Source organism: Amblyraja radiata, chromosome 4, assembly GCF_010909765.2.
Source record: "Amblyraja radiata isolate CabotCenter1 chromosome 4, sAmbRad1.1.pri, whole genome shotgun sequence".
Classification (NCBI taxonomy): domain Eukaryota; kingdom Metazoa; phylum Chordata; class Chondrichthyes; order Rajiformes; family Rajidae; genus Amblyraja; species Amblyraja radiata.
In genome coordinates this window covers 26088993-26233171 of record NC_045959.1, presented here as the reverse complement: position 1 = coordinate 26233171, position 144179 = coordinate 26088993, and the positions used below count along the sequence as shown (strand labels likewise).

Here is a 144179-nt window from a genome sequence, read left to right as displayed (position 1 = left end):
ACATTTGTTTTACTAATTTACGAGCATGTACCATACAGAGTCCATTGATCCATATCCAACAAAATGTTGTGATAATTGCATAAAAGGTATTATTGTCTAAGAAATTTGGTGTGGAATGATAATCCATCTCTGTATTCATTTAGGCAAGTCCCAAGCTATACATATTTTTCCCCCACCCCCAATCCCCTCGCCCGATCTTCATTGACCCTACCAATTGACCAATCTTTTACTCAGCTGCTGTAATGTTTCCTTCCTATCAAAATCTCTGTGTAGCATCTCTGTCTTCCAATTCCCACTTTGAAATAAAATACAACTTTCGACTTAAAAAAATTCGCAGCAGGATCGCTATATAAATGCAAATATATGGTATTTTATCCTAGCATCCCCCCCCCCCCCCCCCCACCACACAAGAAGCGTAACTTGAAGCGTTTGCATTTGGAGAAGTTCGATACGGACCAGGAATGAAAATTAATAGCTATGAATCGATTAACAGCGAGCTACGAGGTTAGATTGAAACACCTGTCAGAGGGCTAAGAAACAATCCTGAGTTGACGGCGTATTGTTTTAAGTGAGCATTTTGCAGCGACCTCACCTTATATTCTGGTACAATATTCTTTCCACGGAAATCTCCTATTTCACTTTGAAATTATATTCATTTATAACCGTTTGTAACATCAGTAACCACCTTAATGTTCGTACATTTAGTACCGGGTATGCTTGAAACAATTTATTGTAATGTGCTGTATCTTTATTAAAAAAAAACTACATCAACCAGGTGTGAAATTTACACTGAATCGAACGATGATTGAAAATGCGTGGGAATCGACTAATCGCGATCCTGCTGCGAAATTTTTAAGATGGGGACAGAGATGCTGCACAGAGATTTTAAACTCTTGGGTGAACTCGCATAGTGGGACAGGGCTTGAGGCAGCATCTATGGAGCGAAGGAAATAGCCGGGTCTGAAGAAGGGTTTCGACCCGAAATGTTGCATATTTCCTTCGCTCCATAGATGCTGCCTCACGCACTAGGTTTCTCCAGCATTTTTGTCTACCGCAAAACGGCAATGATTCCGGGAATGCCGAGAGAGCCAGAGACAGACGAGCTGGGGAATGGGAGAGAGAGTGCGTGCGAGAGAGAGAGGGAGGGAGAGAGCGAAAGACAGAGAGACACATCGTGGGTCGTTAGATAAATTGAATATGGTACCTGCTGCAGACCAAGAATCTCACCAAGAAGAAGTCCTCAATCATGATGGTGAGTTCTCAATGTGTCATCAATGCATCGATCTACATTCCTCAGTAAATGTAATTATATTTTGAAGAAGTGTTAATGACGCCGCGTGAATTGTATTCAAAGGAACGCAGCGTCATTAATACTTCTTCAAAAACACAATTACATTTACTGAGGAATGTGGATCAATGCATTGATGACACATTGTATAACTACTTGTTAACTACTGGTTGTTAACAAGTGCTACAGTAGTAGTTAACACATTATTTGTTTCTGATGGCCGTGCAGCGCCTGTTATCCATGTAGGTTTTGTAAAAAATCCGTATGGTGAATGTTTAAAAAAAAAATCTTTATTTAACAAAGCAAATTTGTATTTCCATATGAAATACGGAAAATTAGCGCGGGGCCCCCCTTGGGCGCAGGGCCCAATTTGGAAAAATCGGTCCAATCGGCTTAAGGCTGGCCCTGGTTCCAGGAATACAATGAGCAGAAGGCTTAGAACTGTACAGTTGTACAGGGCCTTGGTGAGACCACACCTGGAGTATTGCGTACAGTTTTGGTCTCCTAATCTGAGGAAGGACATTCTTGCCATAGAGGGAGTACAGAGAAGGTTCACCAGACTGATTCCTGGGATGTCAGGACTTTCATATGACGAAAGACTGGATAGACTCGGCTTGTACTCACTAGAATTTAGAAGATTGAGGGGAGATCTTACAGAAACTTACAAAATTCTTAAGGGGTTGGACAGGCTAGATGCGGGAAGATTGTTCCCGATGTTGGGTAAGTCCAGAACAAGGGGTCACAGTTTAAGGATAAAGGGGAAATCTTTTACGACTGAGATGAGAAAAACATTTTTCACACAGAGAGTGGTGAATCTCTGGAATTCTCTGCCACAGAATGTAGTTGAGGCCAGTTCATTGGCTATATTTAAGAGGGAGTTAGATGTGGCCCTTGTGGCTAAGAGGATCAGGGGGTATGGAGAGAAGGCAGGTACAGGATACTGAGTTGGATGATCAGCCATAATCATATTGATTGGCAGTGCAGGCTCGAAGGGCCGAATGGCCTACTCCTGCACCTATTTTCTATGTTTCTATGGTTCAAGTTGAAGTTCTGCTGGGAAGCATGAATAATCAAGTTTGAAGGTTAAAGGTGAGGATAGGCTGCAAGAATGATTGAGGCAGGGGCGAGGACAGGAAACATGGTAAATGCAGGTTGGAGATCTTAGATGTTGAGGATTGGATATAGAAACATAGAAAATAGATGCAGGAGTATTCAATATGATCATGGCTGATCATCCTAAATCAGTATTTAAGAAGGAACTGCAGATGCTGGAAAATCGAAGGTACATAAAAATGCTGGAGAAACTGAAGAAGGGTTTCGGCCCGTAACGTCGCCTATTTCCTTCGCTCCATAGATGCTGCTGCACCCGCTGAGTTTCTCCAGTATTTTTGTGTACATCCTAAATCAGCACCCCGTTCCAGCTTGTGTAGGAAAGAACTGCAAATGCTGGTTTAAATCGAAAGTAAACACAAGATGCTGGAGTAACTCAGCGGGGCAGCATCTCTGGAGAGAAGGAATGGGTGACGTTTCGGGTCGAGATCCTCCTTCAGACTGAGATGCTGTCTGTCCCGCTGAGTTACTCCAGCATTTTGTGTCTACCCCCGTTCCCGTGTCTACCCCTTAGCTCTAAGAGTTAAATCTAACTCTCCAGTGAATTGGCCTTCACTGCCTTCTGTGGCAGAGAATTCAGGAGCTTTATATTCAAGGTCAGGTAAGACATGTCGGTTGTGATCAATCTGATTCAATCCGCGACTGGCGGTGGGAAGGCGGATAGAATCAGTGACGACCGAACGATGGGGGGGTTGTAACTGAATTGCAGACATTGGCCTCAATCTTTAATCTCGATTTTTAATTAACGACTGGATTTGGGGCGCGAGGGAGATTTTTCCTTTTCTACCTTTCCAAACAATTAATCAGTGTAATTGATAGATTCGGATCCCATTACAATCTGTGTCACCACATGAAAGGAGATGATGCAGCGCGCTGGGTTACACGCAGAGTGTAGCCGTACAGTGCGTGGAGCGGCGTTGTGTGCGGCGGATTCACCGCTGTGGCGGGGGCGGGGGCTGGGCTGGGGCTGGGGCTGGGCTGTAGGAGCGACGCTGGGCCGGGCCTGCGATTGATAAGTCTGCAGCACAAACGCTGCCACTGTGGGAACCAGAGTAAGTGTACGGCAGCAGGCGACACTCCTTTCGTGCAGTAGATACAATAAACGGGGCTCTGAAATATTTGTTGCAAAAATGTAACCTTGGTCGAAGCAGATACGTTAGTTGCATTTAAAAGACTTTTGGACAAGGCATATGATAACGGAGGAATGGGGGTGGATAGACACTGTGCAGGTAGATAAGTGATGGTCTTGACATCATATTCGGCACAGACAGTGGGCTGAAAGGCCTGTTCTTGTGCTGTACTGTTGTTCTATGTTCTATAATTCCATGGATAACCACAGATACAGGGTATGTGCAAATTTGATACAATATAATACGCTGTGCACATTGTATCCTTCTGATCCATTGCCTATGATTAATGAGGTACAAGTATTTAGTTGGGCGAAGTGATCGCCAAGCCTGCGCTTGGTCTCACCGATGTAGAGCAGTTGACACCTAGAACAGCGGATGCAATAGATGAGGTTTGTCTACCTATGATTAATGATGTTTGTCTTAATGTATGTTGTGCTGAATGCAAGCTAATTGGGGGATAAGTCGATCTGTTATTTGCAAAGTAACCCTGACCCGTGTCAATTATGGATGTTGCCTCAGATGGAGAAAGGGACCAAAATGCGTGATGATGGATAGTGGCCCATTTAAGGACCTGCTGGTGCTTTTTGTTTGCAGAGAATCCACTGCTGGAGGCTTTAAAAAAAATGAGTGCCTTCTACTTGAGTTTTTTTCTTTTGTGCACCTAAAGAGTGCTTCTTTCACGAAGAAAGGTGGAGGAGAGAGGACTGCTCAAAAGGAAGTAAATTATTTCATTGTCTTTATTCTACTGTGGCAATAGAAAAGAAAATCTCAAAACAAGCTCTTAACTCTCAAAACAGATGAGATTGCTGGACAATGTTCTATACAAATCCAGACCAGAGTGTTTTGGTTATGGAAATCTGTCTAATTCAACGACGGGACCAGTTCCAACTTTTTTTTTCTCCATACTTTTTGTCTTTTATGGAAAGAAGGTAATTTCTGTAAACCAAAATTTGAAATTGCCCTGGATGTAGGATGGTTTGGGGAGGGGATAGAGCGAGTGCTTCATAGCAAATTGTAATTGGATAACCAGTTTTATCACCCATGTCCTAAACACTTACCCTTTGGCTTCAATTAAATAGAATATTAAGGTAGGTGGGTAGTGAAATAAAATTGGCCGCTAATCTGTTTTCACCTCATTTGTACCATTGGGCAAGAAAAACAAAACCCTTCCAAATTTTGCAAGATACAAGAACTTGTGCCATGATATATGCTGTACAATTTAATTTTATTCCCTGCTTTAAAACAACTGATCGTAAGAAAATAAATGGATCATTTGGCTCCTTTAACCTGTTTTGCCAATAATTTAGATCATTCCAGACCTTTATCCAACTCTGTTTCCTCATGCTGGTTTTCTAAGCTTTAATACACTTGCCTAACAAACTTAGTTTTGAGGTTGTAAGCCACAGAAGCTTCTTGGAAGAATTCCAGAGTTCCTTTGTCCTTTGCATGAGAAATACTTCCTGACAACGGCCCAGCTTTCACATTAATTCTATGCCCCTTCATGCAAATTTTTTTTTTTTACCAGAAATAGTGTATCTTGATCTACCCTGATGAATCCTTTAATCAATCATCCTGTGCATCTTAACTTGGGTAACCCATAATCTCCAATATTCAAAGGAGTGCCTGCCTATTTTGTGTAACAAATCCTTGTAGTGTAATACCATTAATCAAGTGTTTAATTGTCATATGAACTGACAACAGACAATCTAAAATGTACTTGCAGCAGTAGAACAGGTCTGTAAACACAGTACTCATAGATAACATAATAAACAAACAATTAAATAAATTAAAAGCCCCAATACTAGTGCAAACGGCCCAAAGGCCATACTACAATCAAGACAGTTCATTACTCATAGTATATTTAGTGTTATGTCGTTTTCAACAGCTTGATGGTTGTTGGTTGCGAGTATTGTGTTTACATATCTGTTGTGCTGCTGCAATTAAGAATTTCATTATTCTGTTTCGGAACATATGACAATAAAAACACTCTAGACTCTTGAAAGATGCTGTGCTTGAACCAGAAAGTTCAAGTCACAATATGAATCTCAGCCGGTGAATTACATTTCAACACCTTGCTTACCCAATGCCAGTACAACTTTCCTAACGTGCAGTTGTCACGAATGAACATGTTGAATGTGATGGGGCAAACATTCAGCTCTATACAACTGTAACACAATTTCAAACCTCCCTTTCTGATACAATATAACTGATCATTTGGACTATTTAATTTTTGGGGGGTTTCCAGCTCCAAGTCCAGTGTCTCAATCTCTCTGCTGTTATTTTTTTCACTATTTGGATATTCAGATTTTGATATGATCCAAAGTAGATTGCTTAATACTTTTCTTCATTGAAGTCCATCTGCCATCATTTTGCCCCCTCTCTTAATTTGATAATGTATTTCTGCAATCTTCTGCATTTATAAACATAAGTTTTTATATCACCTAAGCTGTTTAATCAGCAAAATTTTTAATACTTTGCATCTCAATCCCTTATCATAGCCTTTTATACATACAGTGAAAATCTATGTCCCGAGTATAAATATGAGGGACACCATTATCCTTTATGCTTCCTAATCAGTTCCTTATTCAAGCCAATAGGTTGCCTCCAATTCCACATAGTGTCAAAGATTTGGAACTAATTGACGGCCTTCTCTTATTCTCTATAAGAAGTATCTATCTTCTACATCTACCATGTTAATTACCCTACCTTTGGAGAAGGTGGTGGCTGATGTTCACTTTACTCTCCTAACTCTTGGGGAAAAAAACTGATCAATGTATTCAAAGTAAGGTTATAACCCAGATTTACAGCTGTGGAGATGTTCTCTTTCTGCTGCGTGGAGTCAAGTCAAGTTTATTTGTCACATACACATACAAGATGTGCAGAGAAATGAAAGTGGCAATGCTTGCGGATTGTGCAAAAAACTATAGAACCGAATCAGCATTTACATATTAGAAAAACCCCAGCAATTTTAAAAAGACACAACACAACAGTAAATTGGTACAGTAAATTAGTCCCTGGTGAGATGAGAGTTTACAGTCCTAATCTCTGTCTCATACCATATATATTAATGATTTGGAAGAGTGAATTAGAGCAACACTAGCAAGTTTGCGGATGACACAAAGCTGGGTGGCAGTTTTAACTGTGAAGAGGATGTTAGGAGGTTGCAGGGTGATCTGGACAGGTTGAGTGAGTGGGCAGATGCGTGACAGATGCAGTATAATATAGATAAATAATATATTATAGATAATATAGATAGATATAATATAGATAAATGTGAGGTTAGAATGGCAGGCAGTGGCGAGTGGAGTGCCGCAAGGCTCGGTGTTGGGGCCGCCACTGTTTACCATATATATTAATGATTTGGAAGAGAGAATTAGGAGCAACACTAGCAAGTTTGCGGATGACACAAAGCTGGGTGGCGGTGTGAACTGTGACGAGGATGTTAGGAGGTTGCAGGGTGACCTGGGCAGGTTGAGTGAGTGGGCAGATGCATGGCAGATGCAGTATAATATAGATAAATGTGAGATTATCCACTTTGGCGGCAAAAACAAGGGGGCAGATTATTATCTCAATGGGGTTAGGTTAGGTAAGGGTGAGGTGCAGCAAGACCTGGGCGTCCTTGTACACCGGTCACTGAAAGTTGGCTTACAGGTACAGCAGGCAGTGAAGGAAGCTAATGGAATGTTGACCTTCGTAACAAGAGGATTTCAGTATAGGAGTAAAGAGGTTCTTCTGCCGATGTATAGGGCTCTGGTGACACCACATCTGGAGTATTGTGTACAGTTTTGGTCTCCTCATTTGAGGAAGGACATCCTTGTGATTGAGGCAGTGCAGCGTAGGTTCACGAGATTGATCCCTGGGATGGCGGAACTGTCATATGAGGAAAGATTGAAAAGACTAGGTTGTATGCACTGGGGTTTAGAAGGATGAGGGGCGATCTTATAGAACCATATAAAATTATAAAAGGACTGGACAAGCTAGATGCAGGAAATATTTTCCCAATGTTGGGTGAGTCCAGAACCAGGGGCCACAGTCTTAGAATAAAGGGGAAGCCATTTAAGATTGAGGTGAGAAAAACTTTTTCACCCAGAGAGTTGTGAATTCATGGAATTCCCTGCCACAGAGGGCAGTGGAGGCTAAGTCACAGGATGGATTTAAGAGAGAGTTAGATAGAGCTCTAGGGGCTAGTGGAATCAAGGGGTATGGGGAAGAAGGCAGGCATGGGTTATTGATTGGGGACGATCAGCCATGATCACAATGAATGGCGGTGCTGGCTTGAAGGGCCGAATGGCCTCCTCCTGCATCTATGTTTCTATCCTCTCTGTTTTCACAGCATGACAGCGCAGGCATTTGCCTGACCATAACAGCTAGAACAGTCCGTTGCTGGGGTGGTTGGGGTCCCCCATAATGTTGCTGGCTCTGGATCTGCACCTTCTGATGTATAGTTCCTGCAGGGGGGCGAGTGTAGTTCCCATAGTGCATTCGGCCAAACGCACTACTCTCTGGAGAGCCTTCTTGTCGTGGGCAGAGCAGTTCCCAAACCAGATTGTGATGTTGCCAGACAAGATGGTTTCTACAGCCCCTGAGTAGAAGCACTGAAGGATCCTCAGAGAGACTCTGAATTTCCTCAGCTGCCTGAGGTGGTAAAGGCGCTGTCTTGCCTTACTCACCAGCGTGTGATGTCCATGTCAGATCCTCTGTGATGTGGACTCTCAGGTATTTATAGCAGCTCACCCTGTCCATAGTAGCCTCATTTATCTCCAGTGGCGTATACATCCTCGCATGTTGTGCCCTTCTAAAGTCCACAATCAGCTCCTTAGTTTTTTATGACATTCAAGAGGAGGCTGTTGTCCTGACTCCAGAGTGCCAGATCACCCACCTCCTCCCGGTAGGCCTCATTGTTATCGGAGATCAGGCCCACCACCACAGTGTCATCAGTAAACTTGATTATAGAGTTGGAGCTGAACCTGGCCACACAGTGATGTGTGTACATGGAGTACAATAGGGGGCTGAGGATGCAACCCTGGGGGGATCCTGTGTTCAGGGTGAGGGTGCTCGATGTATTTCTTCCCATCTTGACCACCTGGGGCCTGGCGGTGAGAAAGTCCAAGACCCAGGCACACAGGGGAGTGTTAAGCCCCAGTTCCAGCAGCTTCTCGGCCAGTCTGGTGGGGACTATGGTGTTGAAGGCTGAACTGAAGTCAATGAACAGCATCCTCACGTAGCCCCCCTTCTGGCTGTCAAGGTGAGAGAGAGCGGTGTGCAGAACATGGGAGACCGTATCGTTCGTGGATCTGTTCGGACGGTATGCGAACTGTAGTGGGTCCATGTTGCGAGGGAGGAAGGCGCAGATGTGGTTCTTGACCAGCCTCTCGAAGCATTTCATGACTACCGAGGTGAGGGCCACCGGTCGGTATTCATTCAAACATGCTGGAGAGGCATTTTTTGGTACTGGTACAATGATGGATCTCTTGAAGCAGGCAGGGACCACGGACTTGGCCACGGAGAGGTTGAATATTGTGGTGAGCACTGGAGCTAGCTGCGTAGCCATCGGGGCCTGCAGCTTTCCTCGTCTTCACACGTGTTGGAGCCCTCCTGGTGTCGTGCTCGGACAACGAGATGGTTAAAGTCCGTAGCCCCTGCCAAAGGTGTCTGGTGTCCTGCTGCTCCATCTGTGACTCCATCCTGTCACTGTACCTCCTTTTTGTGTCCTTCACCGCCCTTCGCAGTCGGTAGGACTCTACCTTGTAGTCATCCATATTTCAGGATGCCAGGCCGGAATTGTAAGCAGCAGTGCGAGCATTCAAGGGAACGCAAATGCACCTGTCCACCCTGGTTTTTTTCATTAGGAAAGATACTAACCCTTACCGTGGGAACGATGTTATCGGCTATTGTTGCAATGAAGTCCGTGACCGCTTCCACGAACTCACTGATGTCACTGGAACTTGCTTGGAACATATGGAACAAGTCGACATCTGTCAGTGCATCTTGCAGCATGGCCTCTGACTGGTCGGACCATCGCTTTACGTCCCTCGTCTCTACCGCTTCCCGTACTATCCGTTGTTTATACTCCGGCAGCAGGAAAATGGCAGCATGGTCAGATTTTCCTTGGGGAGGGAGTGAAATGGCCTTGTAGCCTTTCCTGAACGGTGTGTAGCAGTGGTCCAAAGTTCTCTCCCCCCTGGTGGTACACGTGATGTGTTGGTAGAAGTTAGGCATGACCTTCTTGAGATTTGATTTATTAAAATCGCCAGCCACCACCATAGCCGCATCAGGGTTCTTGTTTTGGTGTCAACATAGCACATCGTGTAGGGCCGATAGTGCCACGTCGGAGTCCGCATGCGGTGGAATGTAGACGGCTGTGACTATCACTGAGCTGAACTCACGGGGAAGGTAGAATGGACGGCATGAGATCGTCAGGTGCTCCAGATCCGGTGAGCAGGAACGAGAAAGCGTCTTAATATTTTCAGAGTAGCACCAGTTATTATTGGTCATGAAGCAGACTCCTCCACCCTTGGATTTCCCAGATTCTTCTGTTCTGTCGGCACGGTAAACAGTGAAGGACTCGGTTGGGCAGATTACCTAATCCGGCACCAGCGAGGTCAGCCATGTCTCGGTCAGAGAGAGGATGTTGCAGTCTCTTATGTCTGGTCCTGAGGTCATCCAGCTTGTTCTCCAGGGACTGGACGTTTGAAAGAAGAATGCTGGGCAGAGGTGGACGGAAGGCTTGGGCTCTCAGCCTATTCCGAATCTCCCCCCCCGCCCCCCGGCTTACCCCGATGCTTTCTCCGGCTTTATCTCGGAGCCGCGTTCCCACTGTTGTTGCCGCGGCGCGCTCTGTTGTTCTCTGCCGGCCACGCTGGATCGGTGAGTACAGTGTTTAAAAAGTCTCCGGTTACGTTAAAGTTTAGTTTTACGAGCGTTTCCCAGTCGTACGTTGTTAGTGCTAGAGTGTTAGTACTTAGAAATAAATTTAAAATCAACATACATTAAAAATACGCACAGTCTCCGCGGAGCTACCACGACGGCGACTGGACCCGGCCGCGCCATCTTGAGATGTTGAGTATGCATGTTCCCCTTGTCATTGCATTGGCGTTCCCCCAGTGCTCTGGTTTCCACCTATATCCCAAAGATGTGTGGGTCAGTTGATTATTTGGCCATTGTAAATTGTTCTGAGCGATTGATTTAGAGCGATTGATGGGAATGAGGGGAGAATTAAATTGAATTCATGCAGGAGTAGTATAAATGGATGCCTCATGGTCGCCATGGATTCTTTGGTCTTATGATCAGGCTTTGCGACTCTGTTTATGAATGAAATTGCATATTAAACGGCGAAAGAAAGACAGTTAATGCAGTGAGATGCAAGCCACAGAGGCATTGAATCTATTCTACAAAGGGCAATGTATCTTAATGGAATCTGGTCATATCAGGGTTGAGCTGTTGGAAGTGTTTTCTTGCTCAGTTGTGTGATGTGTATATTGTGAACACACAATGGCTCTGTAATGGAATGCCTAACCTTCACCTGTGCAGTGCTTTGGTTGAAACAATGACGTTTGATTTCTGCAATAAATTGATCTGCAAATGTTTATCTGTTCTGTTAAGACTTGCATCTGATATTTTCTCTCCACTTTCTTTAAACCTTCAGGTTTGGGATTGGCTGAATCAATGGTGCTGCAAGGTGACTGAAAGCCCTGCCATTCTTTAACTCTGTCCCAGATCTGTCTGATCTTGGCAAGCAAATACTGGTAAGGTTACAATGGACTGTTAACACCAGCAATAGATATAGGCGTGCACAAACACACACATTCGAACGACCAATATGTAGTTAAATACGGACAACATGTTAAACATTGAGACCAGAGATTTTTAAGATAATCTGATAGTTTAATGGTCATCATTACAAATATTAGCATTTTATTTCATTAGTCGTACAACACAGAACAGACCCTTCTGCACAACTCACCCATGTCTACCAAAAAAGTTCCATCTAAGTTAGTCCCATTGGCCCACATTTGGCCCACGTCTCTCTAAACCTTTTCTCTCCATGTCCAAATATATTTTAACTGTTGTCATTTAACCTATCTCAACTATTTTCCTGTTCATATATCCAGCACTTTTTGTGTGGAAAAAGTTGCCTCAGTTTCCTATTAAATCTTTCCTTCTCACCTTAAACCTATGGCCTCTAGTTCTTGATCCCCCTACACTGGGAACAAGTTTTACACTTGCCCTATATATTTCCCTCATGTTCTTGTACACCTCTGTTAAGATCACCCTTCAACTTTGTGCACTAAGAACTAAAGTTGAAGCTTGCTCAACCTCTTCCTATGGTCCAGACCTTCAAATCCTGGCAATATCCTCATAAATCTTCCCTGCCTCTTTCTAGCCTAATGGCTTCTTTACCATATGAGGTGACCAAGACTGAACATAATACTCCATATGCGACCTCACCAGTATCATTTACCGATGTAATATAATGTGCCAACCTTTGTACTCTGTTCCCTGACTAATGAAGGCCAGTGTGCTGGAAGCCACCTTCACCACTCTGTCTACCTGCGATATGACATTAGGGAACTTTGTACTTGTAAGGCTATGGGATTTAGGAGTGCAACACTCCCCTGGGCCCTACCGTTCAGTGTGAAGGTTCTGGCTTGGTTTGACTTCCCAAACTGCAACACTTCGCAAATCTGAATTAAACTCCATTTGTCATTCCTTAGCCCACTTGCCAGCTGATCATGCTTAAATTCACTGTCTAAGGTATCACCTATTTTAGTATCAGCTGCAAATTCACATATCATGCCTTGTACATTCTCATCCAAATCATTAGTGTAGATGACTAACAGCAGTGGGCCCAGCACTGATCACTGAGGCACATCATTAGTCACAGGGCTCCAGTCTGAAAATCACCTTTCACCACTCAATGCTTCTTACCTTGAAGCCATTAAGTGTTTAAGAAGGAACTGCAGATGCTGAAAAATCGAAGGTACACAAAAATGCTGGAGAAACTCAGCGGGTGCAGCAGCATCTATGGAGCGAAGGAAATAAGTAACATTTAGGGCCGAAACCCTTCTTCAGACTGATGGGGGGGGGGGGGAGAAGAAAGGAGGAGGAGGAGCCCGAGGGCTGAGGGATGGGAGGAGACAGCCCGAGGGCTGAGTAAGGGGAGGAGACAGCAAGGGCTAACAAAATTACCTTGAAGCCAGTTCTGTATCTCTCCTTGGATCCCACGCGATCTAACTTTCTAGCGTAGCCTACCATGCAAAACCTTTTTTTTTTTTTTAAATAAGGCCTTGCTAAACTCCACATAGACTATGACTACGACTCTGCCCTCATCTGACGCCTTGGTTACTTCTCCAAAAACTCAATCAAGTTCTTGGGACATGACCTCCCTTGCACAAATCCATGCAGACCACCCCTGATCAACCCCTGAATGTCCAAATGTGTGTGCATCTTACCCTCAAAATCCACTCCAGTAGCTTTCCTACCAGAGATATTAGACTTACCAGTCTATAGTTCCCAGGTTTTACTTTGCAGCCCATCTTAAAAGGCATCAAGAATAATTTGAATTCTCCAAATGAGATGAGATCCAAGGCCAGATTACCACTTTAGCTTTGCTGTAACTAGTGTCCACAAATTCCTCTGTTTATCGTATTGTCAGATAGAGATAATTTCACAAACATTATTTGAAGAAAGCTACATGTGACAAATATTTAATATCAGGTTAACAATATCAGTTTGCAGCACCTTTGAGACCTGCCATTTTCTATGGAAAACCAGAATAATGGGTTCCTTTAGATTCAGAAATTATTTTTAGTATGAGACATAACTGCACACCATCCTTGTTGTCAGAACAATAATAACCAAGCTCTGACTATCTTCCCATTGGTTTTAGTGCCACCTACCTTAGACACATACATTTGTTTGTGGGGAGAACAGTGTTAATCTCCCCTTGTTCCTACCTTCATTCTATTTAAACAGACACTTAAAGGAGGTGCCACGTGGGAAGGTGTAATGAGTGTGTGGAGGCCAGTGTGTTGTCGAGCGGAAAGGGAGGATATCGGAGCACGAAAGATACCGAAGAGAAGGGAGGGGTAGAAGATGCCTTTGGAAAGGAATGAGTTTGAGTGGTGGAAAGGACCTGACACCCAGGATATGCCAATGTTATCACAGAGTTGAAAATGAGTGCAACTGGTTGTGAGGATTCCAGGTCTGCAATATGAGGAGAGATTAAGTAGGCAAAGCTTCTAATCTCTACTGTTTAGAAGAATGAAAGCAGATTTTATTGTAACATACAAGTATCTTATGGGTTTGCTCATCAGTTTCAAGAACTGACACTATCCATGTTCGCCAGGGATGCTGCCTGACCTCTAGTGACTCTAGCATTCTTCCTGATGGATTGAATGGCCAACTCCTGCTCCTAGTTCTTGTGTTCTAAGTGTTGTTAACTGCCAGGCAGAGTGTTCAGCTGTGAAATCCAGTTCTGATGCCTGTATACAGAATCTTCAAGATGAGAATGACCTCATAAGTGATAGGAGCAGAATTAGGCTATTCAGCCCATCAAGTCTACTCTGTCATTCAATCATGGCTGATCTATCTCTCCCTCCTAATCCCATTCTCCTGCCTTCTCCCCATAACCTCTGACACCCGTACTAATCAAGAATCTATCTCTGCCTTGAATATTGTCACTGCTCAATTATGTTATCCACTCCTGAAAAGGGTGTCAATAGTGAACTAATAGTGAACATGTCAATGTGCAATCGTTCCTCAATGCCAAAATAAAATGGTGCAATGAAAAGGGCAGCCTGGCGATCTAGTGTCAAATTTCTTATAATATACATTGTAAAGGTCTTTTCAGAGTTTACAAGAGCAGTTGGGATGTACTGGTGCTCTAGTATTTTTATATTGTAGAAATAAGCACAAACTTAGTGGTATTTGCCCCTTGTAGAGGCACCAAACGTGGTGAACAAATGGGCTATTTTATTCAGGCATAATAGGTTTGTTATACATGCACGTTGGTCCTCTAACATAAAGTTGTTGTTACTGCTGTGAGGCTGTTGCCTCGTGGGCTCGAGCTGAGCCCCTGCTGAGGTGCACAAAATTGCTGGAGAAACTCAGCGGGTGCAGCAGCATCTATGGAGCGAAGGAAATAGGCGACGTTTCGGGCCGAAACCCTTCTTCAGACTGATGGGGGGTGGGGGGGTGAAGGAAGGAAAAGGGGAGGAGGAGGAGGAGCCCGAGGGCGGGCGGATGGGAAGGTGGGTGGGGGGAGACAGCTAGAGGGTTAAGGAAGGGGGGGAGACAGCAATTTTGCTAGCCCTTGCTGTCTCCCCCCCTCCCCCCCTTCCTTAACCCTCTAGCTGTCTCCTCCCACCTTCCCATCCGCCCGCCCTCGGGCTCCTCCTCCTCCTCCCCTTTTCCTTCCTTCTCCCCCCCCCCCACCCCCCATCAGTCTGAAGAAGGGTTTCGACCCGAAACGTTACCTATTTCCTTCGCTCCATAGATGCTGCTGCACCCGCTGAGTTTCTCCAACAATTTTGTGTACCTTCGATCTTCCAGCATCTGCAGTTCCTTCTTGAACCCCCTGCTGAGGTGGAAGGACTCGCCCCTAGAGAGAAGAGAACTGGTCAGCTCGAAGTAAGAGAGAGAGGAGAGAGTTGTCCCAAGGTCCGTTATATATCCCAGGACACACCCCTGTACCCCGTTACAACACCGCCCTGCCATTGCCCAGTCACGTGACCGACTGCTGAGTGTTCGTGTAGCTAGTGGCCCAACCACTGGGTGCCGCCACAGGACCCCCCCCACTCCCCCCCCCCCCCCCCCCCCCCCCCCCCCCGAACCAGAGGCAGGAAAACGGGCAGGCTGACAAAACGCGGCAGCCTGACTCGTAAACTAACAGGCAGACCGTGAGGGCAGACGTCGAAAAGGGATAGAATGTGCGCGAGCATGGTCGCGGCCGGCTCTTGCACGAAGGTCGGGGGCAGTCCAAAAATACTAGATTTCCATGCATACAGCATAATTAAAAAAATAGTGGTTGGATTAAATAAATGGAGATAATTGATTGAAATATGAAGCATGGAAAGCAAGTCCTAGTGCCCACTGTGTCCACACCTACCATTGATCACCCGTTTACACTAGTTCAATGTTATTCCACTTCCTCAACCACTCTCTGCACATTAGGAGGCCAGTTAACTTACAAACCTGCACACGTTTGGGATGTGGGAGGAAACCCATATAGTCATAGGGAGAATGTGCAAACTCCACACAGACAACACCCGAGGTCAGGATTGAACCCAGGTCTCTGATGCTGTGAGGCAGCAGATCTACCAGCTGCACCACTGTGCCGCCCACTGATCTGTTAGTTTGTATAAATTGGTGGGATACAATTATATAGGAAAGAGCTAATTACATAATTATGATGTAATTTTCCGATAAGACTGTATCTGAGCATCATGTATAATTTTGGTACTGTATCACAAAGAATATATTATCCTTTGGAGAAGCTTTGCACAACATTTGTGAGGATATTAGAGGACAAAAAAAAAAAAAAATAGAGAGAGTACAGAGGAGATTTACTAGAATGTTGCCTGGGTTTCAGCAACTAAGTTACAGAGAAAGGTTGAACAAGTTAGGGCTTTATTCTTTGGAGCGCAGAAGGTTAAGGGGGGACTTGATAGAGGTTTTTAAAATGATGAGAGGGATAGACCGAGTTGACGTGGATAAGCTTTTCCCATTGAGAGTAGGGAAGATTCAAACAAGAGGACATGACTTGAGAATTAAGGGACAGAAGTTTAGGGGTAACATGAGGGGGAACTTCTTTACTCAGAGAGTGGTAGCTGTCGAATGAGCTTCCAGTGAAGGTGGTGGAGGCAGGTTCGATTTTATCATTTAAAAATAAATTGGATAGTTATATGGACGGGAAAGGAATGGAGGGTTATGGTCTGAGCGCAGGTATATGGGACTAGGGGAGAATACGTGTTCGGTACGGACTAGAAGGGTCGAGATGGCCTGTTTCCGTGCTGTAATTGTTATATGGTTATATTATATGGAATTGGTGTGTATATACACAGGTGTATATTCCCTTCAATATAGAAGTTTAAGGGTTAATCTGATACACCCTTAAATATTCTTTTAAGATCTTAAATGGAATTGACAGGCTAGAGTGAGAGAGACCTACTCTGCTAGGGGGTAAATCCTGCATGTTGTGGTTTTTATGTTGCTTTAAAACCAAAACTAGGTCATTCAGAACAAACATTACAAAACACGTTTTCTTCCAGTGTAGTGCTCCCTTCCACAAAAAAAAAAGCTGTAGATATTGACTTTAAGATCTGGGATTGATAGAATTTTGCAAACCAAGACTAAAGCAAAATATATGATACAGTTCCGCCTGGTACATGTATCAGAAAAGTGAGCATCCATGGGAAAGTTGGCAAGTTGAACTCCAAATGCGTAACAGCAAAGATAAATGACGGGCAGAGGTTTTAGGAATTGAGAGCTGTGTGGTAAGGTTAGAGAGGACTTGATGCCAGATTGTTCCATTTTTGTGGGTTATATAACCATATAGCATATAACAATTACAGCACGGAAACAGGCCATCTCGACCCTTCTAGTCCGTGCCGAACACGTATTCTCCCCTAGTCCCATATACCTGCGCTCAGTCCCATATATGTATCAATGATACAGACAAACAAATGAGCTACGATGAAGTTTTCACCAAAGCCATACTTGGCACTGTTGTGGATAGTGAGGAATATAATTATGGGCTGTCAGGAGCTCTCAGCCAGTTCATTGAGCACCAAAATGGCGGGTTTTATCTAGGGAAGGATAAAATAAAAGTTTTCCAATGGAGAGCCGTTGAATAAGAAGAATCTGCAGGGGGAGTGTGCAGGAAATATGTGGGAAATGATAAGATAAGAAGTGGAGAGGATTAGTTGAATTCACGAATGGAATCCCTGAAGGTAGCATTTATTAGCCAAGGCATAGAATATAAAATCAGAGAGATCGTGTTGAAATTGTGTAAATGCTTCTACAACAGAAGTACTGCTTTGCAGATCTGATCATCACAAAATACAACGGACATGTTAACTCATTAAATTAAAAAAGCTGCAGAAGAGATTCACAGGATGCAAGAATTTTATTTTTCAACGGAGACTATGTTTTAGTTTAGTTTAGAGATACAGTGCTGAAACAGACCCTTCCACCGAGTCCACACTGACCAGCAATCCCCTCATATTAACAATATCCTACATACACTAGGGATAATTTACACATACACCACGTGTACATAGAAAGAATAGGTGCAGGAGTAGGCCATTCGGCCCTTCAAGCCAGCACTGCCATTCAATATGATCATGGCTAATCATCTAAAATCAGTACCCAGTTCCTGCTTTTTCCTCATATCCCTTGATTTCTTTAGGCCCAAGAGCTAAATCTAACTCTCTCTTGAAAATATCCAGTTAATTGGCCTCCACTGCCTTCTGTGGCAAGGAATTCCACAGATTCACAAATCTCTGGATGAAAAAGTTTTTCCTCATCTCAGTCCTAAATGGCCTACCCCTTATTGTTAAACTGTGACCCCAGGTTCTGGACTCCTCCAACATCGGGAACATTTTTCCCACATCTAGCCTGTCCAATCCTTTAAGAATTTTATGTTTCTATATGATTCCCTCTCATCCTTCTAAATTCCAGTGAATAAAGCCCAGTCGACCCATTCTCTCATCATATGTCAGTTCCGCCATCCCGGGATTTAACCCAGTGAACCTACGCTGCACTCCCTCAATAGCAATAATGGCCTTGCTCAAGTTAGGAGATCATAATTGCACACAATACTCCGGGTGCAGTCTCACCAGGGCCCTGTACAACTGCAGTAGGGCCTCCTTGTTCCTATACTCAAATCCTTTCGTAATGAAGGCCAACATGCATTAGCTTTCCACACTGCCTGCTGTACCTGCATGCTTAAGTACAGTGTGGACTGTAATGGGTCAGGTGACTTTATTTCTAGTTTAGTTCTAGTTTCACAGTGCGTGCATTGCAGCACCATCTCCAGAATAAAATGTACCCAGAAATCTTTGCAAAGCTGCAGCATTGCAAATTTAGGTCGGGCAATACAAAGAAGTTATTGATTGACTGGCAATAATCCTGGAAAAGAGGTTGGGCACGAAGCTATGGGAAAATAGTTTAATGTCTGGCTCAGTAATATCAAATATCCCTCATCTTCATCACAAAATATGTGCAAACCTAGAATATCAGTACCTAATAAACTTCCAACATTCTTCAATACCTCTACTCGTGGATCAGTGCTGTTACATTTGTGCTGAAGTGAAAATGGAGAGCCGTTGAATAAGAAGAATCTGCAAGGGGGGGGGGGGGGTGAAACGGGAAGAAGCCTCTGTTCACACAAGGCTAAGAAAGCTGAACATTCAACCTATTTTGATGTGAGGAGTGGCATGGAAAAATCCAAGAGAGTTGAGGTGCTGGAGTAAAGGGCCGGTCCCACGAGCATGCGACTCCATGCGGCAAGCGCAACCTAACGTGGTCGCTTGAGCCATACAGCCTCGCGGGGCCGGTCCCACTTTGATCGCTGGAGCCGTATGGAGTTGTGCGGAGCTGGTCCCGACATCGCTCGGGGCTCCGAAAAACTGACCGTGTTCAAAAATTCCGCGCGGCAACGGCCTGCCGGCCCGCAGCCACCTCAACGCCATACGTCACGCGTGAACTTCCGCGGACTTCGCTCACACTTCATGTCACTCACTCGACCTCCGCGTGGCCCCCGCTTCTGGTTAGGTCACACTTGCCGCATGGAGTCGCTTGGGTCGCGCTTGCGGCATGGAGTCGCAAGCTCGTGGGACAGGCCCTTTACTTAGCCGGTCACTCAGCATCTCTGGAGAAAATAGATAGGTGACGTTTCAGGTCGGGACCCTGCTTCAGATGGTTACCATTCGGTGAAGCTATGACTGAGGTATAAAATATGGAGCTGTCATGAGAAGCATCACAGGAAACCTGTGAATTTATGAGAAAGATAGGCAGCGAATGGGTGTGCAGCCATATGTCGTTCTATTCTGAGCTCACTAATGCAATCATCATTGACACAAATAGCATTCATGACTAAAACTTTTGTTGTACTTGAGAAAGAAACATTTTGCACTGTTTTATTCATTCTGGACACAATGATGGTTCTCAGCTCTTTTCAGTGCTAACATTTGCTGCTTGGCTGTGAAAAAGTTGACCTTGTTTTTATTTCTATCCTTGTTCTTGTCTCACAGGGAGTTGGAAGAGTACCCATGTGATCAACTTTGGGAGGCCAAAATTATGGGAAATCATTTTAAAAACAATCGGCAGCTTGAGTAGAATAAGAGCGATGCATATTTAAAAAGAAAACATCCAGCACTTCCAGTTTTAATACTAATCTAATGTAGGTGAAGGTGGAGAGACCCAAATATTGAAGTTTGGTTAAAATTAAAACATCTTTAAAATAAGGATAAATCTAACTGTTCTGAAAAGGGTTGTATAATACAGCAGAAAATGTGAGATTAGAGCTGGTAGGGGCATGAATACTGAAATGTACTGAAGCATATTTTGTAGTTGGGAGAAGGTAGGTTTGTCCACTGCCTCTTGTCTGCAAATGAATAATGCTTTTCATATGAATAGTTTACTGCAAAATGTAATATTCAACTTAATTACATGATTCTATCATCTGTTGCTGTTGCTGTTTTGACCTTAAATATAGCAGAACGAAATGTGTCAATCCCTTTATGTGTTTGTATTTGTAGATGATAGCTCTTTATTCATACTTGTGCAACAATATTTTGTTAAACCATGTACCATTTATTTCTAGTTAATCAGAATGACAATCCCTTCTACCTACAATCCAATCTGAATTCCCACGCCTATGGCCTACACATCTATGGGATACTTTGCTGTTGAGAGAAAAACTTCCTGTAAGAATGCATCTTCATTTATATGGTGGGAGTCCATAGAAGGGAGGGGGGGGGGGGGAGGAATAAGATTTGCGTCTATGAAAAATCATGTTACAGACAATTTCAAGGAAAGCAACTGCTCCGTAGTGCAGAGGTACACTGTTCTGAACTCTGGCAAAGACGCCCAAGGGTCTTGCTCGTAGTGGTGGATCTGACACCTTATCACTATGGTATTGGTCCTGGAGGCTTCCTAGAGAGGAGAGAAAAGGAATGATTTTTCTTGGTCAAGGAGACCATTCTGCTTCCCAGGCACTCTCCCATTTTGCATCTGATTTACACATCTTATTCCACTCTTGATTTGCATCAAATTCCATTGCTCATCACCCTTGGCTCATTGACCTCTATTGGCTGATCTAGCATATATTATAATTCTATTTTATGTTATAATTACAAAATTCTCATGCTGGTTCCAACACATTCTTTGCCACATCCCTCTGTCAAGCCCTGTCTTCGAGTTGTGGAGAGATTCAGCATGGAAACATGCCTTCAATTCAAATCCCTTGATCTTCACTTCCAATCACTGGCCTGTTTCCTTTATCATCGTAACTTTTTTTGCATATCTTTCATTCATTGTTCTTTATCTCTCCACATCACCCTCTATATCTCTCGTTTCCCTTATCCCTAACCAGTCTGAAGATGGGTCTCGACCAGAAACGTCACCCATTCCTTCTCTCCAGAGATGCTGCCTGTCCCGCTGAGTTACCTCAGATTTTTGCGTCTATCTTCAGTTTACACCAGTATCTGCAGCTCATTCCTACACCTTCACTCACTACTCCATTGGCAACCATCCTTTGGCTTGCTAACCCAGGATTTTTTTTCCTGACAGCTCTCTGCCCTTCCAATTAGATTTAATTACCAATAACACATCCTTATAGCTTAAAAAAAAGACTTTGTGGTTTGGTTTCAAGTTTTCTTTTGCTACTTGTGCTGCGAAGTGCTGCTAGGAATGTTTTACTAAATGGAAGGCAGTATATTAATACAAATTTTCAATGCTCCCTCTTTGTCTCCTTTTGAATGCCCCCCTGTTAAGGGATGCAATTCAATGTTGTAATAAAATTGTTGCCTAACAAAACTATCTTTTTAAGGGTCTACACTTCTGCCTTGAGAGGGGCCACGTTGCCATCGCCTTGCTGTGGTACTCAGCACCCAGCGAGCGCTCCATTTATAAATCAAGCTGCAGAATGAGCATCGCAATCATTTTCAACGCTCTGCTTGTGTCCATCCTGGCTGCAGTACTGTGGAAGTATGTCAAGTTGTGGGAGCATGCCACTTCACTAGAGGAAGAATTGTTGCTCTCCCAGCAAACCCAAGAGTTGTCCCAAGTGAAGATTGACTACCATGCTGCCCTGCAAGCTCTTACGGAAAATGGCACTAGAATGGTTTGCACAGGGAAAATGCATACTGAGCGGATCTGTCGGTTTGAGTCACTCTGCTATACCACTGAGGCGGAAGAGTTTGTCTTCTTCCATGGCAATGCCTCTGTAATGCTGCCAAACCTGGGCTCGCGACGGTTCCAGCCCGCTCTGTTAGACCTGACTTCAGTCGAAGATCACACTGCACAATACTTCAATTTTGTGGAATTGCCTGTTGCTGCACTTAAGTTCATGCATAAGCCAGTCTTTGTGCCGGATGTTGCACTGATCATGAATCGTTTCAATCCAGACAACCTTATGCACATCTTTCACGATGATCTGCTCCCAATCTACTACACAATGCAGCAGTTCCCAGACTTGAATGAAGATTCTCGATTGGTCTTCATGGAAGGGTGGAATGAAGGGTTGCACTTTGAGCTGTACAAATTATTTAGCAACAAACAACCTCTTCTGAAGGAACAATTGAAAAGTCTTGGAAGTTTGCTTTGCTTTACAAAGTCTTACGTTGGGTTGTCAAAAATGACAACTTGGTATCAATATGGTTTCATCCAACCTCAGGGACCAAAAGCAAATATTTTAGTATCTGGAAATGAAATTAGGCAATTCACACAATCACTTGTGGAAAAGTTAAACATTACTGCAGGCTCCAGTGGCGAAGAGTATATTGTGCTATTCAGTCGCTCAATCAACAGGTTGATTTTGAATGAAGCAGAATTAATCCTAGGTCTAGCGCAGGAGTTTCAGATGAGGACTGTTGCAGTGTCTTTAGATGATTATTCCTTTGGAGATCTTGTTAGGCTGATCAGCAGGGCCTCAATGTTGGTCAGCATGCATGGATCGCAACTGGTGATGGCACTGTTTCTGCCCCGGGGTGGTGTGGTTGTTGAACTCTTCCCTTATGGAGTGAACCCAGAACATTACACACCCTATAAAACGTTGGCATCTCTCCCGAGCATGGACCTTCAGTATGTTGCCTGGCAGAATACTAAGGAAGAGAATACTGTTACCTATCCCGACAGGCCCTGGGAACAAGGTGGAATTGCTCACCTTGAAAAGGCTGAGCAAGAACGCATAATGAAGAGCAAAGAGGTTCCTCGTCACTTGTGCTGCCGAAATGCCGAATGGCTCTTCCGTATTTATCAGGACACCCTGGTAGATATTCCATCTATGATGACCGCAATTCATCAGTCGGTGATTTCCAAACCACCTCTCGGGAAGCTTAAAGCAAGAAGTATAATACATCCTGGGAAAGTGAGAGAATCCATGTGTCAAGCGTCTGTCCAGAGCGCCAGTGAGGCAAAGTTGTCGATTTCATGGCAAGTACCTTGGAATCTGAAGTACCTCAAAGTAAAGGATGTGAAGTATGAGGTTTGGATCCAGGAACAAGGTGAGAACACATACATGCCCTACATCTTGCCTCACCAGAACTACACATTTGTAGAAAACATTAAACCATTTACAACTTATTTGGTTTGGATAAGGTGCATCTTTAATAAAAACCTCCTCGGTCCATTTGCAGAGACGCTGACTTGTAACACATAAGGCAAGATTGCTGGGTGGGCAAAGAAGAAACATCCTGTACTTCACTATGTTGTGTGGCTCAAAAGTGTGTAATTCAATATTCTGTTAGCCCTGTAGTTGAAAAAGTGTGTAATGAATACAGAACTGATCTTAAATAACGAGTTATTTTGGGGCTTTAAGCACAGTTGTGATCTGATGCATGAAACGCAGTTCAAATGGCAACTGATCTGATTGAAATGAAATCCGCTCTGGTTGTGATGGCTCGCACTAAAGCTTAGTATTAAGCATTTTGACTGGCTTTTAGTAAATGTTGGAAATGACTCTAAGGCATCCCAAATTAGAAGTTTGGTGTTGATGGTTCAACTGTGAACATTAATGGTGCCACTGCATCTTGTATTATGTGATCCTGTGGAATTGTGAGTGTTTAAAACCTCATAAAGAAGCCACTGCTGGAGTTTGGAAATATATCAGTTACCCTGTTCTTGTGAATGACATCTATGTATTACGCACCAATTGAGCAAAGTGGGAAAATAACAGCTAAAGGTTGATCAAGAATCACGAGGCAGAGCTGTTGAGAGTATCGAGCATGGTTCATGTGATCCAAGACACGGGCAATAAAGCATATGTGTCAGTGTGGAGATTATGTAAAGTGAACCTGGTGGTTGTAATATTTTGTGCTTTTGTGAAACTTGTTTTGATCCAACAGCAATTCTCATTGTAACAACTTGTTCTCTCCAATTGCAAACAACTTCATTCCTGACTGGTGGAAACAATCAGTGGCCTGTGAAACTGTGACCACCTAATCCGAACCCACCTTCAGATGCTAGGAAAGTACCCTCTTCACCCTTTCTGGTCCTAATCTTCATAGATTCATTGTTCCACAAAATACAAGTGTTCCGTGGAACACAAGATAGACACATGACTGTTGCCATCAGTTTTCCATTGAACATTTAAAAAAAAAAAACCTCTTGGTTCTGAAATTCTGTTAGTGTCTTTAAAAAAAAAAATAAAAAAAAAAAAAAAAATCCGTTTTCAAACTACAATCTTTTAATCTTCTTTCAAATTACTGCAGCTTTTCGGAAAAATGCATGCAACTGAACACGGGACATTGACGTGTATGAAGATAAACATTTTGTCCAGGAGCAGAGACCACAGAGGTAGAATGAGAAAGATTCATGGAAGTCACTTTGTAGAAAGCAGGAAGCCGCCTTCAAATTGTTCCTGAAGCAGGGTTTCAATCCGAAACATGGATTTGCACCCTCTGTCCCCAAAGGGTTCCTCGAGCATTCTGTTTAAATTCAAGATGTAATCTTCATTGGCTGTATCTCCAAACCAACAGAATTTACCAACACCACAACTAAATATAATTGTAAAATCTTCACTTCTATGGTATATCCTTGCTCCACATGAACAATTATGTGTTTAATCTGAGTGGATTAGGTGCAAATCTGGATCTGACATGTATATCCCCTTAGTCTGGTATCTGCATTGGAAACCACAGAGCAGATGGTAAGGGTTTTTTATTAAATCCCCAAGATGGGTAAAAATACCACGTCTATTGCTGGAACATCTATTAATGAAAGCCTATGATCCTATGTGGTTTAAAATGTTTCATTGGCAAGCCATTCAGCACATCAACAGTCATCACAACGTGACCTCCAACAGAATAGTCTTCAATAGGCTAATTGATCTTGTGGGGAAAAAAATGTTTGGATACCAACAGAAATTTTCTGGTTTCCAGAGACTTGGCAGGTGACAAAGTGAGTTGCATGGATTTCATTTATTATGACAAATTTAGAATCGGCATATTTTCTTTCTTATGAGGAAACTTGAAGATAAATTATTTACCTTAAACAGGAGAATGGGAATTCTGCAGCTGGCGACTCCCTTTCTGGCTTCCCAAAAATTTTCCAACATCTGCAAAGCACAGGTTCGGATTGTATTGAAATATTCTCCATTTATCTAGATGTCCATCGGCACACACGAACCATTCAGGACAAGGCTACCTATTTGACAAGCTTGAACATTCACACCCTCATCTACAAACTGAGACATTGACAGCACTTCTTAAATCTGTGACCTCCACTGCTTTGAAAGACAAATGTAGCAGGTGCATGGGAGCACCATAGCTTGCAGACCCCCCTCTAAGTTGCATACCATTCCAACTTGGAAATATACCACCATTCTATTATCACTGGATCTAATCCCTAGTTGAGTTAATGACATATGTTTAAAATATGATAACTGCAATCAATATTGGATCCATGAGTTAACCTGATGCAAGATGAAATTCACATCTTATCTACATTCATTGCTGCCCAGTCTTAATGCTGATCATTCCTGGTGTCAATGCAATAGGGACTTCATGGATCACAGGAAATCATCACCTTTGCGATGATGTTATTGATCTTACCAGAAATTGAATTTAAATATTGAATGTGTATTGTTGTAATTGTCCTGCAGTCCAATACTCAAGGAAAGGAATTTTAACCCTCAATTGCTTGCTTGAAATTACTGTACTATTTCAGTGTGTGTTGATATGATGTTCAATAGATAATAGGTGCAGGAGTAGGCCATTCGGCCCTCCGAGCCAGCACCGCCATTCAATGTGATCATGGCCGATCATCCACAATCAGTACCCCGTTCCTGCCTTTTCCCCTGGCTCCGCTATCTTTAAGAGCCCTATTGAGCTCTCTTGAAAGTATCAGTTCAAAAGTGTTTTTGACCAAATGGTCACGAATCAGTTCAAAAGTGTTTTGAACTGAAAGTATTCAGTTCAAAACACTACAGATAATCATTTGCTACTCAATTTGGATTGTTGGGGTAAAAGCTGATATTTTTCCCAGTATTCTTCTGACATCACAGTCATCAAATTCCATAAAACCGATTTGTAACTTACTTTGAGATCACCTGAAGTTTGGTAAGACATATTTTAAAAATATCAAAGGTATACATTAGCAACCAGAGAAATTAATTTATGAGATTACTTTTGTTGGAGGAGCGAACTCTGTGTGGGTTGGGTGGGAAGGGATGAGTGAATCAAGGACTTGTGGAGAGAGTCGTCAGAATCAAAAGCAGAAAGGGATGGGGATGAGAAGTTGTCACTAATGGTGAGATTATATTGAAAGCCGCCCCCTCCCCTGGTATCCCCTGCAACCATACCAATTCCTACACTTCTCTCTCTCTCCTATCCATGGATCCCAGCAGCTCTTCCAGGTGAAACAGAAGTTCACGCATTCGTGATTTGGCCTTTACATCAGTGAGACCAAGCAGAAATTCATGACCATTTCGTCAAACACTTGCACTCTGTCTGCCAAGACCTGCTGGATCTCCCAGTTGCTAACCATTTTAAATCCCATTTCCATTCCCTTACTGATCTTTCTATCCTTTGCCTCCTTCATTGGCAGAGTGGAGCCACTGGAGGAACAGCACCTCATATTATACTTGGGTAGCTTACAACCTAACATTGTGAACATTTAATTATTTAATTTCATGTAAGAACCCATCCACCCTACTCTATCTTTCCCAAGTCCCCCCCCTCCCGAGTATGGACAGATTCCCACCATCTCCCACCTGCCAGTCACCATGATCTTTTATATAATTGAGCTGGTGAAAGTATGATCCTTTGCTTATCATGGTTAAAGTGAGGTCTCTTATCTCTCAAGTGGACATAAAATACCCCATTGCACTACTTGTTATCCTTAAAACAGTATCAGCAGCTGATTATTACATTCCTGCTTGCCGGAGCAGTATTGGCTGCCATATTTCAGCACATTGCAGACTTCAATAGTACATCACTTGCTGTACTACATGTACTCTGCTGCTACCATAAATATGTATTTTTAAGTCAGCATGCTGAGTGATGTAGGTGTGAGTTTGGAAGTGAAAATGGTTCCACAATCTTTCTCCTTTCATCCTTACCCCTGTCCCACTTAGGAAACCTGAACGGAAACCTCTGGAGACTTTGTGCCCCACCCAAGGTTTCCGTGCGGTTCCCGGAGGTTCCAGGAGGTTTTTGTCAGTCTCCCTACCTGCTTCCACTACCCGCAACCTCCGGCAACCACCTGCAACCTACGGGAACCACACGGAAACCTTGGGTGGGGCGCAAAGTCTATAGAGGTTTCCGTTCAGGTTTCCTAAGTGGGACAGGGGCATAAGTGTGACAATTTGTGTTATTGAAAAGTAGTGTCAGAATACATTTGGTGAGTCTCTGCACTTCCATCCTTGAATGGTTCATACTCATTGTACTCCTGATTTAAGAGTCACATGTTGAGTTAGATGCTCGTCTGACAGAATGTCTCTCTGTAGATAGTGATGAACTACTTGGGTCATTGTGTTTGTAAAACATTTGGGTAACTATCCAATCTAGCACATGGAAGTTAATGGAGGGCACCAAGCAGCCATCCAATCTCACTCATGAAAGGATATCAAGGATCCTGGGAGTGTGCCAGTTTACAAAGTTTTCAATGAAAGGCCTGATCTAGAAGCAACCATCATTGCCACTGGCCAGTGATGCACCCCAAAATATCAACAGCATAGGACGTAACATTGAAGATAAGGTTGTCAAACTATTGCAAAGGATTTTATTGTTGGTCAGCAGCAGGTAGTGTACATGTAATGGCAAGTTACTGTGTGGATGGAGACTGTATTTCCTATTTTAGGTGCTGCTCATGCGTGATTGCTGAATAGCAGTCTATTGTTAACATCGAACATAGAACAGTACAGGAACAGGCCACAGGCTCCAAGCTTCAGGCCACAACGCCTGTGCCGAACAATATCTCTTCTGCCTGCATGGGATCCATATCCTTCCATTCCCTGCAAATCTATGTGCCTGTCTAACAGTTTCTTAAACACTATCAGCTTCCACCACCACCACCACCCATGAGAGCGTGTTGCAGGTACCAAAAAAATACTTGCGCCTGCATATCTTTTACATTTTGTCCCACTCACCCTGAACATATGCCCTTTGGTCTTGGACATTTCCACCCTGGGAGACTGTCTTCCCTATCTATGACTCTCAAATTTTATATATTTCCATCAGGTCTGTCCCATCCTCCAGGGAAAACAAAAGTGTGTCCAACTGTTCCTTGTGGCTAATATTCTTTAATGCAATCAACATTCTGGTAAACCTCTTCTGCAGTGTTCTATACAGTTACACAATAGTCACTTATGTAGTGACTCTCTTGCCTCAAATGAATTGTGGTTACTGTTACATTGAAGGAACCTACTCTTGTCATATTGATTGTAGTAATATTGATTGAAGGATCAGTGTTGCCGAGTAGACTGGAACCTGCTCCTGAACTCCATTGCTCTTCTTTAACATAGTGAGAAGTTTTATATCAAACTAAACGAGGTCTTGAAGCCACAGTTTAATATTGCATTTGAAAGATGTGGTCAAGTTTCTGGAATGGAAATGCTGATTCAAAATGAGTCAAGGCTAGCTTCTTATGATTGGGCCTAAATTCTGTGATGTATCATTGATTGAATGTGAATGTTGGTAAATGACATCAATTACAGTAGATCAATAAAGAAAATCACTTCCATTTACCTAGCTCCTTTTCTTGGCCGCTCAATATTCCAAAGCATAGCAAGAGTAAATAACACTGGGATTAGAAGACTAATAACGTTCCACTTGCTCTGGTAGCACAATGGATTGGCAGACACCTACGTGAACATTTTTAAAAATCATCAATTTTGAGAGCCAAGCATAATCAATATTTTCAAATGAATGTGAAAGTGCATAGAAATAATGCAAAGCTACTGTACTGTGAACAATCTGAAATGTCTATAATATGTCTGTTTTGTAATGTATGTTTATGTTTTGCTCTGGGAAATGTCTATTTATTAATAAATTGTATTGTTATATTGGTCGGGTTGTCAAGAAATGCACAACATATTTGGTCATTTTGGTGTGGCAGGCTATTTAATATTGTGTCCAGATACATTTGCACATTTTGATTCTTTCAGTAAAATATGAGCTGAATGCAGTGTGATTTTTTTTATTCATTTGCACTGTTGATAGAAATCTCATGTGACACTTCTGTTCTGGATTATTAAATATTAGACAATTCAAATTTCATCTGGATTCTGATCTATATTTCTTACCTATCTTTTCAATATGCAAATTTACATTGAAAGTTTGAATTGTTTCAAAGGACTTTGGCAACATACTCAAACTGTATTTATTGAATACATTGCAAGATGCAGTTTTGCAAAAGACCCCCTGCAACCTCAACCTCAACCTCAACCTCAACCTCAACCTCAACCTCAACCTCTTCCCTAAAGGTGATTGCTGTAATTTTTAAATCCTCATCCTTGTTTTCAAAATCCCTCCAAGGCCTTATCTCTCCTTATCAGTGCAGTATTCCCCAGCAGTACAGCACTCAGATCTCTGGTATCCTACACTACCACATTGCTGAGCATCCTTGATTTGAATTACTGTGGGCCATGCCTGTACCTCCCACAGCATATGCCTGTACCTCCCACAGCACTAATCCCTCTCTGCTGTTCTACCTCTTTTTAAGCCCTGCCTTGATTATTAATATTATTATTGGTTCCATCAGCTCCTTTGTCAAGCTGTGCTTTAAAAAAAATATTGGTCTGATGTGTCCTGCAAGTCTTCAGCCATTTATGAAGCTGTGCAAAAGACAAAGCTGCACATTTGCAAGAACATTTGACCCAAAGTGCTGGTGGAGTTGTTTCTTTATCCAAAATCTCCTCACTTGGCTTTTAGGATATTCTCTTAACTGTTCACCCTTATATTAACAGAGGAAAAGGGTCCAAATCTGAGGAAAGACATTCTTGCCATAGAGGGAGTACAGAGAAGGTTCACCAGACTGATTCCTGGGATGGCAGGACTTTCATATGAAGAAAGACTGGATAGACTCGGCTTGTACTCGCTAGAATTTAGAAGATTGAGGGGGGACCTTATAGAAACTTACAAAATTCTTAAGGGGTTGGACAGGCTAGATGCACGAAGATTGTTCCCGATGTTGGGGAAGTCCAGAACAAGGGGTCACAATTTAAGGATAAGGGGGAAATCTTTTAGGACCGAGATGAGAAAAACATTTTTCACACAGAGAGTGGTGAATCTGTGGAATTCTCTGCCACAGAATGTAGTTGAGGCCAGTTCATTGGCTATATTTAAGAGGGAGTTAGATGTGGCCCTTGTGGTTAAAGGGATCAGGGGGTATGGAGAGAAGGCAGGTACAGTATACTGAGTTGGATGATCAGCCATGATCATATTGAATGGCGGTGCAGGCTCGAAGGGCTGAATGGCCTACTCCTACACCTATTTTCTATGTTTCTAAATCAAACACTTTTTTCCTAATTTGTTGCTTAAGGTGTAGCTGGATTAATGGATGCACTTCTGGCCAGTGCATTTCAGAAAGGAGTCAAGACCTTGTAGAGAGTGCAGAAGGTACTTAAGAGGATGGCTCTTGGACTATGCAGTGTGGGTGACAGGAGAAGTTAGTTGTTTTTCTTGGAACATGAAGATTAAGAAACATGAAAAGCGTTTCATACGGTAAATAAAGAGAGAACGCTTCCAATGGCAAGCATGTGGCTAGTGAACAAAGATCTAAACTGATTGTCCAAAAGAAGAGAAGATATCTTACTATATGCAATCTTTTAGCTAAAGCCTGCGAGGGTTTTATCTGAAGATGATTTGTCTGAAGAAGTGTCCTGACCCAAAACATCCATTCTTTATCTCCAGAGATGCTGTCGGACTTGCTGAGTTATGCCAGCACTTTGTCTATCTTTGGCATAAATCAGCATCTGCAATTCTTTGCTTCAACCTGAAATTCATTGACTGAAATGGTGGTGGAAACACGAATAACTTCGAAAATGAAAAAAATTGTTGATTAAATATTGACAACAATTAAAGAAGGATCAGAGTGATCATGTTGATTGGAGAGTTATTTCAGCACATCTGTGCCGAAGCTGCATCTGGTGCTCAGCTTTATCTGTTGCTCATCACACATTTGGAAAATTGCAAGCTGGCTTCTGGAATATTCTTGTTGATGTGGAGTCCAAATGTTTTCAGGTTTTATGCAGCTGGGATATGGAGATTGCTTCCTGTTTATTGATGGTTTTGGAAGAGAAGCAATGTGTGCGTGTTCTGGTCACCAGCTACAGTGCCCTCCTTAATGTTTGGGACAAAGTCCCATCATTTATTTATTTGCCTCGATACTGCACAATTTGAGATTTGTAATAGAAAAAATGACATGTGGTTAAAGTGCACATTGCCAAATTTTAATAAAGGCCATTTTTATACATTTTGGTTTCACCATGTAGAAATTACAGCAGTGTTTATACATAGTCCCCCCGTTTCAGGGCACCATAATGATTGGGACACAGCAATGCCATATAAATGAAAGTAGTCATGTTTAGTATTTTGTTGCATATCCTTTGCATGCAATGACTGCTTAAAATCTGCGATTCATGGACATCACCAGTTGCTGGGTGTCTTCTCTGGTGATGCTCTGCCAGGCCTGTATTGCAACCATCTTTATCTCATGCTTGTTTGGGGGGCTAGTAACCTTCATTTTTCTCTTCAGTTTTCTCTTCAGCATATAAAAGGCATGCTCAATTAGGTTTAGATCAGGTGATTGACTTGGCCACTCAAGAATTGTTTAACTTTGAAAAACTCCTTCGTTGCTTCAGCAGTATGTTTGGGGTCATTGTCTTGCTGTAGAATGAATCGCCGGGCAATGAGTTTTGAGGCATTTGTTCAGAATTCATTATGTTACTACCATTAGCAGTTGTATCATCAATTAAGATAAATGAGCCAGTACCTTCAGCAGCCATCCATACCATAGACATAACATCCCCACCACCGTGTTTCACAGATAGAAACATAGAAAATAGGTGCAGGAGTAGGCCATTCGGCCCTTCGAGCCTGCACCGCCATTCAATATGATCATGGCTGATCATCCAACTCAGTATCCTGTACCTGCCTTCTTCCCATACCCCTGATCCCTTTAGCCACAAGGGCCACATCTAACTCCCTCTTAAATATAGCCAATGAACTGGTCTCAATTACCTTCTGTGGCAGAGAATTCCAAAGATTCACCACTCTCTGTGTGAAAAATGTTTTTCTCATCTCGATGAGGTGGTATGCTTTGGATCTTGGGCAGTTCATTCTCTCCTCCATACTTTGCTCTTGCCATCGCTCTAGTATAAGTTAATCTTCGTCTCGTCTGTCCACAAGACTTTTTTACAGAACTGTGGTTGCTCTTTTAAGTACTTCTTGGCAAACTGTAATCTGGCCATCCTATTTTTGCGGCTAAACAATGGTTTACATCTTGCAGTGTAGCCTCTGTATTTCTGTTCATGGAGTCTTCTGCGGACAGTGGTCATTGATACAAGGATACAAAGGACATTTATTATCACGTACACCAATTGGTGTAGTGAAATTTGACTTGCTATTGCAGCACACGAATAAAGATAAGACACAACATTAAAGAATTTAACAATAAACATAAAAACATCCCCCACAATGGTTCCTACTGTGGGGGAAGGCAGCAAAGTCCAGTCCCGTCCCCTGTTCACCCATAGTCGGGCCCATTGTGGCCTCCGCAGTCGCCGCAACGGCAATCCGATGTTTTCAGGCCCTCTTGCCGGGAAGGTGGAACTCCGGCGTCGGGTGAACACTCCTCAGCGGCTTGCTGAGCCCCCTCCTCTACTCCCTCTTCACCTACGACTGCACACCTGTACATGGTACTAACACCATCATCAAGTATGCAGATGATACAACGGTGATTGGCCTCATCAGCAACAACGATGAGTCGGCCTATAGGGAGGAGGTGCAGCGACTAGCAGCATGGTGCTCTGACAACAACCTGGCCCTTAACTCCAAGAAGACCAAGGAGCTCATTGTAGTCTTCAGGAAGTCTAGGGGCGGCACGCACACCCCCATCCACATCAACGGGACGGAGGTGAAACGTGTTTCCAGCTTCAGGTTCCTGGGGGTCAACATCTCCGATGACCTCTCTTGGACCCACAATACCTCAACTCTGATCAAGAAGGCTCACCAGCGACTCTTCTTCCTGAGGAGACTGAAGAAGGTCCATCTGTCTCCTCAGATCCTGGTGAACTTCTACCGCTGCACCATCGAGAGCATCCTTACCAACTGTATCACAGTATGGTATGGCAACTGCTCTGTCTCCGACCGGAAAGCACTGCAGAGGGTGGTGAAAATTGGCCAACGCATCACCGGTTCCTCGCTCCCCTCCATTGAGTCTGTCCAAAGCAAGCGTTGTCTGCGGAGGGCGCTCAGCATCGCCAAGGACTGCTCTCACCCCAACCATGGACTGTTTACCCTCCTACCATCCGGGAGGCACTACAGGTCTCTCTGTTGCCGAACCAGCAGGTCCAGGAACAGCTTCTTCCCTGCGGCTGTCACTCTACTCAACAATGTACCTCGGTGACTGCCAATCACCCCCCCCCCCTCCCCCCCGGACACTCCTCCCACAGGAAAAACACTATGTCTGTATACATGTAAAAAGATTTATTTATTGAAATCATATTCTATGTCGCTCTTCCAGGGAGATGCTAACTGCATTTCGTTGTCTCTGTATTGTACACTGACAATGACAATTAAAGTTGAATCTGAATCTGAATCTGAAATGTCTGGAGCGGCCGCTTCCTCCCCGGAGACCGCGGCACCCGAAGTCCTCAGGTCGCGCTGGTTGGAGCTCCAACTCTGGCGATCTCGGATCCCAGGCTCCGCGGTGTTTTAAATCCAGCGCCGCCCGCGGCTGGACGCTCCGCAGCCACAGCTCCTCGATGTTGGAGTCGGCAGTCACAGCACTCCGGAGCTTACCGCACTGCGACCCGGTTTAGGCATCGCCCGCTCTGTGATGGTGCCCCTGCGTTGTGCCGCTGCCAAAGCTGTAGTCCCGGCCGGTCCCGACAGGAAAGGCCGCTCCAGTCCGATGGTAGGCCGCGAGGAAGGGGCGAAGAAGCAGCTCGGAGGGAAGCCACCTCTCCGACCAGGTAGGGACTAGGAAATAAAGTTTCCCCCTTCCCCTCCCCCCACCCACCACATAAAAGACTAGAAGACCTCCAAAACAAACGCTTTTAACTCAATTTAAAAAAAAGGGTGAAAGGACTAACAGCTGCTGGCAGGCAGCCATACTCGACGACGCCCCCTTCGAAACCCACACCTGACAAATCCACACCTGACTCCTGAAGAATGTTTCTGATCTGTCGGGCAGGTGTTTGGGGATTTTTTTTTATTATAGAGAGAATTCTTCTGTCATCAGCTGTGGAGATCTTCCTTGGCCTGCCAGTCCCTTTGCGATTAGTAAGCTCACTAGTGCTCTCTTTCTTCTTAATGATGTTCCAAACAGTTGATTTTGGTAAGCCTAAGGTTTGGCTGATGTCTCTAACCGTTTTATTCTTGTTTCTCAGTCTCATAATGGCTTATTTGACTTTCATTGGCACCTTTGGTCCTCATGTTGATAAACAGCAATAGAAGTTTCCAAAGGTGATGGAAAGACTGGAGGAAAGACGGTGCTCAGAGCTCTCCTGCATTAAGGAGGCAATTAAACACACCTGAACCATTACAAATGCCTGTGAAGCCATGTGTCCCAAACATTATGGTGCCTTGAAATGAGGGGACCATGTATAAACACAGCTATAATTTCTACATGGTGAAACCAAAATGTCTAAAAATGGCCTTTAATTAAAATCTGACAATGTGCACTTTAACCATATGTGATTTTTTTTCTATTACAAATCTCAAATTGTGGAGTACAGAGGCAAATAAATAAATGATGGGTCTTTGTCCCAAACATTATGGAGGGCACTGTACATGAGGAATGTCATTACATTAGAAAGGGTGCAGTGTTACAAAATGGTACCTGGGCTTGCAGGTTTGACTTGTAGGGAAGGGTTGGATAGGCTATGACCTTTGGAGTGGAGGCCGAGGGGTGACCTAATTGAGGTGTGCAATGAGGGACATGGATAAAGTGAATGGTCACAAGATAGATTTCAAATTAGCATAGCATAAAATAGTAAGATTAAACGAGAACTTACCAGTTTGAAGTTTGATCTGTATTTTATGAGGAGTTACGATGAGGGATTACGTGAAGAACCCGCTCAGTGCGCAGGCGCGGCATACTTCCAAGCAGCGGTGTGGAATCACAGATAGACACAGTTATTTGAAGTAAACATAGTAAAGATAAGGAGACATCAATTTATTAGTTTGATCCATATAATGAGGGTGGGAGCGGAGGGCACGTAATCCCTCATCGTAACTCCTCATAAAATACAGATCAAACTTCAAACTGGTAAGTTCTCGTTTAATCTTACTATTTTACTTCGGAGTCACGTGAGTGACTACGTGAAGACTTCAAAGCTCTGTGATTTCAAACCGTGTAACAGTTCATACTTCACTCGCTGCCGAAGTCATTCGAGGGAGGAAGTATGTTATCGTAATCAACTATGAATCTGTTTGTAAAAACAATAATGGTGTTATTAACAACAACAAGACCAATTGCTCCCCCGGGCTTAAATTATATATTTTTTGCAGATTCTTTTTCTGCAAACGATACAGGTTCTGTCAGTGGTTTGTTATAAAAGTTTGGAACGTATACTCCCTAGACCACCCTGCAGTAGCCAGGATGTGGTCCATAGGCTCGTCCATCCTCTTAGTTACTGACGTGGAAGCTGTCCTGGTGGAATAAGATTTTATACACGTTAGTATTTACTCCAGCAACTCCCAGTACCTGCTTGAGCCACTAGAGATAGTTTAGCTCGTCACCCGACCATGAGGTTTCCTGTGGCTGACCCATAAGGCTTTTTCCTCTCCCTCGGTATTCCTTATTGTGTCGATCTCTAAGTGGGTCATGACACATAAAACGTGGTTCAGGTGGGTATGCCCGGAATTTCATGACTGGACCTGATGTTCCTGGTCTGTTCTGTTTGGCCAACCCTTGAATGGGCATGTGACGCTATCTGGTGTTATAACCATGTTGTCCCATCGCAGTAGATGGGAGAGCTGGCTCTTTGTGTTGATGTAAGGCCACCAGCATGTCCATCTTCAGGGTAGGCTGTTCCAGGGTGAGTGACCTGGCTGGTGATCATCCCCTAAGGTATGTCAGGATTTCACTGACATCCCAATTTGGGTGTACCTATTTCTGGGGAATGGATTGATATACCTCTCCTGTATCTGATCACCAGTGAGCGGTACCCAAGTTGAGTAGGCTAACAGAACATGTCCTTCATTGTGGTGAAGACCTGCCAGGAGCTCCAGTACAGTTTTTTGTTATAGTTGAATGTGTAATTCCTGTTTTGGAAAACAGTGTACCATTTCTTGATGCTCCTCAGGTATGTTCCCTAGGATATGCGACGGAATGCTGTCATCAGGTTGATAGTGCTCCTGATCCAAGCACAGCAATGGTCTTCCCAATTCTGCAATTCTTTTAATGACCATGTCAAGGATCACTGGGAACCATGCTTGTGGACTTGGTCCACTGTAATTTGCGTAGTACCCGACTGATGAAGCCGTAGTACCTATTGAAGAGGTAGAAGGAAAGGAAAACATAGAGATTAGGTTCCCCCCACCCCTCAATACGCGGGAATGTCTCCATTGCCGCTGCCTTGAGATTGGTTTCATGTGACGTAAGTTAGTACGTGGTGATTTAATTGGATATAAGGAATCGATATCTGGTGTCCATGTTGCTTAGTGATTTCAGCAAATATTTTTGGTTTAAATGTATGTTTACAGTATTTAGCTCACCTGATAGGCGAGTTACTGATGGTCAAACATGTTTGACGACATACGGTTTCCAATTGTTAATAAATTGTCACCTAATATCGATGTTCTCCGCCCAAGTGGTTTGGTATATGCCACCACTGATGTTGTTATCTTATAAACGAACATGCAAATTTGGTGGATTACTGAGCAAATGCTTCACTAGAATTAAGTAAGTTAATATATAACATGTTTAAGTCAATTCATATTGGCATTAAGTATTACAAGCTCAGTAACACATCAGGACACATAAGATGTTACTCAAAACAGGTGGAAGTGTACAACCATAATCCTTCCTGCCGATAAATTCCATGATAACACTACAGATTAATCCATTTGCCCCATATTACAGGTATGGAGATAGTTTTGAACACTAGTATCTCAGCTCATAGGAAAGGTACAAAGTTCAGTAGCTGGTAATGCTGCTATATCCCAATTACTTTGCCACGTAGTTGATTGGTGGTTAATGCACCATGACTGATAGTCTTAATGAATACCAGATAACAACGTTGTGGATGGTCAACGTAAATATCTGGATATATATTTTGTGCACCGTTCCCAGAGGCACTGCAATACTGGGTCGATGCGTGGAGTGGACGGAGCAAGCCCCTATTCCATCTCCCTGTTCCAAAATTCAATTTAATATATGGTCCCTAGATAAGGGACGTATCAGATTATTAAACTGATAAGAACAGATACTACACTTGATCTTAGCCAAAAGGCCGAGAAGCGATGCAGCTAAAGCTGTATCCAAGGATAGTTTGTCGTTAATATATAGACATGCCATGACGGAATGTTTCTAAGTGTCAGGGCTAGTTGATTCTGGATAACTTTGACTTAAATGCCGCAACGCTCATCATGGTTACTCCATCCAGGTAATTGCGGTATATCCGAAACTTATATGAGAAGGTACTGAATAGTGTGCATCTTCAAGGTCGATGTCTACCATAAAGTATCCTTGGATCCATGGTAGTAGTTACAAATCCCATGAATGGGTATACCTGGTGAAATACTCAAGTGGTTTATCAACGATGGTGCGACATTCACCATCGTGGGAAGGTAGACCACTTAGGGTGCTTGCTGAATTGGTGGCAAGATATTAATTCTATTCCCCTTGTATTTATTTTTTGGTATATAACTACCAAGAGTGATAGCTTCCTAACCAGGCGTGATTCATCCACCCCTTGTTAGTACAACCCTTAACCTTTATGTGATGGTAGGAACCATACTTATCTGTCTTCATTGTTGTTTTCTTCGGTTTCTGGTTCCTTGTTCTTGTAGGGACGATGTTTGTTGGGGGGTGGCGCATTTTCCCCTGGGGCCTGCTCTGGGCCGTGGCCTAAAATGCTACGGGTTTGGCATGCAGGCCCCGAGCTTTCACCAGTACCATGAGGTAGACGCCCCTGGTGGACACGTAGAGGTACTGCTGTCTGGTTTAGTGTGGTTCTCATTCCAGACTCTGCCCTCTTGTGCTGAATAGTTTGAACACTTCGTCCAGTTTTTTAGGACTGGTTTGGTAAGTGCCAGGTAGCAGGATCTGTGCTTGTGAGGTCGGCGTTCTCATAGTCCTGTTAATTTCATAGATTGAGGGCAGGTTTGTGAGTTCATTTGAGAAGTTATGAGGTATACGGTTGAACAGTAGGGTCAGGTGTTTTGCCATACTACCCTGCCCTTCTGGAATGAGCAGGTGGACATGATAGCCGATGTCAGGGTACCAAATGCATTTTTAAAATATTTAGGTTAAATGCGCTGCTCAATGTATCCCCCAATAATGGCGGGCACTTTGAGTAAATGCAATTTAGGGGAGGCGTGATAAAACCAACGCCTCATGGCTACCTGTCTTGGAGAGGTTTTTTGGAAAAAGACAGGTAGTAAGCTGGCCATCAGTTGAGACTGAAAAGCCATCTCGCTAGTGGTGGAGCCACATAGCGGCCACACCCAGCAGCTCTTCCTGATCCTGTACCTCAAGCATACTCCCGATATTGTTCAGCCAGTGACCCCTCTTCATGACCAGCCCAGCCACTGGTCACCCCAAAGCTAACCACACTAAGGAGGAAGCGATGGGCAGTGCCTAGGCACTGTGGAGGGTATGCCTGAACCCTCCAGCGAGACTGCCCCTCACGTAGCGTGTCTCGCAGGAGCTCCTGCTCCAGGAGCCGCTCCAGCGGCTCAGGCGGCTGTCTCTCTCCCATGCGGGTGGAGAGACGTCCCCTCCGACAAGTCGGAAGCCACCGGCCGGATGCCTCTTCGGATGGCTGAACATCCAGCCCGCAGCTCAGGCACTAGCGGGACTGGCTTCGGCGCGGTGTGGGGATAGCGGAACGCCCGGTCAATGTTCCTACCGCCTTCTTCTGGAGCTTTTGTGCCTTGTAGTAGCGAGAGCGCCCCTCAAGCAGCGCGTCTCGCAGGCACCAGCACCGAGAGCCGCTCCAGCGGCTCAGGCGGCTCTCTCTCCCCCCGTGCGGGTGGAGAGACGTCCCGTCCCAAATCGGGAACACCTGCCGGATGCCTCTTCGGGTGGCTATACATCCAGCCCGCTATCGGGCTGGGCTCGGCACGGTGTCGGGGAATTGCGGAACACCGGGTAAATGCTCCTACCGCCTGTTGCTGCCCCCCTTCCCCCCGACGGGAATACGTTCCTCCTTGAACGGGGGACAGTTTTGTTCCAGAGCCTTTTTCTCTGCCTGTAAAACACAAGCAGAAAAAGGGGCTCCCCTGTAAAAGAAACCCGACCTCAGGATACTCACCTGACGGTCCGTTTCTCTGTTGCGGGAGTGCCTAACTCCCGCTGCCGCTGTTGCACTGCTGGCGTAATGCCGCGCCTGCGCACTGAGCGGGTTCTTCACGTAGTCACTCACGTGACTCCGAAGTAAAATTAGCGATTTAAGAGGGACTTCAGGGTAGCTTTTTCCACTCCGAGGGTAGTCTGTACCTGGAATGAGCTGCCAGCAAACGCTGTATAAGTGGACACAATGATGTATTTTAAAAGATATATGGACAGTAAGGGTTTAGAGGGCTATGGGCTAAATACAGTCAAATAGGACTAGACCAATATGCCAACTTGGTCGTGGAAAAGGTGGGCCAAATGGTCTGTTTCTGTGCTGTACAGCTCTGTTTCTAAAGCTTCCAGGTTGCTAGCAATATGGGTTTGACTGTTTTTGTCAATGTAAACCATGGGATTTGTGCTAATATTTCCATTAGCTTGTTTTTGTACTGAAACTTGTACATGATAAACCATATAACCATATAACAATTACAGCACGGAAACAGGCCATCTCGACCCTTCTAGTCCGTGCCGAACACGTATTCTCCCCTTAAACTTAAAGAGATTGGAGGGATTAGCTGCTCAACTTTAAAGTGGTTTAACATTAATTGACATTTGGACTCCATAACTGACAAGGTCTGTAATATAATGTATAATTTAGGTGCCAAAGCAATGTTCCTCGTCCTGAGTGCAAAATAAATCACAGTCGGCAATGTTGCAAATATTCTGGCATGGCTTTTCACTACATCTGAGCAGTTAGAAGACTAAGCACTTTTGTTTCAGATTTCCAGTGTCTGCAGATTTTTGATTTGTGTGTTAAAATCCGCCTTCTACTTGCCTAAGATTAAGCACCAATACCACAGTTAACTAATAAATGAACCATTTTGGGAGGTTTAGAGATACAGCGTAGAAAGAGGTCCTTAGGACACTGAGTCCACGCTGACCCGTACTCTTGTTCCATGTTATCCCACTTTCACATTCTACACGTTAAGGGAAAATTACAGAAGCTAATTAATCTACCAAACCTGCATGCCTTTGGAATGCGGGAGGAATCCGCAGCACCTGGAGTAAACTCACATGGTCGCAGGGATAATGTACAAACTCCGCACAGACAACACTCTTAAGGGCCTGTTCCACTTGGGTGTCATTTGCACGTCAGACAGGTGGCGCGCGAAGATTTTGTGAATCCCAAAATCCTGCGGCACCGCGGGCGGCCACACGTCACTGCCTACGCCACCACGTCTCACCATGCGCGCGTAATGCACGCCATGCGGGCGTCACGTCGTGCGTCGTGACGCATAAATGATGTCGCGTAAATAACACGCAAATAACGCCCAAGTGGGACAGGCCCTTTAGTCAGGGCCGGGTGCCTGGTGCTGCGAGACACCAGCTCTACTGCTGCACATGGTGTCGGCATATGACTACTCTTCCTATCTCTTCCATCATAAATCACCTGTACTTATGATGCTTAACTCTTCTACAACATATTAGAAACATAGAAAATAGGTGCAGGAGGAGGCCATTTGGCCCTTCGAGCCAGCACCGTCATTCATTGTGATCATGGCTGATCGTCCCCTATCAATAACCTATGCCTGCCTTCTCCCCATATCCCTTGACTCCACTGGCCCCTAGAGCTCTATCTAACTCTCTCTTAAATCCATCCAGTGACTTGGCCTCCACTGCCCTCTGTGGCAGGGAATTCCATAAATTCACAACTCTCTGGATGAAAAAGTTTTTTCTCGCCTCAGTCTTAAATGACCTCCCCTTTATTCTAAGACTGTGACCCCCGGTTCTGGACTCGCCCAACATTGGGAACATTTTTCCTGCATCTAGCTTGTCAGGTCCTTTTATAATTTTATATGTCTCTATAAGATTGCCCCTCATCCTTCTAAACTCCAGTGAATACAAGCCTAGTCTTTTCAATCTTTCCTCATATGACAGTCCCGCCACCCCAGGGATCAATCTCGTGACCCTACGCAGCACTGCCTCAATCACATGGACGTCCTTCCTCAAATTAGGAGACCAAAACTGTCCACAATACTCCAGATGTGGTCTCACCAGAGCCCTATTGAAAAAGAAATGGCCTATTTGTTTTTATTTGTCAAGCAGCCTAATGATTAAAAATTCCAAATAATTTTTAAGATCACAATTTGTTAATGGTATGCTAGTCTGGTCCCCACCCCCTCCCCCCCCCCCCCCCCCCCCCTCCCCAGATTTATGTTCACAGCGGGGTATTAGAACTTGATCTTTAATTTCTGCTGACTCTGGGTGAAACCTGGAGGAGTAACAAGTGTAATTGGGAGGTATGAAACAATTGATAGGGGCGCTCGATTTCTCTTGTTTCCTCCTGGCTTGGATTTGGATTACTGAATAATGATGAAGTCACTGGCACTCAATGGTATTGAAGAGCAACTTATGGAATCCTCACATGAGCAGTTTAACAAGTAAATCACCAAGTTGCAGGCTGAGAGACCCTCTTTCCTTATGAATTTCACTACCTTGAGAAGTTATGAATAGACTCGACATTCAAACCACATTTGGTCAAGTTACATAGCAGTTACCATTACCAAAAGTTTAAAGGCAGCTATAAACTGCAACTTTGACACTGGGGCCAAGCTCTGGGCCATTATTTCAACAATAAAATAATTGAATTGATTTTCGTTGTGTATGTTGCATGATTTCCAAAATATGTCTGGATCTCAAATGGCTCACCCTCCAAGGTTACACAAAGTATATGAGACTTCAAAACCCAGAGGCTGAAATATCACTTTGCAATATTGGCACATTGATCGAGTTCTTAGGTAAGTTCTTCCTTCTGTTACATCAATAAAGAATTGAAATTCAAACCAAAAGCCAAAATAACATAAGCATTATCCCAATGGCAATGAAGTGTATTTCCATGCTGAAGGTACTGTAAGCTTTGTGGATAATCCATTTGACTGTGACATCTTTTATATACGAGCTAGCTTCTGGGCAGATATAAGGATGATGGATAGCATTTGCAGAAATAACATTTTACATAGTTTTCATCTCATTAATTACTTCTGGATTTACAGTTACTAAGTGTAGATTAATATATTATTGACATTTGTAACTCCAGAAACATCTCCTTGCAATAAGCGAGTTCAGTATTGCGACTGCACATGCCCAGGTCATAGGTCACAAGCGAAAAACACTTTCGGCAGCTGTGCCGCGGCATGGACACAGACCTGTGCCTCTTCCGCAGCTAGGATCGATCCTGGGCCTCCGGCGCCGCAAGCGCTGCCGAACCGCCACTGGACCATCCTCGTCCCCTCCCGAGTGCCCCACGTCCGGGGGCAGCCAGAGACGTCGGGAATCAGACGGGTGCGGCCCCCATAGGCCCACAGCCAGCGCGGAGAAGCAGCGCTCAATCCAGCTCAACTCTGCCTGTCCCGCCAGATTAACCTGATTGTAAGTGTCTGCCAATGGATATATACTGTAATGAGAAATGGAATCAGAAAACGAATACGTTTCAAGCATATCCAGTTGCTATTTCAGTTTAGAGGTACAGCACAAGCAGGCCCTTCGGTCCACCGAGTCCGCGCTGATCCCCGCGCATTAACACGATCCTACACACGCCAGGGAAAATTTACACATACCCCAAGCCAATTAACCTACATACCCGCACGTCTTTGGAGTGTGGGAGAAAACCCACACGGTCATGGGGAGAATGTACATACGCCATACAGACAGCACCCGTAGTCTGGATCGAACCTGGGTTGTAAGAGCTGTAAGAAAGCAACTCTTGCCGCCCCAACTATTTCTTTCACATAATTTTTGATGCAGGATGTCAACTATCTTGTAAATATTGTAAATCTGTTTGTAAATATGAGTTAGGAAATCCCTGTATTCGCTGACAGTCTTACTATTTCTTGCTTCATCTCTTAAGTTGAGGCTATTCACAGCAAGTTTAAAATGGCAGATGCAATCTCATGCAACAGTTTCAAATGAGCTCGACACACTTATTAATTGGCATATCTCTTCCGTTTCTGACTGATTTTAAAATTACATTAATCATTTTCTTTTTTCAGCTCACATCTGTTTGGAAGAACTGTCAGCATGCATGTAAAGCAAGAGCTCCAGTAAGATAGTTCAGAATGAAGCAGCTATTTCATGGCAAACCCATGCGGAAATTCCTGTTAAAAAATACATCTCCCTTTTTTCTTTGTATAGTTGATAATTTATTATTCCCTGAGCAAGCCCTAACTTCATTTTTTTCCTATTTTTGATTTTCATAGACTGTGTTTTCAGGGAATTCTAGCAAGTTACATACAGCAGCCTTTTTAGCATCTTTTTAGCATCTTTAGTGCAGTAAACCAGCCCCAAGCACTTCACAAGAGCATTACCAGACAACATTTTCCATCATCTGCTGGGGAGGTATTAGGGCAGGGGATTAAGTTTTAAGCGGATGAGAGAGGATAAAATTGGATAAAAAGCAAAGTCCGAGTTTAGGGTCCACGGAACAGAGGATACAGCGAACAGTAATGGAAATTAGAATTAGAGGAGGTGAAGCACAGAGTTGAAGAGATAAGGAAGGGCGACACCAAAGATTGAAGGCAAGAGACTGCAGATGTTGGATATTATGGAATAAACAGCAGAATACTGGATGACCTCAGCAGGTCAAGCAGCATCTGTAGAGACAAAAAGTTGTAGGTTAATGTTTCAGATTGAGACACTGCATCAGCACTGAGAGGGTAGGGGAAAGAGATGTATTCAAGAGAGAGATTTAACTCTCTGGGCTAACGGAATCAAGGGAAAAAGGGAGAAAGCATGAACGGGGTACTGATTTTGGATAATCAGCCATGATCATATTGATCATGACTCAAAGGGCTACTCCTGAACCTATTTTGCATGTTTCTGGAATAACATTATATACTGGCACCTTTTCCTCGTCACCAACAGTCTTGTTGCGGGGTCTCAACAGAAAATGTCGACTTGCATTCTGCCTCCACTGTCTGACCCGTCGAATTCTTCCAGCGTTCTGTTTTTTGAGGTAAGAGAATGATTAGAGCACAAAGATTAAACCATTGTAGATCTAACTCACCCACAAACTTACACGAAGTTGCAGTGTCAAAGAAAGATGCTGGTATTTCCATAGCAGAATATTTGTCATATATGTTAATGATTAGGATGACGATGCAGTTACCTTTGTTCATAAATTTGAGGATGACACCAAACGTGGTGGTAGAGTGAACAGTGATGAAGACTATCTAAGTTTATTAAAGCATCTGGATCACTCTACGGAATGGCAGAAGGAATTTAATTTTGAAAAGTGTGAGGTGATGCATTTTGATAAGTCAAACCAGGGTAGGACTTAAGAGCCTGTCCGACTGACGTGACTTTTCAGCTACTGTCTTCGACCTTCAAGCTCGAGGGCACTCGCCTGAAAAACCTAGAGCTGGATCAACCATCAGCGATGAAACCGCGAGCCAGATCGACCGTCTGCACGCGTCAGCGCGCACACACACACACACACACACATGCGTGATACCGAGTGAGCCTGTGGGCCGCCAGCGAAGACGGCGAAAAGCAGCGGGGGACCAGTTGATCTTTGGCTTCAGCCAGCGTGACAGGGGGTGGGGTGGGAGTGGAAGAGAGCCGGGCGGCAGCAGCCGTTATGGTCACACGGGAGACACAATGAGAAGATGGCCAGCAGGAGGCGACAAAATTAGTGAGTGGGTGGGGGGGAGGATTTTATTAAAGATGTGTACAGAAAAATTACAGACTAAATTTAATGAGGAGTGGATCAGCGAGTGTAAAAGTAAAATCGTGCCGTTTTTGCGTCTGGCTTTGGTGGAGTAACCAATCAAATGCAAAAATAATGACATACACCCACTCACACTCACACGCACACCCACACACACACACACACAGAGTTTTAATAGTATATAGATTTAGACAGGTGCATTATCGGGTCAAGGAAAGAGCGTTCACGTCCTCCACCAATCTTTCCACCACCATGCACAAGAAGCACAAGACAGACATCATTGTATGCAGATGCTGAGAAGTGTGTTCAGCTCTGGGTGAACAACTCCTAATCTTTTGTGTGGACTCGATAAGAAGAAGAAGGTGCATGATTAGGAAAGGTTTAGAGGGATATGGGTCTAATGTAGGCAAATGGGACTAGTTCAAATAAGCATCTTGGTTGGCATGAGGGAGTTGGGTTTACGGGCCTGCTTCTATTATGACTCTGACTCTAACCCCATCCAGATCCTGCTTGAATTAATTGGAGATAAACAGTTAGCACTGAACTGGAAATAGTCTTAACAATCTAAAGTACAGAGTCCTGATATAAGAGGAGAAGAAAAATAATTGTGATTACCAACCTCTGAGTTTGAAGGCCAGTGTTGAAATCCTACTCCAACAATTCAAATATAATACCTATCCTGATGCTCACAATATAGTTCTGAGGGAGAATTGCTCTGATAGAGACTGCATCAGGTTGATGTGCTGTATCACTTGAAGAAGCTAGAGTTTTACCTCCAATACACGCCAATCGGTCGGTGTCCATTAACCAACATTGCTGGAAGGTTATCAAGGCATTATCAACTTAACAATCTTCATCGCTGGAGTTTAGAAGAATGAGTGGCAGTGGGAGTGGGGGGGAGGGGGGGGACCTCATTGAAACATACAGAATAGTGAAAGTTTGGATAACTCGAGTGGATGTGGAGACGATGTTTCCACTAGTGGGAGAGTCTAGGACTAGAGGTCGAGAGGACCATAGCCTCAGAATTAAAGGACCTTCTTTTAGGAAGGAGATGAGGAGGAATTTCTTTAGTCTGAGGGTGGTGAATATGGAATTCTTTGCCACAGAACACTGTGGAGGCAAAGTCAGTGGGTATATTTAAGGCAGAGATAGATAGATTCTAGACTAGAGGTTGTCAGGGGTTATGGGGAGAAAGCAGGAGAAAGGGGTAAGGAGAGATAGATCAGCCATGATTGAATGGCAGAGTAGATTGGCCTAATTCTACTCCTATCACTTATAATCATATGATCTTCCAGCTTGCTTTGGATGGACTGGCTGCTGTGTTTCCAACATCACACCAGTGATTACACCTAAAGATTATTTTGTTGTCTGTGAGAAGTATTGGGATGACCCCAGATGGCGAAAGCTGCTGTAGAAGTGCAAGTCTTTTGGTTACTAGCGGCACACGTGTCAGTTGTCACTCCATTCGCCACATGCAGATAGGATTGGTGTTATGGCTGGTGGTTCAGGCCCTGAGTCTCTCTTCAGTGCCTTGCCTTTCGTAACATCGCCACCTGCTGTTGAACGTGTCTCCTCTTCCAAACAGAATTCATTATGATTTGGATTTAAATAGCATCTGTGAAATTGGGAAATGTCCCAATTGGTTTGCAGGAAAATATTGTTGTACAGGTTTAGACACTGTACCAAAGCAGGCAATGTTAATAGAAGGAAGGCTTGACCATGGAGAGAAGTTTTAAGCAGTGTTTTAATGGAAGGGAGAGGGGGAGGGGATGCATGGGCTCAGGAAACAGACAGATAAAGCTACATCTACTAATGGTGGAGCATGGAGTTGAAGGATAGTGACAACTTCATTGTGGGGCAGGTGGAGGCCTTAGAGATTGAGATGCACCAGAGTTTGTTTGCTATAAAGTTTGTTGCTTGGTCCGTAAATGTTAGTAACAGCCACACTGTTCCCAAAATCATCTTTTCCTCTCCAAGTAAGTGCTGCAACACATGTCCGGAAAACCTCTTATTCTCAGATGGTTTGATAATAAAGAAATACAGGAGAAATGAAATAGCATAGATTTCATGGCACAAAGACAAGTTATTCAGGCCAACAGGTCCACATTTTGTCTGCTACAGCTTCCTCACACACATTTCTGCTTCCCAGTTTGTCTTTTCAATACCTTCACATCTTTGACCACGTCAGACATATTCTGGCCAACACCATCAAGTTCCTAGGAGTGTCAATATGACAGTGGTTGGATATTCTATGATAGAGATATGGAGCAAAAGATAAATGTTAGTCAGGAAATCTGAGTGAAGTTCACCACTCCTTGCAGTAGTTTAGTTTAGTTTAGAGATACAGCGTCGAAATAGGCACTTTGGCCCACCAACTCCGCACCAACCAGCGATTCCCGCGCATTAGCACTATCCCACATACACCAGGGACAATTAATAATAATAATAATAATGGATGGGATTTATATAGCGCCTTTCTAATACTCAAGGCGCTTTACATCGCATTATTCATTCACTCCTCAGTCACACTCGGTGGTGGTAAGCTACTTCTGTAGCCACAGCTGCCCTGGGGCAGACTGACGGAAGCGTGGCTGCCAATCTGCGCCTACGGCCCCTCCGACCACCACCAGTCACTCACACACATTCACACACATTCACACACAGGCAAAGGTGGGTGAAGTGTCTTGCCCAAGGACACAACAATACCTACATACCCATATGTCTTTGGAGTGTGGGAGGAAACCGAAGAGCTCGGAGAAAACCCACACGGTCACGGGTAGAACATACAAATGCTGTACAGACAGCACCCGTAGTCGCTATCGAACCCTGGGCTCTGGCAATGCAAGCGCTGTAAGGCAGCAACTCTACCACTGCGCCACCGTGTCCCCCCTAGTGACAATAGTTCCAAGATCCCATCTGCGCTTTTAATTAAACATAAAAATATCCCCTTTTATGTTCACGTAACCGAATAGACAGAATCTCGGATGAATGTCTCTTCTGAAGGATGGCACCTTCAACAATGCATACTCCTTAAGGCATACTCCTTCAGTAATGCCGGGGATGGTTGGCCCTGATTTTGTGGTTCATTTATCTAGCCTGCTATTTAAAGGCTCTCCACTTGCCACTGTGACATTCCTGTGACCTGACTGCTTTTAGTGAGTGGGTAGACACAAAATGCTGGAGTAACTCAGTAGACCAGGCGAATCTCTGGAGAAAAGGAATAGGTGACGTTTTGAGTCAGAACCTTTCTTCAGGCTAAAAGATAGAGAAGGCCAGAACAAAACAGGGCTGCCAACAAACAATCTCAGGAAGGGTGGCAGTCAACCAAGTCCAAATTCTTCTACCTGCACCAGAGAGGTGCATCTTTAGGGAGAATTAATACATTTTAATGGCTTTTGTGAAGCTGGAAGATTCATTAGGAACTCCCTGACTGTAACACATCAATCTCAACATTATTCAAAACATGATAAGGAGATCAAGAACAATATTTTGACAGACCTGTCCTTTCAGTCCCGAGGCTAGCAGCAGAGAAACATGCTAGCAGAATCATCTTTGCTTATTTTATCAGAGGTGTAGAGCCAATACGAGTGTGGAGAACTGTACAGGCAGCCTAGCCCATCATGCAAACCAGCCTCACCTTCCACCCCCCTGACCCATCAACTCCATCTATACCTCATGCTGTCTCAGGAAAGCAGCCAATGTAATCAAGAACCACTTACACCCAGGACATTTTTTCTTCCCCCCTCACCTGTTGGGCAGGAGATGCAAAGCTTTAATGCACATTTCACCAATATCCGCTGCTCTAGATGTCAGCTGATCTACATCGGTGAGACTAAGCGGAGGCTGGGCGATCGTTTCGCCGAACACCTCCGCTTGGTCCGCAAGAACCTACCTGACCTCCCGGTGGCTCAGCACTTCAACTCCCCCTCCCATTCCCCGTCCGACCTCTCTGTCCTGGGTCTCCTCCATGGCCAGAGTGAGCAACACCGAAAATTGGAGGAACAGCACCTCATATTCCGCTTGGGGAGTCTGCATCCTGCGGGCATGAACATTGAATTCTCCCAATTTTGATAGCCCTTGCTGTCTCCTCCTGTCCCTCAGCCCTCGGGCTCCTCCTCCTTTTTCCTTTCTTCTCCCCACCACCCCCCATCAGTCTGAAGAAGGGTTTCGGCCCGAAACGTTGCCTATTTCTTTCGCTCCATATATGCTGCTGCACCCGCTGAGTTTCTCCAGCATTTTTGTGTACCTTCACCAAATTCAAGGACAGTTTCTTCCCCGCTGTTATCAGACTCTTGAATGGAACTCCCATGTGCTGAAGATGAATTCCCGACCTTCCAATCTACCTCTTGCAACCCTTGCAATTTTTAAAAATCTGCACTTTCTCTGCAGCTGTAGCACTATATTCTGCACTCTTATTTTACATTACACTCATGTATGGTGTGATTTGCCTGGCCTGCACACAAAACAAAACTTTTCACTGTATCTCAGTACATGTAACAATAATAAACCAACATCTATATCAATAACGTTGCAAGTTAGCAGAGGCCTGAAATTTCAGTTTAGAAACATAGAAACGTAGAAAATAGGTGCAGGAGTAGGCCATTCGGCCCTTCGAGCCTGCACCGCCATTCAATATGATCATGGCTGATTATCCAACTCAGTAGCCTGTACCTGCCTTCTCTCCATACCCCCTGATCACTTTAGCCACAAGGGCCACATCTAACTCCCTCTTAAATACAGCCAATGAACTGGCCTCAACTACCTTCTGTGGCAGATAATTCCAGAGATTCACCATTCTCTGTGTGAAAAATGTTTTCCTCATCTCGGTCCTAAAAGATTTCCCCCTTATCCTTAAACTGTGACCCCTTGTTCTGGACTTCCCCAACATCGAGAACAGTCTTCCTGCATCTAGCCTGTCCAACCCCTTAAGAATTTTGTATGTAGGTAAATTTGTAGTGTTTAGTGTTAAACAACAAGAACCTGCAGGGTGGTGTGAGCGGCAGCCCTCAGAATGAGTCGTTTTTGTATCAGCCCCTAGGTAATGTAAAGATGTCTTTCACACATTTTGAATAAATATTGAAATAGAATTTACGGTTAGAGGTTATTATCTTTTATTATTTTCATTTAAATACATTTTTTTGCTGGTTGCCCGAGAATTCTGGTTGCATGAATAACAAAAGTTTCTGGATGTGTATTTTCAGTTGGCGTTTGTTAAGGTTACTTATGAAACAAGGACACGCTTTTATATTGTGCCTTTTATGTGGGAGAACATTCCAAGGTTTGACGGATTGTGTAAAGGCGATGAGTGAGGGGAATACGTTTCTAGATTATACAGCAGCAAATTTACAAAAAGTAGAACAATAGACAGGATTGGTAATGTATTCAGTAATGATGTATTGAGTAACAAAGTTACAATTGATGGTTTCAGCAGCACATGAACAGTGCCAGGTTATGGTCAGCCAAGATAACAGAGATGGATGTGACTGGGCTTTGTGATGGCATAAATGTGGTCAAAGCATATCTCAGGGCTGATTATAACAAGTGTCCTACAGCATATGTAACAACTTCTGCCTATTGTTAGCATCTGACAATATATTTACTGAAGGTACACAAAAATGCTGGAGAAACTCAGCGGGTGCAGCAGCATCTATGGAGCGAAGGAAATAGGTAACGTTTAGGTAATGTGTATTCAGACTTCAGTCTGAAGAAGGGTTTTGGCCCGAAACGTTACCTATTTCCTTCGCTCCATAGATGCTGCTGCACCCGCTGAGTTTCTCCAGCATTTTTGTGTACCTTCGATTTTCCAGCATCTGCAGTTCCTTCTTAAATATTTTTACTGATGTTCTTTTCAGGCCTAGAGTTTCTTGCTTTTGTATTGGCATTTTTTAATTGTGGCTGTGTCTAATTCCTGGAACCCTCAACTTAGCAGTGCTGTTGGAGTACCTTGCACAGAAGGATGGTAGCATCTCAAGAAGGGGATAACACTCCACCTCCTCAAGACTAGTTAGGTGCAAGTACTAAATGCTACTTTTGCTCGAAATTCTCACTTTCCGAGAAGTGAGCATGTAAAGCAGCCCCCAAAACTATAACGCTGAGGCCGATGTAAAGAAAGAAATGTACTGATATATTCATGTGCAGTGTGCTGTCATGGAGCAACAAAGAAATGTATTTAACTGTTCAACCACTGCACAACTTGAGCTCCACTTATTCAGTAATCCCATCCCATCCATTGGAACCCAGTGCTCCTCCTGCAGCCTTTTACCATGGTCCTGTATCCGAGTTAGGCATGAGAAAATCAAAGCCTTACAATTAACATGATTGAATCTGTGCAATCAGCATTATTTGTGTTGTGGCAGGACAACTAACACAAATTGATTTAATTTAGATTTCTCCTTGCAGAATTAGGTATATTTTTTTGTGTGTGGCTCGTTGGCTGAAACGTGAGCTGTTGATATTCTTCCAGGAGAATCTGGGACTTCATTTAAAGGCAAAGGGTGTGTCTCCTTAACCAATAGGCCGAGGGATTGTGAAAGTAATAGTGTGGGGAGGAAGTGTAAATTAGACGTGGTGAATTCAAGCTGAGACTGTGAGTCTGAAGACCCGAAACGTCACTCACTCATTCCTTCTCTCCAGAGATGCTGCCTAACCCGCTGAATTACTCCAGCATTTTGTGTCTACCTGTGTTTTGACAGAGATCCAAAACAAGGGAGGGAAACGTCCAGCCGCGAAAATGAAACACAAATGCTTTTTAAAATCTGTCGACTATTTTAATTTTAAAACTCTCCAACAATAATGAAAACCTGAAGGAAACGTCAGGCACTGTATCAAAAAGCTGAAACTGGGGCTTGCAGCAGAATTGCCTCTCTTGTCCCTGCATTCTGGTGCGGCTGAATTCTCTTGGCCTTCAAGTCTGGATGAGACTTCTTCCCCTGTGAATGAACGGCAACAAAAAGTGTTGGGCGCTCTTGCATCCGATCCTTGCCTCATTGTGTATCAGACGCCTGGCAGTGAGACGGGTAACAATTGAGACCACACCTACAATAAGGCTTTAAAAGATCTGGATTAAAAAAAAACGTGATCTAACCATTACCTAGAAAAATAATAGAGCTAAGAATTAAATGTAAAGGCTGCAGTAATCTTGACCAAGCACATTGAGATAATTTCCGTTGCAAGGAGCTGGATGGTCAAGAGCTGAGAGCTCTGCTCCTCCAGAAGTTCTAGTTCAGGTCCCATCATTGTAGGAAGAGGCTGACGTAGTTTTCGCAGAGAGGCCAAGCAAGAGAAAAAGGGACATAATTGTCAATAACTCTGCTAGAGGCAGGAGCAGGAGGTCTCTGAAATGATTGAAAAAATATCATACTTAATGCATTAGGATCTTTCTGCTTCTCAGACAGGTTTAAGGTGGTTTGCAGAAATGTCAAAATCAATAGCAAATTTTAATAATAATCTTTGACTAACAGCCTGTTTAGTTTTATTTTCGCTCCCCAAGACCCAAATTTCTTTCCCACCTGACAATGGAACCTTAGCTTTAATGCCCAAAATAATTTAATGTCCCTATCTAGGAGGGATGTGCCAGGTTGCACAAAAGCAGGAAAATTATTGTCCTCTGATCTGCTGAGCATTTCCGTTTTCGGTTCCCATTTCAGATTTCCAGCATCTGCAGTATTTTGCTTGTGGAGATATATGTGGTTTTCTGCCGCATGCCCTGGAGAAATCTTGATGAACAGTCAGTGTAATCAGGTCCATTGCAGCAAATGTACTGCAAATGACGAATTTGAGATCTGCTTGTTGCAGGACTCCCCATCATGAGTTGAACATAAGAATGATGCAATTAATTCCCAGGTTAAGTTTTCCTACTCTGGTTTCAAACAATTGGAGTTGCACATCACTGCAGATGTGCTACCTTCTCATTAGTCGTGAACTAATTTGATGTCTTTCTCCTGGATGTAGTTGAGCAGGATCTGAGCCCTTTTTTCTATGACCTGAACCAACTTCTTCAGCCCTTTGATCCCATTGTGGCTGTCCCAGAACTCCCTGTCCATATGCAATGATTTCAGCAATCTGCTCCGTAAGCAACCGGTCTGCATGAGTTTGACTGCGTGTGCAGGAAACCTACAGAGGAAAGATATATCAGAGTTAAAGAGGAAGAATTCATTTAAGTTATGGCGGGCGAATAAACAAGCCACGCGTGGTGAAAACAAAGAAAACTTAATTGCTCAGGTAAAGAGATCAACACACACGCGAATGGGGGAAGGCTGACCCCGGGCTCCATACTTATACTAGGGCTCCATACTTATACTAAACCTCGTGACAACTCTTTCCCGCCATTGCCCAGTCACGCGACCCTACCCCCGACTGCCAAGGGTTCGCATACAGGTGGCCTAACCACCAGGTGGCGCCACAAAGTCAAACTTCTCCATAATCTGCAGCTCATGAGATGCATAGATAGGGTAGACAGTCAAAACATTTTCCGCTGGATTGAAATGTCAAGGACATTGCTTTAAGATGAGAGGGGGAAAGTTTAAAGCAGATCTGCTGGGCAAGATTTTTACACAGAGAGTGATGAGTGCCTGAAAGCTCTGTTAGGGGTGGTATGGAGGCACCACTCCTGGCAGTGATATGTAAGAGGCTTTTGGATAGGCACATGGATATGTAGGGAATGGAGCAATATGGATTATGTGCAGGCAGAAGAGATTAGTTTAATTTGGCATCATGCAAGTACATTGTGGGTTGAATGACCTGTTCCGGTGCTGCACTACGATTTGTTCGATATTCAACCTAAACTCTTCTGTCCAAATTTACTCCAAATTCATATTCAACATACATCGGCTCCCAATCTTGCAACATATTAAAAAATTCTCATTCTTGTTAATTCCCAAGCTGACCTATCATTGTATTCACTCCCACTTCCATAACTCTTGAAGATCATTTTATTTCTCTAACTCTACCAGTCTTTTGTTCTGCTAGTATTCTGTGTTCTAAGCTCTAAAATTATCTCTCTAAACATCTATCGCTCTTTCCTCTAAAATCTTGCAATGAACCTACTCTATGAATAAGCTATTAAACAACCTCCAGATAAACTCTGAACTATATAGACTTGGGGGTATTTGTTTTGTCTTTTTGTACTATTATTGTCTATTTTTATGTGTATACTAGACCAAGTGGGACCTGTCCCCTCAACGCGCGTTTGCGGAGGGTGGGGGGGGGGGGGGGGGGGGGGGTGAGTGAGGGAGGGGGAGGAGGGGAAGGGGGGGAGAATGGGGTAAAGGGAGGGGGAGGGAGGTGGGGGGGAGGGGGAGCGAGGGGGGAAGGGGGAGAGAGGGGGGAATGGGGGAAAGAGAGGAGGGGGGAGAGAGTGGCTTCTGTGAGGGGAAGCCCACCCACCCGCTTGACAGACGACCTGGCGGGGGAGACAGAGAAGAGGTCGTCCCCTGTGACGGCCAGAGATCGTCAGGTGGGATCGGGATCACCAGCGAGGAAAAGGGTTCACGATTCCCCGAGTCCCTGCGATCGACGGAGGAACCACAGGTCGCCATAGACGGCCTGTCCCAGAGGGAGTAATGGCTGCCACGGCCACCTTCCCACCGCGCTGCCCCAAGCCCACGCGGCGATAATGACTGCTGCCGCCATGTTCTAGAACTTCAAGGAGCCCAGAGGAGAGCGCAGCACGACCTGAGCAGCAGTTTAAAAACGCTAAGTGACGATTTTAAAGAAGTGAAAGTTAAGAAGCCAAGAGGTACAGGAGATAGAACAGGGGTGACATCACACTCAGCGCGAGCAGAGGCAGTCAGGCAGATCCATTGTGACGTCATCAGTGAGACCATCTCGTTTATTTTCTAAGTTCGAAACATAGAAAATAGGTGCAGGAGTAGGCCATTTGGCCCTTTGAGGGGCTGATCATCCAACTCAGTATCCTGTACCTGCCTTCTCTCCATACCCCCTGATCCCTTGAGCCATAAGGGCCACATCTAACTCCCTCTTAAATTTAGCCAATGAACTGGCCTCAATTACCTTCTGTGGCAGAGAATTCCACAGATTCACCACTCTCTGTGTGAAAAATGTTTTTCTCATCTTGGTCCTAAAAGATTTCCTCCTTATCCTTAAACTGTGACCCCTTCTTCTGGACTTCCCCAACATCGGGAACAATCTTCCTGCATCTACCCCGTCCAACCCCTTAAGAATTTTGTAAGTTTCTATAAGGTTCCCCCTCAATCTTCTAAATTCTAGCGAGTACAAGCCGATCTTCATATGAAAGTCCTGCCACCCCAGGAATCAGTCTGGTGAACCTTCTTTGTACTCCCTCTACGGCAAGAATGTCTTTCCTCAGATTAGGAGACCAAAACTGTACGCAATACTCCAGGTGTGGCCTCACCAAGACCCTGTACAACTGCAGTAGAACCTCCCTGCTCCTGTACTCAAATCCTTTTGCTATGAATGCTAACATACCATTCGCTTTCTTCACTGCCTGCTGTACCTGCATCCCTACATTCAATGACTGGTGTACCATGACACCCAGGTCTCGTTGCATCTCCCCTTTTCCTAATAGTCTACTTTCCTGTTTTTGCCATCAAAGTGGATAACCTCACATTTATCCACATTATACTGCATCTGCCAAGCATTTGCCCACTCACCCAGCCTATCCAAGTCACCTTGCAGCCTCCTTGCATCCTTCTCACAGCTAACACTATCTCTTATTTGAGATTTGTGAACATTTTCATAAATAACTCCAGAAATAACGCATAACATTTTCAGATGAGGCGTTTTTTGACATCATGGCGTAAATCTCTATCTGAATATGTAAAAATTTCACCGTTAACACGTCGTGTTTTCGAGGAGATGTGCAACGCAGACTAACATCACACAATACACACACATCCAAGATCAGAGTTTTATAAGTACAGAGATATGTGTGTGTGTGCGCATGTGTGTGTGTTTGTGTGTGTGTATTTATAGGACATGTATACTGAACTTCTTGGGTTTATTATATTGTTTACAGAGTACTATGTTTACATATTCTGTTGTGTTGCTGCAAGTAAGAATTTCATTGTTCTGTCCGGGACTTGTGACAATAAAACACTCTTGACTCATCATTAGAGTCACCTGTCCCAAAATCTTGCAAGTACTTTTGATATCGTTCTGTAGTCTAAAAGTCATTGGATCACTATATTTAAAACCGTATGTAAATTGTTCAGAACAACCCCCCAAGAATACAATTTCAACAGCCTCTTCAACCTTTTATTTTTTAACTAACATGAAGTCAAGGACATGGAAGCAGGCCATTTGGCCCAACTGGTCCATGCTAGTGTTTACATTGTACACGAGCTTCCTTCTACACCAGTTCAGTTCATGGCCCTGTTATTGTGATCAAAAGCAAAGGGGTGAAACTCACTATTCATCATGCTGACAAATTGGACACAGATTTTGTGCTGCAGCTGTCAATAATTATAGTGTCATTTTTAGCACAGTGAAGTCTGCAAGCGATCTGGGAATTGTGTGCAGTTCAATCAATCATATTCACTGTGCGGAAAGATAAATAAAGGGAATGATAGAAATTAGCGATGGTAGAAAAATGAAAAAGCAAAATATAAAGATATGAAAAGTTTGAATTAAATCTTCAATAATTTTTGAATTTGAAGCTTTCTCATTTTTATCACATCAAGTTGGCTTGGTAAATGTTAAAAAATGTCCCTAGTGTGTGTAGGATGGTGTTAATGTGCGGGGATCGCTGGTCGGCGCGGACTCGGAGGGCCGGAGGGCCTGTTTCCGCGATGTATCTCTAAACTAAACTAAACTAAACATTCACCAGAATGATAGTAAGAATGAGAAGATAAAGGATCACCTTTAAGAATGAACTGAAGAGGATTTTTTTCCTCTCAGTTGTTTGAGAATCTTTGGAATTTCCTACTCCGGAGTGCTGATTATGTTATTAAATATATTCAAGGCTACAAGGGATAGAATTTTAGAATATGGTTGCAATTAAGGGTTATGGGAATTAGCAAGAAGATAGAATTGAATTTACTGAATGGTGAAGCTAACGCACATGTGGCTGAGTGACCAATTTATTTCCTTATTGTTGTTAATCCCCTTACAAGAGACTGTAGTTAATTTAGAAAACTTCCAAAAATCAGCTTCAAATTTCCCCTCTAGAAAAGAAAATGTCGAGGAGGACCCTTTGTGTGATTTTGTAAATAACTAATTGTTTTGAACCCATAAACAGTAAAAGAGAATGTTTTGCTGGAAGCCGAATCACTAACGAGGGATCTAAAAAAACAGATTATCAGCAGAAAATGAATGAGGTTAGAGATATTATTGTTTTGCAACTTATTGAAACAAGATCTTATGAAGAGACTACAATGACAGTTGAAAGCGAATTGGCTGAGTGCTTGATTAGGAACAGTATAACAATCAACCGAGGGAAAGCCAGGGCTTAGAACAAATAGTCCCAGGCAGCGATGACAAACAAAATGTGTCTTCTAATAATAATAATAATAATACATTTTATTTTCGGGCGCCTTTCAAATCTCAAGGACACCTTACAAAGATTAACAGAAGAGAAAAAAAACATATAGTCGGAGAAAAATAAATAATAAGGACATCATCAATATACAAATCGCTCCAAAGACACAAAATCAAACAAAATCAAAAAACACAATGTGAAGAGAGAGCAGCGGCAGCTAAAGCGCACCAGCGTACACTCTCACTTCCGTCTTCTAACACTTGTGTTTCATGATTCTATTGCAGCACAGTAGAAATCTGAGCAATGTAATCATGCAGGGCCGGTGCTAGGAATTGCGGGGCCCAATTAGAAAACTGATGGCGGGGCCCCTACTCTACAAAAGTAAAAATTTATGTATGTTTATATTTCGTGTAGTATGCTCGTCAGGGCCGGCCTTAGGGGGTGCGGGGCCCAATTGGGAACAATTTTGGTGAACTCCAGATTCCCAGCCAAGGTCTGTCAGCATAGTTATTTAGTATATATTATGAAATTGTACATTAAGTGCTATGGATTATACACTGTGTGAACCACTCCTGCTCCCTCCCGTTTGACTGTCAGTAGCTCCGCTGGCTTCCAACATTTACCGTAGCTGCTAATTATGTGATTGGACATAATGCCCTTGGAGACAGCGGCTGATTGGACGAGAGGAGACTACATTCAGCTCAACTACATTCTGTGGCAGAGAATTCCAGAGATTCACCACTCTCTGTGTAAAAAACGTGTTTCTCATCTCAGTCCTAAAAGATTTCCCCTTTATCCTTAAACTGTGACCCCTTGTTCTGGACTTCCCCAACATCGGGAACAATCTTCCTGCATCTAGCCTGTCCAACCCCTTAAGAATGTTGTAAGTTTCTACTAGATCCCCCCTCAATCTTCTAAATTCTAGTGAGTACAAGCCAAGTCCATCATTTCTTCATATGAAAGTCCTGACATCCCAGGAACCAGTCTGGTGAACCTTCTCTGTACTCCCTCTACGGCAAGAATGTCCTTCCTCAGATTAGGAGCCCAAAACTGTACGCAATATTCCAGGTGTGGTCTCACCAAGATCCTGTACAACTGCAGTAGAACCTCCATGCTCCTATCCTCAAATTATTTTGCTATGTGTCATGTGTCAGGGTTATGGGGAGAAAGCATGTAGATGGGTTTAAGAGAGGAAGATAGATCAGCCAACGATTCATAGCAAAAGGATTTGAGTTTTATAAGTTTCTATAAGATTCCCCCCCTCAATCTTCTAAATTCTAGAGTGTACAAGCCGAGTCTATCCAGTCTTTCTTCATATGAAATTCCTGATATCCCAGGAATCAGTCTGGAGAACCTTCTCTGTACTCCCTCTAAGGCAAGAATGTCCTTCCTCAGATTAGGAGACCAAAACTGTACGCAATACTCCAGGTGTGGTCTCACCAAGACCATGTACAACTGCAGTACAACCTCCCTGCTCCTATACTGAAATCCTTTTGTTATGAATGCTAACATACCATTTGCTTTCTTCACTGCCTGCTGCACCTGCGTGCCTACTTTCAATGACTAGTGAACCATGACACCCAGGTCTTGTTGCATCTCCCCTTTTCCTAATCGGCCACAATTCAGATAATAGTCTACTTTCCTGTTTTTGCCACCAAAGTGGATAACCTAACATTTATCCACATTATACTGCATCTGCCATGCATTTGCCCACTCACCCAGCCTATCCAAGTCACCTTGCAGCCCTCCTGGTTTAGAGGGGTTTAAACGATTTAGAGATGTTTAGAGGGCTTCAGATGGGTTCAGTTGTGTTTAGAAGTGTTTAGAGGGGGTATAGAGGTGTTCAGAGGGTCCCAGAGGGGTTTAGAGATATTATAAGCCCCCCGTGAGAAATTGTATTTCTCTGAAATTGAAGATAGACATAAAGCTGGAGTAACTCAGCAGGACAGGCAGCGCAGCGACTTTGGAGAGAAGACCCTTCTTCAGACTAAACTGAACTCTCGTCGGTGAGATTAGTTGTGATTGTCTGAAGAAAGGTCTCGACCAGAAACGCAACCCTCTCCCCAGAGCCCTTGCCCGTGCCGTTGAGCCGCCTTCAACTTCAGAGCCAAACAAAAAACACTGGAGTGCTGGAGGAACTCAGCGGGCCAGGCGACTGTCTCACCCGCTGGGTTTCTCCAAGCATTTTTGTCTACCGCAAAACGTCAATGATTCCGGGAATGCCGAGGCGACAGTGTGAGAGAGCTAGAGAGAGACGAGATGGGGAGCGGGAGAGAGAGGGAGGGAGGGAGGGAGGGAGATAGGGAGAGAGCAAAACACAGAGAGACACAACGTGGGTCGGTAGGTGAATGACTAACCTGCACACCAGGAAGAAGCCCCTTCTCGCGGTCCGGGGCCCTCACTCATGATGGTGAGTTTAAAGAAATTCTCAACGTGTCATCGATCTACATGTAATTGTGTTTTAAACAAGTATTAATGACGCCGCGTGAATTTTATTCAGAACACAACGTCATTAATACTTGTTCAAAACACAATAACATTTACTGAGGAATGCGGATGGATGCATTGATGACGTTGTATAACAACGTGTTAAGTACTTGCTGATAAGAAGTGCTAACAGTACTAGAGACCAAGCGTAGGTTGGGCGATCGTTTCGCCGAACACCTCCGCTCAGTCCGTAATAACCTACCTGAACTCCCGGTGGCTCAGCACTTCAACTCCCCCCCCCATTCCCAATCCAACCTCTCTGTCCTGGGTCTCCTCCATTGCCAGAGTGAGCAACAGCGGAAATTGGAGGAACAGCACCTCATATTCCGTCTGGGGACCTTGCGTCCTTATGGCATTAACATTGAATTCTCCCAATTTGGCTAGCCCTTGCTGTCTCCTCCCCTTCCTTAACCCTCTAGCTGTCTCCTCCCACCCTCCCATCCGCCCGCCCTCGGGCTCCTCCTCCTCCTCCCCTTTTCCTTCTTTCTCCCCCCCCCCACCCCCCATCAGTCTGAAGAAGGGTTTCGGCCCGAAACGTCGCCTATTTCCTTCGCTCCATAGATGCTGCTGCACCCGCTGAGTTTCCCCAGCAATTTTATGTACCTTCGATATTCCAGCATCTGCAGTTCCCTTTTGAACACTTTGTCTACTCCACTGCGATATCTCCTCAAGGTATGCCTACTTTGAAGAAGTTCTCCTCCTCTCTCCGGAGACAGTTTCACAACCTCCTCTCTAACTGCACACCTTCTGTGATCCCCCCTGCCCTCCAACTGTACGACCATACCCTTACCCAGACTCGATACCACAGCCACATTTGCTTCCTCGGGGCCTGCCTTCGCCATCATCTCATACCCCATGGCTTCCAGCTCCAGTTCCGTACCTCCCAGTTCGGACCCCAACCGGACCATCGGTACCGACTGGCTATCCACCGGCATACCCAGCAATTCTCCAACCGGGCACTGAGATCCACCCTGGTCGCGATGCGCCGGCACCAACAGGACCTCACATCGACACTCCCTGTACTTCAGGCCTCACTAACCCAGACCTGCAACGGACCCCAGCTGTATTTCATCCGCCGGAAGATCCACCTCTTTAATAAAAAATTCCTGGCCTACCTTAATTCCACCAAGGACCTTAAATTATCCCGACTCCAGGCCGCTCCCGACGCCTACACTCCGCGACTCGACCGCCCGCAGACTCCGGGCCCCAACTCTGGCCCGCATCGCCTGCCCGAGTCCCACGACGCCATCTTGGCCACTAGGAGCGACTTCCATACTCACCGGGACGCCGCCTTCACCGACCTCCACATCGATGCCGCCGACGACCCTCACCTGCCGACCGATGACGCCCAGCCTCGCAGCCTCTACGGTAACTTGGACTCCCTCCCCATCGCCGATTCCTCCGACATCGCCGCCCGACCCGAACTACCCGACATCGCCGCCGAACCGGGGCTCTCTCAACATGGCCGCCGCAACGCACCCGATTCATCTCGCCGCCGACCTTCCGCCCACCGGGACCACCCACGCATCGCCCGCGGACCCCGACTCAACCACCACTGGACTCCGACCATCGGGTCCGGTGACCCGCGCCACTCGACTCCGACCATCGGGTCCGTTGACCCGCGCCACTGGACTCCGACCATCGGGTCCGTTGACCCGCGCCACTCCACCCCCCTCCAGCAACCCACAGCCGTCGCCTTACCTGGAGCCTGGACTCTGCACTGGGCCTGCAGCCTCCACGCTGCTTACTCCCACTCTCCTGGACTTAACTCCACCGGGTCCTAGCGCCCGTCTGCCCAGCCTTGCCAACCTCAGTGGCTGCTCCACTGACCCTCCCCCATCCCCCCCCAACCATGTCACACCCGCTCTTCCCCACCCACATTACAGCCCTCTCTCCCCCCCACCCCCTGACCACCCACCACTCCTCCAACACCCACAACCCCCCCCCCGACACATCGCCCCGTCCCCAGTCTACCCACCTGCCTTCCTCTGGCCCCAACTCCCACCCCTGCCGGGTGTTCACCATCCCCCCCGACCTCCCCCTCTCCCCCACCCAACGGTCTGTCCTCAGCAGAGGTCTTACCTTTGTCCCCCTCCGTCCCCATCTCAATGAGTTCCGCGCCCACCATGACTTGGAGCGCTTCTACCGTCGTCTCCGCCTCACAGCGCACTTCCATGGGAAGGAGTCCTCGCCCCCCAATGATGACCCCTTTTCCCGTCTCCAACGCACCCCCTCCTCGTGGAACCCCCCTCATAAAGTCCCGGCTCTGGAACTCTTCATTCAGAACTGCCGCCGCGACGTCAACCGCCTCAACTTCTCCACTCCCCTGTCTCACTCTAATCTTTCCCCCTCTGAACGCACTGCCATCGAATCACTCCGCAAAAACCCAGATTGGGTCATCAAACCAGCCGACAAGGGAGGTGCCGTGGTAGTCTGGCGCGCCGATCTCTACAAAGCTGAGGCCACGCGCCAACTCTCGGACACCTCCTCCTACTTACCCTTGGACCATGACCCCACTGACGAGCACCAGGCCACCATTTCTAGCACCATCACCGACTTCATCAATTCCCACGCCCTACCTGACCAAGCCTTCCAACCTCATCGTTCCCCAGCCCCGCACGGCCCGTTTTTACCTTCTCCCCAAAATCCACAAACCCGGCTCTCCCGGCAGACCCATTGTCTCTGCGTGTTCGTGCCCCACCGAACTCATCTCCACATACCTTGACTCCATCCTATCCCCCTTGGTCAAATCCCTCCCCACCTATGTTCTAGACACCTCAGACACTCTCCGCCGCCTCCACGCATTCCACTCTCTGGGCCCTCACCCCCTCATCTTCACCATGGATGTCCGGTCACTCTACACCTCCATCCCCCACCAGGATGGCCTCGGAGCCCTCCGGTTCTTCCTCGACCAGAGGAGCAACCTATACCCAGCCACTGACACTCTCCTCCGCTTAGCGGAGTTGGTCCTCACCCTCAACAACTTTACATTTGACTCCTCCCATTTCCTCCAAACACAAGGCGTAGCTATGGGCACACGCATGGGCCCCAGCTACGCCTGCCTCTTTGTCGGGTACGTTGAACAATCCTTGTTCGAGACGTACCAGGGCCCCATCCCCGACCTCTACCTCCGTTACATTGACGACTGCTTTGGTGCCACCTCCTGCACCTACACACAACTGACTGACTTCATCCACTTCACCACCAACTTCCATCCGGCACTCCAATACACCTGGACGATTTCCGACACTTCCCTACCATTCCTTGACCTCACCATCTCCATCGCAGGGGACAGACTCCTGACCGACATACATTACAAACCCACTGACTCACATGGCTATCTGGACTACACGTCTTCCCACCCTGCCCCCTGTAAAGACTCCATCCCCTACTCCCAATTCCTCCGCCTACGCCGCATCTGTTCCCAGGATGAGACATTTCATACCAGGGCATCGGAAATGTCCTCGTTCTTCAGGGAACGGGGATTCCCCTCCGCCACCATAGATGAGGCTCACACCAGGGTCTCATCCATACCCCGTAACACTGCTCTCTCTCCCCATCCCCGCACACGCAACAAGGGCAGAGTCCCTCTGGTCCTCACCTTTCACCCCACCAGCCGGCAAATACAACACATAATCCTCCGCCATTTCCGCCACCTCCAACGTGACCCCACCACTCGCCACATCTTCCCATCTCCCCCCATGTCTGCCTTCCGCAAAGACCGCTCCCTCCGCAACTCCCTCGTCAATTCTTCCCTTCCCTCCCGCACCACCCCCTCCCCGGGCACTTTCCGTTGCAACCGCAAGAAATGCAACACCTGTCCCTTCACCTCCCCCCTCGACTCCATTCAAGGTCCCAAGCAGTCGTTCCAGGTGCGACAAAGGTTCACCTGTATCTCCTCCAACCTCATCTACTGCATCCGCTGCTCTAGATGTCAGCTGATTTACATCGGTGAGACCAAGCGTAGGTTGGGCGATCGTTTCGCCGAACACCTCCGCTCAGTCCGCAATAACCTACCTGACCTCCCGGTGGCTCAGCACTTCAACTCCCCCTCCCATTCCCAATCCGACCTCTCTGTCCTGGGTCTCCTCCATTGCCAGAGTGAGCAACAGCGGAAATTGGAGGAACAGCACCTCATATTCCGTCTGGGGACCTTGCGTCCTTATGGCATTAACATTGAATTCTCCCAATTTGGCTAGCCCTTGCTGTCTCCTCCCCTTCCTTAACCCTCTAGCTGTCTCCTCCCACCCTCCCATCCGCCCGCCCTCGGGCTCCTCCTCCTCCTCCCCATTTCCTTCTTTCTTCCCCCCCCCCAACACCCCATCAGTCTGAAGAAGGGTTTCGGCCCGAAACGTCGCCTATTTCCTTCGCTCCATAGATGCTGCTGCACCCGCTGAGTTTCCCCAGCAATTTTGTGTACCTTCAGTACTAGTTAACACATCGTTTGTGTCTGATGGCCGTGCAGCGGTTGTTATACACAAAGATCCTATAGTGGAGCTCTGCTAGAAGATCTTTGGTTATACATGTTCGTTTAAAAAAAAATCCGGATGGCGAATTAAAAAAAACTTTAGTTAACAAAGAGAATTCGTATTTCCGTACGAAATACGGAACATTAGTGCGGGGCCCCCCTTAGGCGCGGGGCCCAATTGGGAGCAATCGGTCAAATCGGCTTAAAGCCGGCCCTGTAATCATGATTAGAATCTCTGTAATCTCTGGTTTAACCTGCAGCAAAAAATCCTCTCTGTATTCCTGTCGTGCTTCTGTCATTTCTGTAATCACCAACTGCACCATATTACTTCCACATATCCCGCCAGTCTAGTCCTGGCTGTTTATCACCATCACTGACATCCGTGCCATGATCTCTATACAACTCGTTTCTCTTTTACATCACCAGGGATTGGAGGGGAAGTCATTGGGGAAGTTGGGGAAGTCCAGAACAAGGGGTCACAGTTTAAGGATAAGGGGGAAATCCTTTAGGACCGAGATGAGAAAAACATTTTTCACACAGAGAGTGGTGAATCTGTGGAATTCTCTGCCACAGAAGGTAGTTGAGGCCAGTTCATTGTCTATATTTAAGAGGGAGTTTAATGTGGCCCTTGTGGCTAAAGGGATCAGGGGGTATGGAGAGAAGGCAGGTACAGGATACTGAGTTGGATGATCAGCCATGATCATATTGAATGGCGGTGCAGGCTCGAAGGGCAGGAATGGCCTACTCCTGCACCTATTTTCTATGTTTCCTAATGCATATCTTCTTGGTCATGCTAATACCTTCTGCTCCTATGTCTAATGACAAATTTTGCTTTATAGCACTCTGTGCAGTGCCTTGAGATGCCATTGAGAAATAGGAGAGGCCAAGGATTAACACTGGAGGTAACAATGCAGATATCGGAAGTGAAACCCTTTTACATGTTAATGGATCAAACAGAGGCAAGCATGGTTCCACTCAGTCGGACAATGTTGGAGAGATGCTGGGGATTATTTTTAAGTAACATGAAGTCAAAAACACGGAAGCAGGCCATTTGACCCAACTGGTCCACTCCAGAGTTTACACTGTACATGAGCTTCCTTCTGCACCATGTGCCATAGAGTTATAGAGCTATACAGCACAGAGACGTATTTTCCCCTACATTTCCATGGGACAAGGACCCTTTTCCTCTCGGTAGTTTTTGAATTATCTACCCCACAGTCATTAAGTATATTCATGGTTGCGAAGGATAGGTTTTTTGGACCATAGGGGCAATCAAGGGTTTCGGGAATTAGGCAAAAGCTGGAATTGCACTTACTGAATGATGGAGCAGACACATGTGTGGCCCATTCCTTTCCTTATTTTTTGATGTCATCACTACAGTTAATTAGGAAAACTTCCTAGAATCAATTTTACTCCCTGGAATGGAGAACATTAATAACCATTTATACTGATCATATTCACCAACACTTGGTCCATAGGCTTCTGTGATCAGGCTAGTCAAAGAATATAGAAGGGTTAAGAAGCAGGAGGAAGCGAAGATTGCCTGTCCCAGTCACACAGAAGAAGACTTTAGTAAAGAGGTTTAGAGACTCCTGAGACCATAAAACGTGCTTTAGAAACAAGTTTGCTCAGTTGACATTGGATTTAAAGTTTAAGAAATAATGGTTTATTCTTAACCATTTATGACTCTAAAATATTTCTAAGGCTTTTTGTGTGTCCATTCCCAGAGATTCAATTGCATAATATTTTTTTTCCTCCCAGCGTTATATAATTGGAAGTTGTTTTTTATTTACCAGTTCTCATCTTGGCGTTGTTTCGAGTCGTTCTGACATGATCTGACCCAAACCCGACACTGTGGTCTGATCTCTTTGGATTTGGTAGTCAGGCTCTTTCCACACCTACCGCCCTCTGATGCCACATTCTAGTGTCTCCCTCCCCTCCCGCACCCTCCTCCGCCCCACCGGCCACCATGTGCCCGGCTGAAATGCCCAGTCATCGCTCCTCAATGATGAGACTTTGACATTCTATCTTTGCAACAGCTGTTGTGCTTGTGCATAGGTTGATTGTACTCAGGTATAACATGACTTAATTGGAAACAAAGCTTTTCACTGTATCACAGTTGATGCGACAATAATAAACTAATCTCATTAGCAACCCCCAGCCCTTACTGAGACTGGTCTTACAGTAGTGAGTGTCACATTCGCAAGCTCAGATATGTATAATGGCCAGTCAGTTGTGCCCCAAGTGGTTCCTTCTGTGTCCTGGCTTTGACCATCATTCGGGTTAATTGGAATTTTCTGGCCATGCCTTTTCTCTTTTTCTCAGCCTCTAGTATAGGAGTAAAGAGATTTGAGTATAGGAGTAAAGAGGTCCTTCTGCAGTTGTACTGGTGAGACCACATCTGTAGTATTGTGTGCAGTTTTGGTCTCCTAATTTGAGGAAGGACGTCCTTGCTATTGAGGGAGTGCAGTGTAGGTTCATGAGGTTAATCCCCGGGATGGCGGAACAGTCATATGAGGAAAGATTGGAAAGATTGGGATTGCATTCACTGGAATTTAGAAGGATGAGAGGGTATCTTATAGAGACATATACAGTTATAAAATGACTGGACAAGCTAGATGCAGGAAAAATGTTCCTAATGTTGGGGGAGTCCAGAAGCAGGAGCCATAGTCTAAGAATAAAGGGGAGGCATTTAAAACTGAGATGAGAAAAAACTTTTTAACCCAGAGAGTTGTGAATTTGTTGAATTCTCTGCCACAGAAGGCAGTGGAGGCCTATTCACTGGATGAATTTAAAAGCGAGTTAGATAGTGCTCTTTGGGTTAGCTGAATCAAGGGATATGGGGAGAAGGCAGGCATGGGGTACTGATTGTGGATGATCAGCCATGATCACAATGAATGGCGGTGATGGCCCGAATGGCCAAATGGCCTCCTCCTGCACCTATTTTCTATGTTTCTACAGAGATACCAAAACATTAAAAGCACCAGACAGGGAGCTTTAAACACTATTATGTTTGGGAAGCAGTGATGGATATTTGTTAAATGGATGCGTGAAGTCGGGGACATACTTACTCATCAATGCCCTCCAGCAGTCTGAAGTTGAGATTATCTTTAGCCTGCAGAAGCCTTGCTGCATTGTCTATGTAGACAAGCTGAGATGGATTGCCTTTTCGAATCTAATGCAAAAGTTTATGCCCATTAATGATCGCAAGAAGTTCAAGTTTAGAATCTAGAATCCTTTAATCAGCCAATACCCAAAAGGAGTGAACACTTTTTTCCATCAGCTCTGCCGGACCATGAACACAAAGGGCTGGTTTGGCATCAGTGCACTAACCAGGACCCCTCCCACCCCCCCCCCCCCCCCCATTTTCACCACCTCCAACGTGACCCCACCACTCGCCACATCTTCCCATCTCCCCCCCCTGTCTGCTTTCAGCAAAGACCGCTCCCTCCGTAACTCCCTGGTCAATTCTTCCCTTCCCTCCCGTACCACCCCCTCCCCGGGCACTTTCCTTTGCAACCGCAAGAGATGCTACACCTGTCGCTTTACCTCCCCCCTCCATTCAAGGACCCAAACCGTCGTTCCAGGAGCGACAGAGGTTCACCTGCATCTCCTCCAACCTCCAACCGCTGCTCTAGATGCCAGCTGATCTACATCGGTGAGACCAAGCGTAGGCTTGGCGATCGTTTCGCCGAACACCTCCGCTCGGTCCGCAATAACCAACCTGATCTCCCGGTGGCTCAGCACTTCAATTCCCCCTCCCATTCTGAATCTGACCTCTCTTTCCTGGACCTCCTCCATAGCCAGTGAGCACCACCGGAAATTGGAGGAACAGCACCTCATATTCCGCTTGGGCAGTCTGCACCCTAGTGGCATAAACATTGAATTCACCAATTTCCGGTAGCCCTTGCTGTCTCCTCCCCTTCTCAGCTCTCCCTCAGCCCTCGGGCTCCTCCTCTTCCTTTTTCCTTTCTTCTCCCCACCCCCCCCCCCTCCCCCACCCTACATCAGTCTGAAGAAGGGTTTCGGCCCGAAACTTTGCCTATTTCCTTCGCTCCTTAGATGCTGCTGCACCCGTTGAGTTTTTCCAGCACCTTTGTCTCCCCATGGTGTAATATGGGCATTGGACACTAGATGGTGCTTACCTTTTCGATCTAATTTTCTAATTAGTTTAATTAATTAATGTTGATCGTTTGCCACTGACGAGTTATGACTTCCTTCTCAATTATATTTTATCTAAATCTGTGCAAAATTTAATGTAGTTCCGAGACATGGATCACAAAAGTTGATTTCTAGACACATTTTTGATGCTCGGCCCACAGCCTATATGACTTTACCTATTTGTCCTCAAGTATTTGTCTGAGCCTTAATTAGAGGCAGAGATCACAATTCTAGCCACTGGTTCTCTATGGTAAGTCCGTAACAGATCAGAATCAGGCATCCAATGCTTGTAGGCAACGTATTTGAATCCTTCTCAACAACAATTAATGTAAGGAAAAAGCCCTACAAAACTTCACATGAGTGTTTTTAAAAAAATATATTTTATTTTATTAGAAGTACAATCATATGGCACCAAAGTGCCTAATATATATTTTCATAATACATGTTATGTACAGCTTCTTATTTTTTTTTGTTATAATAAAGAAGAATAAGAATAAGAAAAATAAATTAGATAGTAAAGGATAGAAAGACGTGGGATATATAGTGTGTGAAGAAGAAGAAAAAAGAAGAATGAATGAAGAAAGTTGAAGAAAAGAAAATAGGAAAAAGAGAATAAGGCATAAAGAAAAGAAGTAAGGAGATCATTGTTTATAATCTTGACCATCCCTCGTCTAGTCCTGAAACAGTTAGCTTTTACAATTGTGTTGCACTATATGATTCCAAAAAGACAACAAATGGAGTCCAACTCGTTATGAATTGGTCTGATTTATCTATTAGGAGGAATCGCATTTCCTCAAGATGTGCGGTGTCCAACATGCTTGTGATCCACATTTTAAGCGTTGGTATTGATGTATTTTCCAAAATTTAAGTATTAATTTTTTTGCTATTATTAAACCATAATTAAAAAATAAATTTTGAGATGAGTTCAATTTATTCCCATCTTCCATTACTCCAAATATAATCATTTCAGTATTAGGTTCCATTCTTATCTTAAATAATTTTGTAAATATTTCAAAAATATCACTCCAAAATCTATAAAGTTTTATGCAGGAAACAAAAGAGTGTGTTATAGTTGCGTTTTGGGATAAACATTTATCACAAATGGGGGATATATTTGGATAGAATTTGTTCAATCTTGTTTTTGAATAATATAATCTATGTAAAATTTTTAATTGAATTAGATTGTCTTTTTTTTTTTTTATATTTTATTTTATTAGAAGTAAGTACCTAAAGTGCCTAATATATATTTTCATAATACATTTTATGTACAACTTCTTTTTTTTTTTTTATTACACTGAAAAAAGATTAGAATAAGAAAAAGAAGTTAGATAGTAAAGGATAGAAAGATGTGAAATATATAGTGTGTGAAAAAAGAAAACGAGTAAATGAAGAAAGTTGAGAGAGAGAATAGAGAAAAGAAAAGAAAATAAAAAAAAAGAAAAGGAGATCATTATTTATAGTCTTGACCAACCCTCGTCCAGTCCTGAAACAGTTATTTTTTACAATTGTGTTGCACCATATGATTCCAAAAAAAACGACGAATGGAGTAAATATTTCAAAAATATCATTCCAAAATCTATAAAGTTTTATGCAGGAAACTAAGGAGTGTTGACTTGAAACTTGGCAGAGTGGATATATTTTAAAATGGTGAAATTATTTAGAAAGAATTCCAGTGGATAGGAATCACTGACCAAACATTCTCCATCAATGATGGATCAATGTAAAGAGGCAGAGGAATCGAAAGTTGGTGTGGATCCTGAACTCTTTCAGATCACAGTGATCAGGTGGGATGAGATCATACAGAAACCAACAGGGATTTAATATTTTGAGGTGGGAGATGGAGAGCACGAGGAGATCATTGGACACTAGGAAATTGGTGTGGGGATCACTATGTGCCCAATGTAGATGGGGAACAACTTTACACAAATTGTAGCATATGCTGGGTAGAGTTAATAGAAACATAGAAACATAGAAAATAGGTGCAGGAGTAGGCCATTCAGCCCTTCGAGCCTGCACCGCCATTCAATATGATCATGGCTGATCATCCAACTCAGTATCCTGTACCTGCTTTCTCTCCATGCCCCCTGATCCCCTTAGCCACAAGGGCCACATCTAACTCCCTCTTAAATATAGCCAATGAACTGGCCTCAACTACCTTCTGTGGCAGAGAATTCCAGAGATTCACCACTCTCTGTGTATAAAAAACTTCTAATAAGGATGTGGGGAGTATAGGATGAGTGTAGGATTAGTATAAATGGTTGGTTGATGGTTGAAGTGGCTCAGTAGGCTGAGAGGCCTGTTCCATGCTGTACCTCTCCATGGCTCCAGCAAGTAGGGCTGTGTAGAAGTGATAAAGGCATGCATGAGGGTGGAGTGACAGATGCAGTGCTCTATGACTGCATTGTGGAGGATGTGGTGTCTACAACCACGTCTAGGACAAAGCAGAACAGACGATGCTGCAATATTTTATGACAGGTTTCTGACTGATCAAAGGCTTGACACTGAGCAAACTGTGTGATAGCACGGAGGCAGCTGAGTTCACAGGTGGCAGTGAATAGAAGCCACACCTGTGAACTCTGACCCTATGGCTGTCGACATTATCATCAAGGGGCAGCCTAAAGATGAGGAAGAGGAATCCCCAAATCCCTCAAAGTGTGGTCTTTGGGATCCATACTTATTGCCCAAGAAGTTGCCTTGTTTCTGTGACAACCTACAGCCTCTGTGTCAATAAACTGGCCGCAGGGAAGGAAATGGAAAACTTTCCAGAGACCAAAACTGGAACAAAATGATTATGCAGCTTGCGTCTCCCAGCTTCCTGCAGTACCAGCCTCACTCTGCTCTTGGCTCAAAGCTGTGGAATCTGAACCTTCTAATCTAGTGAACTGACTTCATACATGTTATTTTGCAAAACTAAAAATATGTTATTTCAGCATATGGTCGTGGAACTGGAACAGGTTGTGTCAGGAACTATCCATGATGTTGGGCTGGAACGTATGGTACTTAGACTCCTGGGGGTTCTGCTTATTTGAGCCATTGGTCTGCCAGCACCTCTGTGATTGGCCCTGAAATGAACTCTCACTAAATCACCACAGCTAATTCATATTAGAGGGATCAATGGTCATTTGTTCTGCACAAATTGAGAATTTTGCTGTTTATTCCAGTTCAAAACAAAAATTAGTTCTCCTTTTTCTGCTTTGCCCAATCCACGAGCAGGGGAATTGGCAAGTAACTTGCTGTTGATTGTGAGAACTTTCCAACACCTGAGAACAGCACCTGTTCCATCATCTGCTTTTGTCTCTGTCTGTCAGTCTGCAATATTATTGAGATCTATGATCACTGTGTGAGAAGCCATGGGCATCAGTCTATATCAAAACACGTTACTAGGGAAAGTGTTGGCACAAAAATAAATTAATATTTCTCACAAACACTGCATTCTCCTTCCAAATATTCAATTTCTTTGTCTTGCTCTAATTATTCGCACTGGGCTATCTTCCCTCAACTTGTCTCCATTACTTGGTCATGATCAATGTGGAAAGTTCTGGCTTGTTTTTCCTGCTGCATATTAAGACATGTATGAAGAAGGGTCTAGACCCGAAACGTCACCCATTCCTTCTCTCCGAAGATGGTGCCTGTCCCACTGAGTTACTTCAACATTTAGTGTTTATCATATGATATGGATTTTTGGACTCATAGTTCATAGGAGCAGAATTAGGCCATTTGGTCCATCGAGTCTACTCCGCCATTCATTCATGGCTGATCTAGCTTTCCCTCTCAACCCCATTCTCCCGCCTTCTCTCCACAACCTTTGACGCTTTTACTAATCAAGAACCTGTCAATCTCTCCTTTAAAAATACCCAATGACTTGGCCTCCATAATTGTCTGTGGCAAAGAATTCCACAGATTAACCACCCTCTTACTAAATAAATTCTTCCTCATCTGCTTTCTAAAGGTATGTCCTTTATTACGAGGCTGTACTCTCTGGTCCTGACTCTCTCCACTAGTGGACACATCCTCTTCACATCCACTCTATCCAGGCCTTTCACTATTCGATAAGTTTCAATGAGGTCCACCTACATCCTACTAAACTCCAGCGAGTACCAGCCCAGAGCCATCAAACACCATCTCACTTGGATGGTTGGCTGTACCACTGGGATGTGCATATTTGCATATTGGTGCACCTGCTTTATATACACAAGTCACTCACCAATATTAACATTGATGGCCAGAAGGAGATCTGCTGGTCTCCTGGGACTGTCCCATCAACCTTGATAGCTGGATCGTGTGAACTAGATCATATATATGATATAGGAGCAGGAGCATGATATAGGAGCAGGAGCCATCTTGATCTTTGCCCAGAACACGTTCCCACTCAATCCCACTTCTGTTTCGCACAGGGTCCAAAAATCTCAGTCTTGAATATTTTCTTTAATTGACCATGCGGTGTATTCCAAAGATTAACAGTCCTCTGAGTAAAGAACTAAATCTTCTTCAGTCATAATTTGCCACCTCTTTATCTTGAGAAAATATTAATTTGTTCTATACTCTCCATTCAGGAGAAATTACCTCTTCTGATTACCCTGTCAAACTCTTCATGTTTCCATTAACTCTTAAAAGGAGATAAAGCTAGAAACTCCCACCCCATTTAAAAAGTGCCTGAATATTTAATGAACTACACGGCAATTTTCAAGTGATGGGAGCTTGACAAGGTCTCTGTTGAACATAATGGTTCATTTTTACGCAATGATTTTGTTGAAGAAAGTGGGCCATCCTTTTGTTCAAGAACATTGATAAGAAAATATCTCAAAAGTGAATGACTGACAACTAATTCAAATGCAGCCTTGCTGAATAAAGGAGACATTAAACAGTAGGAAATGAAACATAATTTGTACCTAAGTGATTAAAAAGGTCAGACATTCTGGGTACAATGTGGACTATATTAAAGAAAATGTGCAACAAAAAGCAGAATTTGTGACAAGTACTTTCAACAGATGGATTACTGAAATATAGATTCAGTGTGGTTCTTCAAGGGAAACTTTAGGATATGTCTTGCTAGAAAGTATTTCCACAATTTATATTTCTTTAAGGCTCACAAAGGTAACCCTGTTGGGTTTGTGATGTTTATCCGAGGTAAGCCAATATGGGACCCACAACCTTGGCACACACGTGCTCTGAATTCCACACATGCACCGTAGGTCATTGGACATGCACCAATAACATCTGGGACTTCCTGGGTTTGTGGTGGAGCTTGAATTTGATGGGGGACTGTGAGTCTGCACCAAATCACTGTCACATACAAACACAATAGTCATCCACTAATTACGTTTTTGAAGGCTTGGGCAATATTTTTTCTGGATGCAGGCACCGATGCCATGGGCACAAATCACCAGCTCAGTTTCTGACACTTGGGATGGTTACAGATCATCCCGTTGTACGGGGAACTTGGCTAGAATGCTACTCAGGTCGAGTGAATGCTGCACAGTGTTGCCACAGGATAAAGTCTGAACTGAAGCAAACTGCAAATAAGTTGCGATCAGGGTCATAAACAACGTTGCAATCTCGCAGGTGATCACTGTCTGCCCATCTGCTGAGAGGTGCTGTCAGAGGTGCATTAACAAATTGCTGCAGGACATTTTGCACAGTGACTGCAGTGCACAACTGGATCTTCTGGTTGTTAACCATTTAAATCCCAGTCCCATATTGACCTTGTCCGGGGCTTCCATAGCCAAAGTGATGCTACACACAAACTGGAGGGACAGCACCTCATATTCCACTTACAACCCAATGGTATTAACTTTGAAGGTACACAAAATTGCTGGGGAAACTCAGCGGGTGCAGCAGCATCTATGGAGCGAAGGAAATAGGCGACGTTTCGGGCCGAAACCCTTCTTCAGACTGGTATTAACTTTGAATTCACCAATTTAAATGAACTACGTCACCCCTCTCCCCTACACCCCCCTTTTCTTAACCCCCCCCCACCCCTGTGCAGCACCTGGGCTCACACCAATTTGTCCTTTCCCCCTCCTCCTACATTGCTTATTCTGGCTTCACAATTTGCAAGTCTTCAATTCATCTACTTTATCTCACACCTTCTGCTTTAACCTCTGCAATTTGTTCCATCTATCTGCCTATCAAAAAATCCCCTCACCTGCCACACTTTGTCCGGTCTCTCCTTTCCCCCAGCTCCCTTTCCCCTTCCCCTAAATCAGTCTGAAGAAGGGTCCCAACCCCACAATATCACATATCCATGTTCTCCAGAGATGCTGCCTGACCCACTGAGTTACTCCAGCATTTTATCTTGTACAGTGCTCAAGTATTGGAGTGACAATTTAAGGTGGTGGATAAAGCAACAAGCGGATAAACTTCTGTCCTGGACAGTATCAAACTTCTGGTCGGAGCTACATTTATCCAGGCAAGAAGCGAGCATGCCATCTAACTTATAGAAACATAGAAACATAGAAAATTAGGTGCAGGAGTAGGCCATTCGGTCCTTCGAGCCTGCACCGCCATTCAATATGATCATGGCTGATCATACAACTCAGTATCCTGTACCTGCTTTCTCTCCATACCCCCTGATCCCTTTAGCCACAAGGGCCACATCTAACTCTCTCTTAAATATAGCCAATGAACTGGCCTCAACTACATTCTGTGGCAGAGAATTCCAGAGATTCACCACTCTCTGTGTAAAAAATGTTTTTCTCATCTCAGTCCTAAAAGATTTCCCCTTTATCCTTAAACTGTGACCCCTTGTTCTGGACTTCCCCAACATCGGGAACAATCTTCCTGCATCTAGCCTGTCCAACCCCTTAAGAATTTTGTAAGTTTCTATAAGATCCCCCCTCAATCTTCTGAAGCCTTCTAAAGCCTTGTTGATAGTATTAATTCCTTGGGAGATTACTTACAACAGAGAACCACAAATACGTAGTTACTGTATTTACATAGGTGATCGATTTTTGTTTTCTGACAAGCCATTCTAGTTTGGAGCTCCAGGTGTAAAGATCATATAAGTCCCTGAACGAACTGGAGCTATGTTTGATTGTGTGGTGCAGTGTCAGGTATGATGCATTGCACTAATTGGCCTTCCTGCTGTTACTATCCAGGGTATGATAATGCACAAGCAAGTTGCCAGCAACGGTGAAACACTGCTCAGTAAGAGAAGAAGAGGGAATAAATGATGTGCTGGATGGGTTTTCTCATTCTTTTTTATTTAGATACTGTTGCTAAGATGTGCTGCAGTGAAATATTTTTGTTTCTGGGTTTAACCCTCCAACCTTAAAACTGTACTCCCCAGGTTCCATCAGCATGTTTCCTGCCCAACCAGAGGAAACAATATTCTGGACTTAGTTTACACTAATATTACTGAAGCCTACAAAGCCCTCCCCCTCCCCGACCCTGGACAGTCTGACCACCTCTCTCTGTTCCTGCTCCCCAAATACACACCTCTGATCAGACGTGTGAAACCTACCGTGAGGACAGTGAAGGTTTGGCCTGAGGGGGCTGTCTCTGTTTTACAGGAACAGTTTCAGCAAACAGACTGGAGTCTGTTTGCCACCCAGGCCACCTTTAACTCCCAAGTGGACATCAACTCATACACCTCAACAGTTTTGGACTATATAAAATTCTGCACTGATAACGTCACTACCCACAAAGAGATAAAGACCTTCCCTAACCAGAAGCCGTGGATGAGCAGGGAGGTCAGACTCCTGCTGAAGGCTCGCGATGCCGCTTTCAGATCTGGCAATGCTGAGGGATACAGCTCATCCAGGGCCAATCTGAAAAAGGGAATTAGGAATGCTAAACTCAATCACAAACGGCGGATTGAGGAGCATTTCCAAAACAACTCCGACCCCAGGCGCATGTGGCAAGGAGTCAAATCCATTGCCGATTACCAGAAAGTTAACACCCCCCCCCCCCCAGACAACGCCTCCCTTCCTGACGAGCTAAACCATTTCTATGCTCGCTTTGACCGGGACAACAAAACTCCAGCCATCAAAGTTGCTCCACCCGCGAATGAACAACCCCTCAGTCTCTCCACCTCTGCTGTACAAGATGCACTGAGCAAGGTGAATGAGCACAAAGCTGCCGGCCCAGATGGCATCCCCGGGCATGTGCTCAGGGCATGTGCTGGACAACTATCCCTGGTCTTCACTGACATTTTCAATCTGTCACTGGCCCAGGGTGTCATCCCTACTTGCCTCAAGACATCAACCATTGTGCCAATGCCCAAACAATCAGCTACAGGGAGTCTCAACGACTTCCGCCCAGTGGCACTCACCCCTGTCATTGCAAAGTGCTTTGAGCGGCTGATCTTGGCTCATCTCAAAGCCAGCCTCCCCCCCACACTGGACCCCCATCAGTTTGCCTACCGGACCAACAGGTCTACAGATGACGCCATATCGGCGGCCCTACACTCTGCCCTGACCCACCTGGACAGCAATAACACCTACATCAGGATGCTGTTCATTGATTTCAGCTCTGCCTTTAACACTGTCATCCCCGCCAGCTTGATCACCAAACTCAGCGGACTTGGCATCTCCACCTCCCTCTGCAATTGGACACTGGATTTCCTCACCAACAGACCACAGTCTGTTAGGGTCAACAACCTCACCTCTTCCACCATAACACTGAACACCGGCGTGCCACAGGGCTGTGTGCTCAGTCCTCTCCTCTACTCCCTCTTCACCCATGACTGCATCCCTAAGAATGGCTCCAACGCCATCATTAAATTTGCCGACGACACCACGGTGGTAGGACTGATCAGTGACAACGACGAGTCAGCCTACAGGGATGCGGTCCAGCACCTGACAACCTGGTGTGCCAATAATAACCTCGTCCTCAACTCCAAGAAGACGAAGGAAATTATTGTTGACTTCAGGAAGAACAGAGGGGGCAGACATACCCCCATCCATATAAACGGGACTGAGGTGGAGCGCGTCTCCAACTACAAATTCCTCGGGGTACACATCTCGGAGGATCTGTCCTGGTCCCGCAACACCTCCAAGCTGATCAAAAAGGCGCAGCAGCGCCTTTACTTCCTGAGGAGGCTCAAGAAAGCTCACCTGTCCCCCCAGATCCTGACCAACTTTTACCGCTGTACCATAGAGAGCATCCTGACCACCTGCTTCACGGTATGGTACAGCAGTTGCACCGTAGCTGACAGGAAGGCACTACAACGGGTGGTGAAAACCGCTCAGTACATCATCGGTGCCCTGCTCCCTGCCATGGATGCCCTCCACCAAAAACGGTGTCTGAGACGGGCCGGGAAGATCATCAAAGACCCCTCCCACCCCAACCATGGACTGTTTGCCCTCCTCCCATCAGGGAGGCGGTACAGGAGCCTCAGGTCTCGTACTAGTAGGATGAGGAACAGCTTCTACAACAACACTATCACACTGCTGAACTCGGAGTCCCGCCGATAGATTTCTCCAGTCTCTCCGTCCACATTGTTTGCTTACTCTGTATTTTTATTTCTATATTGCACTATTACTACGGACTGACGCTAAACTGCATTTCGTTGTACCCATGCTTGTATTTGTGCAATGACATTAAAGTTGAATTGAATTGAATTGAATTGAATTGAATAACCACAATCAAATTGAAATCTCTGGCCCATAGTTATGATGTGTCTGTAGTATAAGAGAATGTATCTGCATTGCAAGAAGACTTGGTGTGGGCATTTGGCACACAGATGTGGCTGAGGCTCCTCCATCTGCCCAACCTTACCACAGACAGTAGAATCTTTGCAGGCAGTAAAATATTGCTGTGTCGCATTAGGTTGTATTGTATCCAGAGTCAGTTATGTGTTGAAGTCCCATTTGAGATCCAACTCTATGCTGTCTCCCTGAATACTGCACTATTGGAGGTACCAATGTCACATGAGCGAAACTGCCCATTCTTTCCCTCTCAGGTGAATGTAAACAATTCAATGGCATTATCTGAGCATTATGCCATTTCTGTTAGAAAGCTTGCTCCATATAAATTAACAACTGCATTTCCTACAAGTGACTACACTTCAAAAGTGTGTAATTGCCTCTGAAGAGCTTTGGGATATCCTGAAATTACGAAAAGATATTATATCCGCGGGTTTTTCATTTTCTGTTGGACCAATCTACAGGTTTCTCTTCCCAACATACCAGGATATGGACAAGGAGTTGCTCCTTAAGGTTGCTGCATTTCCCATGCAGCAGATCCTCCACACAGGGCTCTGAGATTTCTGGTTTAAAACCGCAACAATGTCGATCCAGGCGATCGTGAACCTGGGGAAACATAACTTAATTATGCCCAGGCATTTTCCATATGTCTGCAACATGTTTACTTTAAAAATACAGCACTATTAAAATGTTTGCCAGGGAAGTTGGCTCTTCGCAACTTGCAGATATAGAGATAATTTAATTTAAACTTCATTATGATATCATCAGCAAGTGTGGACTGTCAGCCAATGTTACTCCAACTTGCCTTTTTGACCACTACATGCAAAATATTTAACTACATAAAAGAAGGGATGTTCCACCAACATCTAGAGGACTCGACTCTCAGAGATCTGGATGATGTGCATCAACATATCAAGGCAACTTCATCTAATTGTTCTGCAGGTTATATTATTATCACAGCCAACAAAGCTAAATTGTCTGAAGAACCTGAATCTGGTGTGATGAAGTAGACTATCATTCTTATAACATGACAAGAAGCAAAAAAGGAAGGCCAAATAACAGATAATCATTTTACAGAATACCTCCCCACTATTCATCAGCACTTTGTGCTTCAGTCACTTGTCACTTTAATAATTAACTTTGTTCCCACGCTGACCTCCCTATCATCGGCCTTCTAGATTATTTCAACAAAGCTTGTTATAAGATTGAAGTCCTTCATATTTTAATTGGGGATGTTATGTCATTCTAGACTCAACAGTGAGTTTAACTGTTTCTGATGATCAGCATTCCTGCAACATTATTCCAGATTTTTGGTAACACTATCATATTACTTGTGTAATTTTAGATAATTATTAGGTGATAATTTTCCAATGTTCTATAGATTCAGGATCAGTTCCTGTGGACTGGAGGGTAGCTAATGTTATCCCACTTTTTAAGAAATGAGGGGGAGAGAAAACAGGGAATTATAGACCAGTTAGCCTGACATCGGTGGTGGGGAAGATGCTGGAGTCAATTATAAAAGATGAAATAATGGCGCGTTTGGATAGCAGTAACAGGATCGGTCCGAGTCAGCATGGATTTACGAAGGGGAAATCATGCTTGACTAATCTTCTGGATTGTTTTGAGGATGTAACTAGGAAAATGGACAAGGGAAAGCCAGTGGATGTAGTGTACCTGGACTTTCAGAAAGCCTTTGATAAGGTCCCACATAGGAGATTAGTCAGCAAAATTAGAGCACATGGTATTAGATTAGATTAGATTAGATTAGATTCCTTTATTGTCATTTAGACCTTTCGGTCTGAACGAAATTATATTGCCTGCAGTCATACACAGAATCAATAATAACAAAACATACAATAAACACAAATTAAACATCCACCACATTGAGTTCACCAAGCACATCCTCACTGTGATGGAGGCAAAGTCTTATTCTCCGTCTCTTCCCACTTTGATCTCCCTCTGCGCTGGGGCGATCGATCCAGGCCGGAGATGCCGCCCTCCAGTCCAGCGGACCTCCGTGGTGATGTCGCCGCCGCCGAAAGCCGGAACGCCGTCTCCGCTTCGAGACGGCCCGCCACAGCATCAGCTCCGGGCAGCCGCCCCAGCTCCAGGCCGCCGCCCCAGCTCCAGGTCCCGCAGTCTCCGCTCCGGGCCGCCGCCCCAGCTCCGGGTCCCGCAGTCGCCGCTCCAGGTCCCGCAGTCTCTGCTCCGGGCCGCTGCCCCAGCCGCCCCAGCTCCAGGCCGCTGCCCCAGTTCCGGGTCCCGCAGTCTCAGCTCCGAGCCCCGCTGCATCAGCTCCAGGCCGTATTGGGGGTAGGGTACTGACATGGATAGAAAATTGGTTGGCAGACAAGAAACAGTAGGGATTAACGGGTCCCTTTAGAATGGCAATCTATGACTAGTGGGGTACCGCACGGCTCGGTGCTGGGACCGCAGCTATTTACAATATACATAAATGATTTAGATGAAGGGATTAAAAGTAACATTAGCAAATTTGTAGATGACACAAAGCTGGGTGGCAGTGTGAACTGTGAGGAGGATGCTATGAGGATGCAGGATGACTTGGACAGGTTGGGTGTGTGGGCAGATGCAGTTTAATGTGGATAAATGTGAGGTTATCCACTTTAGTGGCAAGAACAGGAAGGCAGATTATTATCTGAATGGTGTCAAGTTAGGAAAAGGGGAAGTACAACAAAATCTGGGTGTCCTTGTATATCATCACTGAAAGTAAGCAAGCAGGTCCAGCAGGCACTGAATAAAGCTAATGGCATGTTGGCCTTCATAACAAGAGGAGTTGAGTATAGGAGCAAAGAGGTCCTTCTGCAGTTGTACAGGGCCCTTGTGAGACCACACCTGGAGTATTGTGTGCAGTTTTAGTTCCAAATTTGAGGAAGGACATTCTTGCTACTGAGGCAGTGCAGCGTAGGTTCACGAGGTTAATTCCCGGGATGGTGGGACTGTAAGATTATGTAAGATTATTAAGGGATTGGACACACTAGAGGCAGGAAACATGTTCCCGATGTTGCGGGAGTGCAGAACCAGGGGCCACAGTTTAAGAATAAGGCCATTTAGAACGGAGATGAGGAAAAACTTTTTCACCCAGAGAATCTGTGGAATTCTCTGCCTCAGAAGGCAGCGCAGGCCGATTCTCTGGATGCTTTCAAGAGAATTAGTCAGAGCTCTTAAAGAAAGCGGAGTCAAGGGACATGGGGAGAAGGCAGGAACGGGGTACTGATTGTGGATGATCAGTCATGATCACAGTGAATGGTGGTGCTGGCTCGAAGGGCCGAATGGCCTACTTCTGCACCCGTATTGTCTATTGTCTATTGTAATTCTTCTCCATTTCACCTCCTCTTAGGTTTTGTTTCCTTACACTAATAAACTCTTTTGTCATTTAACTATGCTGTTTACATATTTTTTTACAGGTCCTCTTTCAAACAATCCTCCCTCCCCTTATTTCTCTGCATCTCAGAACCTGCTTATCTTGAAGTATTCCCAGTACTAATGAAAAGCCACTGATGCTGCCTGAATTGCAGACGAGTTTCTGGAACATCTGTTGTCATTTCAGATTCTTAGCATCTACAATATTTTGCTTTTAAGCTTTAACATACTTAAATGAAAGGGATATTTTAAAAGGTGAAGTCTTTTGAAATAACATTGCTAATATTAAATGGAGGGATTGACTTAATATTACGAGTGAAATCTAAGACTGGGACTGAAGATTAGATATAAGTTGATGCCAGCAGTGCCAAATAAATTCCATAACTCAGTCTTTACAAATATGGGTTGTGGCCATATTCCAAACCAAATTACATTGACTCAGGAATCTGAAAACTGACATCAGTAAAGTATATGTTATGAAGAAACCAAAAGAATTTAATGTGTACTAAGTGTCTAGGCCAGATGGGAAAAATCCTAGAATAAGAAGCTCTGTGACCAGGCAGATGTTTTTTAGATCTCTCTCCCCATCTGATCCCCACTTTAAAAATTGCCTTTCCATATCTCCTCTGAAATAAATTAGTTTGTGTAGTCACTATTCGATTTTCCCAACAAATGTTGATGAAATGATTGATATTGAATATGTCTAATATTTTTTAAATGTGTAAAGTCACCTTAAATAACCTCTTTTTGTCAAGGACACTGTTCTTGGCAAATGTTGTGGGGATAACGGGCTGTGTGGGATGGAAATGTAGATTGTATACAATCTATAGATTTAATATATATGCTCTTCGGCCTTATTGTCTGTTAAATAGAGAGGCGTCTTCAATCCTTCTATTTCTTGGATTATTTCAAACTCCTCCAGTCGCTCCTCAGTCATTTCCCAATTTGAATCAAATTGAATTACTAGAGGTTTGCTTCAGCTTAATCACCTGAAGGCTGGAATCATCCTGTTCAATCTTCCCCTCAGGGTGGGACCTTTTTGAACTTGCATCGCGCCAATCCACAGATCATTTGGGGCTAGAAAAGGACATAAAGTGCTGGAGAAACTCAGCAGGTCAGGCAGCGTCCCTGGGGAACGTGGATAAGTGATCTAAAAATATCTGCCTGATCACAGAGTTTAAAGGATATCCACTGATTTTCTTACTGGATTTAGATAGAAAAATGGTTCTTCTGAATTTCCTACTGGATTTAGCTTGAGATCTTATATATAAGCATAAAGTTGATCCTAAGTTCTGGTATTATCTGAAAACTCAAACTACTTCTCTACTTCCCCAATGAAGTAGAGAAGTAATCTTAAGGATGTTTATTCTATTTCTAGTATCCGACCAACCATGGCAGCAAGTAATAGGGAACTGGTTCTTGACAGTCCTCCAAAGATTTGATTAATCCTGTGTATCTGACACACACCTTTTCAAACAACAGACAAAATCAAAAATATTCTAAAATATTCACGAACCAACACAAAGGCTTTGCATGTTTAATAGTTTCAAAATAGCTCCCCCGATACAGGAGCTTGATCGCCCCGACGCCGATGGCCCGACCGCCGGCTACGGGAGCCAAGATCGCCCCATCAACGGAAGGCTCGAGGCCCCCCGACAAAGAATGGAGAACAACGAATGGAAGAGATTGAACTTTTTGTCGCCTTCCATCACAGTGAGGAATGTGGAGGAGTCACTGTGGTGGATGTTTATGTTAAAATGTATTTTGTGTGTCCTGTTGCTTTTTTATTGGTATGACTGTATGGCTAATGAAATTCCTCGTATATGTTGCAAACATACTTGGCTAATAAAGTATGATTATGATTATGAAAATACATTTCTAAAATAACTGATTTTTAGATCCTATCATTAATGAAAATAGATTTCTAAAATAACTGACTTTTAGATAGTATCTTTAATGTAGTAAGACTCCCAAAGAGTTTCAAAGTGGTGTTACCTAAACAATTTGCACAATGTTGGATAATGTTAGTCAATGGTAGAACGCCCATGTGGTGGAAGAAAAGATATCTAGAGTTCAGGGTAACTAATGGTATGGTTGCAAAAATTAGACTGATCAAAAGACATGCCAGAATTTACTCTGGATCTAAGCATCCTTCCATATCACTTCCTCTCGGCTTATAACAATAAATTTCTCTTCCTTTTCATCTCTCATATGTTTATCTGGCTTCCCTCGAAATGGAACTGCTTACCTCATCTTACTGCTTGCAGTAGTGACTGCCACATTGTTACCACTCTTTGGATAAAGAAGTTTCCATTGACTTCCTTGCTGGATTTAAAGGAAGTCTTATATGACCACAAATGGAAGCTATTAAACTGATCTGCAGAATTTTCAGGGATTGATTAGACGCAGGCTGTTTTATTGACGCACAGAAGCAGAAAAGTCACCAGATGCTTGGATATATAAAATTGATGATAATATTGCTGTAATATTACCCCTAGCTCAGTTGATCAGCTTTTGAGTGTTTCTACTACCTGAAGCTTGGAATGTCCCAATGCTTTCCTCAATGGCATCCCACCACACACTCTCCATAAACTCAAGCTTGTCCAAAATTCAACCCTATTTCTGTGATGAATGAACAGGGCTGTGTGTCAAAATTCTCCTACCTTCAAATTCTTCCAGTTTACGCATCTTGTGTGGACCTGATTTTTATTGTTCCACCTTGGGGCAATTGGACAGAAGAAAACTATCAAATTTATGGCAGGATTTATGTGCTGAATTGAGGGCCTTAACCTTGCCTCGGGTCTCTTTTGCTTGGATTCTCTTTCCAGATAATTAAATTCTGAGAAGCGGTCAATCAGAAATTCTCCTTAAATTGACATTTACACACTTAAAATCAGATACAGGTATGGATGGAGAAATGGCAGATGGAGTTTAATCTGGGCAAATGTGTGGTGTTGTACTTTGGGAGGTTGAATGTAAGAAGAAACTATACAGTTAATGGTAGGACCCTTAATAACATTGATGTTCAGTGGGATCTTGATGTCAAAGTCCATAGCTCCCTGGAAGTAGCAACGCAAGTAGATAGAATGGTAATGCCCCTGTCCCACTTAGGAAACCTGAACGGAAACCTTTGGAGACTTTGCGCCCCACCCAAAGTTTCCGTGCGGTTCCCGGAGGTTTTTGTCAGTCTCCCTGCCTGCTTCCACTACCTGCAACCTCCGGCAACCACCTGCAACCTCCGGGAACCGCACGGAAACCTTGGGTGGGGCGCAAAGTCTCCAGAGGTTTCTATTCAGGTTTCCTAAGTGGGACAGGGGCATTAAGAAGACATATGGTATGTTTGTCACCATAGGTCAGGGCATTGAGAGTAAGAGTCAGGAAACCATGTAACAGCTTTATAAAACTTTGGAGAGGCTGCATTTGGACTATTGTGTGGAGTTCTGGTGGCTCCATTACAGGCTATGGAGGCTTAGGAGAAAGTGGTTTACCAGGAGAGGTTTACCAGGATGTTGTCTGGATTAGAGCGTGTTAGCTGCAAGGAGAGTTTGGACATATTGTCTCCTCTGGAGCGATGGAGGCTGAGGGGAGAACCAATAGTAACTTATAAAATTAAGAGATTAGTCCATCAGAACCTTTTTTTCAGGGTGGAAGTGCCAAATCCTAGCTTTAAAGGTAAGAGGGGGAAATGTTAAAGATGTGCAGGGCAAGCTTCTTTACACAGAGAGTGGTGGGTGCTTGGAATGCATTGCCAGGGATGGCGGTTGAAGTAGATATAATAGAGGCTTTCAGATAGGCAAATGAACATGCAGGAAATAAAGGTATCTGGATCATGTGCAGGTAGAAGGTATACATTTGATTTTTATATCATGTTCAGCAAAGACATTGTGGGGTGAATGGTCTGTTCCTATGCATTATTGTTCTATATCCTAAAATAAGCGATGAGACCAAATAAATGTGCAATAAAAGGGATGAATCATATCATTCTTCAATAGAAGTCATCTGTTTTATTATATGTCTTGCAGACTGCAGGGAATCTGACAAGTTGTTAATTGTGGCTTAATGATACCATTCTCTCATCTCGTGCAAGGTTATGGTTAAGTCTTGTCAAGTGGATTTGAGAGTGCAACATCTTGGCGTCTACAATCCCAAGAAAGGACCATTCTGGCAGGGATGTCCTTTCTCAATAGAGATGTTAAAAAGAGACTTGTTCTCCTAATTCAGGTGGACATGCAAGATCTATGCTGAAGAACAATAGGAAAGCTTATCATTAAGGTGGAAAGGGTGCTGAAAAGATTCACAAGGTTGTTACCGGGATTTGAGGGTTTGTTATAAGGAGTCTGGATAAGATTTCATCCCTGGAGCATAGGAGACTATGACGTCCTTGGGTCATGGAATGGAATTGAGCAGAACAAACATGGAATTGGGCAGCACTAGGATGCAGCTGGTAGAGCCGTTGCCTCATAGCACCAGAGACCCTGGTTTAACCCTAACCTCTGGTGCTCTCTGTGTGGAGTTTGCATGTTCTCCATGTGACCACTTAGATTTCCTCTGGTTGCTCCGGTTTCCTCCCACATTCCAAAGATGTTCTGGTCTTCAGGTTAATAGGCCTCCATAAATAGCCCCTTGTATGTAAGTAGATGAGAAAGTGAGATCACATGGAACTGGTGTAATTGAATGGTTGGCATGGACCGAGTGGGCCAAAGGGCCTGTTTCCGTGCTGCATCTCTATACTAAACTATGAAAAGGGCTTTTTGTTCCAAACTCATGCCAAACATGATGCCTGTCCATGCTAATGCCATTTGCTTGTATCATTTTTCTCACACAGTGGATGGTGCGTACGTGGAACGATCTGCCAGATAAAGTGGTAGAGGCAGCTACAATTCCAACGTTTACAATGCATTTAGACTGGTACAGGGATAGCAAAGGTTTAGAGGGACACGGGTCAAATTCAGGCAAATGGGACTATCTTAAGCAGGCATCTTGGTTGGCATGGTCGAGTTGGGCCAAAGGTCCATTTTCCATTCTGTATACCTCTATGACTCCATATATTCTCACATTATCCTGGCCTTTATTCATTCGACGGCATCACTTAAAAATTACTGTCTGTGAGCGCATGCTGTATGCAACTCACCTCCTATGCTCCCTATATTACAAAGTGACTACACATCACAAGGATTTCTTTGGCTACAAACTCATTGGGATGTGTGTCCTGAGGTTGTGAGGGGTATTGTAGAAGTTTTTCCCATTGTTCCACTGAAATCCTACGAAAGTTGGATTCCATTAACTGTTCCTGACAGCATGTGTTGACAAATTAGATCCTACAGGAAGTGCATCCTGACTGTGGGCTCATGCTCACATTGATGTCCAGGAATTGAAGAGGACAGGAAGTATTGGGGTGCCAGTGAATTGATGCAGCTCCCTCCCTATATTGGGTGGCACAGTGGCAAACCTAATAAAGTCACCGCCATGCAATGCCAGGGGCCTGGGGTCAATCCTGCCCTGAGATGCTGTCTGTCTTGAGTTTGCACATTCCGCAAGCAAGGGGACATAGTTGCAGAATAAGGGGGGGCTCTTTTAAAACTGAGATGAGGAAGAACTTCTTCACCCAGAGGGTGGTTAATTTATGGAATTCACTGCCCCAGGGAGCAGTGGAAGCAGAAACTTTAAATATATTTAAGACTAAAATAGATGGTTTTTTAGCTGCCAAGGGGATAAGGGGCTACGGGGAGAGGGCAGGGATATGGACCTAGGTATGGTTAGTATAGTAAGACCTGAGTGATCTCCTGGACAAGTGTCGATCGCCTGGATTGGGGTCGGAGAGGAATTTCCCGGATTTTTTTCCCGAATTGGACCTGGGTTTTTATCCGTTTTTTTGCCTCCCCCAGGAGATCGCGAGGTTCTTGGGGTGGAGAGGGGTGATAGCGGTATAAAGGGGAGGGTAGTGTCTTGTGTTCTGTGTCTTGTGTCTACTGTTTGTGGGTAAGTGTGTCTGTTTAGTGTTCAGCCATGAGCGAATGGCGGTGCGGGCTCGACGGACCTGGTGGTCTACTCTCGCACCTACTTTCTATGTTTCTATGTTTCTATGTCGCATTGGTTTCTCCCTGGTTTTCTGGTTTCCTCTCACAGACCAGAGCTATGCGGCTGGGTAGGTTATTTGGTCACTGTAAATCGTCTCTAGTGAGTAGAAAAGTGGTAGAATTTGTGGGTACAAAAAAATGCTGGAGAAACTCAACGGGTGCAGCAGCATCTATGGAGTGAAGGAAATAGGTAACGTTTCGGGCCGAAACCCTTCTTCAGACTGATAGGGGGTGGCGGGGAGAAGGACGGAAAAAGGAGGAATTTGAGGTTGGGGAGAATAAAAAATAGGATTAATGCAGGATTATTGCAAGTATTCAATGGGCCTATTTCCATTGTGTATCTCTCTGTGACTCGGTGAGCAAACATTTGGACGTGAAAATTGTCGTTTGAGAGAGGGAAGTCGCCCCACTCTTCTGTCAGACCCTGTCATGTTCCTTAAGTCTTAAGGTGGAGGACCATTGCAATAGGAGGAAAAGGCAAGTTCTGAGAAGAGGCAATTACTTATCTTTCCAGAAGTAAAAGTACAGTTAACTTTCTGCTGCCTATTCAGAAGGAGCTGGCTCCCCAGGGATCCATGGGGAATAGATTCTGTGGAATATGTAGGCAGTCTGAATCACGACCACAGGCAGCTTGGACAGGAAGTGAATGCTGCGCACAAATTCATAAAGATAATGTATAATTGGAAGAGTACCTTTACCAAGACAGTGGAGGTGGGAAGCAGCTCGAATTCTCTGATCAAATATTAGGCAAGGGAACTGTGGCAACATGAATAATTAGATAAAAACATTCTCTGTGGGGAAAAGCATGTGCTTCTCATCATTTGTTGTTTGAACATCAGGTTTATATTTAAGTTATCGGGAAAGTTTGTTTCAATGTTTGGTCACCGTAATTATTGTCTGCTATGTAGAGTCTTGACTAATCAGTAAATTGCTTCCAGGCTAAGGCTTTTATTAATACTACTTAATGAATCCCAGCAATAACACAACAGCTGCATTTTCAGTCTTGCTCTGCGACTTTTTTAGTTCCTAATACCCGTATCAGTCAGCAGTGTCTTTGTGTTGTTATTTGGCAACAGCTACAAAAAAACCTTGTTACTGTGCTTCTCCGTGGTTTATTTATGTATTTAGCATCGTGTTATGTTGGGCTAATATCCAACCAAAGACTGAGTGGAGCAGTGGTGGTAAACCTGGAGAAATGAGTTGGCAGTGCTGGCACTACCAACTTCCAACGGGCAAGCTATCATTTCATTCTGAGGTACACAAAAATGCTGGAGAAACTCAGCGGGTGCAGCAGCATCTATGGAGCGAAGGAAATAGGCAACGTTTCGGGCCGAAACCCTTCTTCAGACTGATGGGGGGTGGCGGGGAGAAGAAAGGAAAAAGGAGGAGGAGGAGCCCGAGGGCTGAGGAAGGGGAGGAGACAGCAAGGGCTGACAAAATTGGGAGAATTCAATGTTCATGCCCTCAGGATGCAGACTCCCCAAGCGGAATATGAGGTGCTGTTCCTCCAATTTCTGGTGTTGCTCACTCTGGCCATGGAGGAGACCCAGGACAGAGAGGTCGGATGGGGAATGGGAGGGGGAGTTGACCGGGTTGTCAGGTTGGTTATTGCGGACCGAGCGGAGGTGTTCGGCGAAACGATCGCCCAGCCTCCGCTATCATTTCATTCTGCCTTCTTCAATACATAAGTCTTGGACCAAAGAGTCTGTTCCTGCGCTGGATTGTGTTCTGGCTCACCAATGTTCTTAATCTGCTGTCTTTAGCTGGTTAGCCCACATATGATGCCAGATCCAACAAAACGGTTGACTAATTTCAGGAATAATTAGGGATGGACTATAAACATGAGCCGTGCTAATGCTGTTCATGTTTCATGAATATGTGGCAATGTGCATGACACATTTGTTTTAAAACAGCTTATTTTCTGCATGTGTAAGAGTTAATGCAAATGCATAATGACATATGTCTGAAATATATTGTCAAGTATTAATGAGTTTGTGTCAGAGTAGTTTACACCCCAGCGGTATGAACATTGACTTCTCCAATTTCAGGTAGTCCTTGCTTTCTCCCTCCTTCCCCTCTCCTTCCCATCTCTCCCACAGCCTACTGTCTCCGCCTCTTCCTTTCTTCTTCCCGCCCTCTCCCCCCACCCCCACATCAGTCTGAAGAAAGGTCTTGACCCGAAACATCACCTATTCCTTTGCTCCATAGATGCTGCCTCGCCCGCTGAGTTTCTCCAGCATTTTTGTCTACCTTCAATTTTTCCAGCATCTGCAGTTCTTTCTTAAACCTTCCTGTATGATGCGATTTTCATGCTTAATTTGTACTCCCTTCAACCGAATGTAATCAGTGCTCTATTGTGTTTCTTGATGTTAAATGTCCTTCATGAGTACAAGCTGTTATCATCCTCACTAGGCTTGTAGGTGGCATAGCCTAACTGCAGACATCATGGTGAACATTGTAGGGTGCGGACTAGTGGTGGGATGTAATAACAACAAGGTTCTCCAAGCGAGGATCACCAGCCAGGTCATGACTAGAATCCAATATGTTCTCCTGGCAATGTAAGAATCGCCATCATCAAAAAAATATTACCTCCCTGGATGTGTAAGTTTCTTAAAGAAATGTGGAAAAATTAGCTTCACCCGTAAAACCAGATCTTACCTGCAAGAGGAAATCAAAGAGAGCTAGCCTGCCCCACTCAGACCGTTTCACACCGAGGCAGGGCACAGCGTGGTTTCCATGAGCCTTGTTAGTGTCGCATCCCTGTCGCAGCATTGCCTGGTACTGAGACCAGCTCAGTACAAATGAATTTTGGTCATTGTTGGGATCGTCCACGTGTTGAATGTCTGCATCCCACCAAACAACCGGCCTAACAACTCCATTCGTGAACTTGTACGGCAGCAGACCATCACAAAATGTTCTGGCTACAACAGGGAGACTCCGGTTTAGACCCAGCACCCTGTCCAGATGGAAAGCTATGATTTCATTGAGGTCGCTGGGTCGTTTTATCAGACCACACATTCCTTGTTGACAACACTCCATGAAGCCATCAATGGGGGATTGAAGGCCAAGGCAAACTTTCATTACTTGTCCGTGTCCTGGTATCCGCGCCTTTGCAATCACTGAACCATTAGTCAACAGTTTTATCTTCTCAACATCATTCGAATCAAACCAGTGAGCAGAATCCTTATGGAGCCTACCACTCCTTCCTGCATTGGAAATTGGTAAGCTGGTTCCAACACTGCTATGGAACTTGAGCTCAGATACCCATTGGTTCATCAATGAAGCACTGTCTCTCTCACTTTTCCCATTGTTTAGCAAGGACAAATCCGACTTCATCATCTTTTCCCTGCGAAGGGCTTTGTATTCATTCTCTCTAATTATTTGAGTCAGCTTTCCATCATTTTGAGAAAATTTAAACCTTGCTAAAGCCTTTTTAGTATCATTGGTGGACTGAATATCTGTACTGCATTGAATTTGTGGAAAGTGTGCCTTCTTTATAACGGACATATAATTCAAAGTAGAAGATACTTTGGACAGATGCTCAGGATCTTGAGAGTCTGCTGTGGTCTCATTAGACTTAGAAACTTGTAAATTGCCATTTTCAACCAAGGATTGAAAGCGTATGGTGGGAATCCTTGAGGAGTCTTCAGCCTTGTTGACTTTCTGCCTCCAGCTTCTCCGAACCATAGGCAGCATCATCTTTCTGCTTTTCAGCCTTTCTCTCAGAAGCTTTCTTCTATCTTCCGATATGCTGGCTGCTTCAGGCATTTCTCTGTTGCCCTTCTCTTGAGTTGGTTCTGCGAGATTGTGTGGCATATCACTGGACTGCCATCTTTTTAGTTGCCTTTTTTCCATTGGCAGTAGTTTGTCATGTCTGTAGAAGCTATTTGTTTGCTTGGGGATGGAGCCAGTGTTTCTCAACAGTCTTTTCTGAGTCAATTTTCCATATAACTGGCTGGATGCTTGATAATCAAGCCCAGATACGCTGTCATCGAAATGAAATGAAGGGAAAATGTTTATTGCTGCCATGGATAGGGCAGCAAAGAAACAACAAGCAACCACTGGTTTCATCCTTAACTTTCTCTTCAATGAAAATCTGGATACCTTTACGGAGAGACAACAAAAACAATAATTCAGCCAAATGTGGATCACTGCTTCACAAAAATCCCATTCCACATTACCACAAGCCAGTGAATAGGATTGCCGGAAAATGCATTGGTTTGAAATATTGGGTTTAACTAGTTTTCTCTGTCTTCTTATTTTAACTTGGCTTAAAGGTACAGCATGGATACAGGCCCTTTGATCCATCAAGTCAATGCCATCAATCACCTACTCTTGACCTGATATCTCCAGGACCTGTTTATATTTCTAATTTTCAGCATCTGCAGTATTTTATCTATAAATTCTATGTCGACCATGTTGCCTAACTGACCTAGTCCCATTTGCCCACACTTGGCCCATATCCCTTCAAACCTTTGCTATACATATTCCTGTCATATTTTTTAAATTGTACCCCATATCGAATTTCTCTGGCAACTCGTTCCATATTCACACCATCATCTATGCGAAAAAGTCATTTCCTAGTTCCTTTTTAAATCTTTCCCCTCTCACCTTAAGTCTATGGCCTCCAGTTTTGCAGTTTAATGATGTCCTTTTTAAAGCAGGGTGACCCAGAGCTGTACACAGTATTCCAAATGTGTCTTACCAATGTCTGGTACAACTGTCTCAACTCTGGTACTCAATATCGTGACTGATGAACGCAAGCTAGCCGTACAACTTCCTCACCATCATGTCTATCTATCTGTGTCTTCACTTTCATGGAACTATGTACCTGCACCCCTAGACCTCTCTGTTCTACATCACTCACTTGGGGCCTACCTTTTACTTTGTAAGTCCTTTCCCGGTTTGTCTTCCGAAATGCAACACCTTGCACTTATCTGAATTAAACTCCATCTACCGATCATTTGCCTAGTTATCAAGGTTCCATTGTATTCTTTGATAACCTTCTTCACTCCACTATACCATCAATTTTAGCTTACTAACCATACCATCTATATTCACATACAAGCTGTTTTATAATGAACAACAGTGAACCCAAAATGGATCCCTGTGGCACACCATTCATTGCAGACATCCAGTCTAAAAAAAACAATCCTCTGTCTCTTAATATCAAGCCCATGTTTTATAGTATTGGCCAGCTGGCCTTGGATCCCACGTGATCTAACCTTCCAGACTAGCTTGCCATGTGGTATCTTCTCAGAGGCCTTGCTAAAGTCCATGTAGACATTGTCTACCACACCGCGTTCTTGGTCACCTCTTCAAAAAACAAATTGGTGAGATCTATTTTTCATGCACAAAGCCATGGTGATGAGTCCTAAACTCCTTTGGACTTTCCTCATGGCATCAAGCATAACTACCCTGAGTTCCATAGTATCAATATCTCTCTCCATGGTAAATATAGATGAGAAATATTCATTTAACACCTCATCCATCTGCTGGGGCTCTACACATAGACAACCTCTTTGATCTTTAAGGGGCTCAATTCTCTCTGTAGTTACTCTTTGGCCTTTAATATACTGTGGAATCGCTGGATTTTCTTTGACCTTATTTGACAAAGCTAATTCTTGTCCTTTTTTGCCCTCCTGGTTTCTCTCCTGTGTACCCCTACACCCTTATACTCCACAAAGGATTACCTTGATTCCAGCTGCCTGTACCTGATATACTGTATGCCCTCTTTTTCTTGGCCAGAGTCTCAATATCTCTTGTCATCCAGGGTTCCGTGTTCCTGTCAGCCTTGGAATCAGTTTGAAGAAGGGTCGTGAATTGAAACGTTGTCTATCCATTGCCTCCACAGATGATGCCTGACTTGCTGAGTTACTGCAGCACTTTCTCATAGCATCATTGAGCAAAGAAAAAGGCCTTTTGGTCACATGCCGACCAAGATGCCCCATTCCCACCTGCCTGCGTTTGGCCTATAACCCTCTAAATATTCCCAATCCAAGTACCTGTCCAAATGTCTTTGTGTTTTGTTCATGATTCCAGCATCTGCAGTTCCTTATGTCTCCGCTATATGCTGGTCTTGAACACTCCTTATTTCAAGGCCTCCCATTTGCCAGACAACCCTTAACCAGCAAACAGCCTTCCCCAACCAACTTTTGAAGGTTCCTGTAATCCCATCAGAATTGGCCTTCCCCCATCATAGCACTTAATGTTTTGAACATACAAATTATTTAAAAATGATTTAAAATAGAATTATGATCACTGGTCTCAAAGTGCTCACCCATTAACACTTTAGTCACCTGCCCTGCCTTATTTTCCAAGAGGAAGTCAAGTTTTAGCTCTCTACTAGAAGGGCATCTACATATTGATTGAAAATACATTCTGAACACTTGATGGCTGGTATGGGCACAGTGGTACAAAGGGCCTGTTTCTGTGTTCTAACACACTGGTATGTGAGAGGCTGCAGAGAGTAGTGGATTCAGCCTGGTCCATCACATGCCCAGCCCTTTCCTCCATCAGGTTCAGGTTTAGCTACTTTCCAACATGAACCTGCGCCAACCGTAATCCTCAACAACAGAACACTACTATCCAACTCTTGCACTACTGTGCACTTTTTTATTTCTTCTGTGTTTTTTGTTTTTTTAAACTATGTTTTTGCACCTATGTCTTGTTTTCTGCAGTCTTATTTCCTTTAGAAATTTTAAGTGTACTTTCTCCATATTTATTTTTTGTCCCTCTGAGTCTATATGCCTGTGATGTTGCTGAAAGCAAGATATTTCATTACACCTGTATCTCACTGTACTTGCGCATATGACAATAAACCAAGTTGACGTGACTTGATTTCATGTTCAAGAAGGAACTGCAGATGCTGGAAGATCGAAGGTACACAAAAATGCTGGAGAAACTCAGCGGGTGCAGCAGCATCTATGGAGCGAAGGAAATAAGCAACGTTTCGGGCCGAAACCCTTCTTCAGACTGATAGTGGGTGGCGGGGAGAAGGAAGGAAAAAGGAGGAGGAGGAGGAGGAGCCCGAGGGCTGAGGAATGGAGGAGACAGCCCAAGGGCTGAGGAAGGGGAGGAGACAGCAAGGGCTAACAAAATTGGGAGAATTCAATGTTCATGCCCGCAGAATGCAGACTCCCCAAGCGGAATATGAGGTGCTGTTCCTCCAATTTCCGGTGTTGCTCACTCTGGCCATGGAGGAGACCCAGAACAGAGAGGTCGGATATGGAGTGGGAGGGGGAGTTGAAGTGCTGAGCCACCGGGGGGTCAGGTAGGTTCTTGCGGACAAGGCGGAGGTGTTCGGCAAGAACCTACCTGACCTCCCGGTGGCTCAGCACTTCAACTCCCCCTCCCATTCCCCGTGTCTGGTCTACAAAGTTTGCAATGAGCTGAGGTTAGTGAAGGATAGAAAACAGGAGGCTGACTAGAAGCTTTGAAATAATGACACCTGAAACCAATAATGACATTGATTAGGGTTACAATGGTTGATGGGTTGAGGCTGGGTGGAGATTCAAAGTTGTGCACGTGGAACTAGGCTACCTTTCTATGGGAGAGCATTGTTGGGATCAAATAAATTGCAAGCAGTATTGTTCAGACTGAGGCGAGATATGGGGGAAAAGGTATAAAACAGTGATGGGTGATATGGAAATTAATTCAGGTGGGGTGCATCTTTTCAATATTTAACTGGAGATAAACATCGTCAATACATGGCTGAATATTAGATGAGTGTTCCCACAAAGTAGAAACAATGAAAGTGTTAATGGAGGCAGCATCGAGGTAGAGATGGCATCATCGGTATAAATGGAAGCTTACTCCATGTTTGTAGATGATGTTGCTGATTGGTGTGACGGAACAAAGAAGATGAAGGATAAATCATTGGAAACATGGAGGCAAAGAGTATTATTTTGATGTTTGCATCATTGTGTAGTCTCTCTGATGAAGCACCACTTACTCAAAACAAACTGAAGTTCCAAACTAGATTAAATGCTCAAACCCAGGATTGGAGCCTGAACCCAAAACTGTTCTGATGAAGGGTCTTCAGATTGAACCATGAACCCCATTTCTCTTTGTATTAATACTCCCTGACCTCTTGATTATTTCCAGCATTTTCTGTTTTTTATCTTGACCCAAAACCCTTTTCTGCCCAGGCACGAGTACTTGTCCTGAGGCAAAATAATATTTCAATTTTGATTCATGCACCAAGTGTTAAGTCATGTTAACACTTGTAAGAGTGCCAGATGTCATCTTGCCTGAGTCAGAAGCTTGTGGGTTCAATTCCCAACCAAGAAATATGTGGCATTTCAATGTAGCACTGAGGGAGCCCTGAACTCCTGGAGGTGCTACTTTCTGATGAGATATTAAACCAAGTAAAGCCTCCATCTGCTCTTTCAGGTGAATGTAAACAATTCCATAGCAATAACAAAGAAGAACAGGGAAGCTAGTTTCAATTTCTGGCAAATATTTATCCTTTAAATAAGGCTATTTTTATTTGCAGATTGATACCAGATTTGCAGCAGTTTCATTTCAAAGATATGTCACTGGCTGCTTTGAATGTCCTTCAATTGCAGAAGGCAGTACATTAATGCAACTTTTTATTTCATACCACATCTAACTTTAACTTTGCGACGTGATTTTAACATTCACTGTCCACATGCTGGGACTTGGGATGATAGTCCAGGGTCGGATTTCAGAGAACCCAGCCAAGGACTATGCACTGTATATCTCTACCTCAATTCACAGAAATATTTGTTCCTTGGATAAATAGAGCCGTCCGTTTTTGTATTTAGAAAAATAAATTAGAAATAAATCACCTTGATACTGTAAGAGTAATGAAATCATACCATTTCTCCTCAGGAATTACAATTCTCTGAAATATATCTTCTGCATTCGTGTTAAAAGTCCTTCATTCAACACCGTATCTTCTATCCATCCATTCATGAGGTGCCCTAAGCAGGGATTTACTGCTTTTTTCCTCCTGTGTGCAGCAGTAGCATTTTAATAAGAAACTTGAGCCATTTTACACTGAGCCAGTTATTTTTGGTATCAGTGTTTTGGCATCACAGATCCTTCTGTGCAACTTTTCACTTTTTTTTAAGTTAGAGCAGGTAATCTCCTTTTCTATCTCAACAGGAATAATTCAATACAAACTATTTCTTCAGTTGCTTCAGCTGCAATTTACTTCTGAAGAGCAGCAGTGGATGATGAAAAGCTCCCAGGTTTTCATAAAACTCCACTATTCCTGGAAGCTGTTTAATAAACATCACTTGCTTTTCACATCTACAATGAAAGGAGCCAGCAGAAAGATGGTTAAAACTATCCATCTATCCCCTCCCCTTTTAGGGAGGCCCGATTATATGCAGAAGATCATTTCAAAGTAAAAGTTGTGTTTCCATGTAAAGGTCTCCTGCCATAAGAAATATATTGCTAATTTTCAACAGAAAGTCAAAGTATTTAATGTTCATGTAGAAAAATAATCCCAACTATTGTTCAGATTGGGCTAGAAATTAAACCAGGCTGATTTTGGGGTGTTTGGTGGGTTAAGAGTATACACTTCACAGACGGGAATGATGAGGATTGAAGCTCTCCACATCACGTTATCGTTTTAATATGGAGACATAAGAGACTGCAGATGCTGGAATCTAAAGCAAGTAACAAACTGCTGGAGGAATTCAACAGGCCAGGCAGCATCTGTGTAGGGATCAGTCATGACCCCAAAAATTGAATGGCCTCTTACCTACACAGATGGTGCCTGACCCGCTCAATTCTTCCAGCAGTTTGTTTCTGCTATCATTTTAATATCCCTAGAGAAGCATCAAGAGACCTCCAACCCTTTAACACAACACACAAAGTATCCAAAGTCTGCTCCAGTGTACACAGCCAATACCTCTCCTTTGCCCTTTCCCAATTCAATAATGACAGACTTCTCACGAAAAATGTGGGCTGCCACGTGGTCTGAGCAGCACATGAAAAATAGTCAAATTCTGGCCAGTTACATGTTTATGAACACATGAGAGTTTATGAACTCAGGAATATTTAAATATTGTAAATTATAAATAACCCAGAATACTAGCCTGAGTTCATTGAAACCACTACTAAGCCACAAACAATTCTCAGTCAAATGTGTTAAACAGATGACACTATGACGATCGATCCTTTGTACTTACAAACAGCAGCTTCTGTGATAGCTGAAAATAAAACTGGAGTAAGCATTATTTGTGAAAGAAAGATCATGGTGGTGTCGTTTAGTTTAGTTTAGTTTAGAGATACAATGTGGAAACAGGCCCTTCGGCCTACCGAGTCCGCACCGACCAGCGATCCCCACACATTAGAACACTATCCTACACACACTAGGGTCAATCTACACTCCTATACCAGCCAATTAACCTACAAACGTGGACGTCTTTGGAGTGTGGGAGGAAACCGAAGATCTCGGAGAAAACCCACGCGGTCACGGGGAGAACGTACAAACTTCTACAGAGTCCTACGATTCCAACACCCGTAGTTGGAATCGAACCTGGGGCTCCAGTGCTGCAAGTGCTGTAAGGCAACAACTCTACCGCTGCACCACCGTGCCGCCCATAGGCCTCCATAGGTCTCGAATGAAATCTTAAGGCATTGTTTATTAATTTCTGTACCACTTAAATAATTCAGATAAAGGAAGGTATTTGTTAAGAGATTTGCAGTCAATTGAAATAAAGGGATAAACTCTTCTGCAAAATTAGAACAAGAAATTGGTAATATTGCTGAATGAAATTCTGAAGCGAATCATTTCCTAGGATGCTGTTTCTGATTATGCAACATATCTTCCATTCAAATAGATCTGAGTTGATCCGGTCTGGCTCTGTGTAACCATTCCCTTTGTAAAATATTTTTGAGAATATTGAAGTTGGAAAAGGCCATTTGGCCTCAAGCATAATTCACTATTCCCGCTCTTAGGAATTAGAAGGACATTTCTCCCTCTCCAGTTCTGTGGGTTCTGAGATGGGTTTAGTTTAGGGAAACAGGCCCTTCCAGTTTGCGACGACCAGCGATCCCCTTACACTAACACCATCCTACACACTAGGGTTAATCGTGTTAATATAAATGATACAGTAAGGCAGGGCTAGTGATGCTAACCTATATATGATTGGTTGCATGCATAAACCAATCTACACAAATAATTTCTGATGATATCGTATCTGATAATGTAACATTCCACTTCCAACAATATCCAGTCTGGCTCTGTTGTTTCATTTCCTTTGCAAAATCCTTTAGAGAATATAGAGAGCATGGGAAATAGACACAAAATGCTGGAGTAACACAGGCAACATCTCTGGAGAAATAGAATGGGTGATGTTTCGGGTCGAGACCCTTCTTCACCCATTCCTTCTCTCCAGAGATGCTGCTTGTCCTCCAGCATTTTATGTCTATCTTTGATTTACCAGCATCTGCAGTTCTTTCCTCCACATAGAGAGCATGGGTTTCCTTTGGGTGCTCCGATTTTCTCCCACATCCCAAAGACGTGCGGGTTTGTGGATAAATCAGCCTCTGTAAAATTGCCTCTAATGTGTTGATCGTGGATGCGAAAGTACGATAACATAGAACTAGTGTGAACGGGGATCGATGGTCAATGTGGATGGGGTTGTACAGGCTAGATGCAGAAAGATTGTTCCCGATGTTGGGGAAGTCCAGAACAAGGGGTCACAGTTTAAGGATGAAGGGGAAATCTTTTAGGACTGAGATGAGAAAAACATTTTTCACACAGAGAGTGGTGAATCTCTGGAATTCTCTGCCACATAATGTAGTTGAGGCCAGTTCATTGGCTATATTTAAGAGGGAGTTAGATGCGGCCCTTGTGGCTAAAGGGATCAGGGGGTATGGAGAGAAAGCAGGTACAGGATACTGAGTTGGATGATCAGCCATGATCATATTGAATGGTGGTGCAGGCTTGAAGGGCCTAATGGCCTACTCCTGCACCTATTTTCTATGTTTCTATGTTTCTATGGATTCGGTGTGCCAAAGGGCCTGTTTCTTTAAACCAAAATAAAGAAACAGGACTATTTCTCTAATGCACTATTCAATAAGAACATGACTGCTGTACGATTTGTCTCGTATATCACAAAATACTCCTTCACAAAATACTGATTATAACATTGGGGGGCACTAGCTTCACTATTCCGGTTTACCAAGTAAAACATAACCTAGAACTCAGAGCATGATCAATTATTGTATCATTATGTTATTTGTCTTAAATGTTATTGTCACAAAAATGATCTATACATTTTCTGCCATTTAAGTCCTTTGAAGTCTTCAAACATTTAGATATTTTGTTACATGAGACACCATGCTTTACGATGCCTTTCAAAATAATTTTGAACGTTTACACCAGTTTGCATCTACGCTGTCAAGTCTTAGGATTTTATATATTTAAATAACATTATCTATTATTCTTCTAAAATCTTGCAAGGATAGGCCCATGCTGCCTCGGCAATGCTACCAGCATAATCAAGGATGAGTCCCACCCCTGTCACTTCCCCTTCTCCCCTCTCCCACCAAGCAGGAGGTACAGAAGTGTGAAAATGCACACCTCGAGATTCAGGGAGTTTCTTTCCAGCTGTTATCAGGCAACAGAACCATCCTATCATCAACTGGAGAGCAGTCCTAACCTACCATCTACCTCATTGGAGACCCTCGACTATCTTTAATTTGAATTGAAGACCGATCTAATAATAGCCTTCATCAACTCCACAATTAAGTTTGGACAAGTAGTCATGCCAACCATCTACTGGTTAAATCTTGCTGCCTCCAGTTGGGTACCAACCTATCTGGCAAGAGAGCGGTCAGTACATTAATGAGCATTTAGAAAACTATTTCACTGAATGTGGCTGTTTTAGTAGAATTGTTCGCAGAACTTGCAAAGACAGTACGTGTAAGCGATGAAATTGGGTGCGATGCTTGATAAATATTTGAGGATGAGGTAGAAGATATAAATGTTACCTTAGTGCTAAATTAAAGAGATTGTTAGTATTTGAGCCATGAGGATGTATAGAATTGAAGTGTTCTAGCCAGCTATGCCATTGGTCAGAACTGCATTCAATCAACTTGACTAAGGTATGAGGTCACTGAACCTCTTGATGAATTGCATTCAAACTCATAGGGTTTTGATTTCCATTGCTGCTGCCTTCCGATAGTATTTGGTTGTTCGCATGTGAACACAACACATGTCCTACTTTATACCTTTTCCATTAAAGCCTTCACTGCAGTGTCTTAAATCCTTGGTGCCTACTCTCTCCCATATTATTCAACTTTAAGTATCTTGTTTTCATATTTTACATTTTCTTGTGACATAGAAGTGGACTGCACTTGGAGTATTGTGTTCAGTTTTGGTCACTCTGCAGTAGGAAAGATGCCATTAAGCTGGAAAGAGTGCAGAGAAGATTTACGAGGATATTGGCACAACTCAAGGCGTTGAGCTATAGGTTGAGGATGGGCAGGCAAGGACTTTATTTCTTGGATAGCAGAAGGCTGAGGAATGATCTTCTAGAGATGTATAAAATCATGAGGGGAATAGATAGGGTGAATATACAGAATATTTTTCCCAGGGCAGGGGAATCAAGAATTTGAGGGTATATGTATAACGTGAGATGTGCAAGCATTAGACTTGTTTGGAAGCTGATACCTTTGGTCAAAGGGTTGCACCCAACCACACCCCAAACGGTGGTAAATTAATGGGCAATTAACCTGCTTTAATTATGCTATTTAATGGATAAATGTTGCCAAGAACTCACCGAAAAATGTAAAAATACTAAGAAATGCTCAGCAGATTGAGCAGCATGGAAAGAGAAACAAGGTTAATATTTCAGATCAACAACTTTTCATCAGAACTGATGAAATAATCACCTGTGTAATGCATATTTCAAGTATCTTTGTCTATGCAGCACAAGGGCGCAGTGATAGAGTTGCTGCCTACAGCACCAGAGACCTGGGTTCGATCCTGACGGCAGGTGCTACCAATACGGAGTTTGTACGCTCTCCCCGTGACTACATGGGTTTTCTCCAGCTACTCCGATTTCCTCCAACACTCCAAAGATGTACAGGTTTGCAGGTTAGACCAAAATGTGTAGGAAGGAACTGTAGAGGCTGGTTTACACCAAAGATGCTGGAGTAATTCAACGGGTCAGGCAGCATCTCTGGAGAAGAGGATTAGGTGACATTTCAGGTCGAGACATTTCTTCAGACCAAAAATTGTAAATTGTCCCTAGTGTGAAGGATAGTGCTAGTATACGGGATGATCGCTGCTTGGCGTGGACTGATTGGGCCGGAGGGCCTGTTTCTACACTGTATCTCTAAAGTTTAAAGTCTATGCCTTACTAATGGGTTAAATGTTGCCCATATTCGGTTAAAGACATGTTTCAGACTGAATGATGAAGTCTGCAAACAGTTGTCAGTGACCTCTGGCAAAGCTGAAACACTGGATCAGAATAAATAAAAAGTGCATCTGGTAAATGTTCATATTGGAATTTATTGCCGGAGGGGCTCAGTAAGTACATAGCAAGCAGCTGTCAATAAAGATTGAACAGTTAAGCTTCACTGCCCTTAGAAATTCACAGCAGCTTTGCACTGACATAAATAGCAGGCTTTTTTTTGTAGCTTGACTGTATAAAAAGTGTTAATGAAAAGCTTCCCCTGAAACTAAGTTACAGAGAAAGGTTGAACAAGTTAGGTCTTTATTCTTTGGAGCGCAGAAGGTTAAGGGGGGACTTGATAGAGGTCTTTAAAATTATGAGAGGGATAGACAGAGTTGACGTGGATAAGCTTTTCCCATTGAGAGTAGGGAAGATTCAAACAAGAGGACATGACTTGAGAATTAAGGGACAGAAGTTTAGGGGTAACATGAGGGGGAACTTCTTTACTCAGAGAGTGGTAGCTGTGTGGAATGTGCTTCCAGTGGAAGTGGTGGAGGCAGGTTCGATTTTATCATTTAAAAATAAATTGGATAGGTATATGGACGGGGAAGAAATGGAGGGTTATGGTCTGAGTGCAGGTAGATGGGACTAGGGGAAAATAAGTGTTCGGCACGGACTTGAAGGGCCGAGATGGCCTGTTTTCCGTGCTGTACTTGTTATATGGTTATATGGTTATAAATAACTGTAGAAAGGTGATTATTAAACTGTATGTGTACAACAGCTGTTAGTCCGTCTAATAAAAACATTTGTTCATGTTCCCTGATTAGACGAATGCAGCCTCATTTTTACAGGGTTACAGGTATTGACAGTTAACCAGGAATAAACGGTTTGCTCAAATACTCCAGATTGTATTTATTTTCTGCAAAAATGATTGAAATTTATAGTCTACTGCCCAACAAACCTGGGAGGATATTTTGGGCCCTTTCCCAAAACTCTGTACACAGATAGAGCCCAGAATATTTACCATCTCACGTGAGATAGAAACAAAGGTTCACCATTTGGCCGCTCATGTTCACCCAACATTTCATTAGGTGCTGACTGATGGTCTGAACCTGAGTTTATTTTCTTGCCTGATTCCCATTTTCCTTGAATGCCGTAGCATCCAAAACCTATTGATTTTGGTCGAATATTCTACCTCCCAGCTTCATAAGTCATAGGAGCAGTAGACCATGCAGCCCAACAAGTCTATGTTGCCATTGAACCATGGCTGATCCATCTTTCCCTATCAAACCCATTCTCCTGCCTGCTCCCCATAACTCTTTGCACCCTTGCCAATCAAGTGTTTGTCAATCTCCTACCCATAAACTAAGCCTCCACTGACAATGGATTCTACTGATTCACCACCCTCTGACTAAATAAATTCCTCCTCATCTCATTTCTAAAGGTACGTCCTATTATTCTGAGGCTATGCCCACTGATTCTAGACTCTCCCACTAGTGGAAATGTCCTTTCCGCATCCACTTTATCCAGGCCTTTCACAATTTGGTAAGTTTCAATGAGGTCCTCCATCATCCTTCCAAACTCCAACGAGTATAGGTTTAGCTTCATCTAATTAGAAACTAATCAGGTACGTATCTGTGTATAAATTTATTTTTAGTGAATTATTTTCATCAAATATATCATCAAAGACCCACACCATCCTGGCCACACACTCATCTCCCTGCTACCTTCAGGTAGAAGGTACAGGAGCCTGAAGGCTGCAACAACCAGGTTCAGGAATAGCTACTTCCCCTCAGCCATCAGGCTATTAAACCTGGCTCAGACAAAACTCTGATTATTAGCAACCACTTTCTGTTATTTGCACTATCAGTTTATTTATTCATGTGTGTATATATTTATATCATGGTATATGGACACATTTATCTGTTTTGTAGTAAATGCCTACTATTTTCTGTGTGCTTAAGCAAAGCAAGAATTTCATTGTCCTATACAGGGACACATGACAATAAACTCACTTGAACTTGAACTTGAACTTGAACTTGATTTTCCATTCCAACACAGTTATCTTCAAGTCTTATACTGCCACCGTGTGTATTTGCTGTGGAACTGCACACTTAAGGGCCTGTCCCACGAGCATGCGACTGCATGCGGCAAGCGCGAAACCTAACGTGCTCGCGGGGCCGGTCGCACTTTGATCGCCGGAGCCGTATGGAGTTGTGCGGAACTGGTCCCGACATCGCGCGGGACTCCAAAAAACTGACACTGTTCAAAAATTCCGCGCGGCAACGGCCTGCCGGCTCGCAGCCGCATTGAGGCCGTACGCAGCGCCTCGACTGGTGTGCGCAGCGTCTCGACGCCGTACGCACCATCTTGACGGCGTACGCCTAGTGCGAACTTCCCGCGGACTTCGCTCGAACTTCACGTCAACTCGTACGGGATCACTCAACTCCCGCGCGACCCCCGCTTCTGGTTTGGTCGCGCATGCCCCATGCAGTCGCATGCTCGTGGGACAGGCCCTTAACTCTCTGTCACGCAACAGTTGCACGCGGAGCTGCTGATGTGCCAAGAATTAGATAAATTCTCCTGTCAGTCACTGCGATTTGAATTTACGCACATGATTTATACGTGACTATCCCTCGTTCAATTCAGTTTTTTTCTGGCGAATTCACCCTGTTTTTTTAATTGACATGTTCTGTTTGCTGTCTTTTCAAATCAGTGTTGCCTGCTATTTTACATGGGAGACTGGCAATCACTTCAGCAGACCACTTGCAAGAAGGGTCTCAACCCGAAACGTCACCTATTCCTTCGCTCCATAGATGCTGCCTCACCCGCTGAGTTTCCCCAGCATTTTTTGTCTACTTGCATAATGGAGTCAGCTCCAAATTGCCATGAGATCTTTGTCAATGGTCAAGTGACAAATCTCAGCAGTTATTCTGGTGAAGAGGTTCTGATGAAGTGATTGGAATCTGAAACATTAACTATTTCTCTCTCTCCTGTCGAGCGTTTCCAGAATTTTCTGTTGTTTTTTCAGATTTCCAGCATTATTTTAATTTTCATTGCATCTAAAGCAGGTTTACAGAGAATTCCTTCATTGCAGCAGAAGGGAACAGATCTGATGTAAATAAAAAGCTTCAGATTTATGCATTTTTGAACTGGGTTTAATTAAACATTTCTTAAATATTAAAATTATTTTTATTTTTAATATTTTTACAATGGTTTATCACTGTAAATAATGTTAATTTTTGTTGGATATTTTTTAATGTGCCTAAATATTTGCGAAAGCAGAATATTTCTGGGGATGAAGGTTGCATTTTTATCAGAGGTGCAAAGAGCTTGCCAATCAAGAGCTAACTTGGAGAATAAGTTTCTGCTGCAGATATAAGTGGCTCACCACCCACTGAGGCAAGCCAGATCAATCTAATACAGGTGCACAACCTTTTATCCGAAAGCCTTGGGACCAGACACTTTTCGTAATTCAGAATTTTTCGGCTTTCGGAATGGAAGATTTTTAGCGTAGATTTTAACGGCTGGCTCAGTGGCAGAGTGCTCGGCTCATATCCGCAAGGTCGCGAGTTTGCGCCTCGATCCCGGCAGTTACTCGATCGCGAGTTTGAGTCTTCAATGTAGTTTTTTCTTGCAGAATAGGAGAGAATAGGGAGGGTTAGGCTGGGATCATTCTCTGCGAGATGATCTTAGTGCGGGAGACAAGTGTAGGAGAGGTGTACTGACTGTGTGGGCAGAACTTTGGAAGTGATTGCCCACCATTCTCAAAAGCCGCTGTGTCTCCCTGTCCCTCCAACTCCAGAGGAATCCGCTCCCCGATGGGCCGCTACGGCGACAAGTGGCAGTTCGCCCACAGCCCGAGCTGCGCCACCCCAAGAACAAGATGTACCTTGCACACCATCAGCTTCTGCCCCTATGGGGAGCGTGTTCCTCTGGAGTTGGAGCGGGGCTGGGCTGGAGTTGCTGATCTGGGATCTCCGTGCTTGCAGTGGGCCTGGGGGTCAGTGTCCCGATGAGGGGGTGCAGCTCGGGCTGTGGGCGAACTACATAGTCGACGGAGGTCTTCAACATGTCATTTTTTCAAACTCTTCTAAACTCGTCAATTAGGTCAGCCAAATGGGACAGCCCCTTTAAAATTTCAGGCTCTGCAGAGAGTAGTGCGTTCGGCCGAACGCACTATGGGAACTACACTCTCCCCCCTGCAGGAACTATACATCAGAAGGTGCAAATCTAGAGCCAACAAGATCATGGGGGACCCCTTCCACCCCAGCGCCAGACGGTTCCAGCTGCTACGGTCAGCAAACACCTCCTTTGCCATGCTGTGAAAACAGAGAGGATGAGAAGGAGTTTCTTCCCACAGGCCATTAGGACTGTAAACTCGTATCTCACCAGGGACTAACTTACTGTACCAATTTACTGTTGTGTGGTGTCTTTTTTAAATTGCTGGGGGGGGGGGGGGGGCGTTTTCTCCCACAAATATGTAATTACTGATTCTGTTTCATTGTGTTTTGTAGTTTTTTTGCACAATCCGCAAGCATTGCCACTTTTCATTTCACTGCACATCTTGTATGCGTATGTGACGAATAAACTTGACTTATCTAAACAGAAACCTTGCACTAAATTTACCCCACTATTTCGGTTAAATTGTGGCCTATAGCCTTGATTATTCGATTTGCGAGGATACTGATCACTATTCAGTTCTAGCAAAGCTTGTCCCAAAGATACAACACCCTCGTCCTTGTACTGGTGCCAGCAATGAATTGAAATATATTTATCCTGTACCAATCTTAGTGACATGCGTATATCTTTATGATCTCATCCATCCAATGTGAACTGCGTGTTTCAGGTAGTAATTGAAAGCTTATTCTTTGTGGTTCTGCTTTCCGGTTATGACTTGGTTGTATAGCTGAACTTCGTTCTTTTGCCTCTTTTTGCTGTGGGTTCCCACATGGGCCTTAACAGGAGTTTGGTCTCAATCTCCAAGTTCTTTTCCAGCCCTGTGGGCAGATCCCCAGCTCTGGCTGTAGGCTGGCAATGTCTCCTTTGGTATTCATGCTCAGTGTGGCAGAGAACAGTAACCCAAACAATACTGCCCCTTACCATTGTTATATTTCTTTCCACTTCCCTATTAGTGCACCCATCATTCTCCTTCACACAGGTTATATTGTCATAAGCGATGAGTAGAATTAGGCCATTCGGCCCATCAAAACTACTCCGCCATTCAATCATGGCTGATCTATCTCTCCCTCCTAACCCCATTCTCCTGCCTTATCTCCCCATAACCTCTGACACCTGTTCTAATCAACTGCTTTGGACGAAGAAAGGAGCTGAAGTTCCTTTGATTCTGTCTTCACCCCACTCCTTCCTTGTGTTGTGGAGTAATTATCTGTTTTAATTTCAGATTTCCAGTCTCTGCAATTTGCTATTTGATTTTCATCCGTTCCTCTTGACTGACCAATTCAGTAGTACTTAAACAAAGGAGGGTGACTGTAACAACGAATGCCCATAATTTCCCTGATGTGCCATCATGGCCCTAATAACCCAGCAACATGCCCCTTGAGGCACCTGTAGACCATGGCCCTGACGAGAGTCGCGCCGCCGGTAGGCGGCGCGACTCTCGTCAGCAGCGGCCTCTGCAGTCCGTCTGCGTTTTTATTATTTTATGTCTATGTTTTTATGTAGTTTTTGTTATTTTTTGTTGGGGTATGTGTGTGGGGGGGTGGGGGTGGTGTGGGGGGGAGGGGGTAACTTTTAAATCTCTCCCTGCACGGGAGACCCGGCCTTTTCTTTGTCGGGTCTCCGTTGTCGTTGGGGCTGCAACGAGGAGCGGCCTCCAACAGGAAGACCGGGGGCTGTGGTGCCGACTACTCACCTCACCGTCGCGGAGCTGGCCGAGTCCAGAGCGGGTGGAGCTGTGGTGGACGCTGCTGCGGCCCGACCCCCGGAGATTCGGTGGCTGCAACTGCGGGTTTGGCGGGCGGCACCGGGAGCCCGCGGGTCCCTGGAGGGAGACCGCTTTTCCGGGCTCCCGCAACGGCGACTTCTCCCGCCCGAGTTGCGGGGTTGAAGAGCACCTGGAGCGGGGCCTTACAGCACCGCCCCGCGCGGCTTGGAATGGCTGCGGGTCTCTGCGAGCGCACGCCGGGGGCTCTAACATCAAGACCCGGTGCGCGACCTTGCATCACCCGGCGTGGCTTTAATGGCCACGGGACAATTCGCCATCGCCCGCCGGGGGCTTTGACTTTGACTCTGACATCGGGGGGGGGGGGGGGGGGGAGTGCAGTGGAGAGAAAAGTTTTTTTGGCCTTCCATCACAGCAATGTGATGGATGTTTATGTAAATTATGTTGTGTCTTGGGTCTATTTGTTTGTAATGTATGGCTGCAGAAACGGCATTTCGTTTGGACCTCAAGGGGTCCAAATGACAATAAATTGAATTGTATTGTATTGTATTGTATGGCCCTAATAACCCAGCAACATGCCCCTTGAGGCCATTGCCCTAATAACCCAGCAACATGCCCCTTGAGGCACCTGTAGGCCATGGCCCTAATAACCCAGCAACATGCCCCTTGAGGCCATGGCACTAATAACCCAGCAACATGCCCCTTGAGGCACCTGTAGGCCATGGCCCGCCTGCTCCAGGAAACCTGTCTGTCACAGCCGCCACGTGCCCACCTGGGGCCGAGCATGCGCAGTGAACCACCGGCCGGCTTGCTACGCATGCGCGTGGGTACGTTGCGCCGCTTCTGGGCTGATCAAGACCGGAAGCGGAAACGGGCTCTCTTTCTCTCTCTGGCTCGCGGGCGATCACCATGGTGAGTGTGCGGCGGAGGCCGAGGCGTTGGATCCTGTACCCAGACCGAGCCGGGGCCCAGACCATGCGGGGCCGGGGCCGGGGCGTTGGATCCTGTACCCAGACCATGCGGGGCCGGGGCCGGGGCCGGGGCGTTGGATCCTGCACCCAGACCATGCGGGACCGGGGCCGGGGCATGCTCCAGCCCACACCACCCGTGCTTCACGGCACCTGGAGCCGCCACCATGCGGAGCCGGGCTGGGTCGGGCCGGGGCAGTGGAGACTGCGGGTTGAGACGGGCTCAGGCCCCGGTCAGATGTTACAGACCGTACTAATATCCCCCTCTCCACCGGCGGGGCCAGGCCTGCACTCGCACCGTGAGCACCGGGCGGTTGGAGCGTGGGCCCCATCCCGGGGCTCGCTGCTGACATGGACACAGAGCGGTGAAGTTCCCCAGCATGGTCTCCTTGCTGAGCCCCCATGGACACAGCGGTGAAGTTCCCCAGCGTGGTCTCCTTGCTGAGCCCCCATGGACACAGCGGTGAAGTTCCCCAGCGTGGTCTCCTTGCTGAGCCCCGGGCCCGTCCCCGCCTCACTCGGCTCCTCTTGTGATTGCAGGTCTACAAGCGATACGTACAGATCGGCCGCGTGGTCTACATCGCCTTCGGGCCGCACGCCGGCAAGCTGGTGGCCATCGTCGATGTCATCGACCAGAACCGGGTAGGTTGTGCCGGGTCTGAGAGTCCAGGTCGTGGCCGGACGGCCCGACTCTGTGTGGGATGTAGTGTTACAGAGGATGTCCTAAGCTGGCTCAGGTCGTGGCTGGATTACGTGTGGTGTTAAGTCAACTATGATTTTATTTTTTGCGCACAACTAATTGTTTCCCCTATATTTTATTTTGGGGTCAGGTGTAATTAATTCACTCCCCAACTGTCTTTTAATACTTCCAACAAAGGTTTTACACAAGCGGTCACACAAGACTGCTAATGCGGGTACCTGGAGCAAAAGCATGCCCGACAGCATCTGTTGAGAAAAATGAACATTGACATATTGGGTAGGGACTGCTTCCAGAGGAAGAGGGTGTCCATTCAAGATGACTGTCCATGTCCCCCTACAGATGCTGCCTGAACTGCTGAGTTCCTCCATCAGTCTGTTTTTTGCACATGTAATAACTAACTTGTGGTTCTGTAAATCTTTGATCATTCCTTTGGAGAGTTGACAACTCGAGAGATTTCTGCTTTTGGCCTTGTCCTTAATTTCCTTAGTGCTTTACTGTTTTGGCCCTAAAACAAATGCATTTTCCACTTTGTGTCCATGGGTGTTACAGCCACTGGACCTTATTTAAGAGCACATCCTGGCATTAGTTGAGGAAATTCTATACAGCCTCATTGCTAACTGCATCCAGATACTCATTCTTCACGCTGTTGCCATTTTCTTTAATGTGCTGCGAAATAGACAATAGGTGCAGGAGTAGGCCCTTCGAGCCGGCACTGCCATTCAATGTGATCATGGCTGATCATCCTCAATCAGTACCCCGTTCTTGCCTTTTCCTCATACCCCCTGACTCTGCTATCTTTAAGAGCCCTAACTAGCTCTCACTTGAAAGTATCCAGAGAACCAGCCTCCACTGCCCTCTGAGGCAGAGAATTCCACAGACTCACAACTCTCTGTGAGAAAAGGTGTTTCCTCGTCTCCGTTCTAAATGGCTTTCTCCTTACTCTTAAACTGTGGCCCTTGGTTCTGGACTCCCCCAACATCGGGAACATGCTTCCTGCCTCTAGTGTGTCCAAACCCTTAATAATCTAATATGTTTCAATAAGATCCCCTCGCATCCTCCTAAACTCCAGAGTATAGGGAGGTTGCACGAAAGGTCACTGGGTCATAGGGCTCGACGCACGGAGCCGCTAAATCCAACAGGAAGACATCCGTCACTTCTGGTATATGTTATTAATGCTAGAAACGCGTACCTTCCTATCTGTTAAACAACGCCAAAATGTTGCATTTTTGCGCTGAAAAAAATTGTGGGAGTCAGGGTAAGTGTGAGAGACATGTACCCAACTTTAGAATTCCAAACGTGAAGCGAAATGAAGGTATAGAGAAGCGAGAACTGAAGGGACATACAGCAGCTAAAGTGCTTGGTAAACATTGAAAATATTGGGAATTATCGTGTTTGCTCACTGCATTTCATCAAGTAAGGCATTATTTATGTTTTTTCTTGATTCCTTTGGTATTTAAAAAGTCTCAGAAGTGATAAATCTGGCTGTAAATTTTTCTTCAGATGCGTTTTCATTTTGTATGTAAAAACCAACGAGAACCATGTGCGATTTAAAAAAATGACAGCCATATTTATCACTTCTGAAACTTTTTAGATGCCAAAGGAATCAAGAAAAAACACAAATAATGCCTTACTGTTGATGAAATGCAGTGAGCAAACGGCCAATGTTCGCTAAGCACTCTGGCTGTTGTCCCTTCAGCTCTCGTTTTTATCTACCATCATTTCTCCTCACTTTTGAAATTCTGAAGTAGGCTAAATGTCTCACACGCTTATCCCAATTTCCATAATTATTTACAGCGCAAAAATTGACAATTTCAGCGGGTTTTAACGGGCCTGCTACGCTGGAATCAATGGTAAGTGCCTACCTGCAGTTCATCGCGTGTATTCCATTTGGAGTGGCCTAGCAACAGTACGGGTCATGGGTCGTGACCCGACTGCCGTGAAACCTCCCTATACAAGCCCAGCCGCTCCATTCTCTCAGCATATGACAATCCAACGCTGCACTCCCTCAATAGCAAGAATGTCCTTCCTCAAGTTAGTGGACCAAAACTGCACACAATACTCCAGGTGTGGTCTCACCAGGGCCCTATGCAACTGCAGAAGGACCTCTTTGTTCCTGTACTCAACTCCTCTTGTTATAAAGGCCAACATGCCATTCGTTTTCTTCACTGCCTGCTGCACCTGCATGCTTACTTTCATTGACGAACAAGGACCCCCAGATCCTGTTGTACTTCCCCTTTTCCCAACTTAACACCATTTAGATAGTAATCTGCCTTCCTGTTTTTGCTACCAATTTATCCACATTAAACTGCATCTGCCCACCCACCCAACCTGTTCATGTCGCCCTGCATTCTCAGCATCCTCCTTCCAGTTCACACTGCCACCTATCTTTGTGTCATCTGCAAATTTGCTAATGTTACTTTGAATCCCCTTCATCTAAATCATTGATGTAAATTGTAAATAGCTGCGGTCCCAACAGCGAGCCTTGCGGGTACCCCAACTAGTCACTGCCTGCCATTCTGAAAGGGACCCATTAATCGCTACTCTTTGTTTCCTGTCTGCCAACCAATTTTCTATCCATGTCAGCACTCTACCCCCAATACCATGTGCCCTGATTTTGCCCACAAATCTCCTTTGTGGGACCTTATCAAATGCTTCCTGAAAGTCCAGGTACACTACATCCACTGGCTCTCCCTTGTCCATTTTCCTAGTTACATCCTCAAAAAATTCCAGAGGATTAGTCAAGCATCATTTCCCCTTCGTAAAATCCATGCTGACACGGACCGATCCTATTACTGTTATCCAAATGTGCCGCTATTTCATCTTTTATAATTGATTCCAGCATCTTCCCCACCACCGATGTCAGGCTAACTAGTCTATAATTCCCTGTTTTCTCTCTCCGGCCTTTCTTAAAAAGTGGGATAACATTAGCCACCCTGCAATCCACAGGAATTGATCCTGAATCTATCGAACATTGAAAAATTATCACCAATGCGTCCACGATTTCTAGAGCCACTTCCTTAAGTATCCTGGGATGCAGACCAACAGGCCCTGGGGATTTATTAGCCTTCAGTCCCATCAGTCTACCCAACACCATTTCCTGCCTAATGTGGATTTCCTTCAGTTCCTGTCACCCCAGATCCTCTGACCACTACTATATCAGGAAAATTGTTTTCTTTACCCAAAAGTTGCTGTAAATATACATTGTGCTGTGATTTATACATGACATCTGCAGTGATTTATGATGATGATCCGTGAGCATTGTAGACCTAATCTTTAAAGGTGTGTTTTAAATTTGTTTGCTCCATTAATAGTAAGCTGTTCTTTTAAACCTCCCGCTCAGGCATTAGTGGATGGTCCATGCACTGGTGTAAGGAGACAGGCTATGCCATTTAAATGCATGCAGCTCACCGACTTCAAGATTCAAATACCACATAGGTGAGATCTTGATTTTATTTTAAAATTCAATTTTTTGTTGTTGTAACTAGCTGAACTCTGGTGTATCTTTAAGTTTTATGCAGCCCGATTTGAGTAAGTATGAATTTAACGCTAGGTTATTGGTCCATTCACCAATTGTGAATGTGAATGATGACTTGATAGTGTTATGATTGATGCTGCTGCCTTGCAGCTCTGTGGACGTTAACCTGATCTGTTGGTGTAGATTTTGCATGTTTTTCCTGTGACTTGTGGGTTTCCACTGAGTATTCTGATTTTCTTCCACACTGAAAAGTTATTCTGGAGTCGGACTTGTTCGTTCATCTAGTTTACAGCAAAGAATGAAAGGTGGTATTAATGGGGAGGGGGGGAAGGAAATTAGGAGGGTGAACGTGGCACGGTTGAGATGACTGCAAAGGTTAAAGTAACAAGTTAAAGTTGTCTTCATTACCTTGAAGTTTTTGTGGTGTTTTATACTGCAACGTGTTGGTTTGCATGTTAAAGGTTGAAAACTGAACGAAAACTATCATCTGGGACATTTAAAATAAAATTAGTTTTACAGAGGATTTGGGCAGATGATGGTTTGCTATAGGGTGAATTAATTCCACAATTAGTTTCTTGGTCACATGATTCTGGAGGTTGCACTACTATCTGATTTTAACCACATGCACCTATCTTGCTACTGCGAGAAATTGTCTATTCTTTGGGAAGTATTGTTACAATTTTCATTATCTCCACTCTATGGTGTTTATTTTGAACCATACAAATTAATTATTTTCTCCTAGTGTCCGCAACAAATTTGTGAAGGCTGCTTGGGAAAAAGAGAAGGTCAATGAGAAATGGGAAGCATCTCGCTGGGCAAAAAAAATTGACGCACGTGCAAAGGTGGGTCCTTTTTTAGAAGGCTTCTCCTTGCACTAAGGGTCTAGTTTGAAGTATGTTGAGTAGTTGATGGATCTTAACTGCAGTTTCTGTTTTATTTAAAGAGCTGCAGTTAATTTGCTAATGCCTTGTCTAGTCTTTTAAAAAAAATAATGAATACAATATACTTGCTCCTTCCCACAGAGAGCCAAAATGTCTGACTTTGACCGCCACAAGGTCATGAAGGCCAAGAAAATGGTAAGTTTGTTTTAGAATTGTTGATAATTCGAATCCCAACTGATTTCTAGCCCTTGCTAACCAAGCATTTAACATTAATTCCTGTCTTCACCTGTCCACATTTGGACTTCAACTCCTTTTTGGCCTTTTGTAGATATTCTTCTCTTGACTTAATTTACAGCATGTTTGTATTTGGACTGTTTGGGTAATGAATGGTTGTGTGGAAGGAGGCACTTTACTTGTTTTAAGATGTTATTTAATTGAGTAAAAAACATCAAAAATTCTACTTTTATTATCGAAAATGTAATTTACAAGTAAAACGTAATCTAGTTCAACTGAAGTCCAGAAACTTATGCATACTTAGTAGACCCTTTCTGATTTGCACAATAATCATAAAGGGGGGATATGTATGCAAAATAAATTGGAGTCAATACCAGATGCTGTCAGCCAGCTCCCATCTAGCTGAACAGCAACATGTGGCTCTGACAGTGTTGAGTAATGCATTTTGGGTGGATTGTTAACTTTTGTTTTCATTCTCGTAGAGAAACAGAATCATCAAGCTAGAATTGTCCAAACTGAAGAAAGCTGCCGGCAAAAAGGCATAAATGTCTACACTTTGAACGTAAGAATAAAGAACTTGTGTTTAAACCAAATTGTCCGTTTTGATTTTACATGCAATATTTAAGCTTTTCACTGTGCCTCAGTACATGTGACAATAAACTAAACTGTAATTGTATTTTGAGATCCTTGCCCACATGAGGTGGTGTTTCTATTTAGTGTTTTTAGTTATGGACAGATGCAGCAGGGAAACAGGCCCATTTGTATTTGCACCATCAGCCAGCCATTTACATTAACCTTGTGTTAATCCCATTCTTTTTATTCTCTCCACTTTTTTATTGACTCCTAAATTCTACTGCTCATCTGGGAATATTTTACAGTAGCCAATTAACCTTCCAACCCACACATCTTTGGTCTATGCGAGGAAACTGGAGCACCTGGCGAAAATCCATGCAGGCACGCACACTTGTGAACAAACAAATCAAATTCAAGTCTGAAGAAGGGTCTCCCCCCCGAAACGTCGCCTATTTCCTTCGCTCCATAGATGCTGCCTCACTCGCTGAGTTTATCAAGCATTTTTGTCTACCATCTAAATTCAAGATTGAATCCGGATCTCTGGTGCCAAGCAACTGTTCAATTAGCTATGCTTTTATTTAGCTGTAGAATGTTTGCTAAATCTATGGGAGGGTTGGAGTCCAGATATCTGCAATTGCGACCAGAACAATTATGAAATGGAATTATATCTTATTTGCATATTCAGTGTAAACATCCTTTTTAAAAGCAGATTCTGTTTGTCATGGCAACATATTTAATACTGTCCATTCATCCCTCCACAATATGTTGAATATAGAGGAATCAATATTAACACTCTATCACGTGTTTAGTTTTGTTAGGAAATGGTCAGGTCGCTTACAAGAAGCAACTACATTTGTTTGCTTTCCAGACCTAATGCCTATGGGCAATACTTGTTTCATTATTTATTGATGGATCCAAAATTAATCTACCAATATCCATAACCATCATCCAATGTGCTGCGTAATACTCCGAATAGTGGTAAATACTAGACTATACTCCGAATAGTGGTATAAACCTACCTATATTTTTATATTGATACTCGTTGATGCCGAGTGAAATTATTCTAATCTGCATCTGTTTGCAGGCTGAAATGTTTAGAGTAATGATTCCTGTAGAGCAGTCCATGGTGAATGTTGCTTGTTGATGCTGTTTGCTCTTTCTGTCACTTCATTGATTTCGTTGGTGACGGGATTGAATTTTGTTCCTTTGTAGGAAATGCCTGCTGTTTGGTGTAGATGTTAGGGTTGTACAAGTTTGGGATGTTGGGTTACGGCATAGATAGTTCGTCTTCAACACTAAATCTCGATAAGTTGTTGCGGATGAGCCTATTTTATTCATTCTAGGGATGTGGGATTTGTAGACTGAGCCAGCATTTAGTTACTCTTGCGAAGGTGATGGTGGTCTGCAGCCATGAACCGCTGCAGTGTTGAGTGAGTACACCACCAATGCTGTTAGGGATCAGAGGTCCAGGATTTTGACCCCGCGGCAGTGATGGATCGGCAATATATTTCAGTCAGGATTTTGAAAGCAACTTCCAGGTAGTGATGTCCCATGCTTTTGCTGTACTTGTCGTACAAAGGAGTTGTTGGAAGTCTTGGTGAATTACTTTAGTTTATCCTGTAGATGGTACAAACTACTACTGCGAGTCAGACACAATACACCACCAATGCTGTTAGGGATCAGAGGTCCAGGATTTTGACCCTGCGGCAGTGATGGATCGGCAATATATTTCTGTCAGGATTTTGAAAGCAACTTCCAGGTAGTGATGTCCCATGCTTTTGCTGTACTTGTCGTACAAAGGAGTTGTTGGAAGTCTTGGTGAATTACTTTAGTTTATCCTGTAGATGGTACAAACTACTACTGCGAGTCAGACACAAAGTGCTGGAGTAACAGCTTCTCCGGAGAGAAAGAATGGGTGGCGTTTTGACTCTGAACCCAGACTAATATTAATTGTTCTTTTATTGGATGGGATGTGGTACCCAGTGGAGCTTGCACCTTGGCCATCATGGCTCTGAGTCTGCGTGGTCTTCTGGTATGTTTAGTGCTGTGTTATAGCTGGCAGCAGAATATACAATAATATCCATCATCCAAGGACTTTTATTTACATTTATTTTTGTCAGTTGCAGATCCTGCATTTTGATTTCAAATACATTTATATTGATTTAGTTGTAGTGTTAGTAGATATCCCAGTTTTATTGTTTGAGTACAGATTGGTAAATGCTGAAAGCCAGTCACTCATTCAATTCTAACCAGTAACTTTGCAGCCGGTGTTTATTTTGTTTTTCCACAAAGACGTGTTTGCACATGACATAAGATTCCTTTTCCCCAATTGTTTCTAAACATGCCCATTTTAAGCAAAAGATATATTAATTGGAGTCATGTAAAGTGTATGTACTTAATTGCTACATAAGTGGAAAGGTTGTCTCTTACATTCATTGACATGAGAGATAAGTGTTGCAGTGTCCTTTACCAGGGTGGAAATATCCAATGCTAGAGGGCTAGCTGTAAAAAGATGGGAAAAGTTTAATGAAAATGAGTGGAGAAAGTCTTCAATTTTTTTTTAATTAATTGCCGTCTCACGGAAGGATCTGACTCACGAGGTACCCCGAGTGAAAGACTCGTTGTGTACGAGATCCCAAGTGTATGATCAAGAGTTCCCACGGGTATGACAAGTTTGCCTTTTACTTGTCATTTCTGCGATGTTCCAAGTTCGTCTCCCGAGTTACTCTTGAGCCAATCCTGATTGAAGGTTTGTTTTAATAAGCAACCGTGTTAAAGAAGACATCTCTATCCTGCGGCTTTGATTTAAAGATAGAATTCAGCGCGGCCGCATCTATTGATGTGACCTACAAAGGGAAAATGCGCACCGTCCAGTGCCAGAGCAGTTATACTTATGATTTGTTTGAAACACACAGGTTTGGTATATTTTAATTGAATTTACTGCTATGTCTACACACTGCAGGGAAACGGGAGTTGAGGTGGAGAGAGGTTGGGGGGGGGGGGCGTAATTAATCTGTCTGGGGTGGGTTAGGCTGGGATCATTCTCTGCGGAATGATCTTAGTGTGGGAGAAGTGTACTGACTGGGCAGACACTTTGGTAGTGATTGCCTTCCAGTCTCAAATGCCGTTGTGTCTCCCTGTCCCTGGGATAGCAAGGGGCGATCAAACAGCACAATACCCCCCTCCCCCTCCACACCAACACGAAGGGCAACGATCCCAAGGCTTTAGCGTCAGAAATAGCGGGCAGGCGACAATCACCTGCCATAACGCGAGAGAGACCATGCACTATTGTAGGTCTCCTTTGCACGTCGGTGTTTCTGTCTTTCTCCGCTCATTGTTGGCCCTGTCTCTCGCCACCCCCACCCACACCCCTCTGCTTCCCGGCCATGTGTGTGACCCCTTCCCTCCCCTCTCCAGCTCCGCGCCCATTGCACCGGGCGCGGGGGCTTTGCACTGTCTTCACGTTGGCGATGCCAGCAGGTCAATGCCAGTCGCCCCTGGGCAGATGCTCGGGGGCTCTCTCCCAGAGTGGCCCCGGGTCGGGGTGGGGTGGGAGTCGGCAGCCACGCCGGCTTTGCCACACCATGGGCTGCCGGCAACCAAGCCACCCGTCCACGTCCACACGCTCGGTGGAACAGGAGCTGAGACTGGGAACTGTACCACCCTTGCCCCCTCCCTCTGCAACTGCAAACAACCCCACTCTCCTGCTCTCCTAACCCCCGTCCCGACCCCCTGGGAAACTGAAGGGGGCGACAATCAACTGCTGCCTGCCCGCTGAGTTAAAGAGTTCCCACGGTAGACTCACGATACATTAAGGTAAACGCACGGTCCACTACGTTCTTACAAAGAGTTAAAATGTTTCAATTCTTAACCACAAGAGTAAATTTGACTCGTGGAAAACTTTAATGGAGCTTTTTCACGGGGCGACTTGACGCAAGAGTTAACCAGAGTTTAACATCGTGGGAACCTCGTGCGATAACAGTACGGCATTCAGATTCAGATTCAATTTTAATTGTCATTGTCAGTGTACAGTACAGAGACAACGTGGACCACCGTGGTGGAAATCGTGTAACTTGGTGACTCGGGAGAAAATTCAAGCAAGCTTGAATTTCTCCAAGAGTGACTTGTACACTTGTGGTTGAGCATTGCAACTTTATATGAACGTAGTGGCCAGTGCGATATCCGTAATAACTCTTGTGGTTACCGTGGGAACTCCTGCGAACGGTAAACCCGGAAGCTGGACAGAGGGGACAGAAGTTGAGTAAAAAAGGTGTTCTCAATATCCTTTAACTGGCGAAAACTTTGGAACTAGTCGTTCGGTGCGAGTTGATTAAAAAGTGTATGGAAATTTCAAACTTCAAATCAAATGTCTCTCAAACCTGCTGATTGTATCTGATTCCACTTTTCGTAGCAAGTTCCACTTTTCGACACAAAATGCTTGAATAACTCAGGCAGGAAGCATCTCTGGAGAACATGGATAGGTGACGTTTCGGTTCCAGCTGGGAAAGAGGAGGCAGGATCAAGCGTGGCAGGTGTCGGAAGGAACTGCAGATGCTGCTTTAAATCGAAGATACACAAAATGCTGGAGTAACTCAGCGAGTTACTCCAGCATTTTGATCTCTGGATGGAAGGAATGGGTTTCCCAAACTCACCCATTCCTTAAACCCATTCTTTCTCTCCAGAGATGCTGCCTGTTCCTCTGAGTTACTCCAGCATTCTGTGTCTATCTCAGGTAATAGATGGACACGGGCGAGGGGGCAGATGGTTTGAACAAAGACCCCAGATTAAAGCATAGTCTGTAAAATAGGATTGTGAAGCATGGGGAAGGAATGTTTGGGAGGGGTGAGGGGAGGGCTGAAAGAGGTGCGAGTCTAGATGGGCCACAGTGGGGTGCGGGCAAGGGAAGGGTAAGAAATGGGAGGAGAGAGAGGTTGTTAGAGGTTACCTTGTGGCTAGCATCCGTCCATCCATGAGAGATGATGGTGTGGCTTTAGAAACATAGAAAACATGTGCAGGAGTAGACCATTTGGCCCTCCGAGCCAGCAGCGCCATTCAATATGATCATGGCTGATCACCCAAAACCAGTACCCCGTCCTGCCTTCTCCCCATCTCCCCTGATTCCGTTAGCCCTGAGAGCGAAATCTAACTCTCCCTGATAGGAGTAGAATGAGGCCATTCGGCCTATCAAGTCTACGCCATTCAATCATGGCTGATCTATCTCTCCCTCATACCCCATTCTCCTGCCTTCTCCCCATAACCTGTGACACCCGCACTAATCTCTGGGTTAGGCAGCAACTCCACTATTGTGCCGCAGTTCCGTTCCAAAATTCCCTGTCTGCGTGTGTTTTAATATCCCAGCCCAGCTTTAAACCTGGGAATGGGAAGGGTGATTTTACAGAAAATAGAACAATACAGGAGGGGACCAGTAAATGGTCAATTAGGGGAGGGCACCAGTAAATGGTGAATTTGGGGAACGCACCAGTAAATGGGGAATTAGAGGAGCGCACCAGTAAATGAGGAATTAGGGGAGCGTACCAGTAAATGGGGAATTGGGGGAGTAAATGGGGAATTAGGACAGCAGCAGTGATAGTCATTGATTGTGTTATGTTATGCACGGATATTACACTGGTGTGAACTTGTATAATACGCTGTGCAGCAAAACTGGACCATGAGTTTAAGATCAAAGATTTGCGTTTAATTGATATGACTGATAGACACAAAATGGACCCTTCTTCAGACTCTCTCCAGAGATGCTGCCTGTCCTGCTGAGGTACAGCTTTTTGTGTCAATCTTCGACAGATTGGGTTTGCTGTAAATGTCTATGTTAATATGTGTGTCTTTTCCTCTTGGACATTACTTTGTTTCTGTTGGTGGCTCCACATTTTATGATAGCCTGAAGTGTGATAAAGCTTTTACCTCAGCAGTTTGATTGTCAGTGCTTGTTTACCTCATTGTTAAATAAATATATTTTTTACTATCAGCTTGATGTCTGCAATTCTTCATTAACACATCACTACAAGATGAATGTCTCTAATGTTATAATCCCCCTCATGCTGAAACACAAAATAGTTGAAGGGAGATGATATAATCACATTTTCATTAAGTTTCATTTTTGAGTGTTCAGGTCCATCAATTGTTGAGCTATTTAAACGTTTGAAAGTTTCACCTCTCGGTAGAAAATAAAGTAAGCCAATCAGCACGGTAAATGTGAGACAAAGTCTTTATTCCTATTTGACAATATAAAAAGACGACGACTTGCACATATTGAGAGAAGGTGCATCACACCAAACATTAGTCTATAAAAGGGCCTCGCAAACACGAAAATCAACAAATGAGGCACGCTAGATTATTTTAAACATATTATATTCATTAACCTCCGCAACAAGCCTAAACTCAGGCATTAAAAGGGACAATGCAATGTGCTAAATGGCAGGTTTTGCGGACGAACATCTTATAGGAAGCACTTTTCAGAGGACAACACTAGAAAGTCAGCTTATTTGCTATGCATTTCTGCTAACATGCAGTAGTGTTCCTGTGGTCGGCTACCCATCAATATAGCTGTCCTGCCACGGCACACTCTCCAATTGTGAATTGTAGTAAGCGCAGAGATGGCCTCTTTGCTCTTTCACACCCAGTGAGACTTCCTCTTAATTCTCTTTTTAATTAGTCTCCCTTCTGCCTTCACGCAAGCGTCCTCGATGCACATAGTGGGCTGCTGCATACAGCGCGTCAATGAAAAAAACCACCATCCTGTACTCGAAACTACTTAGTATAGGCATGTCTCCAAATGAGCCAATTCAACCAAGGGAGGATATTTATAGTGTGTGGAGAAAAAAAGTGACATCATTTGTGCCACGTGTAGTTCACAATGTTCATTCAAGATTTAACGGGAAAGCTCGGGAGACGGACAAGTCACTCGCACAAATAACGGAAATGCCGAGTACCGTGGGAACTCTTTATCTACACCCCGTTATATCGTGTGATATCGTGCTAGACCACGACCACTTCACCCTGGTTACATCTTGCGTCAAGTCGCCCCGTGAAAAAGCCCCATAAACATTTGATTTTTTTTCAAGAGTTGACAAGTTTCACGGGTTCCTGCCATTAGCGCCACGAGTCTCTAAGTTGCGTCCACGAGTTCCGACGTTACAGCTATGTTAATCGTACGTTATTACCACGAGTTTTAACTCTGGGTACCTCGTGTGTCAACTCGCACCGTGAGACGGGTTTAAGAGTAGTGGGTGCCTGGAAAGCATTGCCAAAGGTGGTGGTGAAGGCTGGTATTTAAGAAGCTTTTACATAGGCTTGTGGAAGTGCAGGGAATGGAGAGATATGAATCATGTACAGGCAGATGGGATCGGTTTAACTTGGCATCATGTTCAGTACAAATATTGTGGACCAAACTGTGTTCCTGTGCTGTACTTTTCCATGTTCAGGAGTGATGACTGCTATTTATAGAACCAAGTATTGGGAAAGAATATGTCACGCTTCAAAAATAAACGTTGGTTTAGTCAATGTATGAAATGAATGCAGGGCTGCAGATGAGAAGTCTTATCCAATCTTTGGTTCCCACCCATCTCAGTCAGGAAAAAGGATTGCTCATCTCATCCATCTATTTTGTATAGTGTAAGTAAGTAGCTTTCCCTGTGTAAATACAATGAACACAGCTTCTAACAGTAAAACACATGCTCCTAGTGTGCTCCATTCTCAACCCGTGAAGATTTGACTTTAACATAATTTTGACCTTTATATACCATTTTAAAGTGCCATACTTTGTTCTCTGGACCACTGTTTACTGTTCTCAAAGTAGCGTCAGCAACAACGTTATGGAAGAAAGGTTCACCACTATCGCATTCCGCTTGTCATATTTATACAAGGCTCGCGGCATTTAGATTTAACACGGATAGTAAAACTGGCTAGTATTGACTTTTTTCTCCAGACATCGTTTCGGGTTGTGTTTTTCACTCGAATGATCAAAGTCCACTGGTCATTTGCATTAAAATGATCGTATTATTGACAGACTGATGAAAATTGAACAGACTAAGACCAGCGTAGAAAACAAAAATAGGAGTCCACTGAATGCAAATTCACTCATTGGTGTTTGACTCACTGAATATTTTGCTGGGATCATGTTGGTTAGGTTTAACATATAACCAAGTGACCAGCCCATGTTGCTGTGTTCCACCTGCAATCAATTGAAACTATTAGTGAGCGATATATTCAAGTTTAATTACTGGACACAAAGGTTTGAAGACTTCAAAGAGACACAAAAATGTATTGTCACACAGCAGTTCTATGTGATGTTATCTGGTGGACAGTAGCTGCCAACATCATTATAGTGCTCACATGCTCAAAATATAGTATTTTTGGATTATTCATAATTCACAGTATTCTCTCAGCCTGACTCCTTTCATTCTGCTGTTCCTGCTCACCGCCTCTTATTGAAGGACACATGCGTAACAGCAGCTAGTATGACTTTTATGTTTTCCAAGGTATTTCGGAGGACACTTGTAAAGTGAATTTAGCACTAAGGCATGTCAAGTTTATTGTCATATGCACAAGTATTGTACGGTACAGATACAATGAAAATCTTGCTTGCACTGTACATTGGTGCAAGGAAACATGTTTAAAGAGAATTGGATATGGCTTTTCCAGCTATAGGAATGATCTAGGGATGGGAATTGGAGGAGAGCAGATTTTGTGGAGGTTGTGGGACCTGAGCAAGTTACAGAAAAAAGGAAAGTTGGAGGTCACAGATCTTTAACTCTTCTCTAAACTAAACTTATCATTGATTGCATCATTGTTTATGGAATATGAGGGTTTCTGATTGTGTGAAAGTATGTGATTGAGTTGTTGCTACTTGATTGTGTCCATTTAAAATTTGGGGTTAACATGTGATTTAGTGTTTGATGGCACTGGGACTCTACTCACTGGGGTATAGAAGGATGAGGAGGGATCTCATTGAAACATATTGAATAGTGAAAGGCCTGGATAGAATGGATATGGAGAAAATGTTTTCACTCGTGCAGGAGTGTCAAACTCATTTGAGGTCATGGGCAAAATGCGACCGTGCACGCTGGATTGCACCATGCACGCGCAAATGCAGCCCGATCCGGCACCGCAGGCAGCTGCAGCCCATTGACATCGGGGAGATCAACCCTCGGGCCGTATTGGACCCCTTCGTGGGCAGCGAGGTTGACACCCCTGCATTAGTGGGAGTTTAGGACCAGAGATCATAGCCTCAGAAATAAACGATGTTCCTTTAGGAAGGAGATGAGGAATTTCTTTAGTCAGAGGGTGATGAATCTGGAATTCATTTTTTGCAGAAGACTGGGGAGGTCAAGTCAATGGATATTTTTTAGGCAGACAGATTCTTGATTAGTACGGGTGTTAGGGGTTATGGGAGAAGGCATGAGAATGCGGTTAGGAGGAAGAGATAGATCAGCCATGATTGAATGGTGGAGTAGACTTCATGGACTGAATACTCGTATCACTTATGAACTAGTAGTTGACTCCTGGATAGAAGTGATTAACGGGTAATAGCAGTGTCATCTTAAGTGATAGGCCGAATGGCCTAATTCTACTCCTATCAAGTCCATATAAAGCAGACTATTTGATGTTTTTAAAAAAAGACCCAGGTTTCTAGAATCTATGCTAAATTCTAGAGAGTATAAACCAAGTCTATCCAGTCTTTCTTCATAAGACAGTCCTGACATCCCAGGAATCAGTCTGGTGAACCTTCTCTGCACTCCCTCTATGGCAATAATGTCCTTCCTCAGATTTGGAGACTAAAACTGTACGCAATACTCCAGGTGTGGTCTCACCAAGACCCTGTACAACTGCAGTAGAACCTCCCTGCTCCTATACTCAAATCCTTTTGCTATGAAAGCTAACATACCATTTGCTTTCTTCACTGCCTGCTGCACCTGCATGCCCACTTTCAATGACTGGTGTACCATGACACCCAGGTCTCGCTGCATCTCCCCTTTTCCTAGTCGGCCACCATTTAGTGAACCCGGGTCTCGGCTTTCTCCCTCGCCCCACCTCGATAAATCTGAAGACTTCCCCCATCCTGAAACGTCACCTACCCATGTTCTCCAAAGATGATGCCTGAGCTGCCCGCCAGAGTTACTCTAATTTTTGTAAACCAGCATCAGCAGTTCCTGTGTCCACTATTTGAAGTTAATTGGCAGGTTTCCAAAACTAGTAGGTAGAAAGCAATACACTGGCATGATGTCTGGGTAAACTTCACAGCTCTCATGTTCTTAAGTTGGCCCATCAAGTCTACTATCAAAGGCTTTCTGAAAATCTAAGTAAACACCATCCTCTGACTTTCCTTTGTCTGTACTGCTATTTACTTCCTCAAAGAATTCCAGCAGATTCATCAGGCACGATCTCCCCTTCACAAAACCATGCTGACCAGCCTATTTTATCATGGATTTCTAAGTATTCTGTAACCACACCCTTTATAATAAACTCTAAAATCTTACCAACCCCTGAAATCAGGCTAATTGGTCTATAGTTCCCACTCTTCTGCTTTGCTCCCTTCTTATGATGAGAGGGATAGACAGAGTTGACGTGGATAAGCTTTTCCCACTGAGAGTAGGGAAGATTCAAACAAGGGGACATGACTTGAGAATTAAGGGACAGAAGTTTAGGGGTAACATGAGGGGGAACTTCTTTACTCAGAGAGTGGTGGCTGTGTGGAATGAGCTTCCAGTGAATGTGGTGGAGGCAGGTGCGTTTTTATCATTTAAAAATAAATTGGATAGTTATATGGACGGGAAAGGAATGGAGGGTTATGGTCTGAACGCAGGTGTATGGGACTAGGGGAGAATACGTGTTCGGCACGGACTAGAAGGGTCGAGATGGCCTGTTTCCGTGCTGTAATTGTTATTATATTATTATACAGCAGGGTAATATTTGCAATTTTCCAATCGTCTGGGACCACTCCTGACCAGTGATTCTTGAAATGTCACTTACTAATGCTTCCACAATCTCTAAATCCACCTCTTTCAGAATCCTGGGGTGCAGTCCATACAATCCAGGTGACCTATCCGCCTTCAGACCTTTCAGTTTTCCAAGCACCTTCTTAATAATGGCCACTCCATTAACTTCCACCCCCTGACTCTTGAATTTCAGGCATGTTGGCGGTGTCCCCCACTGTGATGACTGATGCAAAAAAGTTATTCAATTCCTCTGGTTGATGTGAAGAAGCTGTTCTTGAACCTGAACATAACGATTTTCAGGCTCTTGTACTCACCATTGAGAAGAAAGCGTGTCCAGAGTGGTTTTTAATGATATTAGCTGCTTTTTTGAGGCGACGCTTCCTGTAGATCCCTTTTAATGGTGAGCAGGTCAGTACGGGATGGATTACTGAACCAGGCCATGATGCAGCCAGTTAGTGTGGTGTCCACAGTACACCTGTAGAAGTTTAATATAGCATGTATATATTTAACATGCTGAATCTCAAACCTCTGAGAAAATAGAGGCATTGATGAGCTCTTTTTGTGTTACATCAATGTGCTGGGTCATCACAGCCTGGTTCAGTAACTCGAACTTCCAGGAACAAAGGAGATTGCACAAAGTGGGGAACACTGCCTGTATAGTCATGGGTACTGACCTCCCCACCATTAAAGAGGTGTACAGGATGTGCTATCTCAAAAAGGCAGGCAGTATCTTCAAGGCAGCACACACCCTGGTAATGATCTAATTTCACTCCTGCCGTTGGAAGAAAGTATAGGAGTCTGAAAACTAAAGCCCAGGTTCAGGAACAGCTTCTTCCCAACAACCCTCAGGCTATTAAAAACACTACAAACGCTGATTAAACTATAAACTTCCTTGGTTGCACTAAGGACGTTGGGCTTTGTTTTTCTTTTTTGCGCTATAATTTTTTTAATCTTATTGAACATTTTTTGTTAAATAATTATCTATGGAATACTGTGTTTACAAACCTCATTGTGCTGCAAGTAAGAATTTCATTGTTCTGTTACGGGATATATGACAATAAAGTACTCTTGACTCAATGCTACAGGTGATATTGCCCAGTTGCTGCTTCTATGAACCACTGCAAGTTTGCTATCACCACTTTAATAAGACAGTGAGAAAACTCATCCTTCCAAATTTGGTTCAGTAATATGCCCTGATTGTGAATGCATACGATCTCTCTCCCCCTCCACCTTGACAGGATTAGAATTTATAGTAATTAAAATTAAAGTCCTAATCTCCCAAATATTTCACGAAAAACAATGTAACAGAAATGGTTGTCGAAGAAACAACTTTTTGTACTTGCCTGTTTCTGAAAACTAATTTGGATCCATGTCTGATGATTAAACTTGTAACCTCGCACTAGAAGAGCGTAGATGTAATTGGCATTGAAACATTGCGCACTGCGATCGGAGTCTGACATATTTGGCAGTGACTGTTGAACCTGCAAGATAGATCTTTTAGTTCACACTTACAGTAGATAATGATCACAATGCACTTTTAGATTTTGTCTGTCATTGTCAATTTGTATTCAGTTTGGTAGATATCTGTTGATGTTTAGTTTAGCCTGGAGATATAACATGGAAACAGGCCCTTTGGCAGACCGAGTCCACGCTGATCATCGATCGCCCAGTCACGCTAGTTCTATGCAATCCTGCCTTCTCATCCACTCCCTGCAATTTTTACACAGACCAATTTACTTATAACCCACATGTCTTTGGGATATTGGAGGAAACCCACACTGTCACAGAGAGATTGTGTAAACACATAGAATGCAGCCAAGGTCTCTGTCACTTCAAGGCTATCCTTATTTGATGCAGTGGCATGCAGCTCACCTATTAGCAGCATGGAAGTAGCTTGTTTTTTTTAAACAGGCACACATTAAGCATAACACTACATGTGACACGTACATTTTCTGTGTGAAAACTATCCAGTCAAGACATTAAAACAGGTCTCCCAGTGCGACCGAAGGAAATACGGTCATAGCCACCCTGGATTTAGTAGTGGCTGTATCAACTTGTGTGAATAAAATGTAGTTATGAATTACATCACTTACTTGGTTCCAGCTTTTCATACAGAAAGATTTGACTGTTGAAAGGAAAATATCCATGGAAAAGGATCCAGTTAAATTCAAGGCTTCCATTGTCTCAGAGAAACCAGAAAAGGCCTAGTTTAAGAGGAATAAATCCACAGGTAAAGCTCATGGTTTGGTCAATATGATCATGACAAAGTATGAAATTCCACTTAGTTATTACACACCACAAAGTCGCCGCGCATCAGTTGATTGAGTACATCCAAACGCTTTGTCCAAACGCCTTTAACGTAGGAGGATGTAAACATAAATATTGATAATATTTGCTGGCGGCACAGAGTATGATCTCCAGTTCCAATGAGGGTGACGTCAGCATTGTAGTTCTCTGGTAGTTTATCTCCAATGCAGGAACTTTCAAAGACTTCCTCCAGTTGGAGTTTCATAGTGTAGTGTGCGGGAAGACACGGGTCTTCAATCCTTGATTTATTGACAGAATTCTGGGTGGGTAAAATAAAAGCATATGCAAAGATATGATTACTTATGCAGATATAGAACTAATACAATTAACTAAGAACTTCCATTTGGATTGTGCCTTAAGATGAATCACATAACGTAAAAAATGTAAACATATGAATTAGGAACAAGAGTAAGCTATTCAGACCTGCACCCCCATTTAATAAATTCCTGGCAAATCTCATTGTAATCTCAACCATACATTTCTGTCTATTCACATTAACCTTTCATCTCTGTAATTTAGAGCTATGAGATAATTGTCTCAGGATTATGGGGTAACTAGGATGAGAAGAAATTGCTTTTGTTAATAATTAATCTTCAGAATCCTTAAATGGTTGCAGATAATCAGCCATTGAGTGGTTAATTTTGATCTCTCTGGGGAATCAAGGGACATGGGGATGGGATGTGGAGGATATGCCCTGACATATTGAATGGTGCAGCTGGCAGAAGTGCCTGTATAACCAACTCCTCTTCCACATGTGTTTTATGGTTTCAGCGACTTGAGGCAAAGAAAAGTTTTTGTAGTTAGGTGCCTTCTATATTTAGGATATACAGCACAAAGTTTGAGAATGGTAGAATCCTACAAGATGTTAGTTGAGGGAAACCATTGGCCTGGTAACCATCTTAGTTAATGTTGAAGTGGTGCTGTGAACGTGATTGCATTTACCCGAACTTGTGGCTACTATATTGATTTAAGACCTTATTCAGCAATGCAGCATTCCCTGAGGAATAGACTGGGAGTATTGGACTGCTCATCAGAGGTATGGGTGATGTTCACTGAGCTAGCACTGACACCATGCCAATACATAAAACAAATATTCAAATCCTCTTTAATTACATTCTGCTTTGAGCTCAGACTTTCTGAAGGTGGGCTCTGGGGAAAGAGTCTCACTGATTGGATCACTTATAACCATATAACCATAACAATTACAGCACGGAAACAGGCCATCTCGACCCTTCTAGTCCGTGCCGAACACATAATCTCCCCTAGTCCCATATACCTGCGCTCAGACCATAACCCTCCATTCCTTTCCCATCCATATAACTATCCAATTTATTTTTAAATGATAAAAACGAACCTGCCTCCACCACCTTCACTGGAAGCTCATTCCACACAGCTACCACTCTCTGAGTAAAGAAGTTCCCCCTCATGTTACCCCTAAACTTCAGTCCCTTAATTCTCAAGTCATGTCCCCTTGTTTGAATCTTCCCTACTCTCAGTGGGAAAAGCTTTTCCACGTCAACTCTGTCTATCCCTCTCATCATTTAAAAAACCTCTATCAAGTCCCCCCTTAACCTTCTGCGCTCCAAAGAATAAAGCCCTAACTTGTTCAACCTTTCTCTGTAACTTAGTTGCTGAAATCCAGGCAACATTCTAGTAAATCTCCTCTGTACTCTCTCTATTTTGTTGACATCCTTCCTATAATTAGGCGACCAAAATTGTACACCATACTCCAGAATTGGCCTCACCAATGCCTTGTACAATTTTAACATTACATCCCAACTTCTATACGCAGAAATCAGAATCAGAAATATTTTATTGCCCTCAGCTTTCTCTCCAGTTGCATATATTTGTCCCTTTTTGGTATAGGAACAACTATCAACCTAAAGAAAGCACAGCAACCGGTACCTGAATTGATATTATGCTTCAGTTAGTAATGTTGAAATCAATAATTGAACCTGGCAATAGTTGAATGCATTAGACTTAATCATGACAGAGTTGGTGCATTAAAAATAAAGTCTGCCCTCTGGTGAGTACAGGAGTCGCCATCATATTTTGAAAGTCGAAGGAGTTCTCTCTGGAATCCTGACAAGTGAATAATCTTAGACACAAAAAGCTGCGGTAACTCGGTGGGACAGGCAGTATCTCTGGAGAGAGGGAATGGGTGATATTTTGGGTCGAGACCCTTCTTCAGACTGGTTAGGGTTAAGGGAAACTAGAGATATAGATGGTTATGTGGAGAGTTAAAGAACAATGAATGAAAGATGTGCAAAAAAGTAATGATGATAAAGGAATCAGGTCATTGTTAGCTGTTTGTTGGGTGAAAATGAGAAGCTGGTGCGACTTGGGTGGAGGAGGGATAGAGAGCGGGGATGCCAGGGCTACCTGGTGAGAGAAATCAAAACTCATACCACTGGGCTGTAAGCTGCCCAAGCGAAATATGAGATGCTGTTCCTCCAATTTGCGTTTAGCCTCACACTGACAACCCACCACTAGTCACATTTTCCATCTCCACCCCTCTCCGCCTTCTGCAGAGACCAGTCCCTCCGCAACTCCCTGGTTAACTCATCCCTTCCCAAAAACCACCCCCTCCCCGGTACCTTCCCCTGCAACTGCAGAAGATGCAACACCTGTTGCTATACCTCCTCTCTCGACTCTGTCCAGGGACCCCAACAGTCCTTTCAGGTTATACAGTGGTTCACTTGCACCTCCTCCAACCTCATCTACTGTATCCGTTGTTCAAGATGTGGACTCTTATACATCGGTGAGACCAAATGCAGACTGGGCGATCGTTTTGCGGAACCTTCGCTCAGTCTGCCTGAATCTACCTGATCTCCCGGTTGCTGGACACTTTAATTCTCCTTCCCATTCCTCCACAGAACCTTCTGTCCCAGGCCTCCTCCATTGTCAGAGTGAGGCTTAATGCAAATTGGAGGAATTGCATCTCATATGTCGCTTGGGCAACCTGCAGCCCAGTGGTATGAATATTGATTTCTCCCACCATGTAATCCTGGTATTCTCTATCTCTCTATCCCTCCCCCACCTAAGTAACACTAGCTTTTCGTTTTCACCCTACAAACAGCTTACAATGTCTGAAGAAGGGTTTCGGCCTGAAACGTTGCCTATTTCCTTCGCTCCATAGATGCTGCTGCACCCGCTGAGTTTCTCCAGCATTTTTGTGTACCTTCGATTTTCCAGCATCTGCAGTTCCTTCTTAAACAGCTTACAATGGCTTGTTTCCTTTATCATCGTTAGTTTTTTGCATATCTTTCATTCATTGTTCCTTATCTCTCCACATCACCGTCTATGTCTCTCATTCCCGTATCTCGAACCAGTCGGAAGAAGGGTTTTGACCCGAAACGTCACCTGTTCTATCTACCCAGAGATGCTGCCTGTCCCGCTGAGTTTCTCCAGCTTTTTGTGTCTATGTTTGGTTTAAACCAGCATCTGCAGTTCCTTCTTACACAAGTGAACAATCTTAATATGACCACTCTCATTGATGTTACGGGAGCTTGCTGTGTACTAATTCACCACAGCAACTATATTTCAAACTGCTATGAAACATTTAGGATGTCGTACAGTATTGAAAGATGCTGTAGAAATAAATGGAAGACTTTAAGGATATATATAAAAACAAGAAATACATGTATTTCTAAATTGAATTCTTTGAGGTTATACCTGGATGAGTTTTGCCAAATAGATCTTCTTAGCTTCGTCTCGTCCATAACAGGCTAGGCTTTCAATGTAGACAGAATATTTGTAGTTATACAAGGTGATTACTGTGCTCTCATATCTATGTGAATGGCGTTTAGGTACAAATGCTATTTCTGAAGACGCTCCACCCAGATCCAGAGTACCTTTGGTTGTTATCGTAAACGTTCGTTTTGGCTGTGTCCAAGTACGTCCCTACCAAAGGATTTGGGTCAGAAAAGAGATGAGCATCAACAATGCTGGAAGAAGACATTGATAACTTGCATTTACAGTGGCAACACATCGTGTTTGTATAATGGCTCACAACATTTCACAGAAGTGCAATCAAACAAGGTTTGGCATTGATCCTATTTAGTTCAATTAACAATTTCTGTAGTTGGGTGAACACGCCCACAGGATTAAGTGGCATCTTCTGAACATCACAAGGTGGAGATGCCAGCATTTTTGCCTCCATCAAAGGGTCTTGGCTTTGAGCCTTACTCTTGAGACTTACATAGAACACAAATCAGTACAGAGCAGGAACAGGCACTTTGGCCTATGATGTGATGCCAAATTAAATTAATCCTTGTTATCTGCACATGATCTATGTCACTCCATTCCCTACGTATTCATGCACTCATCTAAAAACCTGTTAAATGCCACTTTCTCTGTGTAAAAAAAAACTTGACATCTATTTTATTCTTTCCCCTTCGCTCCTTAAACCTATGCCCTCTAGTTTTTGATTTTTCCACCCCAGGATAGAGGTTCAGAATACATACCCTACCCATGCCTCTCATAATTTTATAAACTTCTCCCCTTCGTCACTGATCCCCCCCCCCCCCTCAGAGAACACAAGCCAAGTTTTGTTCAACCTCTCATGGCTAACACCCTCTAATTCAGGCAACATCCCAGTAATCTCTTCTGCACTCTCTCCAAATACTTTACATACCTCCTATATAGGGATGACCTGATTTAACAGTCTCATTGTGGTACTGAGAGAATGCATCAGTATTTAGCTTAGTATACAGATACAGCACAGAAACAGGCCCTTCGGCCCACAGAGACCAGCGATCCCTGCATATTAACATTATACCAACCCAAAACGCCACCCATACTTCCTCTCCAGCGATGCTGCCTGACCTGCTGAGCAATTCCAGCACTTTGTGTCCCTTTTTGGTATAAACCAGCATCTGCAGCTGTTCGTTTCTACTACTTGTTTCCACTCTTTCCCTGTTCTGATGAAGGATCTTCGACCTGAAACATTGACTCTATTTCTATTCTTGCAGACGCTATCTGACAAGACGAGTTTCTAGAATTTTCTGTTTCACAATATTCCCTACATCATGAATGTAGCTTTGACAAACCTGGCGGAAGTTATCCAGTAAGTAATTTGCTGTAATCCATCCATAGGCCCCTTCCTCCTTCCCTGAGATAATCTGGGCGCTTTTAAAATCAAATGGTGAGGAGTGGAGGCGGCCTTCAATAACAGCGAGGATCATAGATGCGGCTGTTGAATTCTGTATCCTGGCAGATTGAAACAAAGGGTGGAGGCAATTTAGAGAAGTACACACATTGGAATATGTAAATGCTGAGAGGATGCTTCTTCTCAAGGGTGAGTTCAGAAGTAGAGGACATGGTCTCAGAACAATGTGGCGCCCATTTCAGATTGAGATTGGGAAGACTTTCTTCTCTCAATGGGTCTCAGTTGTTGGAAATTCTTGGCATAGTGCTGTCACCACAGGGTCCTTGGGTATATTTAACAGTGAGACAGATAGATTTGTTATCAGTAATAGGAGTCAAAGATTTTAGGAAAAGGCAGGACAAAGAACTAAAAAAATATCAGTTTGGCCATGATCCTATTGCATGGATTTCCAAGTATAAGGGCTGACTGACCTTGTTGTGATCTTAGTCATAGAGACATGCAGTGTGGAATCATGCCCTTCGGCCCAACTTGCCCAAAGCGACCAACAAGTCCTATCTACACTAGTCCCACTTGCTTGTGTTTGGCTAATATCCCTCTAACACTTTGCTAACCAAATACCTGTCTAATTGCTTCTTAAACGTTGCGATAGTCCCTGCTTCAACTACCTCCTCTGGCAGCTTATTGCATACACACCAATTGCCCTTTGTATGAAAAGGTTACTCCTCAGATTCATTTAAAATAAATTCCCCCTTCACCTAAACCTGTGCCCTCTGGTTCTCGATTCCCCTACTCTGCACAAGAGACTTTTTGTGTGTCGACCTGATCTATATCTTCTCATGATATTTTTATATCTTTTGGTCTCTGAAATCCCATGTGTTTTGGTTTGTGATTTGAATGATATAGTCTTTTAGCCTTGGATGACAAATCCTTTGAAATGTTTAAATGAATGTTCGCATGATCTTACTGGAGTAGTCGCATTCCTGCAGTCGCTCCAAGGTAGAGAGGAGTAGCATTGTGTTTCTCTGCTGGGATCACTTCAATTGTTCTATTGAGACACCATTCTATTGACCGAGCTGCCTCTGCGGGTTCATTGTCAAACTTGGAAATAGCAGATCCTGTGAATGGGAAGTCACACACTTTAAAAAATCGTAAAGAACTTAGGACTTACCAAAGCATCTTACTGATAACAAAGTATGTCACAGATTGGATATGGCCAGCAACCATAAATGATAGCATGAAAACGACAAGATTCGTTAAAGCAGGGGTGTCAAACTCATTTTAGGTCATGGGCCGGAATGGGCAAAATGTGACTTCATATGGGCCGGATTAGTTGTGCATTCGCGCATGCTCCCACAGCTTTCGTTGCCTTAGTTTTTTCAACCTGCTCGCGTGTATCTAAATCTCTGCTATCACTACAAATTGTGTCACTTTTCAAATTTCATTTCTTATGCAGAAGATTGCCTAGCAAGCATTACTTTTATGATTGGTTTTATCTTGCAGTCATAGGCTACAAGAAAGTTGTGACGAGAGAGATAAAAAATAATACTATTTTGGTTGTTTCGGGAGCCACACCCTTTCCATTAATAAACCGTTTGAAATCGAACATTAGCAGACACAAATGTAGACCGAATGAAACAAATTGTAACAAATCTATTAGTCTGCTTCCAGCAATCAAACTCGGACAATGAACACAGTTAGCCCCTAATTTTTATTGAAGTGATCACATTTACAATAATAGAATAGCTAGAAAATGAATGAATCACAATATTATGACACTCAATATTTCATAATGCATTTTGCTTACATGTCGCAGTCCATCGAACAGGGTCACTCATTTTTCACTTGCTGCTTCCAGACACCTGACATCTCTTGGCTTTAACCAACCTGTCAACGTCAGTTTCTGGGCAGTTGTGATTTTCATTATGTCATTTAGGTGTCTGTGTGTCAGCTACGAGTGCAGTTTGGATTTGTTAATGTTCATTATGGAGAACGCCTGCTCGTAGAGATTTGTGGTCCCGAACATGCAATGGATCTTTGAGGCAAAGTCTGTCATCTTGGGGTACATCGGTTCCAGGTGTTGATAGAATGAGTCCAGACCCACAGTCTCAAATTTATATTTCGAAGCCGATTTACATTGATCTTCAATTAGCTCCTTTTGTAGTTCCTCCGGCACATCTGATGTTGCGCAGGTTGACGGCAAACGGCGAGCAAAATAGTGAGAATAGCTTCTGGAGCTGAGTGAAGATTAGGAAACGATTCTGAAACTCACTTTACAGCCGTGATATTTTGTCCTTGTACCTGTCCATGTTGTCATTATTCCAATGAGCGACACACACAGACTGCAAAGAGGGGAAATGAGCTGGGTTGCTCCAGGATAGTTGCATCTCCCACAGGCCTAATTTAATTTGAAAAGCAGGAATGCTGTTGTAGTATTCCGTAACAAGTTTGTTGCGGCCTTGCATGTTAACATTAAGCACAGTTAAGTGCTCTTTTATATCCACTAAAAATGCAAGCTCATGAAGCCAGTTTCGATTATCCAACTCTGCCACTGGCTTCCCTTTCTCGTTCATCAATAGTCCAATTTCCGCACATAATTGAAAAAATCGTTTGAGCACAGACCCTCTGCTCAACCAGCGGACTTCAGTGTGGTAGGGTAGGCCGTGTCCAATATTACATTCGGACAAAAGAGTGTCAAATTGCTGATGGTTGAGTCCCTTGGCTCGAATAAAATGTACCCCGTTTTGATCACCACATATTTATTTATTTATTTATTTATTTGATTCTTTGTTTCGAACAGAATAAAAGAATAAAAAGCAAGTGTGAAACAGCATCCAAAAAACAAAACAAGAATATTTATAAAGTGTCATAAACAATATCTATAAATAAATGAAATCGTATGTGTCCGAAAAGGAGCAGGAAGAAGCCAAAGCTTATTAATTCCCACCCCTTATTCAACTGCTTGTAATTATCTTCTACAAATTTAACAGCTATATGTACACCATATGTACATCAGCAGCTATATGTACATCAAATTATTTACATTTATACACTAATCAAATATTTACAAAGCCATACAAAAAAGAGAAAAAAATAAAAAAGAAAAGAAAAAACCCTCATATACTATACAGTATCTTAGTCATATACAGTATACAACCCATCACCCTATAATCACCCTTCCCAATACAATCAGTATAACAAAAATCCCACTCACAATCACCTATCCTCATCCCAATATCCTTTTAAACAAGTGTTCATCCATGACAAAACAAGACATCCATGACATTGTCCATTTTCAGGCTCCTGTTACATAACGCCTCGCTGAATAATACAATGAAAATTCCAGAATTCCTGCACTGGATTCTCTGTCTGAACTTTCTCTCTGAGCTTCGCAACAACACCTGCCTTTTTCCCAACCATGGACGGTGCGCCATCTGTTGCCACACTGACATTGTGACTCCAGTCAACCCTCAGTCTGTCCACGGCCTCGATGAGGCTGGAGAAAACGTCGTTCGCCGTTCTGGTCTTTGTCATGGGCACCATCTCCACAAACTCCTCGGTGACGGTCAAAGATGCGTCATCACCACGAATAAATATTCCCAATTGAGCTACATCCGTCACGTCGGTGCTATCATCAATTGCAATAGAGAAGGCAATAAATGACTCAACACTGTCTTTTTGATGACTGTTCAAATCTCCTGCAAGGTCCCCGATTCTCTATGCCACAGTAATTGTTGACAAGCTGATATCACCAAAAGCCTGTCTCTTCTCAGGGCACACCATCTCAGCTGCCGTCAGCATGCATGCTTTGATGAATTCCCCCTCTGAGTATGGCTTTGACACAACAGCTATTTTGTTGGCAATAATATAGCTGGCCTTGACAGCTCCATCTTGAGTCTCTCGTCTTTTGGTGAACACTGATTGCTGTTTTTTCAGAGCTGCTTCAAGCTCGTGTACCTTTTACGTTCCGAGTCGTACTTGTTACTTGTTATATTTTTCTCCGTGTGACGTCTCATAGTGTCGTTTGATATTGTACTCTTTTGCCACAGCCACATGTTGCCAGCATATCAGACTCCCAGGTTTGCCGTTGACCTCACAGAAGAAAAAAAGATCTTTCCAATTATCGTTGGATATCTGACCTTCGATGTCAACTTTTCTTTTCTTGGAAAGCATTTTGAACCCCCAGAGCATCAACCAGTCTCAGCCCTGCTGCAGGTGTTACTTACCCGAGTACTCTGTGTGTTTAACTGTGTCTGGCAACGTAAGTGGGGCCCTAGTGGTCTTCAGTGCAGGGTGGTAGTTGTTTATTTTGAGTATAAGAGCAGGGTGGTTCTACTGCAGTTGTACAGGGTCTTGGTGAGACCACACCTGGAGTATTGCGTACAGTTTTGGTCTCCTAATCTGAGGAAAGACATTCTTGTCATAAAGGGAGTACAGAGAAGGTTCACCAGACTGATTCCTGGGATGTCAGGACTTTCATACGAAGAAAGACTGGATAGACTCGGCTTGTACTCGCTAGAATTTAGAAGATTGAGGGGGGATCTTATAGAGACTTACAAAATTCTTAAGGGGTTGGACAGGCTAGATGCAGGAAGATTGTTCCTGATGTTGGGGAAGTCCAGAACAAGGGGTCACAGTTTAAGGATAAGGGGGAAATCTTTTAGGACCGAGATGAGAAAAACATTTTTCACACAGAGAGTGGTGAATCTCTGGAATTCTCTGCCACAGAAGGTAGTTGAGGCCAGTTCATTGGCTATATTTAAGAGGGAGTTAGATGTGGCCCTAGTAGCTAAAGGGATCAGGGGGTATGGAGAGAAGGCAGGGATGGGATACTGAGTTGGATGATCAGCCATGATCATATTGAATGGCGGTGCAGGCTCGAAGGGCCGAATGGCCTACTCATGCATCTATTTTCTATGTTTATGCACAGCAGGTTGTTAACTGGCGCCAATTGTTTTCTAAGCACACAACAAGCTGCCGGCACAGAAGATGGCACAGACAGCGGTGGGAGAGAGAGCGGCTGCCGTACAGATCCATAATAAATGGTCGTGAATATAATTTTTTCCCCTCAAATCATCCCGCGGGCCGGTAGTTTGACACCCCTGCATTAAAGTGTTGCTGTATGGGTAGAAGACAGGGAGAATTCTCTTGCCCTTCATCAAAATAATGCTATGGGATTCTTTTAAGTCCAACTGATAAATATGGACTTTCATATTATGTCCTATTGAAAGATGGCATCCCCAACATTATAGCACTCAGTATTACACTGAACATGTTATCAAACCTGACCCCATGACCTTCTAACTCAGAGTTGAGCACTACCCAAGAGAAATGGCTATTGCATTAGGGCAGTGTAACTCTACTCCCCACTGCAAGACAAACCTGAACGGTGACCAGACACTAATGCTGAATGTCATTTCCCATCTAATACCCTGCTCACCACAGCTCTAAATTATGTTAATGAAGTGAGAGGCAGATTTGAAATGGATTTGAGCGCCGCACCTTCACACTTGTACTTTTCACTGACGACACCAGTGTTATTCTCCTTTTCTGCTGGCCAGTTATAAACATAAACAGTTGTATTGGAGGCCCCGGCATCGAAGACAATTCCATACTAGGAAAGATACAGAATGGTCATAATAAGGGACAATTAAAGTTGTAGTAAAGTGGTTAAAGACAGTGAGACAAATATTGTTAGATCGTTGTTCGACGCATTTGGAATAGAGACTCAATTAGGCCATTACTGTCTATGATAGGGGGTTAATGTCATATATTAAGGGAAGCAATTAAGATGTAGTTAGTTATATCTGGGCTGTAGTTAGATATAATTTGGCTACAAGATACAGTCTATGCCAATGGTTAATGTAGAAATTAGGAACTGCAGATGCTGGTTTACAAATTAAGACACAAAGTGCTGGAGTAACTTAGCGGGTCATTCAGCATCTTTGGAGAACAGTCTGAAGAAGAGTCTGAAGAAGGGCCCAGATCTGAAATGCCACCTATCCATGTTCTACAGATATGCTGACTAACTCACTGTTACTCCAGGACTTTGTGTCTTCCAATGTATAATAATAATAATAATAATAATAAATTTTATTTATGGGCGCCTTTCAAGAGTCTCAAGGACACCTTACAAAAATTGAGCATGTAGAGGAAAAACATGTAAGGGGAATGAAATAAATAGTAGAGACATGACTAGTACACAAAGTAAAGACAGAATTCAATACAAAACACAGTATGAGGCAATTAATGCACAGATGAAAAGGGACGGGGACGTGGGGCTAAGGATAGGCAGAGGTGAAGAGATGGGTCTTGAGGCGGGACTGGAAGATGGTGAGGGACACGGAATTGCGGATCAGTTGGGGGAGGGAGTTCCAGAGCCTGGGAGCTGCCCTGGAGAAGGCTCTGTCCCCAAAACTGCGCATATAATGTGCTATGGAAGTATTTTCCATTACTTTTTGTGTTGGAAAGATCTGCAGATGCTGGTTTAAATCAAAGGTAGACACAAAATGCCGGAGTAACTCAGTGGGACAGGCATCATCTCTGGAATGGGTGATGTTCGGGTCAAGACCCGTCTTCAGACCCATTCCCTTTTCCCTATGTTAACAATCGCAATATAGTTGCACTCCTAATGGATGCCCTCTCTGCGTTTCTTCCCACCATCCAGCTGCTAATACTTAACCCCTCAATATGTGCATCTCCCACCTTCTGCCTCCTTTTACTTCACTGAGATTGAAATTGGGTGTTTGGCAGCCTCTCGACAGGATGCCTCCTCTCAGCTCCGTGGCGTGAGCCACATGTGTTCCCTGTGTTTCCTCTCGCATCCTAAAGACATGTGAGTTGTTAATGTTAATTAGTCACCGTAAATTATCCCTCGTGTGTAAGTGAGTTATAGAATTTGAGGGGAGTTATAGGGAACGCGGGGGAGAAGAAAATTAGATTAGTGTAGAATTAATGTAAATAGGCACTTTGTGACTGTCGTAGACTCGGTGGGCGGAAGGGCCTGTTTTCATGCTGTTTGATTCTACGAATATATCCAGCCTGCTCCCCACTGCCAACATATTCACAAGCGCATTCATTCATTGACCTTCTTCAAGGAGTGACGTACCTTTAGCCCGACGGGGACAGTGACTTTCTTGAGCTGCTGAATGATTGAGATAATCATGACAGCGATGGCACTGCTTAGAAGGACAATGATGGCAGCTACCATTGGTCTCCTCAGCAGCATCATTCAACTTTCCTGTATAAGGAAACAGCTACAACATCAACAAAGCAGCTTCTCATTTACTGAATTAGTGGCAATATAAATGGCAGATTCATTCTGGATGAATCAGTATACAGACATGCATTCCGATGGAAACATTAACAAAGGCACATACTCTTTGGAAAATCAAACTAAATATGCTGGAGGAACAGAGATGGGCTACACAAGCATGAATCATTAAAATCAATGATGTAGGTCCAAAGACGTACAGGTATGTAGGTAAATTGGGTTGGTAAATGTGAAAATTGTCTCTAATGTGTGCAGGATAGTGTTAATGTGCGGGGATTGCTGTTTGGCACGGACAAGGTGGGCCGAAGGGCCTGTTTCCGCGCTGTATCACTAAACTAAACTATAAACTAAAGGTTATTAAAGGAAATAAAGATAAAGGAAGCCATGAGGGTTCATTCCAATTAACAATTTGGAAAACCATATGTTGTATTAAACCTTAGTTACATGGAGCATCTTTTTAAGTTCTGGTATACATACATGAAGAAAGATCGAGAGGCACAAGGTAGGTGACTAAATTCTTTATCGAGTTAAAAGTAGTTGCAGGAGGCTAAGATACATTTAAGGATATTGAAAAGGTATATGTAGGGTTGTTTCCCTTGCATATAAATCTAGTGCTGAATGCTACACGTGTAAGAAAGTCACAGATAAATGCAATAAGGGTTGAAGGCAGAGTAGTGAAAATGTAAAATCTTAGCAACACAGACAGTGGTTATGTTAAATGTCAAGAGTCAAGAGCGTTTAATCGGTAGAATCACCTGTACCAGAACAATGAAATCCCCATCTGCTGCAGCTTTCCAGGCCCACACAGCAGCAGAACAATATTATGTAAAGCCAAAGTATGTAGTGCAACTTTAAAAGTGCAAAGTCCATTGTAGTTTGGTGCTGAGGTAGGGTTGGGGTTAAGGTTGTGAAAATGGATGATAGATCAAGACATGATAGAAAAGAGATCAGAAAGATGTTTTGAATGTGTCAGATGAAAAGGGATAGGAGGGCGTTTCATCAGAGCGGCCATTCAGTGAGTTTGCTTTTAGGTGACGTAGCCTTTCGGTTAGTTTGCATTTAGGCGTCCCACCCTTTCGGTTAGTCGGCGTTTCGGCTTCGTTTCCATTCGGTTTCCACTTCTTTGCTTCGGCTTCTCATCTGTCGGCGCCACGTCCGGGTACCGGAGTTGCTCACCAGATTTCAGCCCATTTCTAGTGTACATCTTTTTATTATTTCATGATTCACATTGGAATTCTGGCAAGGCACTTTATGAGGCACGCCCTTCTCCACCTCGAGCTGCACTTGTGTGGGTTTCGTGGCGGAGATTTCCCACTGGCAATGTTTGTGTGCGCAATGCCAAGACGGGTTGCCAAGGCAGCCATAATTAAGCAGAAATGTGTGTGTGTGGTAAACACGAAAGAATAAAGGACCATGTGTATCTACAAATTTGAAGAAGGGTTCTGACCCAAAACATCACCCATCCATTTTCTCGAGAGATGCTGCCTGACTCGCTGAATTACTCCAGCACTTTGTGTCTATCATGCGTATCCACAAGTTGTGCAGATGACAATGCTGTTAGCACGGAAATATATGTGAGTATATGTCACTGTGTGTGTATTGGAAGACAAGCATGTTGTATGTAAGTAACTAAATGCAACAAGTCATCTTGAGAGGATTTCTTTCCATTCCTTCATCCACTCTGAATTATGCTGTGAAGGCACTGGGTCGTCTGGTACCTTGGGACATGAGCTTTAACCATGAATACTGCCAACTATTTGACTGCGACTGATAGACGCTGAGATTGATAGACACTAAGAATGACCTCTCATCATTCCTGCATCGAATGCAGGGCGCGGAGCTCACTCGATGCTGGTACACTCGATGACCAGCCTGCTTAAAGTCGGATATGTCAGCAATGACCGGGAATCAATTCTATTAGCTTTATTGCATTGTCCCCCATCAATAATTAATCTAAGAGAAACCACTGCATTTGGAGAGCAAGGAGAATCTGAAGTTTGTTCCCATGAGGAGTGGTTGAGGCGAGTGCAGAGATGGGTTAAAGCGCAATGGGGAGACATGAGAGGGAGCACGGAACAGAAGGATATGCGGATAGAGGCAGATGCAAAGAGGAGGCAGGGTTGGTGTGGAGCAGGAAACACCAGCGAGGAGCAGTTGCACCAAAAGTCCTGTCTCTAAGCTACACGTTCAGAGTATTCCATGTCTCAATTTTAGTTGTTCTGTGTGGGAACGTTTCAGGAATCAAATCACTGCTGTTAAATGTGTGGCCGTGAGGACAGGAGCATATATCCACCAGAAAACATCAGAAGCTAGTGAATTACATGCAGATATATTAAGGGGAGATGAAAGATGGGCTGGTGACCGATAGCCAGGTGTATAATCCGTGGGCAGATGTCTGTTCCTGTTGAAGTTGCAAATGTCCCGAAAGGTCAAAATAGTGGGGAGCTGGTGCTTTAATCCACGTCAGACCTGCCTCTCATCTCTGTGGACCCAAACTCCCCTTCGCGATTGTTGAATTTACTGGGAAAATCCTTCCCGGTTCCAAGATCCCATTACATTTTACTCCCATGTTAATTCTACGATCAGTTATGTCACTCCGAGGATCAACGCAAGATTTTAGCTGCACTGAGAACCCACAAATTAAATTCACCATGCCAGATAGGCAATTCTAATTGTGAGAATGATTTAGAAAAAACATACACTCACCAGTTTTTCAAAGCTTTGTCACTCTGTTGAGGAATAGGGAGAGCTATTGAAGCTGCCTGAATGCAGAAAGGAGATGAGCGGAGTAGTATTTGGTAAGTGCTTTCAGAAAGTGAGCTCTGGGCTGTGGGGAGGAGGTGGCTTAAGTCCTCAAGTCTGTCTCAACCAATCCCAAAGTTAAAGCAAGCTGCAAAGGCAATGCATTGTGTTCGCTGGTGCACTGCTACTGGTACAGAGCTGTGAGCTCACTCCACACTTTCTGCGGTGTTTATTTGGCAAGGCAATATGGTAGCACATAGATCCTACTCACTAAACAGTGCACACGTGTCTTTAGGCCAATGTGATCATACGACCCTGATTTCTGGAATCAACATTCAGTGTCCCCAATTTATT

The 144179-nt window shown here is 43.9% G+C and overlaps 4 protein-coding genes and 1 non-coding gene across 7 annotated transcripts; 2 read left to right on the top strand and 3 right to left on the bottom strand.

Moving 5' to 3' along the window:
* The first annotated feature begins 3338 nt into the window (after window positions 1-3338).
* On the top strand, window positions 3339-26044 carry pomgnt2 (protein O-linked mannose N-acetylglucosaminyltransferase 2 (beta 1,4-)). Of its 3 annotated transcripts, XM_033019106.1 has the most exons (4): window positions 3339-3450; window positions 11174-11273; window positions 20357-20459; window positions 21584-26044. In XM_033019106.1, exon 4 carries the CDS (start codon window positions 21680-21682, stop codon window positions 23411-23413), a length of 1734 nt encoding a protein of 577 aa, XP_032874997.1. In that variant the 5' UTR covers window positions 3339-3450; window positions 11174-11273; window positions 20357-20459; window positions 21584-21679; the 3' UTR covers window positions 23414-26044. The 3 variants fall into 3 exon arrangements, with proteins under 3 accessions (XP_032874997.1, XP_032874998.1, XP_032874999.1); XM_033019107.1 differs by lacking the exon at window positions 20357-20459; XM_033019108.1 differs by lacking the exons at window positions 11174-11273; window positions 20357-20459 and having other exon boundaries at window positions 3370-3450.
* An 11652-nt stretch (window positions 26045-37696) lies between these two features.
* LOC116972646 lies at window positions 37697-37888 on the bottom strand. Its single transcript, XR_004411845.1, has one exon. It is a non-coding gene; the product is annotated as a U2 spliceosomal RNA (small nuclear RNA).
* Window positions 37889-52394: 14506 nt separating this feature from the next.
* On the bottom strand, window positions 52395-97594 carry gask1a (golgi associated kinase 1A). Its single transcript, XM_033019105.1, has 5 exons — window positions 97168-97594; window positions 90983-92428; window positions 79350-79472; window positions 68130-68233; window positions 52395-53758 (listed from the first exon to the last, which is right to left on the bottom strand). Exons 1-5 carry the CDS (start codon window positions 97168-97170, stop codon window positions 53557-53559), a joined length of 1878 nt encoding a protein of 625 aa, XP_032874996.1. The 5' UTR covers window positions 97171-97594; the 3' UTR covers window positions 52395-53556.
* An 11834-nt stretch (window positions 97595-109428) lies between these two features.
* On the top strand, window positions 109429-115462 carry rpl14 (ribosomal protein L14). Its single transcript, XM_033019104.1, has 6 exons — window positions 109429-109528; window positions 110125-110226; window positions 113625-113719; window positions 114502-114601; window positions 114782-114835; window positions 115357-115462. The coding sequence occupies exons 1-6, from the start codon at window positions 109526-109528 to the stop codon at window positions 115417-115419; spliced, it is 417 nt and encodes a 138-aa protein (XP_032874995.1). The 5' UTR covers window positions 109429-109525; the 3' UTR covers window positions 115420-115462.
* A 7327-nt stretch (window positions 115463-122789) lies between these two features.
* On the bottom strand, window positions 122790-143903 carry LOC116971912 (ectonucleoside triphosphate diphosphohydrolase 3-like). The gene is made up of 10 exons (XM_033019103.1): window positions 143790-143903; window positions 140919-141050; window positions 139313-139424; window positions 134778-134928; window positions 133755-133914; window positions 132379-132606; window positions 128693-128962; window positions 128490-128600; window positions 127740-127877; window positions 122790-123632 (listed from the first exon to the last, which is right to left on the bottom strand). The coding sequence occupies exons 2-10, from the start codon at window positions 141039-141041 to the stop codon at window positions 123444-123446; spliced, it is 1482 nt and encodes a 493-aa protein (XP_032874994.1). The 5' UTR covers window positions 141042-141050; window positions 143790-143903; the 3' UTR covers window positions 122790-123443.
* Window positions 143904-144179: the final 276 nt, after the last annotated feature.

Bases quoted from the DNA above. Each gene is read 5' to 3' on its own strand.
- gask1a (XM_033019105.1), bottom strand. The intron at 79,473-90,982 runs GTAAGATCTGGT...ATGTTTCCCCAG, and splicing joins TCTTTGATTTCCTCTTGCAG to GTTCACGATCGCCTGGATCG. The intron at 53,759-68,129 runs GTAAGTATGTCC...TTTCCTCTGTAG, and splicing joins CTGCTGGAGGGCATTGATGA to GTTTCCTGCACACGCAGTCA.
- pomgnt2 (XM_033019107.1), top strand. From the start codon at position 21,680: ATGAGCATCGCAATCATTTTCAACGCTCTGCTTGTGTCCATCCTGGCT.
- LOC116971912 (XM_033019103.1), bottom strand. From the start codon at position 141,041: ATGATGCTGCTGAGGAGACCAATGGTAGCTGCCATCATTGTCCTTCTA. The intron at 128,601-128,692 runs GTGTGTAATAAC...CTCTTAAACTAG, and splicing joins TGATGCGCGGCGACTTTGTG to GCCTTTTCTGGTTTCTCTGA. The intron at 123,633-127,739 runs GCAAGTACAAAA...AATTGATTGCAG, and splicing joins AAATTAGTTTTCAGAAACAG to GTGGAACACAGCAACATGGG.
- rpl14 (XM_033019104.1), top strand. The intron at 110,227-113,624 runs GTAGGTTGTGCC...CCTCCCGCTCAG, and splicing joins ATGTCATCGACCAGAACCGG to GCATTAGTGGATGGTCCATG. The intron at 113,720-114,501 runs GTGAGATCTTGA...ATTTTCTCCTAG, and splicing joins AAGATTCAAATACCACATAG to TGTCCGCAACAAATTTGTGA.